This window comes from Hypanus sabinus, unplaced genomic scaffold, assembly GCF_030144855.1.
Source record: "Hypanus sabinus isolate sHypSab1 unplaced genomic scaffold, sHypSab1.hap1 scaffold_832, whole genome shotgun sequence".
In the NCBI taxonomy this organism is placed as follows: Eukaryota; Metazoa; Chordata; class Chondrichthyes; order Myliobatiformes; family Dasyatidae; genus Hypanus; species Hypanus sabinus.
Window position 1 is genome coordinate 61,034 of NW_026781685.1, and position 144,179 is coordinate 205,212.

Sequence of the window (144,179 nt, forward strand, 5' to 3'; positions counted from 1 at the left end):
ACGGAAATAAGTGACAAATCCCAAAGAAGAGAGCTCGGGGACGCGGATCTCAGTCTAATTTCACAAACAGGCAAGTTTTTACACTTTCCGAATAAGCAGCCTGACACGTGCTATACGTTCCTCACACCGTTTCGAAAAGATCAAACTGTTATCGAGATACCCTCACTATCTGGCATTGCCATCGCTACGATGGGGCAGTAGTGTGGTTGCCATCTATTTACTAAACACCTCCAGGAAGTCGGAACACAAGGGGGGGGGCGTATTTGACACCATCAGACGTCACAGACTCGGTAAATTAATGGAAAGTATTCTGAAAGATTGTATATATAATTATCTGTATGGTCAGGGTCTGATTAGGAACAGTTAACATAGATTTGTGCGTGGAAGGTCATGTTTGACAAATCTTTCTGAATTTTTTGCCACATTTCTTCATAGGCTTTCTAAGTATTGTGTCAAGAATCTATCCCGAACACACATAACGTGGAAACATTGGAAGGGGTACAGAGGAGATTTACAGAATGCTGCCTGGTTTAGAGAGAATGGATTACGATCAGAGATTAAGGGAGCTAGTGCTTTACTGTTTGGAAAGAAGGAGGATGAGAGGAGACATGATAGATGTGTACAAGATATTAAGAGGAATAGACACAGTGAACAGCCTGCGCCTCTTCCCCAGGGCACTACTGCACAGTACAAGAGGACATGGCTTTATTAGTGGGAAGGAAGTATAAGGGGGATATTAGAGGAAGGTTTTTCTCTCAGAGAGTGGTTGGTGCGTGGAATGCACTGCCTGAGTCAGTGGTGGAGGCAAATACACCAGAGAAGTTCAAGTGACTAGGATATGGAGGAATTGAAGGGGAGTGGGTTATTTGGGGTTGAGGGTCGGCACAAAATCGTGGGCCGAAGGACTTTAATGTCCTGTACTATTCTATGTTCTATGTTCTAACAAACTCCACTCCAAGTAAACCCCTAGCTCCAAGGAGATGCCAATCGATATTTCGGAAATTAAGAACTCCCATCACAATCACTCTGTTCTTCCTGCAACTTTCCAGGATCGGTTTCCCTGTCTGCTCCTTGATATCCCTGTTACTATTAGACCGCAATGTAAAAAACTCCCAGTAAAGTTATTGACCCGCTTCAGTATCTACTGAACGGAGTAACCAGCGGCGTCACGGGTAATGACAAGCTTCATGAAGATTTTGCAGATTTCCTTGTACACGCAATCTGGACTGATTCTGTCACTTTAACGTTTATACAGCCTGACGGTGCAGGCACGTTGCGTTGTCAGATATTACTGACACCCGTCTCAGAGTCGGCGTATGATTAATGAACAAATCCGTTGCCTTCAAATAGAAGACAACTCAGGGGTGTTGCTGTTTACATTGGATGGTTTTGATTAATTCAATGACAACATTGATTTTGCTGACAGACGGAGAGACAGAGAACCCCAATACACATGCACAGATCCTGAATTCCGGTGCAAGATGTTTGACATTGTGTACAGTTTAATCCAGGTCAAGCTGCTCCCAGGGTGTTCAGTGCTGGCGACCACCCGTCCCACTGAGTTACTGACGACGCTGAACCTGAGTGAAATAAACTGGGAGATTCAGGATTAAAACTGGTGTCTGCGGCTCTGAGGAAACCGGAGTGTAAAATACAGACTCTGGTGATAAGTACCTGACTTTGGGAGATCGCGTTTACAGTCACTAGGTGTTTGACACTGAACATTAATGTGATCAATAATTATGTTACTGATAAACACTGGAGACATGTACCGCCTCCTCCCTCTGTGTCCTGAATCCTCACACTCTCTTATCTCCAGGCGGCCCAATACCTGCTTCACAGATTCTGGTGCCGAAGATCTCGTCTCCGCTCTTCGTACAAACCCATCACTGGCAGTGCTGGATCTGGTATCAAATTGACTGACAGGCTGACCTGTCCCCGCTCTCCACCACCTCATACTAACCCTCCCGATCGGATGAGTGTTTGCGTTAGCAATGTGATAAAATTTCAGCCGATCCGTGGGTTTTCTGGCAATATTTGTCTGTGAGTGTTATTGAACCATTAACCCACTGTCCAGTTACTGACACTGCTGTGTAATCTGTTTATTTCATCTGTATCCTTCCATCTGTTTCAATCTGCAGTACAATCAGTTCAGTCAGAAATGGAAGAAGGAACTGAGATCTCTGCAGGGACTCAGACCCGGACTGAGAGTGAGATTGTGAACATCTGAATGTGTGAGCCGTGGTTTGGGATTGGGACATTTTGGCCGCTTCCCCGCCGTCCCCTTTAAAGCCATCCTCCCCTTTAACGGCCGCGCTCCGGGTTTCATTCCCAACTGTTCCATCGGACCCGGCTCCAGCCGAACGCTGTGACATTGAGGCAGCCCCGCAGTGAGGCTCATTCCTCCTCCTCGCATCACTGACAGGGTCAGACACACAGTGAAGCTCATTCGACCTCGTCTCCTCAGACACTGAGTGAAACTCCCTGCACGTTCTATGAAGCATTCCGGGGATCACAAACACAATGCAACTCGGACCGCATCATCCTATCAAACCAGCCCGGGGACCTACAGAGAGTGAAACTCCCTCCGCATCTTCCCATCCCACACTCCTTGTTTCCGAATCAGAGGGCAGCTCCATCTGCATCATCCATCTCATATTCCTCGAGTCAGACGCAGAGTGAAATTCTGTTTACACCGTCCAATCTCTCACACCCGGGGTCAAACACTAAGTGACGGTCTTTCCGTATCCTCGCAGCAAACAATCCCGTGGTCAGACACAGGGTGAAGCTCCTTCCCCACCGTCCCATCACACGTTCCAGGGGTCGGACACAGAGTGAGGCTTACTCCCCACCGTCCCATCACGCACTTCCAGGGTCAGACACAGAGTGAAGCTCAGTCCTCACTGTCTCATCACACACTTCCGGGATCAGGCACAGAGTGAAGCACCCTCCACACCGTCCCATTGCACACTTCCATGGTCAGACACAGAGTACATCTTACTCCTCACTGTCCCATCACACTCTCCACATGTCAGAAACAGTGCAACTACTTCTACAGTGTTGCCATGGATGAAATGATTAACCAATGGATGAACATGACTTTCTATCGACATCCACTCAATCGGAGCAGAGTAGATGTCGACAGGAAGCGTCCAACGCCTGTTTCAATGTTGGAGACCACCTTCCAGAAACGGAGTGGTTGCTTGTGGTAAAAGTGTGTCAGGGGGCTAGCACAGAAATATCAAAATTACACAATAAAAGACCAACAAATTCAAGACGATAAAAGAAGAAAATGCCGAGGAAAACACAGAAGCTATCCAATACATTACAGAATCCTGCAACAGTTTAATTCAGTCTGAGTTCTTACACAGGCTTTACCAGTTTTAGCTGAGAAAAGTGATAATAAACTTGCGACTGTACTGGAGCGAATGCAGAGGAGATTCGACATGCAGTTTCCTCGTGTGGAAATTTAATCGAACTCGTGAGGTGAGATGACATTTTTTCCCTGGAGCAGAGTGGGCATCTGAGTTTTCCATAGGAATTTGCGCAATTATAAACAGAGTGCATGATTTCTGCGATGTTAAATATTTCTCCACAGCAGGGTGTTCTAACGCGAAGGACAAGTGTAAAGTTTACTATAAGTTTGTGCGGACTGTTGACTTTCTTTTTAGTTTTACACTTGTGCAAAAGTGACAAATGGGTTAGATATCTGCCGATTTGGTCTTAACTGTCCTCGGATTTTGAACAACCCTATCATTGTCTGAAGGGGTGTGGCTGTAAAGGGAGCGGGGGTATGGTGAAGAGAATGCTGGAATGAGTTGAGTATTCGTTAGGAGGTGGAGGTCGCGGGCTGCGGATGCCGAAGAGTCTGTTCAGGTGCTGTGTCTACCTCAGGCAATAAAACAGTTTATTTCTCACCTCTGCCTCGTTCTCCGGTGACCGTCAGTTCCATAGTAACAAGATGAAAACACTGCGACCGCCTCTGAGAAGATCTTAGATATTCTGTTAATTAATTAGTTGAATAATTGACGAGCGGATATTTCGCTACGCTGATGAACTGCTCTCTGAACTTGGACTGAGTTACCCCGTAAATAAACGTGTTTGTGCAGCAACTTAATATCAACAGCATCTGTCCAGACTGTAGAAGTATGTATTCCGAATCGTTGTAATTATTTTGATCCAATCCGGCGATGATGTAATAAAGGAATTCGGCAACATACACCGACCACAGGATGATGAAGCTCCCGGAGATGGAGAGAAGTAAGATCACAGACCTCCTCCTGCTCTCCATCTCCGGGTCACTGCGGTTCTCCGCCTTGCTCTGACCCCTCAGCCCCTTACGGACGCGACTGGTCACTAAAATGTGTCTGACTGTCAGAGCGTTGAACAGGAGTATTAACAGGAACGGGAGTAATGGCGTTAGAACTGTGGTAAACCAGTCATATCCCACCCACCCGGGATCCGTATAGTAGCCCGGCTTTATAATACAGTCCCAGGGTATAGTGTCAATGACTTTCACAGACTGATAAATGAAGAAGCCGGGCACATTTTTAACACAGATCAGAACGCCGGTTATTGTCAGAACTACAGCCGCAGTTTTCCCGGTGCAATACTACGCTTTCCGCTTCTGACAGCAGATGACGACAAACCGATCAAATGTAAACATGACGGTGAACCAGACAGAGCAGTCAGTGGCTGCCTGTCCCAGGGCACCGATCACACTGCATACGGGGGTGATGTCCAGGAAAGTCCCGGGGAAGTAATAATAACTGATCCGCCACAATATGACCTGAAAGATGATAGTTAATAGATCCGCCGTTACCATGGCCACCAGGTAGCGAGTGGTGCAGGTGGAGAGTCCGCACTTTCCCCGGGACAGGATCACAATCGCCACTAAATTCACTGGGGGAACATAAAACAGAATGAGTGAATTATTGTCTCACCGATCAGTGGGTCTCAGAGCAGAGACAAGCTGGAAATCGAGAACAATCAAACTGTGCAGACAACTCATTTCTGGGGATTTAAAAGGAATAATGCGGGAATCTCAGATCCCTGTCACGAATGCATGCGGAGTGAACGGAGAAGGTATTCGATACTGGAAAAGGAACAGGGTTTGGGAAGGAGGCGTTATCAACGGATCTCCGAGAGCGCTTGAGAGAAATCAATATAAATCTCCCCCCGTCAGGTTTTGTACTGATGTGTAAAACCTGGGTACCACGGCAACTTTCTCAGCGATGCTGATTACCGCGTTCCTGTCACCTATGTCCTGGCACTCTCACTGTGCAGCGAAGTCCCGCTCCCTCCACCTCTGTCCATCTACAAAGTTCAAAACAAATTCAGTTCCACCGTTCCAATACCTGCGTCTCCTTCTTGACTCCCCGTTTATCACCCGCACACAGCACCCGCTGCACCTCCTCTTGGATGGGTTCTTTTAAATTCCGTAACTACCCTTGGCCGGGGTTCCTTCACCCGCTCTCAACGAATCCGATCAGAAAGTTTCAATTTTCGTTTTTGAGGTTTATGCTTCACCCGCTAAACTTTAAAGTATTTAGCACGCTAGAGCTTATATCATCAGAGACAGTGTAGATTCTCCAAAAGATCTGCCTCTTTTGGGGCCGCTCTGAATTACTTCAGCATTATTCTAAATGTTCCGAAGCATATTCTACAAGAACGGAGTATCGCGTGCGCCATACCCCATCTGACCACTAACGGACCCCGCTGGGCTTGCTCTTAACTCCTGCTTCACTTCACGGATAACAGGGCGTGGTAATAAACCCTGGTACAAAACACGCACACAGGCCCTTACTTGACTTATATTCGGAGTCTGACTTACAAAGCCATCGACCACTCTCCCCTGAATCTCAAAGTCCATTCGCTTCCCGCGTTCCGTTCAAATTTGCAGGTAATTCTTTAATCAGAGCTAATACCTTGAATTTTGAATTTAAAGCACGTTGCTCTAATGAAACGGTATAAAAGCAAATAGCCGTAAAGGTGGCGAGCGCGCTGGATTATCGGGGTTCACTTGACAGCGGCTTTGCATTGATAAATCACAACTGCCTGCTATGAATCTACAAAATGAATCCATCTACTCGATCTTCCTCTCTACGGCTGTTTCAGCTGCCGGTTTACTTCCAGCAGAAGCCATGAATTAAAAAGGAAGGGAACGTCTGAACGAACACAGAGATTGGTCGCAATGTGAACACCGCTCTCTCTGATACTCTGACATCACAGCGCTGTCGGTCACTGAACGAGTCCACGGTCCACGCACACAAAACTTAAAATATTAATTTGCTTGTGTTCTTACCAGGAACACCGATCACGGCAATGACCAAGTACCATATCTTCCTCACACGGTAAATGGTTTCACGCATGCTGTCTGAGATTCACCCTGTCTTCTAGCTGTCCGCGATCTCGCTGGAGAAAATCTGAGCTGACGAATCTCCACGCTCATTCATTAATACTCGCTCCATCACACGAACTAATTAATATCACACAAGGTTGAAGTGTTTTCCAAAAGCTGAGGTTAAAATAATCATGATGTCATTCAAGTAAACTCCGAATTGTGATAAGGTATGAATAGCCTAACACGAAATTGCAAAATCTGTAAGATGAAGAAATAAAGACTGGAGAAGTCAGTGAATGTTGTTGTGAAAGTCTCTCAGACTCATCTCTCTGTTCTATGATTGTTATTGTTGATCTTGTCCATTCCGAGGATCCATGGACTTTGTCACCATAGACCAATGTTATACTGTCAATGGGCTGCTGTGTTTCACTTTGGGAATTGTCTCGGTTATAGATCTTGCAGTAGAAATATAAAATAAGGTATAAGATATTCCTGTATCATAGTTAAGAACCTTAAACTAATATCATATTCAGTCTCACGGAGATACAGAATGCACTTAAACGTTTAATCAGATTTACTGCAATACGCACAAAATGCTGGAGGAACTCAACAAGTTAGGGAGCATCTTTGGAAATGATTAACCTGTCGACCTTTCTGGCCAAGACGTTTCTTCAAATTAATTAACACTTCGTCGCACCTCGCCTCCATCAACAGAAACGAGATTTCCCAGTGGTAATCCATTTTCTTTCCGATCTCCGTTCACGTTCCGATATGTCGACCCGAGGCTTCCACTCGTGCTACAATGAGGCTACTCTCAGGCCGGATGTGCTACACCTCGAATTCCGTCCAGGTAGCCTGGAATCTCATGGCAAGAACATCGATTCCCGTTGAGTTGCGGTATTTTCCCCTCCTTCCTTTCCCCACTTCGGCCTCTTATCTCTCCGCCTGATCTGCCTATCGACTTCCCATGACGCCCCTCTTCCTTCCCTTTTCCTTGGATCCACTCTCGTCTCCTATCAGCTTCCTTCTTCTGCAGCCCTTTGCCTTGTTCAACTATCATCACCCAAACTGTTATTTCGCCAACCTGGCAGCACCCATTCCGTTCTACCTTGTCTTTCCCTCTCCTGAAGTGGTTCTTAATCTGCCATCCTCCTTCCTTTCTTCCAGCATTTAACTGTCATTCACTCTTTGGGACACTCTACTGTTTTCGTGGATGGTTCTGAAGAAAAATGATTTCAGAATATATATTGTACACATTCCTCGACATTAAGTATACACTGCTTTTGAAACCTTTGAAACTTTTGCCTTTTCTAGGATGTGCTCTCACTGAAATTTGGCACCTTACTCTTCTTATCAGAATTGCAATGCTGTCCAGGAGGGCCTATATTATTCTTATTATTTACTATGTTTGTATTTGCACATTTTGTTGTATTTTGCACTCGTTCGCTTAGCGTTGTTGGTGCGGACATTCATTGATTCGGTTATGTTTACTGGGTTTATTTGAGTATGCCCGCGAAAATGTGGCTAGTCGTTTCCACCTATATGGTGACATGTGGCTACTTTCGTAATAAATTTACTTTGAACTCTAAATATGGTCATCCCTGTTTAAATTGATCCGAGAGGACCAGCTGTTCATCGCCTTCAAAGTGAAATCCTCCCTGTCAACTACTGTCATGTTCGCCGCAGTCGGTGGTACAACTCTCTTCCTCACTTAATTTCCTCTTTAGCAGCGCATTCGGACCCCGTAAGCCTGAGATGCCAATCGTACTCATACGTCAAAAATATTTCCATACCATGTGTCCATAATCCTGTCATTCACAACCACCTGCACATTTTACCGGATTCACTAGTCTCAGAGATGAAGTAAATTCCGTTAGTAATTAAAATAAATGCGCTAAAGGACTATAAATACTGTAATTATACGATATTATAATATTATAATAAATATTAAAATAAATATAAATATTATATAAATGTAATAGATTATAAATGTCCTTAAATATTATTTAGGGAGGACGATTGCAAAACATCGCTTTGTCTTCCAATAGACTGTACCATAAAGCACGTCGTCATTAAAAAAGAAATTTATAATTGAAGCGTAAATATTGCATTTCAGTTTGTCAAGGTGACTGACGTATTTTTAGACTCGGGGATATATATTTACTCCCCATGAACCTGCATCGGGGGAGAGCAACAAAATCTGTATATCTTTTCCGATTAAAACTGAATCGTAGCGTGACTGTGCGTTAAGTCTCCCTGATTATGGATTCGATTAATCAAAAACGAGCATCTGATGTGTGAAGATTAGAATAATATTGTTGGTGAAAGTGTAAAAATAATTCAAGTTCAACAATTAAAAAAACTAAAAATGCATTAAATATCCACTAGAGAGAGAGAGAGAGAGAGAGAGAGAGAGAGAGAGAGAGAGAGAGAGAGAGAGAGAGAGAGAGAGAGAGAGAGAGAGAGAGAGAGAGAGAGAGAGAGAGAGAGAGAGAGAGAGAGAGAGAGAGAGAGAGAGTGTGTGTGTGTGTGTGTGTGTGTCTTTGTGTATTAACAAGAATAATCATTGCTCATGGAGACGGGATGTCGCAACGTGCAAAATTACGACCGTACAGTTTCAGCTATCACATTAGATCTCGGCCTCAGAACTTTACTGTGCAGCGTATTCCACTTGCAGTAGTCTGTGTTTCTCACGGGCATTTTACTTTCCTCCAAAATTCAAAAGACTTTCGGGGAGCCATTCAAGGTTGCTCCGTTCGCGGCCACTAGTTGTTTGTTGTTAAGGTTCCACTTAAAAGTCCTCCACTTCCTGGTCACATTTCATATCGGTTGTGGGACGAATGACACAGCGATCTTGAGATTGGATGACACAGGAGCCGTATGATCTTGTGAACGTAACGAGAGAGCTTTGTATCAGGATGAACTCAAATGCAGAGTAAAGTCTGGAATTAGCACAGACTCAGATTCAAAATTAACAAAACGATACAAACACAATCCATGAGTGAAATCTCAAACAGTAATAGGTAAAATGCAACTCTTCCGATTGAGCCCTGAGCGCTCAGTACGAGGACTTCATGCAGGGACTTTCCATGAATAAACATGACAGCAATAATAGGCAGTCTGATAAGGGAGAACGTCATTCATTCTTTAACATTATCACGTTGTATGTCCAGACAACACATTAGGGCTGAGAAATTGTATTTTCATTTGAGCTGATTGTCCACTCACTGTGCTTCATTTTCTCAGCCAGTTCACGTGAACCTTCACTTCATTGTTGTACTCCATGTCCAACAAACCGTATATCATCAATACAGTTAAAACTGGGACAGCAAGTGAGGGATTACACTCTACCGACTCGCTGTCTACTCGATCATGGAATTCAATCGGCCCTTGTAAATACCCTTGAATTGACAACTGAATGATGAACTGACATCATTCCAATGTCACAGCGTATCTACCTTATGGATATCAATCCCGTAAGATTGAGAAAAGAAGTATTTAAATATTCAAAACGGCTTCTCGTTGTTCGCACTCTTGTGAAATGCGCTTGATCAAAGTCACAATATCTGGGAAGAAGAAGATGAACGATATATAGTCACAGAGACAAAGAAACAGAGAAACAGGCAGGCAGAGGACAGACACACCGGCAGACGGCCAGATAGATCGAGAGATAGATGGATAGATAGGTAGATGTGCAGACTCGCATGTTGACAGACGAACTTATATGTTGTTCAGAAAACCATAATCTGCAAATCAGTGAACGGAAACGAGGCAAAGGCAATGGAAACAGACAAAGAAGATGCTTTTGTTCTTGCCATGTGATCGCAGGAATGGAGGTCCGTTCTCAGGGATGGCGTCATCAAAGCAACTACAGGTGGACACAATGAGTTGTTTTGTTTTTGATGATCGAAAGCAAACTATTTTCAGATGAGAAGGAACAGCCTGTGACCTGTTGGTCTGCGCCGACTGTCTGGCTTGAACCAGTCTGATTTGGGAAGGACAAAATCAGTTACCAAGTTCACATGTAGGTGGAAAGGGCCATAAAGTATGACTTAACGAAATTGAAAGCTATTAGATTAATGTGATAAGGGAAAGATAGGAATAGAGGTTTTCAGGAGTACATGCTGCGACATTCGCGGAAGTGAATCTTGAAAGTTGGGGTCTTGCAGGTTATATCAGGATGACGCGCAGCGCCCGGCCAGCGTGGATTACTTTCGCCCAGTATTACCTTTCCCATGTGTTGACTCTTGGTGGTGGGTACAAATTTACTGGGCGTAATGTGCATTTCATCCTCGAGGAACTCTCGAGGTATTTTGGATGTGATTCACCTGTCATTGCACCACGTCAACCAGGGTCTCGGCCCGAAACGTGGACAGCGCTTCTCACTATAGATGCGGCCTGGCCTGCAGTGTCCCTCCAACATATTGTGCGTGTGGTTGTTTGAATTTCCAGCATTTGCACGTCTAACAATGTCTCCACCTTACCCCCTTCCATAGATCGGCCAGTTTTGGCCTCAGGCATTTGACAATGTAGGCCACATTATTTTACCCCAAAATGTGTATCGATTCCAAGGTGTGAAACAGAAAATTTTTTAGAACACCTCCAAAGTAGCAGAGTCTGTAGAAAGTGAATCCTCGTTAACCCTAAGCCATGGGATTGAGTCAAGGGTGCAAGTGTGCAAATTTTCAACATGGAGATGACAGGGCGGTGAAGGACCAATTAGACCACGGAACCTTATGCGAAATACAGGCCGTTATTTAGGATTATATGGTTCCTGGGCAAAAAGGGGTCATGGGCATCATCAGGGTAACAAGGAAAGGTAATTCAGCCGGAATAAGAAAAAATAAAACAGCAGTGTGTTCCCTAACGTTGTGAGGTGTCCAGTTGGAAGATGAGATGCCGTTCTCCTCATCTATGTTGTGCCGACGATGGCAGTGGAGAAGGCCCCAGACAGAGGAAAGAAGTCCGAATACCAGTGGATTAAGCATTAAATTGTGATGAACTCAGGATCAACCATGCTCGCAGTCCGAGCAAATCCAGGTTGTGTTTTATTTTCCAATGTAGTGGAGACGTCATTGTGAACCCTGAAAGTGCAGTAGGCTCGGTCAGCAGGGCATAGCCCTAACAAGCTAATTACGGTCTGAGACCTTCGTCAAAGTTATCTCAGAGCTCAAATCTCTTGCTCTACCCAAACTTTTGAATGATGCTCCTTTCCTATTTTTCACTGTACAATTTAACAAAACAAAAATAATATACTAATCTTGCTTAAAATTATGAAAAAATTCTTTAACTTCTGGCGATCATTTCAAATTCTCTTCACTTAACTATTCACAGTAACATAAATTTTGACCAGTGGTGCCCCAGACTTTTGCAAGCCACTGTTTGTCGCTAATAAAAGTTTATCTTCTGTGTCTAACAGCCCCTGGTCCTCCGCTTCAAGGAGAGAATAACAGATTCTCCACTGATATCGGAAATGTTAAATGTTCAACATTTTCCTGGTGAAGCACTTGTGCAGCGGCGCCACAGCAATCACGTCCATCACTCAAGGGAAGCAGAAAATCAGACTACTATTATATATTATTGCATCATGACTTTTCATGTCCGTGACGGCATCTATTCAGAACGTATTGAACGCCATATTGTAAATTTGCTTCCACACCTTTATTGATGGTTGGACTTCCATTTCCTTCTCTGTTACTCTTGATAACCCCGTCGCTCTTTGTGAATATCATGAAAGGTAATCACGTCGTACCTCAAGGTTGGCCCTTGTCTTCCCTTCGCTGACTATCTGACAAAATAACTAATTTAATCCCACAACCTCCGACTCATTGGTTTATTATTATTGCAAAGAGTAGCTGGAGTGAAGTGCTCTTCTCATGAGCCATTCTGTTCAGACCATTCGATATATAAGTATATCGAGGATGCATATCAGGGACATAAAAATGAATAAACAATGTCATGTTGTATTTACTCTGAAAGAGTCAGACAGGTGAATACAATTTTCTACAGCAATGTCAACAATACTAGCAATTTAGCGCAACTGCCAAACAATTCCTGTTACAAATGTAATGAATGCAGATGCTATGTCGGTTTAAACATACACAAATTCCAGGATCATGTGTACGGTGGTTGAATTACTTTGCTTCATACCGGTGCGAGCATTGGTGGCCGCTGGTTTACTACACGAAAGACTGCATGTATATCAATTGTATTGACATATAAAACGCTGGGGGTATCTCCGCAGGTCAGGCAGAATCTACGGAAATGAACAAACAGACGGCGTTTCGAGACAAGATCCCTTATCGGGGGTAGAAAGGGAGGAGGAAGATGGCAGAATAAGAAGCTCTTGGGGAGAGGGAAGGACAAGCTAGAAGGGAATGGGTGTTGCCCGTTTGGCAAAATAACAGTCTGGGTGATGATAGGGGAACAAGGCAAAGGGCTGCAGAAGAAGGAAGCTGATAGGAGAGGAGAGTGGATCCAAGGAAAAGGTAAGGAAAAGGGGCGTCATGGGAAGGCGATAGGCAGATCATGCTGAGAGATAAGAGGCCGAAGTGGGGAAAGGAAGGAGGGGAAAATACCGGAACTCAACGGAAATCGAGGTTCTTGCCATGGGATTGCAGGCTACCTGGACGGAATTTGAGGTGTAGCACACCCGGCCTCAGAGTAGCCTCATTGTGGCACGAGGTGAAGCCACGGGTCGACATATCGGACGGTGAACGGAGATCGGAAAGAAAATGGTTTGCTACTGGGAAATCACGATTATGTTGATGGAGGTGAGGTGCGACGAAGTGTTAATTAATTTGAAGAAAGGTCTTGGCCAGAAAAGTCGACAGATTAATGATTTCCAAAGATGCTGCCTAAACTTGAGTTCCTCCAGAATTTTGTGCTTGTTGCAGTAAATTTGATAAAAAGTTTGGATGCATTCAATATCTCCCTGAGCCTGAATATGATATTAGTTTAAGTTTCTTCACTATGTTACAGGACAGTACAAACATCTTATTCTTTATTTTATATTTCTATTGCAAGATCTATAACCGAGACAATTCCCAAAGTGAAACAGAACAGCCCATTGACAGTATAACATTGATCTATGGTGACAAAGTCCATGGATCCTCGGAATGGACAAGATCAACAATAACAATCATGAATCCGAGAGATGAGCCTGTGAGTGTCTCACAACAACATTCACTGACTTCTCCAATCGTCATTTCTTCATCTTTGACATGTTGCAATTTCGTGTCAAGCTATTCATAACTCATCACAATTGGGAGTTTACTTGAATGACATCATGATTATTTTAACCTCAGCTTTTCGAAAACACGTCAGCCTTGTGTGATATTCAATAGTTCATGTGATGGAGCGAGTATCAATGAATGAGCGTGGAGATTCGTCAGCTCAGAGTTTCTCCAGCGAGATCGCGGACAGCTAGAAGACAGGGTGAATCTCAAACAGCATGCGTGAAACATTTTACCGTGTGAGGAAGATATGGTACTTGGTCATTGCCGTGATCGGTGTTCCTGGGTAAGAACACAAGCAAATTACCATTTTAAGTTTTCTGTGCGCGGTCCGTGGACTCGTTCAGTGACCGACAGCGCTGTGATGTCGGAGTGTCAGAGAGTGCGGTGGAGACATTGCGACCAATCTCTGCGTTCGTTCAGAAGTTCCCTTCCCTTTTTAATTGATAGCTTCTGTTGGAAGTAAACCAGAAACTGAAGCGGCCGTAGAGAGGAAGATCGGGAAGATGGATTCATAGATTCATAGCAGGCAGTTGTGATTTATCAATGCAAAGCCGCTGTCAAGTGAACCCCGATAATCCAGCGCGCTCGCCACCTTTACGGCTATTTGCTTTTATACCGTTTCTTTAGAGCAACGTGCTTTAAATTCAAAATTCAAGGTATTGTGCTCTGATTAAAGAAATACCTGCAAATTTGAAGGGAGCGCGGGAAGCGAATGAACTTTGAGATTCAGGGGAGAGTGGTCGATTGCAGTTGTAAGTCAGACTCCGAATCTAAGTCAAGTAAGGGCCTGTGTGCGTGTTTTGTACCAGGGTTTATTACCACGCCCTGTTATCCGTGACGTGAAGCAGGAGTTAAGAGCAAGCCCAGCGGTGTCCGTTAGGGGTCGGATGGAGTAAGGTGCACGCGATACTCCGTTCTTGTACAATGTGCTTTGAAACATTTAGAATAATGTTGAAGTAATTCGGAGCGGCCCCAAAAGAGGTAGTCCTTTTGGAGTACCTACACTGTCTTTGATGATATAAGCTCTAGCATGCTAAATACTTTAAAGTTCAGCGGGTCAAGCATAAACCTCAAAAACGAAAAATGAAACTTTCTGACCGGATTCGTTGAGAGCGGGTGAAGGAACCCCGGCAAAGGGTAGTTACGGAATTTAAAAGAACCCATCCAAGCGGAGGTGGGGGGGGTGCTGTGTGCGGGTGATAAACAGGGCGTCAAGAAGGAGACGCAGGCATTGGAACGGTAGAAATGAAATTGCTTTGAGCTTTGTAGATGGACAGAGGTGGAGGGAGCTGGTCTTCGCTGCACAGTGAGAGTGCCAGGACATAGGTGACAAGAACGCGGTAATCAGCATCGCTGAGAAAGTTGCCGAAGTACCCAGGTTTTACACATCAGTCCAAAACCTGAAGGTGGGAGATTTATATGGATTTCACTCAAGCGCTCTCGGCGATCCATTGATAACGCCTCCTTCCCAAACCCTGTTCCTTTTGCAGTATCGAGTACCTTCTCCGTTCACCACGCATGCATTCGTGAGAGCGATCTGAGATTCCCGCATTATTCATATTAAACCCCCAGATATGAGTTTTCTGCACAGTTTGATTGTTCTCAATTTCCCGCTTGTCTCTGCCCTGAGATCCATTGATCGGTGAGACAGTAATTCACTCATTCTGTTTGCTGTTCCCCCAGTGAATTTAGTGGCGATTGCGATCCTGTCCCGGGGAAAGTGCGGCCTCTCCATCTGCACCACGCGCTACCTGGTAGCCATGGCAGCGGCGGATCTACTGACCATCATCTTTGATGTCATACTCAGTTATTATTACTTCCCCGGGACTTTCCTGGACATCACCCCCGTATGCAGTGTGATCGGTGCCCTGGGACAGGCAGCCACTGACTGTTCTGTCTGGTTCACCGTCATGTTTACATTTGATCGGTTTATCGCCATCTGTTGTCAGAAGCGGAAAGCGAATTATTGCACCGGGAAAACTACGGTTGTGGTTCTGACAACAACCGGCGTCCTGATCTGTGTTAAAAATGTGCCTTACTTCTTCATATATCACTCTGTGAAAGTGATTGGCAATATACCCTGGGACTGTATTATAAAGCCGGGCTACTATACGGATCCCGGGTGGGTGGGATATGACTGGTTTGCCACAGTTCTAACGCCATTACTCCCTTTCCTGTTAATACTACTATTCAATGCTTTGACAGTCAGACATATTTTGGTGACCAATCGCGTCCGTAAGGGGCTGAGGGGGCAGAGCAAGGCGGAGAACTGCAGTGACCCGGAGATGGAGAGCAGGAGGAAGTCTGTGATCTTACTTCTCACCATCTCCGGAAGCTTCATCATCCTGTGGTCGGTTTTCGTTGCCGAATACCTTTATTACATCATCGCCAGACTGGATCCATATAATTACAGCGATTCGGAATACATATTTCAACATTCTGGAATCATGCTGATGATATTAAGTTGCTGCACAAACACGTTTATTTATGGGGTAACTCAGTCCAAGTTCAGAGAGCAGTTCATCAGCGCAGCAAAATATCCACTGAAGTCAATTATTCAACTAATTAATGAGCAGAATATCTAAGATCTTCTCAGAGGCCGTCGCAGTGTTTTCATCTTGTTACTATGGAACTGACGGTCACCGTAAATACAATCTCCCACAGTCTGGTACTTAACCCAGTTTCTGTATTTCACACTCCGGGTTCCTCAGAGCCGCAGACACCATTTTCACTCCTGAATCTCCCAGTCCATTCTTCCCAAATCTCAACACAAACAGACAAATTGAAGAACAAAGTGATTCAAACCGTACATCGGAGGGAACTTCTCTCATTCGGATAGCTGAACAACGTTAAACACTTCAGTAAATCACTGATCGGAGTTCCCATCACTGTCAATGTCCCTCACTGCACATATCCAGGTTATTCACCGAATGCAGCAATTTAGTCGGCAAATGTGATTTTGTAAACTCCTCAACTTCTGTCTCATTCCCCGATGGTTACAAAAGTGTACCTGATGTGAAAGGGTCAAAAGGGCAGGCCCACGGTGAGGAAGATTTATGAATGTGGAACTGTCGATGGGGTGAGGTGGAAAAGACTCCATCTGAGGAAAAGATAGGGGAAGACAGAACAAGAGCGTGGGACGGGAATGTGGACAAGATTTCCCACATGAGGAAGGGAGATGGAGAAGAGAGATCGCACAGGAGAAAGGGATCCGGAATAAAGATCCCAAAGGAGGAAGGGGGAAGTGGAAGGGAGACCCCAGAGGAGCAAGGGGATGGGGAAAAGAGATCCCGCAGGAAGAAGGGGGATGGGGAAGAGCGGTCCCACAGCAGTATACCGATGAGAAAAGATAATCCAACAGACCGGATGACGCCGAAACAGATTTTTCGGGAGGGGTGGGCGTGACCTAAGGACCACAATCGGTAGAGGAGATGCGTCCATGGGTTCTGGGTATCTGGTAGTGAACAATGTCACACAAGTGGACTGATGGTGATAGTCACACACGGGGAAGGGCAGGGGGGGCAATCTCACAATGGCATTTCTTTCCTTCTCACTGGGACAGTCTACTGACGGCCTCTTGTCCCTCACCGGGAAGGGGGTGTGAATCTCTGACCCACCTGCTGCCGTCTGTGTCGGTCTGGGTGTCAGCAACAGTGAGAAGGAATATTGTCAATGGACGTGTCACAGGCAGCGAGAAACACGGCCATTCCTGTGATTTACTACCATTAAACCAATGGCCGTTGTTCACTGATCTGATAAAGTCTCCAACATCCCTTCACAAGGAACCACAGAACCCTCTCGCCTTGGGGATTTACTGACCAATCCACTGCGCATTTGTCACAATTCTTCTTAATCTGATTTTCTACAGTTTTACCCACATTCCTCTACATTGAAACAACGCAATGGAACGGTTTCACAGTTCAAAGGAAGAGACAAGTCAAGTTACCTCAACTCCTGGCACTTGTGCAGCCCGGGTCCCAGCCGCTGGATTCCTTCACACTGAATGTGGCAGTTCCCCAGGTCGAGGTGTTTTATTGTATCACAGAGTCCGATGACATGAGACAGGACCGCGCAGTCAATCGGGGTCAGTATCATTCCACTGAATGAAAGTGTTTCCACAGACCACAGTGCGGACTGAGCCAGTCCACGATTCTGAGACTCAAACAGGTAGTGCAATGTGTTCGGGAGGCTCCTTTTACCGGCTTCACTCTCTGTGTTTCCACTCTGGCGTTTAACCTCCTCCTTCACCCAGTCAATCACCCGGCAGGGTTAAAAAGAACCAGCAGAACCACCTGGAGTCTGAGTCTTCCGTTATAAACTCTATTTAATTAGTAACTACGTGAATAAAGTAATATAGAACGAGATAAAGTAAACAGGTTAGCTGGGTTTATATGTGCGTTTACCTATCAAAATATATGTGTGTGTGTGTGTGTGTGTGTGTGTGTGTGTGTGTGTGCGAGTGCCCAAGCTTCCCCAGCTCAGGTGATTGGGTGATCCAGTCTCACGATGGGATGGTAAGTAATCAGTTCAGTTCTGGAATTTGGTTTGAGTAGAGTTGGAGAGAGAGAGAGAGTTAGGGTGTTGGTTTGTCTCCAATGCCGATGCCGATCCTCCACGTCGTCCTCCTGTTCCAGAAACTTATTTAAACGTCACCAACTTGTGACTACAGAAAAGGGGATGCCATCGTCTGTAGTAGATTTATGAACCCTAGACCAAGGGTTAACCACACCGACCGTACTCACAGTTGCAGGTTCGGTGTCATGATAACGTTTGATCATATTTACTTGGACGAGCAGGGTAGCCTTTCTCCGTTCAGGAGTCCTAATAACATAATTTAAAGGATCAATTTTGTTAATTATTTCTTATGGTCCACTAAATCTCGCTTGACGTTGATTGGTAAGAACGGGGAACAGCATCATGACCCTTTCTCCAGCACGATATCTCTGCTCCCTCACTCTTCTCTCATACCCCTGTTTCATGTTTTTCTGAGAGTGCTGTAAATTCTGCTTCACAAGGTCACAAGCCTTGTCAAGTCTGTCACTGAATTCAGAAACGTAACTAAGCACGCTGCTACTCACTTCCCGATCTGACCATTGCTCTCAGAGTAGGGTCAAAGGTGACACAATGTGATTAACTCTCAATTCGTTAACTATCCCCTGGAATGTTTTCGAAGTATGTTACTCCAGATTGGATTTCTTTAGGTAGACATACCAGTGTGAAAAAATTGATAAGTGCTTTTACCACAGTCTTGGCCTTGTCGTTCCTGAGAGGCACCGCTTCATGGAACCTAGACATCGCACATAATATGGTTAATAAATCCTCATAACCAGTTGCAGTCCGTGGCAATGGGCCAACATAATCCACTGTGACCCGAGAAAAAGGTTCAACAAAAGCAGGTGTTGGTCTGAGTGGTGTCGCTGGGATCACGTGATCAGGTTTTCACGCAACCTGACAGGTATGGCAAGTCCTGCAAACGTTGACAACATCCTTCCTTAAATTAGGCCAGTCGAATTCCTTCATAATCCTGTTTACTGTCTTCCTCACTCCAAGGTGTCCAACTAAAGGCATACTATGAACCATGTTTAAAATCTCACCCCTGTAAACTTTCGGGACCACAACTTGATGTTCAATGGCCCAATTCGCACTTGCAGGCACAGTAGGTGATCTCCACTTCCTCAGTAACACCCCATCCTTAAGATAATATCCTACTGACTCTCTCTGAGCCTGCTCTTCTGTGAGAGCCGTCTCCGTTAACGCAGCAATTTCAGAATATCAACTTTGTTCCGCTATAAATTAATCCCTGGACAAGGACAAACCTTTCTTACCCTCCTTACTACCCAGGTCCTGATGTAACACGGAAGGCAGAAATGTGTCTGACAGATTCTCACAAATTAAACCCCTGTCTTTGCTAACTGCGTCACCAGCCTTTATAGAGATGTTTCGGGTCACTGCGCATGTGAGGTTCATATCAGTATCTGTGCGTTTGTTATCAGACACAAGCTCGCTTGTTAGCTGTACTGCTGAATAAACTTCACCCTGGATAGGTGCCAACCTAATATTTACCAAACCCAGTACCATTACTAAGCTTACGAAGACCATGTTTACAATATAAAAATTCCCAAAGAACCCATCCATTCTGATCTTTCGACTTTTATCTTGACTCGTCTCTATAGTAACCCAGTCAGGTGGTCTCTCAAAACCAAAACAATCCTTTCAATCGTGAAAAACAACTCCACAACCTTGAAGGTGTTTACTACCTCCTGCGAAAATAAAATTCAACAGAGTTTCTCATACTTTTACAGGCCATTCACTGGCACCAAGATTAAACCATTATTCACTGAACCAAGTCAATCTGGCTCAAAAAGACTGCATTCTTTGTCAACCGAGTCAGACCCCTCAGACCTTAACTGAGTTTCAACACAATGTTCAACACCCTGGAAATTCACAGGTGCATCAACAAACTGAACACAGGCACAGCTGCATCTTCTAGAATTCAATTCCAGTCCCAGTTTCAAATTCCAGGGTCCCCTGGTCCTCCCAGTTACTCTCTGGGAAGCTCCCATCCGAAGTAAACTCAACCTTGTGGGTTAAAACTACCTAGTCTGCTAACCTGTCAGACTCCCGCAGGGTAGTGGTATCCTTTTCATCCCGGTCTGTCCTTAGATCATCAGGAACACCCTTCCTAAATTCTTCATTCACAACCAGCTCTTTCAAGCTGTCCAAACCCTCAGTTACCGCTTCCGAGGTACACCGGCGATTGAAGCACACCTGTTTCTCATGGGCAAACTCCACATAAGTTTGGCGCCCGGACATCCCTAAATCTCTGAACTTTTGTCTATACGCCTCCGGAACCAACTCATGGACTTTAAGCACTGAATCTTTCACTGCATCATTGACTGTTCAAGGGTCAGGGCAGCATAAGCCTGCTGAGCATTCCCCTTCAACACACTATGTAACATGACAGCCCACTTATCCCTCGGTCATTTCCGACTCCGGGCCACCTTTTCAAAATGTAGGAAATACCGGTCGACCTCAGCTTCATCAAGTGGTAGGACTAACTTAATTTGTTGGCTGCTATTAATCAGTACCACCAGCTCCTTACCCCTACCTGACGATTGATCGTGTCGCTCCCAGATCACCCTCTCGAACTGTCTCTGTTTTTCTGCTTCTTCAGCCTCGAGCTGTCTTAATTTGAACTCACACACAAACCTCAGTTTTGCTAACTGAAGGTGAACCTCAGCCTCAGTAAGTAATTTACCTTCAGCAAACATTTCCAACACATCCTCTTCAAATTTCCCCTTGGCTACATAATGATGTGCTATTAACAGCTGTATCCGAGCCTTCTCCATGCCAGTGGTCACCTTAACCTTTAACTTACGAGCAATTCCCAACAGTACATCCCTCTCAGCATCATCCAACGCCTCCGGGTTGGTTCTGCTACAAACTTATTAACTTCAAGCTCCATTTCTGCTGATAATCCACTCACACAAATCGAAAGGAGATTTCCCCAATCAAATCAACTAGACCGGGGGTCGGCAACCTGCGGCTCCCGAGCCATTTGTGGCTCTTTCACCTCTGTGCTGCGGCTCCCTGTGGCTTTGGGAAATAATTGGTCAGTATTTAATTAAAATGTATTTTATGTTAGTTTGTTAGCTTTTGAAATGTAATTCTAAATTTGAAGATTATGGTGATCTTGTACAATCTAAGTGTGGCGACACATTTCCTGGCACATCCGAAACGGCTCACAATTAGCCAGCATTCCGGCTAAGGGAGATAGCCTACGGGGGTTTGTGAGTACACGTCTTTTGCAGCATCTGCGTCCATGGGGGCTGGGTTGAGGGAGGCTTAAAAGCAAGGCTGTTTAGTTCGAATAAAGTTATTCGACTGCAGTTTACTGACTGCGTGAGCACACCGCTACAACGTGTTTTTATCGCTATTAATATACGTCACCACTGCCAATACCTGACACCCGCCAGTGCGCGATTTCTTTAATTTTTCGATCCAAGGTAAGCCAACTATGGAGAATTCTAAAAAAAGAAAAGTGACTGAAGAAAACAGAACGTTTAATGATACGTGGACAGATTCATTTGCTTTCACTGTTGACGAGACTGGTTTACCGGTATGCTTAATATGCAATGAGAAACTAGCAAACAACAAAAAGTCAAATGTCGCAAGGCATTTCCAGAATAAACACGCAGCCTTTGCTCAAAAATATCCGGATGGAGATGAGAGAAAAAAAGCCGTTTCGGAACTGATGCGGAAGGTTGATCTGAGCAAAAATCATTTCCAGAAATGGATGAAGTCTGGAAAATCAACGACATACGCCAGTTATATTGCCGCTCAGGAAATAGTCAGGCACGGGAAGCAGTTTACAGATGGTGAATATATAAAAGAATCTTTCATTAAGATTTCAGAACATCTATTCACGGACTTTAAAAACAAGAGTGAAATTGTGCAGAAAATCAGGGATATGCCCCTCTCTGCAAAGACTGTCAAAGACAGAACCATAAAAATGGCAGAAGACATCACAAGACAGCAAATTAAAGACATCAATTCAGCTGTGGCCTACTCGATTGCCTGTGACGAGTCTAAAGACAAAGGTGATATTGAACAAATAGCGTTGTTCTGCCGGTATGTAAACTCTGCCGGGCCACAGGAAGAACTGATTGAGTTGATACCTCGAAAAGACCAAACACGGGGGGAGGACATCTGTGAGGCTGTCTTGAATTATTGAAGAGCCAAAGGAATAAAGACCACCCATCTGGTGTCAGTAGCTACTGATGGGGCGCCGAATATGACGGGAACGCACAAGGGATTTGTGGCTTTACTGCAGAAGTCGCTGGACAGAAAGCTGCTGACTTTTCACTGCATCTTGCACCAAGAGGCACTGTGCGCTCAAACATTTCCTCCGAAATGCACAGAAGTAATGGATGTTGTCATTCACATTGTCAATAAAATAATGGCAAAAAGTTTAAATCACCGTCAATTCCGTTTGTTACTGGACGAGCTGGAAAGCGCATATTCTGATCTCCTGCTGCACAACAAAGTCCGGTGGCTGTCCAAAGGGGAGGTGCTGAAACGCTTTGTCGCGTGTCTGGAAGAAGTGAAAACTTTCCTGGGCAGCAAAGGGCTCAACTTTCCTGAGCTGGAACAGCCAGAGTGGCTGGAAAAGCTACATTTCATGGTAGACATGACAGCGCACCTGAACACGCTGAACACAGCTCTTCAACGGGGTAAGGACGTACAGCCCTGCACATGTTGGAGGATGTTTTGGCATTCGAGCGCAAGTTGACGTTGCTTGCCAGAGATTTACAGAAAGGCACATTGTCTCACTTCCCCAATTTGAGAGAGTTCAAACAAGGTCACGACATGATAAATTCGGAGTATTTACATTCTGCAATCATCGCAATGCAAACATCGTTTGGGAAACGCTTCTGTGAGTTCAGAGAGGAAAAAAACACATTATCCTTCCCGGTCACTCCCCTAAGCATCGATCCATCCCTACTAAATACGACTGCATTGTCAGGTGTGAGTCAACCTGAACAAGTATGATAAATATTTTAATTGCCTATTATTTTACGTATATTCATATGTTTTCATTGTTCAGTGAAATAGTCCTTTTATTTTTCAGGTTGACAGCTGGCTGACGTTATTTTTGGTTTGCTGCTGGCGGCAAATTTAAGTTTGGCGTTTTTCATAAATACAAGGACTCAAATAGACGTTGAGTATTTTACTTAAAAGTAACCTTCAACCCAACGTCTTTTTTTCGGAGTTCAAAATGTTTTTGTTGCATGCAGAAATGTAATTTCATTTTCTCTGCAGGAGTTCATCAATTTCATAAATGCAACACATTATAGTTTGTTTATACATAGCATAAAGGCAAAACAAAACGTTGTATGCAGTGTTATTTCATTTTAAATGTCAAGCGGGTTTTGCGGCTCCCAGTGTTTTCTTTTCTGTGGGAAACGGGTCCAAGTGGCTCTTTCAGTGGTAAAGGTTGCTGACCCCTGGACTAGACAGTTCAGAGAGATGGGGCAGAAAAGCTCTAAAAAGGTAGGGAGAGTGGTGGAGAGAGGAGGATAAGGTGCCGAGAGAGGAGGATAGGGTGGGTAGAGGGGTGGAGAGAGGAGGATAGGGTGGGGAGAGGAAAAAGGGTGGGGAGAGGAGGATAGGGAGGCGAGAGGGATAGGGAGAGGAGGATAGGGTGGGGAGAGAGGAGGATAGGGTAGGGAGAGGTGTGGAGAGAGGGGGTTAGGGTGCGGAGAGGGGTGGAGAGAGGAGGATAGCGTGGGGAGGGGTGGAGAGAGGAGGGTAGCGTGGGGAGGGGTGGAGAGAGGAGGGTAGGGTGGAAAGAGAGGTGGGGGAACAGATGGAGAGAGGAGACTAAGGGAGAGAGAGGCTGGGTGGGTAGTGGGTCTCATCTCCACTGCTCACCTCTTTCTCCTCTTCCCTCCTCAATCTGACCCCTCCTTCTCCCTCACCCTGCAAAAAATGGTGGTGATCCACGTCAACCAGCCCGCACCGCTAGACCTCGCCTCTGTCTTCTCCGGCAAAACGGCGCCCACTCCTGCCTTTGACGGGCCCCGGTGACGACACGTCCCCCTACTCCACGGTCAGGCTGAAGGATTCAGGCCGAGCGAGCTGAGGCTCAGCCCGAAAGAAAAATCAAAGCTGGACTTTCGAGATTGAGGAGGGGAGGGCAGGGTAACTATGTTAGCCTCTTCCCGTAGTCGCATTCCACCCCCGTGGGAACCCCCCAGTTCTTGCTTCCTTGTTACGAGCCGTCCTCTCCTACCCTCAGCTCCCGTCTCCCCTGAAACACTCCGCTCTCTGTCCCCTCGCTATCATCGCCCATCCCACCCTGGCTGGCGGCCATTTTTTGATGGTTACCATTGACAACCTCTCTCCCACCATTGTAGAATGGGGCACAACCTTTTCCTCACCTTCCCTTGCTGTTTATTCAATCTCAACTCCTCATCCCTCCTCTCCTTTCCCTCGATGCCCTATCTCCCGATTTTCCATTTAACCTTCCGCTGACAGCGATTTTTTGACAGTGTCAGACCCTCCTTCCCACTTCCTCCACCACGAAGTGCGTCAGTCCCTCACACTCACCATCTTGTCACCCTCCTTCCCATCCCATCACTCGCAAACCCCGTCCCTCCGTCCACTCGCTCTCCTCCCCCCGCCATCTCGATGCTCTGCATCGTACGCTGGTTGGGGCTGCCATTTTGCGATGCCAATCTTCACCACTCCTCATCGCCCTCTTTCTCTCTCTCTGTTACCCAGTGAGTCACTCCCCTACTCACCCTGTCACTCCTGACATCCTTTCCCCTCTCTGGCCCCTTGCCCTTTCTTCCGCCATCCACTACATTTTAGTGAACATTTTCTGATGGGAAATTTCTCTCCCCCACCCAATCCCTTCACCCCGTCCGTTGAGTGAGTCGCTCCCCTCTCCTTCGTTGAGACAATGAACTCCCTGACTCATCAGCTCTGACCGCGTCCCCGATCTCCGCTCCCCCTTTCTCCCGCCCACGCCCCACTTTTTTGAAGCTCGTCTTATTTGCGAGGGAAATGTCACCACCCATTCATCCACCACTATTGCAAACGTCACTCGCCCACACTCCCCACCCTGTCCAATCAGACCACCCCCTCCCGTCCCATCAATTCCCCTCCCTTCCCGTACCATCACATCGCGCTCCCTCCCGTCCTATCAGTCCCACTCCCTTCCTGTCGTTTCACACCTCCTCACCCCTTCTTTATTTTCTCCACGTCGGCCACCAGTTTGTGACAGGAACTTTCGCCCCTTTGCCTCCGTCCCCTATTGAGTCAGTGACTTCGCCACGCTCACCGTCTCATCAGTCCACTCCTCGTCCGGTCACTCCTCTTCCTCCCAAACCCCTCACCCGCCTCCCCAAAACCCACATGTATATATGTATGTGTGAATATCTGAGATATATACATTAATTTATTCATTTACAACATAATTAGAATTAAAATATATATACAATATGGAAGACGATATAAAACACAAATTAAAATGCTGTTATTACAATCAATAACACACTCGATCCCGGGATTGTATCCATGGGCACCGCATGTTCCTTCGCCATAGATTCTGTGTGTGACAGTGGCCATTGTAACTCAGTGTCTCACTGCATCCCTGGCGGCCACATTTACCAAGGATTCGCCCATTTTAAATCAGCGCGTCCCTCCCTCTCTTGCGCTCACTTCGACCAAAGCCGTCACTCCCACCCCAGCGGCCATTTCAAGTGATGCGTCGGACAGCCCACCTCTCCCGGATGATCCGCTAATTGACAGCGGCTCCTTGAAGCCCGCGAATTATATATAATATCCCAGAAATCGATTTTTTGAGTACGATCGAAAAAGAGAGAGAGGTGGGGGGGGGGAGGAGAGACAGAGAGAGAAAAAGAGAGAGAGAGAAAGGGGGAGGGTGGAGAGAAGAGAAAGAGAGAGAGAGAGAGAGAGAGAGAGAGAGAGAGAGAGAGAGAGAGAGAGAGAGAGAGAGAGAGAGAGAGTGCCATGGCAGAGTATTCCAAAAAAAGTAAAATATGAAACATAATTTCACCCCAGACTACACTGAAGTGTTCCCCTGCCTAACAGGGATCAGGAATAATGACAGTGTTGCTCGCTGCACTGTTTGCAACAGTGACTTTTCTATTGCCCATGGAGGATTAAATCACAGTTGAGGTGAGTTTAACGGGTGTCATTCGTTCATTAGCACACCTAACACTATTTAAACTAGCTGGCTGGCCGCTAAGGAGCTACTCTACTGCAGACATCCCACCTCTCCCGGGAGTTTGGCATTGCAAGTGTGTGATGGGACGGTGTGGAGGGAGATTCACTCTGTGTCTGATCCCGGGAGTGTCTGATGGGACGGTGTGGAGGGAGATTCACTCTGTGTCTAAACCCGGTAGTGTGTGATGTGACAGTGCGGAGGGGGATTAATTCTGTGTCTGAACCCGGCAGTGTGTGATGGGACGGTGTGGAGGGATTTCATTCTGTGTCTGAACCCGGCAGTGTGTGATGTGACAGTGTGGAGGGAGACTCATTCTGTGTCTCAACCCGGTAGTGTGTGATGTGACAGTGTAGGGGGAGATTCACTTTGTGTCTGACGGAGTAATTCAATGATGGGACGGTGTGGAGGGAGATTCACTCTGTGTCTGACCCCGACAGTGTGTGATGGGACAGTGTGGGGGGAGATACACTCTGTGTCTGACCCGGGGAGTGTGTGATGGGTCGGTGTGGAGGGAGATTCACTTTGTGTCTGAACCCGGGAGTGTGTGATGGGAGGGTGTGGAGGAAGCTTCACTCTGTGTCTGACCCTGGGGCTGTATAATGGGTGACGGCGGAGGGAGCTTCACTCCTTATGAAACGTCGGTGTTCCATTCCCATCGGGAGCTCAGTGGTCTCACGTGTGATACTATCGTCAATTCTATCAGTCTGCGGGGATCAATTAGCCAGGAAGGGGCTTTGGTGGAGATGAGATCCTGGGCATCCGACCTCCCTCAGCCTGGAGCTGAGACGCTACTGTGTCAGTATGAGGAGCTCCGACCCACTGTTGCAGTGCACAGGGTGCGGGGGGCAGCAGAAACCTCAAATAAAACTCGAGTCCGGCACCAGGACAGGAAGTCACCGCGGTTTATTGATTTCATCATGACAAATGTAAATTAAACAATGAGTGAGCTGCTGACGTGCGGGAATAAATAAACTGACCCGACTCATTCACAGTCACCCACAATTAACTGATCGGCGACAACGAGTGACCGGATGAATAATGAGTCCCGTTTCTCACCGTCACTCTGCACCGGGGAACCGATGATTATAAAATCACACTTCAGGGCCGTGTCCCGGATCGCTGCAGATCCAGGGTCATTGCCGAGGGATTTGTCAATTTGACATCATTATATCGGCCAGACTGCACCGTTTTCAGCAAAGGGAGCAAAAGGATTCTGTCCCGGGATAACCCCCGGGCTCTTCCTGTCTGGGTAATTCTCTCGGGTGTCACGTGGGAGTCCCGAACACGCACACCCCGCCGGACAACAGGCGGAAACACGTCACTGCGGGACCGCTCCGAGCGACGCACAGCGCGAGACCTGAGCCACTTCCGTTAAAACCGTTGGGAATCACACCGGGCGCGCGGCCATTAAAGGTAAGGGCGGGAGTTAAAGGGGATGCGGGGAATCGGCCAAAATGTTCCCATCCCGCGGTTGGGGATTTTCACACATTCGGATGTTCACAGATCCACTCTCAGTCCGGGTCTGAGTCCCTCCAGAGGTCCCAGTTCCTTCCTCCCGGTCTCACTGAACCGATTGTCCTCCAGCCTGAGACAGATGGAAGAATAAAGATGAAATAAACAGATCACACAACAGTGTCAGTAACAGGGGACCGGGGTTAATGTTTCAACAACACTCACAGACAAATATCACCAGACAACCTGCCGATCCGCTGATATTTTATCACATTGAACATTAACACAAACACTTACTCGATCGACTCCAGACTCGGGAGGGTCAGTATGAGGAGGCGGATAGCGGGGGCAGATCGATCTGTCAGCGAGTTTGAGGTCAGGTTCAGCTGCGTCAGTGATGGTTTTGTACTGAGTGCGGAGACGAGATCCTCGGCACCAGAATCTGTGAGACCGACACCCCACAGCCTGGAGATGAGAGAGAGTGAGGGTGAAGGACACAGAGAGACAGGAGATGGTACAAATCCCCAGTGTTTATCAGTAACACAATTACTGATCACATTAATGTTCAGTGTCAGACACCCAGTGACTGTAAACACAATCTCCCACAGCCTGGAGATGAGAGAGAGTGAGGGTGAAGGACACAGAGAGACAGGAGACGGTATAAATCCCCAGTGTTCTGTGGTGAACTATGTGCCTGTCTGGACACGCCCCCTGCTGACTGCTCCTGTGGCTCCTCCCACAGGCCCCTGTATAAAGGCGATCTGAGGCCTGACGCTCGGCCTCAGTCTCCAGGTCATAGTATGATGGACACTCACTCCTGGTTCCTTCTTCCAGTCAATAAAAGCCGATATCTCGCCTTACATCTCAGTGTGAGTTATTGATGGTGCATCATGTTCATCAGTAACACAATTACTGATCACGTTAATGTTCAGTGTCAGACACCCAGTGACTGTAAACACTCTCCCACAGTCTGGTACTTACTGCAGTGTCTGTATTTTACACTCCGTGTTCCTCAGAGCCGCAGACACCAGTTTCACTCCTGAATCTTCCAGTTTATTATCACTCAGGTCCAGCTCCGTCAGTGATGGGTCTGTAGTGAGAGCGGAGGCGAGATCCTCGACACCGGAATCTGTGAGACCGACGCTGAACAGCCTGGAGATGAGAGAGAGTGAGATTGAAGGACACAGAGAGACTGGAGATGGTACAAATCCCCAGTGTTGATCAGTAACACAATTACTGATCACATTAATGTTCAGTGTCAGATACCCAGTGACTGTAAACACAATCTCCAACAGTCTGGTACTTACCACAGTTTCTGTATTTTACACTCCGGGTTCCTCAGAGCCGCAGACACCAGTTTCACTCCTGAATCTCCCAGTTCATTACCACTCAGGCCCAGCTCCGTCAGTGATGGGTTTGTACTGAGAGCGGAGGCGAGATCCTCGGCACCAGAATCTGTGAGACCGACACCACTCAGCCTGGAGATCAGAGAGAGAGAGAGGGGGGGTGGGGGATGAAGGACACAGAGAGACAGGAGACGGTACAAATCCCCAGTGTTTATCGGTAAAACAATTACTGATTTTTTTTCCTCAGCACGACTGCGCAAGTCGGCCAGTGAAAACAGCGAGAAGAGTTTAAAAGGAAGACAGATTTACAGAGCGAGCGTCAGAGGAGCGGGAGACAGAGTAGGAAGGCTTTGGCTCAACGGGGCTTCGGCGATAAAGGGTCGAGGCGAGGTAGGTTATCTGTTTACAATACAGACAGAGAGTTATGTGTGTGAGGCTGGTTTTCTGTGCTCTGTGTCAGATGTGGGAGATCCTGGAGACTCCCAGCCTCCTGGCCGGCAACTTCTACACCCGGTGTGTCGAGCTGCAGCTCCTTAGGGACCGAGTTAGGGAACTGGGGATGCAGCTCGATGACCTTCGTCTGGTCACGGAGAGCGAGGAGAGAGAGGAGTTACAGGCAGGTGGTCATACCTGAGCCATGGGAGACTGAAGAAGTGGTTCAGTCAGGAGAGGGAAGGGCAAGAAGCAGGTACTAGTGAATACCCCTGTGGCTGTACCCCTTGACAATAGGTACTCCTGTTCTAGTACTGCCGGAGTGGGGGCGTCCTAAGGGGGGTGGGGTGAAGCAACGGTGAACGTGCCTGTGGCACAGAGTCTGGCCCTGTGCTCCAGAAGTGCAGGGAATGGAAGAGGATGGCAGTAGAGATAGGGGATTCTGTCGTTAACGGGTCAGACAGGCGAATCTTTGGATGCAGGAATGAAACACATGAATGACAGTAGTTTGCCTCGCAGGTGCCAGGGTCCCGGATTTTCAGATCGCGTCCAAGATAGCCTGCAGTGGGAGAGAGCACAGCCAGAGGTCGTGGTACATATTGGGACCAATAACATAGTTAGGAAAAGGGACGAAGTCCTGAAAACAGACCACAGGGCGTAAGGATGTAAGTTGAGAAACAGGAACGCACATGTAGTAATCTCGGGTTTACTGACTGTGCAACAAGACAGTGAGAATAGGAATAGGATGAGGTTAAGGATAAATGCGTGGCTGAGGGATTGGAGCAGGAGGCAGGGATTCCGATTTCTGGATCATTGGGACCTCTTTTGAAGCAGCTGTGACCTGCACAAAAAGGATGGGTTCCACTTGAATCCCGGGGGGGGGGTGCAATATCCTGCAGGGAAGGTTTGCTAAGGCTGTTGCGGAGAGTTTTAATAGAATTGCTCGGAGTTGGAAATGAACTGATGTGATGGAGGAAAGGAAGGTTGGCTCACAAATAGAGAAAATTTGGAGAGAATACGAAAGGGAGGATAGGCAGGAGATAGAGAAGGGACACATTCAGTCCAATCATTTGAGATGTGTCTATTTTAATGCAAGGAGTATGATGAATAACGCGGATGAGCGAGTGTGGATCAGCTCTTGGAGCTATGATGTTGTGGTCATTAGAGAGACTTGGATGGCTCAGAGGCAGGAATGGCTACTTCATGTGCCAGGCTTTAGATGTTTCATAAAGGACAGGGTGGGAGGAAAAAGTGGTGGGTGCGTGGCACTGTTAATCAGAGATAGTGTCACGGCTGCAGAAAAGGAGGACGTCATGGAGGGGTTGTCTACGGCGTCTCTGTGGGTGGAAGTTAGGACCAGGAAGGGGGTCAATAACTCTACTGGGTGTTTTGTATAGACCGCCCAACAGTAACAGGGACATCGAGGAGCAGATAGGGAGACAGATTCCCAAAAGGAGTAATAATAACAGGGTTGTTGAAGTGTGAGATTTTAATCTCCCATATATTGATTGGCATCTCTTTAGAGTGAGGGGTTTAGTTGGGGTGGGGTTTGTTAGGTGTTTTCAGGAAGGTTTCTTGACACAATATGTAGATAAGCCTATAAGAGGGGAGCCTGTACTTGATCTGGTATTGGGAAATGAACCTGGCCTGGTGTCAGGTCTCTCAGTGCGAGAGCATTTTGGAGGTAGTGATCACAATTCAATCTCTTTTACCATAGCATTAGAGAGAGATAGGAATAGGCAAGTTAGGGAAACCTTTAATTGGAGTATGGAGAACTATGAGGCTATCAGGCTGGAACTTGTCAGCATAAATTGCAAACAGATTTTCTCAGGGAAACGTACCGAAGAAATGTAGAAAATATTCAAGTGATATTTGCGTGGGGTTCTGAGTGGGTACGTTCCAATGAGACATGGAAAGGATGGTAGGGTACAAGATCCGTGGTGCACAAAGGCCGTTGTAAATCTAGTCAAGAAGAAAAGAAGAGCTCATGAAAGGTTCGAAACACGAGTTAATGATATGAATCTGGAAGATTATAAGACTGGCAGGGAATAGCTTAAGAATGAAATCAGGAGAGCTGGAAGGGGCCATGAGAACGCCTTGGCAGACAGGATTAAGGAAAACCCCAAAGCATTCTGCAAGTATGTGAAGAGCAAGAGGGTAAGATGTGAGAGGATAGGACCAATCAAGTGTGACAATGCAAAACTGCGTATGGGACAGGAGGATATAGCGGAGGTATTTAATGAATCATTCACTTCAGTATTCGTGACGGAAAACGATCTTGGTGTTTGTAGGGATGACTTGCAGTGGACTGCAAAGCTTGAGAATGTAGATATTAAGAAAGAGGATGTGCTGGAGCTTTTGCAAAGCATCAAGTTGGATACGTCACTGGAACATGATGGGATGTACCTCAGGCTACTTTTGGAAGCGAGGGAGGAGATTACTGAGCCTCTAGCAATGAACTTTGCATCATCAATGAGGATGTGAGAGGTTCCGGAGTATTGGAGGGTTGCGAATGCTGTTCACTTATTCAAGAAAGGGAGTAGGGATAGCCCAGGAAAGTATAGGTTAGTGAGTCTTGCTTCAGTGGTTGGAAAGTTGATGGAGAAGATCCTGAGAGGTAGGATTTATGAATATCTGGAGAGGCAAAATATGATTAGGAATAGACAGCATGGCTTTGTCAAAGGCAGGTCGTGCCTTACGAGCCTGAATGATTTTCTTGATGATGTGACTAAACACATTGATGAAGGTAGAGCCGTAGATGTAGTGTATATGGAATTCAGCAAGGCATTTGATAAGGTACCCCATACAAGGCATTGAGAAAGTAAAGAGGCATGGGATCCAAGGCGTCATTGCTTTATGGATCCAGAACTGGCTTGTCCACAGAAGACAAAGAGTGGTTGTAGATGGGTCATATTCTGCATGGAGGTTGGTGACCAGTCGTGTGCCTCAGGGATCAGTTCTGGGACCCCTAGTCTTTGTGATTTTTATAAATGACCTGGATGAGGAAGTGGAGGGTAGTGTTAGTAAATTTGTTGCTGACACAAAGGTTAGGTGTGTTGTGGATAGTGTGGAGGGCTGTCAGAGGTCACAGCGGGACACCGAAAGGATGCAAAACTGGGCTGAGAAGTTGCAAATGGAGTTTAACCTATATAAGTGTGAAGTGGTTCATTTTGGTAGGTCAAATATGCTGGTAGAATATAGTATTCATGGCAAGACTTGGCAGTGTGGATGATCAGAAAACATAGGACACTCAAAGCTGCTATGCAGGTTGACTCTGTAGTTAATAAGGCACACGGTGTATTGGCCTTCATCAGTCGTGGGATTCAGTTTAACAGTCGAGAGGTAATGTTTAAGAGTTGAGAGGTTATGAGGGGGATAGATCGAGTTGACGTGGATAGGCTTTTTCCGTTGAGAGTAGGGGAAATTCAAACAAGAGGACATGATTTGAAAGTTAGGGGGCAAAACTTTAAGGGTAACACGAGGGGGAATTTTTTACTCAGAGAGTGGTGGCTGTGTGGAATGAGCTTCCAGTAGAAGTGGTAGAGGCAGGTTCGGTATTGTCATTTAAAGTAAAATTGCATAGGAATATGGACAGGAAAGGAATGGGGGGTTATGGGCTGAGTGCAGGTCGGTGGGACGAGGTGAGAGTAAGCGTTCGGCACGGACTGCAAGGGCCAAGCTGGTCTGTTTCCATGATGTAATAGTTATTTGGTTATATGTTGCAGCTATATAGGACCCTGATCAGACCCCACTTGGAGTACAGTGCTCAATTCTGGTCTTTTCACTATCGGAAGGACATGGAAACCATAGAAAGGGTGTAGAAGAGATTTACAAGGATGTTGCCTGGATTGGGGATCATGTCTTATGAGAATAGGTTGAGTGAACGTGGCCTTTTCTCCTGGAGAGACAGAGGATGAGAGGTGACTTGGTAGAGGTGTACAAGATAATGAGAGGCAATGATCATGTAGATATTCAGAGGCTTTTCCCCAGGGCTGAAATGACTAGCACGAGAGGGCATAGTTTTAAGGTGCTTGGAAGTAGGTACAGAGGACATGTCAGGGGTAAGTTTTTTTACGCAGAGAGTGGTGAGTGCGTGGAATGGGCTGCTGGCGGCGGTGGTGGAGGCGGACACGATCGGATCTTTTTAACTCCAGGATGGCTGCATCGAGCTTAGAAATATAGAGCACTATGGGTAAAACCGAGGTAACTCTAAGGTAGAAACATGTTCAGCACAGCTTTGTGGGCCGAAGGGCCTGTATTGTGCTGTATGTTTTCTATGTTTCTTTGTTTCTACTGATCACATTAATGTTCAGTGTCAGACACCCAGTGACTGTAAACACAATCTCCCACAGTCTGGTACTTACCACAGTTTCTGTATTTTACACTCCGGGTTCCTCAGAGCCGCAGACACCAGTTTCACTCCTGAATCCCCCAGTTTATTATAACTCAGGTTCAGCTCCGTCAGTGATGGGTTTGTACTGAGAGCGGAGGCGAGATCCTCGGCACCAGAATCTGTGAGACCGACATTCTCCAGCCTGGAGATGAGAGAGAGTGAGGGTGAAGGACACAGAGAGACAGGAGACGGTACAAATCCCCAGTGTTTATCAGTAACACAATTACTGATCACATTAATGTTCAGTGTCAGACACCCAGTGACTGTAAACACAATCTCCCACAGTCTGGCACTTACCACAGTTTCTGTATTTTACACTCTGGGTTCCTCAGAGCCGCAGACACCAGTTTCACTCCTGAATCTCCCAGCTGGTTTCGCCCAAGTCTAAACAAAAACAGACAAATTGATGAATAAAGTGATTCAAACCGTGAGTTTGGGGGAATTTCTCTCGCTCGGATATTTTAGGAAACGTTAAACCTTTCAGTAAATCACTGATCGGAGTTCCCATCACTGTCAATGTCAAGATCCCAGAGGAAGAAGGCAGATGGGGAACAGTGATCCCACTGGAGAAATTGGGATGGGGAAGAAAGATACCCACAGGAGGAAAGGGAGTGGGGAAGATAAATGCCACAGGAGGAAGGGAATGTGGGAGTAACATCCCACAGAAAAAACTTGGATGAGGAAGAGCGATCCCACAGGAGGAAGGAGCATGGGGAAGAGAAACCGGCAGGAAGAGGAGGGACAGGGAAGAGAGATCATACAGGTGGAAGGGGGATGAGAAAGTGAGATGCCACAGGAAGAGGGGAATGGGAACAGAGGCCTAACTGCAGGAAGGGGGATGGTGAAGAGAGATCCCACCGATGGAAGGGAGATGGGGAAGAGATAGATCCCTGAAGAGGAAGGAAGATGTAGAAGGGAGATCACACAAGGATGGGGAAACAGAGATCCCACAGGAGTATGTGGGATGGGTAAGAGAGACCCCACAGAAGGAAAGGGTGTGGGGAAGAGAGATTCCACAGAAGGAAGTCAGATGGACCAGTGATTCCGAAGGAGGAAGGCGGATGGCGAAGAGAGATCCCTAAGGAGGAAGGCGGAGTTCGATATTAAGGTACAGCATATTAAAGGAAGTGATAATATGCTCACGGATTGTTTATCTAGATGCTGAATTGAGTGGATAACTGCATTACACTGTAGAAAAAAAAGTTTGGTGTTGTGTTAGATTCTAACACCCTGCAAGACTCTGTATGAATTCGTTTTTTTCCGATGGTAAAAAAAAACGCCCTGAAGAAAGGGGGTGTTATGTCCGTAGCCCCCTCCTTTGTGAAAATCGCCAGATCACTGTTGGGTTGAGTCGAAAGGGGGCCCAAGTCAGGAGGGGGAGACGTGCAGGATGTCAAGTTTCTCCCCCCCCCCCCCCCATAGCGATGCAAAGCTACGGGACATGGCCATTGTCGCTTGGAGACAGATTTGTGGATTGAGATACTCTGCTACGTGAATGCCCTCGGGCAAAGTGGGCTGGTTGAGGGAGAGATTGCATCACCCCCAACCTGATTGACATCTACGACCCTGCGAGTCAGAATAAAAAAGGGGCTGTAGGAACAACCCCTCAGTCGCACCAGAAGAAACGTTAAGCGACCACGTAACAGCAGGAAGTCATCTGAAGGAAGCCACGTGCGTTCGATTCCGTGGCTGGAATCGGTGACTGGAACCACGGAAAACAGCTTTTAGCTAACAACGGGGAAGCCCGCTCCCCTGACTCAACGGATTGGCATCTTAAAAGACCTGGGGCAAGTTTATACTACATCACTTTTAAACCCAACAACGCTGCAGCTTGAACGAACTGATGGTGACTTGCCTTTCCATCGGACAATACATTATCCCCTAGACAACGATAGAGATATTTCTTATCGGTTATTATTATACCCGCGCTTAGATTTAGTATTGACGACGTATATTATCTGTATGTTTTCATTAACCTTATTTTTGTGCCCTTTATCAATAAATACTTTTAATAAATAGTACCATCAGACTTCAACGGACCTCCCTATATTTGCTGGTAACTGATCCAGTTACGGGAATTTCGTAACAACAGGAAGTGGGGGTGATGGGAACAGAGACCCTCAGGCCGAAGTTGGATGTGGAAAAGAGATCCCACAGGAGGAAGGGGGATGGTGAAGAGAGATCCCACAGGAGGAAGGGGGATGAGGAAGAGAGATCCCACAGGGACTGTGGGGATGGGAACAGAGGTGGCACAGGAGAAAGTGGGATAGGGAATCACATTCTTCTTCTGGGATCTCCCTTCCACATCCCCCTTCATGATTTTACATCACTCGTCCATCTGACCTCCTCCTCTGAGCTCTCTCTTCACCGTACCTCTTCCTGCTGTTGGGCCTCTGTTCCCATTCCCCTCTTCCTGTGGCATCTGTCTTTCTCGTGTCCCTTCCTCCTTATTGATCTCTCTTCCCCATCCCACTTCCTCCTCTGGGATCACACTTCCCCATCCCCCTTCCTCCTGTGGGAACTCTCTTTCCCATCCACTTACTCCTGTCGGGCCTCTGTTCGAATACCCGCCACTTCCTGTCGGATACAACACATCCTGTGGGGTCTCTCTTCAGAAGGAGGGGGAAAGGGAAAGGGAGATCCAACAGCAGGATGGGACAAGAGATCCCACAGGAGGAAGGGGGGTGAGGAAGAGAGATCCCACAGGAGGATGCCGGATAGGGAAGAGAGATCCCACAGGAAGAGGTGGGATGGAGAAGAGAGATCATAGAGGAGGATTGGTGACGAGTCGGAGTGATACCTCAGGAGGAATGGGTTTGGGAAAGAGAAATCCCACAGGTTGAGGGGGCATGAGAACAGAGGACCCACAGGAGGGAGGGGGATGGGGAAGAGAGATCCCACAGGAGGAAGCCGGATGGATGAGTGATCCCACAGGAGGATGCCGGATAGGGAAGGGACATCCCACAGGAGAAAGTAGCATGAGGAAACGAGATCTCACAGGTGGATTGCTATCCGTGCTATGCGCCAGTGAGGCTAGAAATAGGAAGATAATGCAGCTAAATACGTGGCTGAGGGGATGGTGCATGAGGGACGGGTTCATGTTTCTGGACAATTGGGCTTTCTTCCAAGGGAGGTGGGACCAGTTCGAATTGGACAGTTTGCACCTGAACTGGAGGGGGACTAATACCCTTGCCGGTAGGTTAGCATGTTCTGCTCCGGGGGTTTTAAACTAGATTGTAGGCGGAGGGGGAAGAGTGTTAGAGCAGATAGTGAAGTGGAGGAGGATAAAGGTCATGCGAAGACTACTTTGATAAACAGATATCAATGGTTTGTACGTGAGAGGAATGTTCTCAGCTGCATCTATTTCAATGCAAGGAGTATTGTGTGGAAGGCAGATGGGTTTGGGTTGTGGATTGGCACATGATGATATCGACGTAATTGCTATTAGTAAGACTTGGTTGCAGGAGGGGCAAGACTAATAACTATATAACCATATAACAATTACAGCACAGAAAAAGGCCATTTTGGCCCTTCTAGTCCGTGCCGAATGCTTACACTCTCCTAGACCCACTGACTCATACTCGGTTCATAACCCTCCATTCCTTTCCTGTCCATATACCTATCCAATTTTACGTTAAATGACAATACCGAACCTGCCTCTACCACTTCTATTGGAAGCTCATTCCACACAGCTAACCCTATCTGAGTAAAGAAATTACCCCTCATATTACCCTTAAACGTTTGCCCCTTAACTCATGTCCTCTTGTTTGAATCTCTAGTATTCTCAATGGAAAAAGCCTATCTACATCAACTCTATCTGTCCCCCACATAAGTTTAAATACCGCTATCGTCCCCCCTCAACCTTCTATGCTCCAACGAAAAAAGACCTAACTTGTTCAATCTTTCTCTGTAACTTCGATGCTGAAACCCAGGTAACATTCCAGTAAATATCCTCTGTACTGTCTCAATTTTGTTGACGTCTTTCTTATAATTTGGTGACCAGAACTGTACACAATACTCCAAATTTGGCCTCACCAATGCCTTGTACAATTCTAACAATCCATCCCATCTCCTGTTCTCAATGCTCTGAATTATAAAGGCCAACATACCAAAAACTTTCTTCACCACACTATCCACATGAGATTCCACTTTCAGGGAACTATGCACCATTATTCCTAGAACACACTGTTCTATTGCATTCTTCAATGCCCTACATTTTACTATGTATGTCCTATTTGGATTATTCCTATAAAATGTAGTACCTCACACTTATCAGCATTAAACTCCATTTGCCATCTTTCAGCCGACTCCTCTAACTGGTCTAAATCTCTCTGCAAACTTTCAAAACCTACTTCATTATCCACAACGCCACCAACCTTAGTATCATCTGCATACTTACTAATCCAATTTACCACCCCATCATCCAGATCATTAATGTATATGACAAACAACATTGGACCCAGTACAGATCCCTGAGGCACACCACTAGTCACCGGCCTCCAACCTGACAAGCAGTTATCCATCACCACTCTCTGGCATCTCCCATCCCGCCACTGTCGAATCCATTTTACTACTTCAGTATTAATAACTAAAGATTGAATCTTCCTTACTAACCTTCTGTGTGAAGCCTTGTCAAGGGCCTTAATGAAGTCCATATAGAAAACATCCACTGCTTTACACTCGTCAACTTTCCTTGTAATCTCTTCAAAAAATTCAATAAGGTTTGTCAAACATGACCTTCCACGCACAAATCCATGATGACTGATCCTGTCTATCGAGATAATTATATATACCATCTCTAAGAATACGTTCCATTAATTTACCCACCACTGACGTCAAATTGACAGGCGTATAATTGCTAGGTTTACTCTTAGAACCCTTTTTAAATAATGGAACCACATGAGCAATACACAAATCCTTCGGCACCATCCCCGTTTCTAATGACATTTGAAATATTTCTGTCAGAGTCCCTGCTATTTCTACATTAACCTCACTCATGGTCTAAGGGAATATCCTGTGAGGCTCCGGAGATTTATCCACTTTTATATTCCTTAAAAACTCCAGCTTCATGTTCCGGGGTTCCATTGTTTTAGACGTGATAGAGGTGAAGGTTGAAAGAAGCAGTGGCATTACCAGTAAGGGAGAATATCACAGCTGTGCGTAGATGGGACAGCCCGGAGGGCTCGTCTACAGACGTCATATGGGTGGAGCCGAGGAACGGGAAAGGTGTGATCACACTAATAGGGTTGTATTATAGACCGTCTAATAGGCAGAGAGAATTGGAGGAGCAAATCTGTAGAGAGGTAGCAGACCGATGTAAGAAACAGAAAGTCGTAATTGTAGGGGATTTTAAATTTTCACATATTGACGGGGACGCCCACTCTGATAAAGGGTTAGATGGTGTGGAGTTTGTCAAATGTGTTCAGGAAAGTTTTCTAAATCAATATATTGAGCTAACAACGAGAGAGGGTGCAGTGCCTGATCTCTTATTAGGGAACCAGACAAGTCAGGTGACAGATGTGTAAGCAAAATTTTGGGGTCCAGTGACGATAATGTCATTAGTTTTAAGATTGGGATAAGTTGTTTTCTGGCAAGGATGTGTTCAGTAAGTGGAACGCCTTCAAGGGTGAAATTTTGAGAGTGCAGAGTTTGCATGTTCCTGCCAGGATTAAAGGCAAAGTTAACAGGCAGAGGGAACCTTGGTTTTCAAGGGATATTGGCGATCTGGTTAAGTAGGTGTTTAGCAGCTATAGGCAACAAGGGACTCTTCTATACTTGAAGAGTATAGAAAATGTAAGGCAATACTAAAGAAGGAAATCAGGAAGGCAAAAAGAAGACATGAGGTTGTGTTGGCAAATAATGTGAAGGTAAACCAGAAGGGTTTCTACAAGAATATTGAGGGTAAAAGGATAGTAAAGTACAAAATTGGTACCCCAGATGATTAGAGTGGTCGTCTATGTGTGGAGACTCACGAGATGGAGGAGATCTTAAACAGTTTTTTTTTTGCATCAGTGTTTACTCAGGAAACTAGCATAGCGGATATGGAATTAAGGCAAACAAACAGTTGTGTCATGGAACATATAGAGATTAGAGAGGAGGAGCTGCTTGCAGCCTTACAGTGAATAAAGGTAGATAAATTCCACGGAACTGAAATGATATTTCCTCCGACCTTGAGAGAGACTAGTGTAGAAATTGCAGGGGCCCTGGCAGAAATATTTAAAATGTCCTTTGCCACGGGTGCAGTGCCGGAGGATTGGAGGTAGCTCATGTTGTTCCGTTCTTTGCAAAAGACTTCAAAAGTACACCAGGTAATTACAGACCAGTGAGCCTGACATCAGTAGTAGGTAACCTATTGGAAGGTGTTTTGAGAGATCGGATATACAAGGATTTGGATAACCAAGGGCTGTTTGTGTGTGGTAGATCATGTTTAATGAATCCTATTGTGTTTTTCGAGAAAGTTACCAAGGATGCATAATAAGGAAAGGCTGTGGATGTTGAATGCATAGACGTTAGTAAAACATTTTAAAAAGTCCCACATGGGAGGCTAGATCAGAAAGTTTTGACACTCGGTATCCATGGAGAGATTGTAGATTGGATTCGAAATTGGCTGTGTGGGAGAAGACAGAGAGTGGTAGTGGATGATTGTTTCTCAGACGGAGGCCTGTGACTACTGGTGAGCCTCTGGGATCTGTGCTGGGACCATTGTTCTTTGTTGTCCATATCAATGACCTAAATGGTAATGTGATAAATTGGATCAGCAGCTTTCAAAGGCTTTCAAAGCTTGCAGAGGGATCTGGACCAACTGGAAGAATGGGGCAGAAGATGGGAGATGGAATTTATATCATATAACTTATAACCATTAAACCATTAAACAGCACGGAAGCAGGCCTTTCCGGCCCTTCTAGTCCGTGCCGAACGCTTACTCTCATCTAGTCGCACCTACCTGCACTCAGCCCATAACCCTCCATTCCATTTCTTTCCTGTCCATATACCTATCCAATTTTACTTTAACTGACAAAATCGAAACTGTCTCTACAACTTCTACTGGAAGCTCGTTCCACACAACGACCTCTCTCTGAGTAAAATAAAATCCCCTCGTGTTAACCCTAAACTTTTGCCCCTTCACTCTCAACTCATTCCCTCTTGTTCCAACCTCCCTTACTCTCAATTGAAAAAGTATATGCAGGTCAACTATTTCTATCCCCCTCATAATTTTAAATACTTCTATCAAGTCCCCCTTCAACCTTGTACGATCTAAAGAATAAAGTCCTAACTTGTTCAACCTTTCCCTGTGACTTAGGTGCTGAAACCCAGGTAACATTCTAGTAAATCTCCTTTGTATTCTCTCTATTTTGTTGACATCTTTCCTATAATTCAGTGACCAGAACTGTACACAATAAACCAAATTTGGCCGCACCAATGCCTTGTACAATTTCAACATTACATCCAAACTCCTATACTCAATGCTCTGATTTATAAAGGCCAGCATACCAAAAGCTTTCTTCACCACCCTATCCACATGTGATTCCACCTCCAGAGAACTATGCGCCATTATTCCTAGATCACTCTGTTCTACTGCATTCCTCAATGCCCTACCATTTACCATGTATGTCCTATTTGGATTATTCCTTCCTAAGTGTAGCACCTCACACTTATCAGCATTAAACTCCCTCTACTATTTTTCAACCCACTCTTCTAACTGGCCTAAATCTTTGAACAACAAGCTTTGAAAACTTTCAATATCTACAACGCCACCTATCTTAGTATCATCTGCATACTTACTAATCCAATTTACTATTGCATCATCCAGATCATTAATGGATATGACAAACAACATTGGAACCAGTACAGATCCCTGAGGCAGACCACTAGTCACCACTTAAATGCAGAAAAGTGTGAGGAGTTGCATTTTGGCATGACAAATCAAGGTAGGACATACTCAGTAAATGTTAGGGCACTGATGAGTGCGGAGCAACAAAGGGATCTGAGAGTTCAGATACATAATTCCCTGAAAGTAGCATCACAGGTAGACAGGGTTGTAAAGAAGGCTTTTGGCATCCTGGCATTCATAAATCAAAGTATTGAGTATAGGAGTTGAAATGTTATGATGAGGTTGTATGGGACATTGGTGAGGCCAAGTTTTGAATATCGTGCGCAGTTCTGTTCACATAACTATAGGAAGGATATCAGTAAGATTGAAACAGTGCAGAGAAGATTTACTAGGATGTTGCCGGATCTTCAGGAGTTGAGTTTCAGGGAAGGATTGAGCAGGTTAGGACTTTATTCCTTGGAGCATAGAAGAATGAGGGGAGATTTGATAGAAGTTTACAAAATTCTGAGGGGTATAGACAGGGTAAATGCGAATAGGCTCTTTCCGCATAGATTAGGAGAGATAAATTACAGGAGGACTTGGCTTCAGGGTGAAAAGGGGAATGGTTTAGGGGGAAATTCTTCACTGAGAGAGTGGGGAGAGTGTGGAACGTGTTGCTATTTGATGTAGTAGATGTGGACTCAAGCTTTAAGAATAAATTGGATAGATGCATGGATGGGAGAGGTCTGGAAGGTTATGGACTGGGTGCAGGTCAATGGGACAAGAAGAATAAAGTTTCGGCACCATTGTTTTCTGTGCGCTGGTGTTTTATGATTTTCCGATTCTCTGAAGGGATGTGGGGAGGAGAATTCACTCAGTCGGAAGGGCCAATGGGAAGAGAGATCCCACAGGAGCAAGGAAGATTGGGAAGGGATATCCCACAGGAAGATGTGGGAAGGGGAGAGATCACACCAGAGGAAGGGGGACGGAGGAGAGAGCCCAGAGAAGGAAGTGGAATGTGGAAGAGAGGTCCAACAGAAGGAAGATGATGGGAAAGAGAGATCCCAAAAAAAGAAAGCTGGTGGGGAAGATAAATCCAACAGAAGGAAGGGTATGGGGAAGAGGTATTACATAGGATGGGGATGTGAGATCCCACAGGAGGAAGTGCGATCGGGTAAAGAGATGCCAGAGCAGGAGAGTGGATGAGAAGAGATATCCAATAGCAGGAAGGTAATGGGCAAGAAAAATCCCACAAGGAGGATGTGGAAGAGAGATCCCACAGGATGAAGTAGGATTGTGAAGAGAGATCACATAGGAGGAAGGAGCATGCGGAAGAGAGATCCCACAGGAGGATGTGGGATGGGTAGGAGAGAGCGCACAGAAGGAAGGGGGGGGGGAGGTGAATAGAGAGCACACAGAAGTAAGGGGGTTGGGGAAGATATATCCCTAGGAAGAAAGATGGTGGGGAGATATCACACAGTTGGTAGGAGAATGGGGAAGAGGCATTCCACAGAACAAAGGCGGATGGGAAAAAGAGATCCCACAAGAGGATGGGGAATGGGAAAGAGATCCCATAGGAAGAAGGGGGATGAGAAAGAGAGATCCCACAGGAGGAAAGGGGGTGGGAAAGAGAGATCCCACAGGAGGTAATTGATGGGGAGGAGAGAGCGCATAGGAGAAAGGGGAATGGGAAAGAGAGATCCCACAGAGGTAAGGGGGCTGGGGAAGATATATCCCTAGGAAGAAAGATGGTGGAGAGGAGATATCACACAGTTGGTAGGAGAATAGGGAAGAGAGATTCCACAGAACGAAGGCGGATGGGAAAAAGATATCCCACAAGAGGATGGGGAATGGGAAAGAGATCCCATAGGAGGAAGGGGGATGAGCAAGAGAGATCCAACAGGAGGAAGGGGGATGGGAAAGAGAGATCCCACAGGAGGAAGGGGGATGGGAAAGAGAGATCCCACAGGAGGTAATTGATGGGGAGGAGAGAGCGCATAGGAGAATGGGGAATGGGAAAGAGAGATCTCACAGGAGGAAGTGGGGTGGGGAGAAGTGATCCCACATGACGAAGGGGGATGAGCAAGAGAGATCCCACAGGAGGAAGGGGGATGGGAAAGAGAGATCCCACAGGAGGAAGGGGGATGGGAAAGAGAGATCCCACTGGAGGAAGGGGGATGAGGAAGAGAGATCCCACAGAAGTATGGGTGTTGGGGAAGATATATCCCTAGGATGAAAGATGGTGGGGAGGAGATATCCCACATTTGGTAGGAGAATGGGGAAGAGAGATCCCACAGAAGGAAGGGGGATGGGGAAGAGAGGTCCCACAAGAGGATGGGGAATTGGGAACAGAGATGTACAGGAGGAAGGGAAATTGGGAAGAGAGATTCCATAAGAAGTGGAGGAATGGGAACAGAGCTCCCAGGGTGGTCAGGTGGATGAGGAAGAGAGATCCCACAGGAAGAAAGGGGTAGGGAGTTTAAATCTCACTGGAGGAAGGGGGAATGCGGAAGAGAGATCCCACAGGAAGAAAGGGGTGGGGAGGTTAATTCGCACAGGAGGAAGGGGGATGCGGAAGAGAGATCCAACTGCAGGAAGTTGATGGGGAAGAGAGATCCCACAGATGGAAGTGGAATGGGAACAGAGGCCCCAGAGGGTGAAAGGTGATGCGGAATAGAGATCCCATAGGAGCATGGGGGTGGAGAAGAGAGATTCCACTGTTGGAATGGGGATGGGGAAGAGAGATTCATCAGGATGAAGGAAGCCGGTGATGAGAAATCCCACAGGAGGAAGTTGTATAGGGAACCGAGTGCCCACAGGAGGAAGGGGGAAGGGTAGAGAGATCTCACAGGAGCAAGGGGTATGGAGAAGAGAAATTCGACAGCAGGAAGGAATGGGGAAGGGAGATCGCACAGAAGGAAGGGGGATGGGAATGAGAGATACCACAGGAGGAAGGTGGATGCTGAAGAGCGATCCAACAGTTGGAAGAAAGTTGGAGTGGGAGCAGAGAGCCCAGAGGATGAAAGAGGGATGGGAAAGCGAGATCTCACAGGTGGATTGCTACCCGTGCCACATGTTCGTGAGGCTAGAAATAGGAAGATAATGCAGCTAAATACGCGGCTGAGGGGATGGTGCATGAGGGAGGGGTTCATGTTTCTGGACAATTGGGCTTTCTTCCAGGGGAGGTGCGACCAGTTCGAATTGGACAGTTTGCACCTGAACTGGAGGGGACTAACATCCTTGCCAGTAGGTTAGCAAGTTCTGCTCCGGGGGTTTTAAACTAGATTGCAGGGGGAGGGAAGCCAGAGTGTTAGAGAAGATAGTGATGTGGAGGATGATAAGGATCATGCGTGGACTGCTTGTATAGACATATATATAAGTTTTGTCCGTGATAGAAATGTTCTCAGGTGCATTTATTTCCATACGAGGAGTATTGTGGGTAAGGCAGATGAATTTAGGGCGTGGATTGGCACGATAATGATATCGACATTATTTCTATCAGTAAGACATGGCTTGCAGGAGGGGCAGGGCTGGCAGCTTCATGTTCTGGGTTTCCATTGTTTCAGACGTGATAGGGGGGAGGGATGAAAGGGGGAGGAGTGGCATTACCAGTCAGGGGAATATCACAGCTGTGCGTAAACGGGACTCCCCGGAGGGCTCATCTACGGAGGCCACATGGGTGGAGCTGAGGAACGGGAAAGGTGCGACCACACGAATAGGGTTGTATTGTAGACCGCACAATAGTCAGAGAGAATCGGAGGACCAAACCTGTAGAGATTTAGCAGACCGATGTAAGAAACAGAAAGTTGTAATAGGAGGGGATTTTAACTTTCCACATATTGATGGGGTCTCCCAATCTGAGAAATGGTTAGATGGCGTGGAGTTTGTCAAATGTGTTCAGGAAAGTTTTCTAAATCAATATATTGAGGTACCAACGAGAGAGGGTGTAGTACCTGATCTCCTATTAGGGAACCAAACAGGTCAGGTGACAGAAGTATTTGACAGATGTATTCCAATTCTGTGGAAATGAGAGAGGATCTGGGAAGAGTGGATTGGGATAAGTTGTTTTCAGGCAAGGATGTGTTCAGTAAGTGGAACGACTTCAAGGGTGAAATTTTGAGAGTGCAGAGTTCACATGTTCCTGCCAGGATTAAAGGCAAATTTCACAGGCATAGGGAAACTTGGTTTTCAAGGGATATTGGCGATCTGGTTGAGTAGGTGTTTAGCAGGTATAGGCAACAAGGAACAAATGAGGTACTGGAAGAGGATAGAAAATGTAAGGGAATACTGAAGAAGGAAATCAGGAAGGCAAAAAGAAGACATGAGGTTGTGTTGTCAGATAATGTGAAGGTGAAGCGAAGGGTTTCTACAAGTATATTGAGAGTAAAAGAATATTAAAGGACAAAATTTGTACCCTAGAAGGTCAGAGTGTTCGTCTATGTGTGGAGCCTCACGAGATGGGGGAGATCTTAAACATTTTTTTAAATCAGTGTTTACTCAGGAAACTGGGATAGCGTATATGGAATTAAGGGATTGAACAGTAGTGTTATGGAACATATATAGATTAAAGGGGAGAAGGTGTTTGCTGCCTTACAGCGAATAAAGTTACATAAATCCCCCGGGCCTGACATGATACTTCCTCGGAACTTGAGCGAGACTGGTGTAGAAATTGCAGGGGACCTGGCAGAAATATTTAAAATATCCTTAACTATGGGTGCGCTGCCGGAGGATTGGACTGTAGCTCATGTTGTTCCGTTGTTTGAAAAAAGGCTCTAAAAGTGCACCACGTAATTACAGGCCAGTAAACCTGATATCACTAGTAGGTAAAGTATTGGATGGCGTTCTGAGAGATCGCATATACAAGGATTTGGACAGCCTAGGGCTGATTAAAGATAGTCAGCATGGCTTTGTGCCTGGGAAATCATGTTTAATGAATCTTGTAGTGTTTTTCGAGGAATTTACCAAGAAGGTAGATGAATAAAAGGCTGTGAAGGTTGCCTATATGGACTTTAGTAAGGCCATCAGAGGCCATAAGATGTTAACTCAAAAGGTTCAGACACCAGCTATCCATGTAGAGGTTGCAAACTGGATTTGAAATTGGCTGTGTGGGAGAAGGCAGAGAGTGGTAGTGGAAGATTGCTTCTCAGACTGGAGGACTGTGACTAGTGGTGTGTCTCAGGGATCTGTTCTGAGGTAATTGTTGTTTTTTGTTTAAATCTATGATCTAGATTCTAGATGATAATTTGATAATTTGGATCAGCCTGTTTGAGGATGACACTAAGATGGAGGCGTTGTGGACAGCGAGGAAGGCTTTCAAAGCTTGCAGAGGGATCTGGACAAACTGGAGAAATGGGCCAGAAAACGGCAGATGGAATTTAATGCAGACAAGTGTGAGGTGTTCCATTTTGGAAGGACAAATGAGGGTACGGCATACACAACAAATGTTAGGGCACTGAGGAGTGCGGAGAAACAAAGGGATCGGGGAGTTCAGATACATAATTCCCTGAAAGTGTCATCACAGGTAGAAAGGGTTGCAAAGAAGGCTTTTGTCATCCTTGCATTCATAAATCAAAGTATTGAGTATAAGAGTTGCGATGCTATGGTGAGGTTGTGTGAGGCATTGGTGAGGCCAAATTTGGAATACTGTATGCAGTTCTGGTCACCTAACCACAGGAAGGATATCCGTAAGTTTGAAAAAGTGCAGAGAAGATTTAATAGGATTTTGCCGGGTCTTCAGGAGTTGAGTTACATGGAAAGATTGAACAAGTTAGGACTTTATTCCTGGAGCGCAGAAGAATGAGGGGAGATTTGATAGTTTACAAAACTCTGAGGGTACAGACAGGGTAAATGCGAATAGGCTCTTTCCACATAGATTAGAAGAGATGAATTACAGGAGGACGGCTTCAGGGTGAAAGGGGAAAAGTTTAGGGGAGCATTTGGAGGAACTTCTTCACTCAGAGGGTGGTGAGAGTATGGAACGAGCTGCCATCTGATGTGGAAAATGTGGACTCACTCTTAAGCTTTAAGAACAAATTGGATAGATACATGGATAGGAGAGGATTGGAGGGTTATGGACTGGGTGCAGGTCAATGGGACTAGCGGAATAAGGATTCGGTACAGACTAGCAGGTCCGAATGGTCTGATTTCTGTGTTGTAGTTTTCTATGATTTTATGATTCTATGGAAGGATATGGGGAGGAAAGATCCCGTAGGCAAAAGGGGGATGGGGATGTGGAAGAGAGATCCCGAAGGAAGAAGCGGGATGGGAAGGGATCCCACAAGAAGAAGGAAATGGGGAAGGGAGATCCCACAGAAGGTATGGGAGTGTGGAAGAGAGATTCCACAGCAGGATGAGGCATGGGGAATACAGATCCCACAGGAGGAAGGGGATAGAGAGAGAGAGATTAAACAGGATGTAGGGGGAAGTGGTTGAGAGATCGGTCAGGAGGAGGAGGCATGTGGAAGAGAGTTCCCACAGGAGGATGTGGGATTGGTAAGAGAAATCACACAGGAGGAAGGGGGCTGGGGAAGAGAAATTCCACAGGGGCATGCCAAAGAGAGATCAGACAGGAGGAAGTCGATGGGTGAGAGAGATCCCACAGGAGGAAAGGGGATAAGGATCCGATAGAAGGAAGGGGGATGGGGAAGAGAGATCTCACAGGAAGGGTGGGTGTGGGAAAGACATCCCACAGGAGGATGAGGAACGAGTAATAGAGAGCGCACAGGAGGAATGGGGATGGGGGCGAGATTCCAAATAATGGAAGGCGGATTGGGATCAGAGGTCCCACAGGTGGATTCCAAGGGTAAACGATAATCCTACAAGACGAGAGGATGCAGACAATTTTGTGCGTGTATGTTGGGTCTGAACAGAGGCCCAGAGGAGATGCGCCCTCGCTCTTTGCGTATCTGGAAGTGAGCAAAGTCACGCACGGGGAATGGCAGTAGGAGGACAATCTCACAATGGTATTTCATTCCTTCTCACTGGGACAGTCTGCTGATGGTCTCTTGTCCCTCACCGGGAAGGGGGTGTGAATCTCTGACCCACCTGCTGCAGTCAGTGTCGGTCTGGGTGTCAGTCACAGTGAGAAGGAACATTGTCAATGGACGTGTCACAGGCAGTGAGTAGCACGGCCATTCCTGTGATTTACTACCATTAAACCAATGGCCGTTGTTCACTGATCTGATGAAGTCTCCAACATCCCTTCTCAAAGAACCACAGAACCTTCCCGTCCTTGGGGAATTACTGACCGATCCCCTGGGCATTTGTCACAATTCTTCACAATCTGATTTACTACAAATTTACTGAAATTCCTTTACATTGAAACAACACAATGAGACAGTTTCACAGTTCAGAGTGAGAGATAAATCAAGTTACCTCAACTCCTGGCTCTTGTGCAGCCCGGGTCCCAGCCGCTGGATTCCTTCACACTGAATGTGGCAATTCTGCAGGTTGAGGTGTTTTATTGTGTCACTGAGTCCGATGACATGAGACAGGACAGCGCAGTCAATCGGGGTCAGTGTCATTCCACTGAATGAAAGTGTTTCCACAGATTCCAGTGCGGCCTGAGCCAGTCCACGATTCTGAGACTCAAACAGGTAGTGTAATGTGTTCAGGAGGCTCCTTTTACCAGCTTCACTCCCCATGTTTCCACTTTGGCGTTCAACCTCCTCCTTCACCCAGTCAATCACCCGGCAGGTTGTTTGATGAGGAAATGGACACAGAAACTCCTCCAGGCCCCGAGTTGTCATTGGGGAGGAGAGACCAGCAACAAAACGGAGAAATACCTCAAATCGCCCATCTGTCGTGTTGTGGGCTCCAGTGAGGAATTTCAGGATATCCCCGGGATTTGGATTCAGGAATTGTGCGACTGCAGCTACAAACTCTTGGATCGTGAGGTGTGGGAATGTGTACACCACGCTCCGGGCAGAATCCTCTCTCTCCAAAAGCTCCATCAGGAACCCGGACAGGAACTGGGAAGGCTGCAGATTGTAGTTGATCAAATCTCCATCTGTAAACACAATCTTCTTCTCGGACACTCCTCTGAAGGCCATCTGACCAACCCTGAGTAACACATCACGGGGGTTCTCAATCTCACGACCGTGGTTTTTCAGGATGTGGTAAATATAGTAGGAGTACAGTTGGGTGATGGTCTTGGGAACTCGCTGCGGGTCCCTGACTCTTTGTGTGAAGAAGGGGCCCAGTGCCAGAGCGAGGATCCAGCAGTAGGAGGGGTTGTAGCTCATGGTGTACAGGATCTCGTTCTCCTTCACGTGTTTGAAAACAGCTGCCGCCACCGTCTGATCTTCAAAATGTCTGATGAAGTATTCCTTCCTTTCCTCACCAACAAATCCCAGGATTTCAGCCCAGACACTGATCTTAGCCTTTTCCAGTAAATGTAACGCAGTGGGACGGGTGGTCACCAGCACTGAACACCCTGGGAGCAGCTTGTGCTGGATTAAACTGTACACAATGTCAGACACCTTACACTTGAATGCAGGATCTGTGCATGTGGACTGAGGTTCCGTGTCTTTCTGACTGTCAGCAAAATCAATTGTGTCATTGAATTCATCCAAACCATCAAATATAAACAGCAATCTCTCTGGGTTCTTCCAGACCTCTCTCAGTATGTTCCCAAAGTAAGGATACTGATCCAGAATGAGTTCCTTCAGGTTTATTCTGCAGTTAATGGAGTTTAAATCCCGGAATTTGAAACTGAAGATAAACTGGAATTGTTGGTATATTTTCCCCGTGGCCCAGTCATGAACAATCCTTTGTACCATTGTTGTTTTCCCGATCCCCGGGACTCCGGCCATTGCTGCCGAACTCACAGATTTGGATTTACTCCGAGTAAAGCTGCTGTGGAACAGCTGATCCATCCGGAGTTTTTCCAGGTGTCCACGGAGATGTTTTTCTCTCCACTCCTCGTGGTCTCTGCCTCTTGCCAGCAGCTCATGTTCCACAAGTCTCCGTTCTCGAACAGTAGAAATGACCGTGAGCTCAGCGTATCGATCAACCAGCTGGAAAACCTTCACCTTCTCCCTCATCAGGATCGTGTTCACTCTCAGTGTTTCAGTTTGTGCCCGCAGAGCCTCCTTGTGTTTCTGTTGAACATCTTCCATGGGAACAGACAGTGGACAAACTGTTAGATGCCTCAACGCTGAACTCAGTATCTAAGCACGCAAGAGTTATCTCAAAGCCATTGCATTAATAGATTCATCAATGGATATTCGTACAGTAAAGTCAATTTGATTAAAAGACTCCTGACTGGACAGAAAGGCGTGGTCTAGATAAACACCAGATCATCACATTTCCGCATTAACTGTGTTGTGAAGGTGAGAATTTCCCTGGTAGTTTACTGACCCCAGATTGTCCCGTACTCGTCAAACTCCCACGACTGCCACAAATATAATTGTTCCTGTGGATGAAACTTTTAATCCCTTATGTTGATGTGGTGTATAGACATAGTAAAGAGGGTAGTGAGAATTCTACCAAAGGAACGTGTCAGGGAATCACAGCTTCCCCCTCCTAGCATCACTAATTAAAAATGCAAAGAGGCAGCTTTGCTGATCAGCACCTACACTGTGGGTGACTGGTTGGGGTGTGCGGGATCTTAAAGTGTGTTCGAACCCTTTCATGGGTGTGTGGGGTCTCGCAATGTGCCTGGACTGTGTATGGGGGTCTCACAGTGTGACAGCATATTGACGGGGTGTGTAGATTTTCACAGCATGAGAAGGGTGTGTGCTGTCTCTTTCTGTGTCAGGACCTTGTTAGGGATGCGTGTTTCCCGACACTGTCAGGGGTGTGTGGGATCTCATACTGTCTCAGGAATCTGTCAGGGGTGTGTGGGTTCTCACAGTGATTCAGGACCCTTTCAGGGCTGTGTGAGGTTAACGTGTGTCAGGACCCTGTCAGGAGTGTGTGGGGTCTCACAGTGTGACAGGACCCAGTCAGGGGTGTGTGGGGTCTCACTGCGTATCAGAACCTTGTTACGGGTGTGTGGGGTCTCACAGTGTATCAGGATCCTATCAAGGTGTGGGGTCGCACATTGTGTCAGGACCCTGTCGGGGTGAGTGGGATCTAACAGCGTGTCAGGGCCCGAAAACGAGTGTGTTGAGTCTCGTCGGGTATCGCGATACTCCCAGGGTGTGCAGGTCGTCTCAGTGTGACAGGACACTGCCAGTGGTGTGTGGAGAATCACAATTGCCAGGAACCTGTCCGTTGTGTGTCGGGTCTCTAAGTGTTTCAGGACCCTTTCAGGGGTCTGTGGGGTCTCACAAACTGTCAGGACACTGCCAGAGGTATCTGCGGTCTTGCATTGTGTCAGCACCCTCCTATGGGTGTGTGGGGTCTCACAGTGTGTCATTAACCTGTCAGGAGTGTGGTGTCACACAGTGTGTCATGACCCTGTCAGGGATGTCGTGTCTCACAGTGTGTCAGGACCCTGTCAGGGGTGAGTGGGGTGTCAAAGTGTGTCTGTGCCCTAACAGTGGAGTGTGGCGTCTCAGTGTCTTTCAGGACCGAGTCAGGGGTGTGTGGGTCTCACAGTGTGTCAGGACATTGTCAGGGGTGTGTGAGGTCTTACAATGTGTTCGGTCCCCGTCAGGAGTCTGTGGTGTCTGGCCATGTGTCAAGACTCTGCCAGGGATATGTTGAGTCTCACAGTTTATCGGGAACCTGCCAGGGGTGTGTGGGGTCTCACAGTGTGTCAGGACCCTGTCAGGGGTGTTTGGGGTCTCACAGTGTGTCAGGGCCTTGTCAGGGATGTGCGTGGTTTCACAGTTTGTCAGGACCCTGACAGGGTTATGTCTGGTCTCACAGTGTATTATGGCCCTAACATGGGTATGTGGGTTCTGTCAATCCTTCATCATCCGGTCACTGGTGTGTATTGTCTCACAGTATGTCAGGACCTCTCAAGAGTGTGTCTGTCTAATTGTGTGTCATGTCTCTTTCAGTAGTGGGGGTCTCACAGTGTGTCAGGACTCTGTCAGGCGTGTCTGGAGTCTCAGCATGTGTCAGGACCTTGCCGGTGCTTTGTGGGGTCTCATGGTGTGTCAGAGCTGTGTCAGGTGTGTGTGGCGACTCACAGTGTTTCAGGACCCTGTAAGGCATGTGTGGGGACTCACAGTATGCCAGCACACTGCCAGGGGTGTTTGGGGTCCCACAGTGTTTCAGGACTCTGTCAGGTGTGTGTATGGTCTCAGAGTGTGTCAGGATACTGTCAGAGGTGTGTGTAGTCTCACTGTGTATCAGAACCCTGTTACGGGCGTGTGTGGTCTCACAGTCTATCTGAATCCAATCGGGGTACGTGCGGTCTTGCAGTGTGTCAGGACCCTGTCAGCGGTGTGTGGGGTCTCGCAGCGTGTCGGGACCCTCTTATGTGTGTCTGGGTACTGTCAGTGTGTCAGGACCTATCAAGAGTGTGTCGGTCTAATAGTGTGTCAGGTCCCTTTCATGGGTGTGGTGACTCACAATGTGCCAGGACCCTGTCAGGGGTGTGTGGGGTTTCACAGTGTGCCAGGACCCTGTCAGGGGTGTGTGGGGTATCACGGTGTGTCAGGACCCAGTCAAGGGTGTGTGGGGTTTCACAGTGTGCCAGGGCCCTGTTGGGGGTGTGTGTGGTCTCACAGTGTGTCAGGACCCTGTCAGGGGTGTGTGGGGTTTCACAGTGTGCCAGGACCCTGTCAGGGGTGTGTGGGGTATCACGGTGTGTCAGGACCCAGTCAAGGGTGTGTGGGGTTTCACGGTGTGTCAGGACCCAGTCAGGGGTGTGTGGGGTATCACAGTGTGTCAGGGCCCTGTCAGGGGTGTGTGTGTTCTGACTGTGTGTCAGGACCCTGTCAGGTGTGTGTGTTTGGTCTCTCACTGTGTCTGGAACCTGCCTGGTGTGTTTGGGGTCTGACAGTGTTTCAGGATCCTGTCAGGGGTGTGTCCGGTCTCACAGTGTGTCCGGATGCTGTCAGAAGTGTTTGGGGTCTCACTGTGTATCAGAACCCTATTAACGGCGTATAGGGTCTCACAGTGAGACAGGACCCTGTTAGGGATATGTGGGGTTTCACAGTGCTTCAGGACCCTGCCCGGTATATGTGGGGTCTCACCATATGCCAAGACACTGTTGGCGGTGTGTTGGGTCTCACAGTGTGTCAGGACCCTGCCCGGTGAGTGTGGAGTCTCTCAATTTGTCAGGACTCTAACAGGCGTATGTGGAGTCTCTAATTCCTTCATTATCTGGTCACTGGTGTGTAGTGTCTCAGTGTGTCAGGACCTGTCAAGAGGGTGTCGGTCTAATAGTGTGGCAGGTCCCTTTCAGGGGTTTGGTGCCTCACTGTGTGTCAGGAATCTATCAAGGATGTGTAGGGTCTCACTGTGTGTCAGGACCTTGCCGGTGCTTTGTGGGGTCTCAGAGTGTGACAGGACCCTGTCAGGGATGTGTGGGGTCTCACAGCATGCCGGGAACCAGTCAGAAGTGTGTCGGGTCTCAGAGTGTGACAGGACCCTGTCAGGGATGAGTGGGGTCTCACAGCATGCCGGGAACCAGTCAGAAGTGTGTCGGGTCTCAAAGTGTGACAGGTCCCTAGCAGTGGAGGGACAGGTCTCTGAGAGTGTCAGGACCCTGTCAGGGGTGTGTGGGGTCTCACAATGTTTCAGGACTCTGTTAGAAGTATGTGGGGACTCACAGTGTGACAGAACACTGTCAGGATGCGTGGGTCCACAGTGTGTCAGGAAACGATCAGGGGTGTGTCTCGTCTCACCATGTGCCAGGACACTGTTAGAGGTGTGTTGGGTCTCACAGAGTATCGGGTCTCTAACATGTGTGTGTGACATCTCAGAGTGTGTCAGGACCCTGCCTGGTGTGTGTGGTGTCTCACAGTTTTCAGAGCCCTGTCAGATGTGTGTGAGGTCTCACTTGGACCAGGACACTACCAGGGGTGTGTGGGATCTCACAGTGTGTCAGGACCCTGTCAGGTGTGTGGGATCTCACAGTGTGTCAGGACCCTATCAGGTGTGTGTGAGGTCTCACAGTGTGTCAGAACAATGTCATGGATGTGTGGTGTCTCACAATGTATCAGGTTCCTGCCAGGTGTGTGTGGGGTCTCACAGTGTGTCAGGAACCTGTCAGTGGTGAAAGCAATAACAGACGACAGAGGCGTGAACAGTATGAAAACAGCTTGTTACCATTTGAAAATTAACGACCTTGGAATTTGTTCTTGGAAATGAGACACGTTGAATGAAGGTGGTGCCTTATATTTCTGTTCAAGGGCTTCGAGTAATCAGTTAAAAGCATGGGCTACTGTAAGACTAATAATCTTTACGATATCTGTCTTTCCTTCGCCCTCTCCTCTGTTGAATGTGCAGTTGAGTGGTCCAACTCAGTCTGCGATGATGAAGCCTTACAATCTCTTCAGCCGAAGAGATTCCAGTTGCATTTTCGGTGACAAAATGTGCTAACGGATGTAGTGAATTTCCTATCCAGACGTTCACAATTTAATTAATTGCAATATTATTTATAGATATTTTCAGTCCTTTCCACGTTTTTGCTGCAAGCTCACAAACCCCGGTTTCTCTGTCCTAATTCCCATCTCTTACCCTTCCACAGTGCCCACACAACACAGGCCCACATGAATTTCAGCTGAGCATTTAGTCTCTGATCTCCACCTCACTAACATTGTTTCCAGATGGAATTCCAGGATTATTGAGTGGGAAATTGAGCTGGATAACTTTAGCAGTGTTTGCACGAAGTGGTTTGAAAACGTGAAGAGAGTGGGGTTTATATGCTGTTCTGGGATTAAACAGACCAGTTGGGGTGTTACAGCTTTTCTCATTAAATGGACGTTGTCATGCCTATTCTGTGACGAGAACTTCAATGGACTCCCAATTCTAAAAATTGATAACCTGTAGGATCTGAGGGAGTTTAGAAATGTGGCTTAGAATGAGAGTGTTGGGTTGGGTGTTGGTAGGGGTATTATTTCATTTTTCGGAGTGAAATCTCCTATAGTTTCGCTCCTCAGACTGCACTCTTCTCCAATCTGACCCCGGTAGTGGGACCTGTCTTTGCAGAACCCATAGAGGAGTGATCCCTTTCAGCAACGCCCCCAACTCTCTGCGTGTTTCCTCATAATCTCCTGTGAAAACTCTCCCTGCAGCAAACATTTTCCCATGTGTCTCACTGTGTGCTGTGACACGGTGGAACACTTACCTGATCAAATCCTCCTGGCTCAGCAACGACTTGGCCCTACACAACATCAACCTTTGATGGCAACAGCGGTTTCTTCACTTACCTTTCAGCTCCCTGGGAATCTCCGGTACGGGTTGATGGTCCGGAACACAGCCTGTTCAGATTTTAAACAATTTTACACGTTTCAATTCATCAAGTTTTAAGTAAGTAATATTTGAATCCAAAAGTAAATTAATATCTGATATCTCACCATGTTCCTGTATTTCTTTCAGGATTTTGTCCAGCTTTGGGACACCAATCCTCATTTTCACAAAGGTTTCCCACATCACCCTCCGGGCGCGGGAGCCTTTCTCCATCACCAGGCTCAGAAGGAGTTTAGAACTGTCCGCCCGCTCTCCCTTATCAGCGAGATCAGAGATTTTCTGTGAAGAGTAACGGTGAACATATTGGGGACTGACAGATTCACACAGAGAATGAGAAGTAAATGATGTGCTGTGTAATGGGATCACACTGAGCAGTCACCCGGACGGGTGCTGATCCTGTCTGGACATGGACTGTACATTCTGAGTGCAGAGCACATGGAGGGACATTCACCGTGAACCTGGTCCACCAGTCAATGAGATCCAGCCTGATATCGTTGGTGGGGAAGATGCTAGAGTCCATTATTAAGGATGAAATAGTGGCATATCTAGATAGCAGTGATAGGATTGGACCGAGCCAGCATGGATTTTCCAAGGGTAAATCATGCTTGACTAATCTGTTGGAGTTTTTCGAGGATGTAACCAGGAGGTTAGACGGGAGGAGATCCAGTGGATGTAGTTTACCTCGATTTTCAGAAGGCATTTGATAAGGTCCCACATAAGAGATTAGTGGGTAAAATCAAAGCTAAGCGCATCGGGGGGAAGACATTGACATGGATAGAAAACTGGTTGGCAGATAGAAAGCAAAGGGCAGCGGTGAATGGGCGTTTCTCGGAATGGCAGGTGGTGAATAGTGGGGTGCCACAGGGCTCGGTATTGGGATCACCGCTGTTTACAATTTACGTCAACGATTTAGATGAAGGCATTGAGAATAACATCAGCAAATTTGCTGATAAGAAAATGCTGGGCGGAAGTGTGACATATGATGAGTATGTTAGGAGAATTCACCGTGACTTGGATAGGCTGGGTGAGTGGGCAGATACTTGGCAGATGACGTTTAATGTGAATAAGTTTGAGGTTATACACTTCAGGAGTAAGAACAGGAAGGCAGATTATTATCTGAACGGTGTAGAGTTAGGTAAGGGAGAAATGTAAAGAGATCTAGGAGTCCTTGTTCATCAGTCACTGAAGGTGAATGAGCAAGTGCAGCAGGCAGTGAAGAAGGCTAATGGAATGTTGGCCTTTATTACAAAGGGAATTGAGTACAAGAGCAAGCAAATTCTCTTGCATTTGTACATAGCCCTGGTGAGACCACACCTGGAGTATTGTGTACAGTTTTGGTCTCCAGGCTTAAGGAAGGACATCCTGGCTGTAGAGGAAGTGCAGCGTAGATTCACGAGGTCAATTCTTGGGATGTCTGGACTGTCTTACGCAGATAGGTTGGAGAAACTGGTCTTGTACACGCTGGAATTAAGGAGATTGAGAGGGGATCTGATTGAAACATATAAGATTATTAAGGGATTGGACAAAATAGAGGCAGGAAATAAGTTCCAGATGCTGGGAGAGTCCAGTATCAAAGGGCATGGTTTGAGAATAAGGGGTAGGTCATTTAGGCCAGAGTTAAGGAAAAACAAATTCTCCCAGAGAGTTGTGGGGGTCTGGAATGCACTGCCTCGGAAGGTAGTGGAGGCCAATTCTCTGAATGCTTTCAAGAAGGAGCTAGATAGTTATCTCATGGATAGGGGAATCAAGGGATATAGGAACCGGTTATTGATAGTAGATGATCAGCCATGATCTCAGAATGGCGGTGCAGGCTCGAAGGGCCAAATGATCTACTTCTGCACCTACTGTCTATTGTCTATTGTTTATTGCCTATCCTGGCTGGTCTGTGACCGCTTCATTGACGTGGCTTCAAATCCATAATTAATTCCTCACTGGATTTGACGGAGCAAAACAGAAATAAGAAAATGACGATCACAGATGAGGAAAGAAGTCAGGAGAGTTTTTATAACAGAGTGAGCAGTCACAGGGAAGTTGCAGAAATGATTATGTGATTCATCTCCTCAGTCTGTCAGTGTCCAACATGAGAGCAGATTACCGGCTAACACCTGATGCCTTTCCTTTGCCTTTTCCAGTGGAGGCTTATTCAGTGATTACACATTTTAACATAGTAGTATTCTACGATCCACAGTTTGCGGTTACAGATTGTAACAATCATCTCCACTCAGAACAGAGCACACTCGAGCTCATGTGGCATTCACTGATGATCTGTTCTCACTGTCATCCTGCCATCACACTGCATATCCTTCCCAAACCGAAACTTCCTGTAATATTTCAACTTAATACTTCAAGGCCACACAACTCAACTCGCTCTGAATATTGAGGGGATACCCAGCATTCCGCAGGATCTTTTCACTTTTTCTATCACTGGTTCACATTCACATTTTTGTGATTGTATGTACAGTATTTATTTCCCAGTTGTTCCTTTATCTAATATAATATCCGATGAGTCAGATTTCCGACACCCATCAGTCCTGTGATGTGTGAAAATTCAAACCCATTCTCCCTCCCACTCACCCGATGTTCCTCTCCGCTGAACTGATTCTCGGCCGTTAACGCCAGGCTCACTCCGTGCACCCCTCCTTCCATCGCCTGTTCCAGCCTGACCCGGTAGAAGTCTGTCAACTGCAGCAACTGGAAATCGTCCCAGCTTGCCAGGAGCTCGGTGATCACTGTGCTCGGCCCTGTGAAGGAAAATGGACAAAAATAACTTCATTTCCAAACACCTATTGGGCAGCAGCTTTCACTCTGGAACCTAAAGGTAGTGCGCCAGGTCACCAAACTCAGTCCGAAATACATATACGAACACCAGGAAATCTGCAGATGCTGGACATACAAGCAACACACACAAAAAATTATGGTGATCGCAGCAGGCCAGGCAGCATCTATAGGAAGAGGTACAGTCGACTTTTTATGCCGAGACCCTTCGTCAGGACTAACTGAAAGAAGAGATAGTAAGCGATTTGAACGTGGGACGGGGAGGGGTGATCTGAAATGATAGGAGAAGACAGGAGGGGGAGGGATGGGGCTAAGAACTGGAAAGTTGATTGGAAAAAGTGATACAATGCTGGAAAAGGGAGAGGATCATGGGACGGGAGGCCTAGGAAGAAAGAAAAGGGGACGGGAGCCCAGAGGATGGAGAACAAGCAAGGAATTATAGTGAGAGGGACAGAGGGAGAAAAAAGAAAGAGAGAAAGGGGAAAATTGTAATAAATGAATAAGGGATGGGGTACGAAGAGGAGGAGAGGCATGAACGGAAGTTAGAGAAGTCAAAGTTTACGAAGGGGAGGGGGAAATTAACGGCAGTTAGGGAAGTCAAGGTTTATGAAGAGGAGGGAGTGACTTCTCTAACTTCCGATGATGCCCCTTCTCTGTCATCTCTCTACCCAGTCCCTTCACAAATATTTTGTGAATTGCCGATATTGAACTAAACTCAGACACGGAGTCAAGACAATACTTATAAACGAATGTAATTTGCTAGCATACCCGTGTACTTTCCCGATGTTGACGTCACTGGAACTCCTCCACTGCTCGCCCCGTTACCCATTTCGAAGACAGTTCTGGTCAGATTCTGCCGCTTTCTACAAACACAATTACCAGGATGCTCAGACATTATTTGAGGCGCAAATGAGAGCACTTTGTTTTAACTGAATCGCACGCTTCCAAACATCTTGGGTCTATCCACCGAACACCTGACATGGCCTGAGCTACCTGTGGCCATCAACCCTCAGTCACACAATGTCCATTTCCGCGCTCTCCATGGATTGTATACTAGGCCAGGATTTTCCAGGGTATCTACTCACTATATTACCAGCAATTCCCTTTTAGGAACCAGTCTTATGTCCTGGACCGGGGATAGTGTGTCAATGGAATGGCAAGGCAGATTTCGCAGACAGCGCCTACTGCTCCACTGTGTTCCTCCTACCACTGGAGGCACTATGGTGAGTAATGTACAACTGTTACAGCAGAGCGGGTTGAAACATTTCTGCTGACCAATGGGACATCTATTCCTCTCGCCACTGGATTATACAGATTTCTAAGTTGCACTTGATTCCCATCGCCTCCTTTCAGTTCAACATCGTCTGGCACTGTCCTGAAGCATTATAGTTTCTCCAGCAGGATTTTAAGACCATAATTAACTCCTAAACTCCTGTCAAGATTTCTCTGGGTATTCTGCTGGCTATTATCAGAGTTACATGACGCTGTTAAACACAATGTAGTCCCGCCATACATCCAAAAGAGCAAGCTGACAAAAACGTATTTAAAATAAATAAACAAAGTACTGGAATTATTCAACAAAACAGACACTGTTAATATTCCAGGTGGAAAACCCCGTATGAGAGCTGAGCCAGTCTGTAGGAGCCATGTATCTGTTCTCCATCTGCATTGCAGTCTGTGCTGCCTATTCATGATGCTTTTTATGGTAACTAGTCGCATCAGTGGGGACTTTGTAAACGCAAAGACAATCAGCTACGTATTTGTGGTTTGTTCAGTGCAGTATTCAGCTGGGGACCGTATCATTTGTTATCATCAGCTCACTTTCGCTGAAGTTAAACTTGTGTACCTTTTCGCTTCTTTGCTTCAAAATCGTACGTTTGCAGATTGCTAATAAAGGATCGACGACATACCTTTGCCTTTTGAAACAACCTTTATTGGAGCCGTGGGTGCGTCATACAAGTATATCAAGTCCGTGGGAGTCGCCAGCAATGGCAACTTGGTTTGGTTAGAATTGGCCGCTACAGATGTTCCTCAATCTGCTAATCATTTTAAATATTATCTGTTTATATTACACATTTCCTTTATGTCGTTCTTTATTTTAGTAGCGAAAAATAGCAAATTGGATGCCCTTCTCCTTGGATTTGCACGCACAAATCGCTCACGGTTTACTGAGAATGGTGCGGAAACAACATCGCGGCAGGTCTAAGGTGAATACGCCTCGTTAATGAGAGAACCAGGAGACTGGCCAGACTGATTAAATCCGACAGGAAGCCGACTGTAACTCAAATCACAATGCGTCCAACAGTGGTGTGCAGAGGACCGTCACTGAACGCCGAACTCTGATTTTGGAACAGCAGGAGACCACCAACACACACTCAGCGGCCACGTCATTAGGGACAAGATGTACAAAATAAAATGCCCTCTGAGAGCAGACTGCCAAGTTTCGTCCAATTGCCGGTGGGATTTACTGCTGGATGTTTTTTTATCACTGACAGATATACACCTTCTTTGCTAAAACAAAATACACAGAATCGGAAAAATACACACACGAATCCATTAATCCACGGTATTGAACTAGTAGAAACACTAGAAATACCACCTTAATAAAACACCATAACATCTCCCCGTATAGGTTCTGTTCTGACCTGGTGCTAGACTCCAGCGAATCCTAGCATCTGAGGCCATAACAGTAAGTGAACACACCCTGAGAAATGTTCAGTTGATAACACGCTCATAAAACTGAACTTCAGTCTAGTCAACATGTAAAGACTCACCTTGCTTCAATGAGTCTTTCTAACTTGTGTTCCGAACCAGAATTAATACTTAAGTGCGCGAAATTTTACCACCTCCAGAGAACCCGCATCCTGGGTCCGTTCTGTTGGTGCCGTCGCTGGAATTTATTATTCACGTCGGGAACAGTTTATTGTCAGATTATAAACCGCAGCGACAGCCCAGGGCAAAGATCGCTGTGGGTTTATTGCACAGAGACAGCAGAAGCAAGGGCGCTCTCCACTCTGATCGAGTATTATGCATTTGGAATAATGCCCTTTTTTGATCAGCGGACAATCCCTTTCTCGAGATTTAGCTGTGCCCCCGTAGCCTGGACCTGCACTGATTTTATGTTGGCCCATTTAAAAGCCATCTTTAACAGTTGCCCGCAGTTGTTACCTTTTGGTAATGGGCAATTGGGGAGCAGCTGTGCCGAGATAACCATCTCCCACAGATAACTACCGGTCAATGTCGACAGCAAGATAATGACAGCAATGACACTGCTCAATACAGTCCATCTTCCTGCCTGATCCTTAATTCCTGGGTCTGGTTTCAGCGAATCCGAGTATCTGAATTTTATGTCAGTAAGTGAACACACCGTGAGCAATGTTCAGTTGATAACACGCTCATAAACCTGAACTTCAGTCTATTCAACATATAACGCCACACCCTGTTCCACAACGCTTGTGTTAAACCACACAAAGATTCACCTTGCTTGAATGAGTCTTTCTAACTTGTGGTCCGAGTCAGAATTAATACTTCAGTGCAAGCGATGCAAAGATTACGTTTCTCTCTAACATGTGGTCTGTTTCAGAGAACGAGTACAAACTGCATCCAGTTCCGCTAATGTTGGAGCCGTCGCTTTAATTTATTGTTCACTCTGGGCCAGTTTATTGTCAGATTATAAACCCCAGCGACAGCTCAGGACAAAGATCGTTGTGGGTTTATTGCACAGAGACAGCAGAAGGAAGGGCACTCTCCACTCTGATGGAATATTATGCATTTGGAATAATGTTCTCTTTCGATCAGCGGACATCCCCTTTCTCCAGATTTAACTGTGCCGCCGTAGCTTGGACATGCACTGATATTAAGTTGGTCCTTTTAAAAGCCATCTTTAACAGTTCTCCGCAGTTGTAACATTGTGGGAATGGGCAATTCGGAAGCGGCTATGCCAAGGTTACCATCTTACAGAGATAACTACTCGGCAAAGTCGACAACAAGACAAGGATGCCCTTCTCCTTCAGTTTATTGTTCTCTGACTGGAAACGAATTGCTGGATTTAAGCGCCATCATATGAAATTTAGACCATTTCCCGGCTGCTGAAATTGCCTGACATCGCATATAATTTACACCTACATCAGACGTTTTCTTATCAGTGATGGATGGAAAAACTCTGCACATTAATTTCACTGGTACTCTTATTTGGCGGAAGTTGCTGCTGGCATATTGGATTAGTAGCAGGACATTCGGCCTCTCAGTTCTATTCCACCATTCTCTGATTCTCTGATCTCAATTGAACTCTGATTTCAGCGGCCCAAGCCTGCACAGCCTGCAACACGTCACTCCCTTGCCTGTCAAGAAACTGACTGTGTTCTGCGGAATTAAACATTAAAAAAAACTCCTGCTCTTTCTTTTTTTCCTTTGAGGAAGAGAATTCCAAAGACACACTATTCCCCTTCGTAAAAATAATCTCGTCTATCTTCCCCTGTTTGAGTTTCCCATACAACAGCAAACATATTGTCCACATTGCTGTCAAGATGTCTCGTCATGTTACATATTACTAGCAACCTGTCGACTCATTTATGTAAACAAGCGGATAAAGTCTCCTCTCATTGATCTAAATAGCAGCGAATACCATCGTCTCCCAACCTTTATCTAATACCCGCGAATACAGTAAAAATTCCGACATTCATCCATTTCATCCGACACCTCCCTCTGCAACAGGATCCTAGACTCCCTGACTGGGAGACCTCAGTCGGTCCGGATCGGGAGCAGCATCCCCAAAACCATCAAACTGAACACGCCACCCACCCAGGTCTGTGTGCTCAGTCCACTGTTGTTCACTGTGCTGACCCACGACTGTGCTGCAACACACAGCTGAAACCATATCAAGTTCGCCGATGACACGACCGTGGTGGGTCTCATCAGCAAGAATGACGAGTCAGCTTACATAGAGGAGATGCAGCGGCTAACGGTCTGGTGCAGAGCCAACAACCTGTCTCTGAATGTGAACAAAACAAAAAAGATGGTTGTTGACTTCAGGAGGGCATAGAGCGACAACTCCCCGCTGAACATCGACGGCTCCTCGGTAGAGGTCATAAAGAGCACCGAATTTCTTGGTGTTCACCTGACGGATAATCTCACCTGGTCCTTCAACACCAGCTCCATAGCAAAGAAAGCTCAGCAGCGTTTCTACTTTCTACGAAGGCTGAGAAAAGTCCGCCTGCCACCCCCCATCCTCATCACATTCTACAGGGGTTGTATTGAGAGCATCCTGAGCAGCTGCATCACTGCCTGGTTCGGAAATTGCACCATTTCGGACCGTAAGACCCTGCAGCGGATAGTGAGGTCAGCTGAGAAGATCATCGGGGTCTCTCTTCCCGCCATCACGGAAATTCACACCACACGCTGCATCCGCAAAACAAACAGCATTATGAAGCAGCCAACGCACCCCTCATACAATCTCTTCTCCCTCCTGCCGTCTGGGAAAGGGCTCCGAAGCATTCGGGCTCTCACGACCAGACTATGAAACAGTTTCTTCCCCCAGGCGATCAGACTCCTCAATACCCAGAGTCTGGACTAAATCCATGCTGCCCTATTGTCTTGTTTATCATTTATTGAAATGCCTGCACTGTTTTGTGCACGTTATGCAATCCTGGGTAGGTATGTAGTCTAGTGTAGATTTTTTTTCTGTGTTGTTTTTTTAACGTAGTTTAATGTAGTTTTCGTACTGTATCATGTAACACCATGGTCCTGACAACCGTTGTCTCATTTTTACTATTTACTGTACCAGCGGTTATGGTGAAAATGACAGTAAAAAGTGACTTGACTTGACTTGACTTGAAAATTGATGCGAAATGCTTATTCAGTACGTCCACCATTTTATTATCCCCCATTACTGCCTCTCGATCATTGCTTTCCAATTTCTCCTCTCTTGTACACGTTGTGTATCTGAAAAAAAGAACTTTTGGTATCATCTTTAATCATATTGGCTAGTATTATATTGCATTCCTTCTTTAACTTTTTAATGGGTTGTATTTTGCGTTCTGCTGGCATATAAAATTTCACAATCATTTAACTTCCCGCTAATACTTATACTGCATTCCTTCTCTATGCCTATGATGTTGGCGTTGAACAGTGTTCTGCGCCACGGTGTATTATCTTCCTTTATAACATATCTCCTCTTTAGTAAGTATATATCGTGTGCTTTCGAAACTCCTTTCGGAAACTACAGCCAGTTTTGTTCTGCCGTCATGCCTGCCTGGCTTCTTTTCCAAACGATTCTGGCGAACTCTCGCTAATGTCTCTGTAATTCCCTCTACTCCGCTGTAGTTTTGATGCATCCTTTCTTTTCAAGTTTGAGGGTGAATCCGATCATATCGTGATCATTTTCACCAGAGACCTTTGATCAATTCCGGCTCATTACACAATATCTCCCGATGGGTTCAACATCGAGCTGCTCTGAAAAGCCACGGCGTAGGCATTCTAAAAATTCTGTCTCTTGGAGTTTAGGATCAATGTAATTTTCCCAGTCTTGCGGAATATTTTCAACCCTCATGACGATTACCATACTGCCCTTTCGGCAGGCATTTTCTATCTCATGTTACATTGTGTAGACCAAATCATATTCTTGTTTGGGTTGTCTGTAAATATAACTCACATAATGGTTTTTATCATTACAGTTCGTGGTTCTATCCACAATGATTCAACACCTTGCAACCCCATATCACCTCTTTTAAATGATTTAATTTCACATTTAACCAAAAGAGCAACACTGCCCCTTCTCCATTCTTGGCTATTTGTCCAACGTTAGTGGATGGTCGCATAACCGGGTCCTGTGATAAACACCAGCTGCTCATACGACCATCTTCCACCAACCCACATAGCTGCATGTACCCCCGATCGGTGGGGTGGAGAGTGGAAGTGGGCTAAGCAGGTTTGCTAACCATGTTTGCTCAAATATGACCTGCAATCTAGCGGAGGAAAGGAGATCTTTACAACTTTTATTTGGTCCATCTGCAGAAAAAAAATATAATTCTGGGCATTTTCCAGTGGAGAAGAGGATAAAGAACCAAAAGTACGTTTTCAGCTTGTTTTCCGTGGTGCAGATAATGGAACACACCAGGAAAAAAATAAAAATATCGTGTTTACTTCAATTACAGATTTGGTCAGATGTACTTTTTTCTGATGTCCAAAGGTGTCAATAATATAGTAAATATAACTTAACGTATACTGGTGGATGTTTATTTCTGTGTGATCTTCAATCGAGGGTAAATTGTACAAAGTTACAGCGACACGTTTGCTTGGCGATAAATACAAAATCATTTTATAGAAAAATGTTGATTCTGTACGGATTAAAGCGTATCTTCTCACACCGACACCTTCGCACAGCGGAACAGCATCAACTGCCATACAGTGGAAATCTCTGTAGGTCTGCGGCCTGGGCTTTGTATGGGATGTGGGTAGGCTTATGGACCGTAAGGAAAACACTCTATTTTTCTTGCTAATTTCTGGTTCAACAGCATCAGGATTTTACAGGAAAGTGAGACACAAGTAAACATGTTAAAGATTGTTAATCTACATGTATATCAGGATGACATGAAAAATAATAATCAGCCACTTGTAAAACCACAGAAAGACCGTCGCAAAGAATCCTTATTGACCACTCAGTGATCTGATCCGCATTGCGCTGGAGGGAACCCAGTTGCCGACAGGTAATTCCTTCGTTATTGTCTCTGTATCTCTCTCTCTCTCTCTCTCTCTGTCTCTACCTCTCTCTCTCTCTCTCTCTCTCTCTCTCTCTCTCTCTCTCTCTCTCTCTCTCTCTCTCTCTCTCTCTCTCTCACCGCTCTCTCTCTCTCTCTGCTCCTCTCTCCCTCTCTCTCTCTCTCTCTCTCTCTCTCTCTCTCTCTCTCTCTCTCTCTCTCTCTCTCTCTCTCTCTCTCTCTCTCTCTCACTCTTCCTTTCCTCCCCTTGTCTACCTTTCTTGTCCTCTTGCTACTCCTGTCGAACATGACAGCACGTTTGTACAGAGGGCTGACAGTCCTTTTCTCTCTCATCAAACCTCCACTTTCCAAGCTAATGCCGCTCTCTTTCAGAACCGTTCTTTTCTTCCATTCATCTTACAGCAGCCAAGGATGGATCAAATATGATTTTTGACTAATTTACTGCTTTCCCAACACGGGGGGTTTTAAAGAAAATGCATATATTTGCCTATTTTGGACTTACTTCCACTTCAAACTGTGTTAAACCAGTGCAGTGCGAGATTTTAAAAACATATTTTAGTATTTTCAGTATATATGGCCACAGCAGCATTTATCTACACACTTCTTCCTCTGCCACCTGGTAGACCAAGGGTTAACTCTTCCTGTAGCTTTACGGAATATAATTAGAGTCTGTTCAGGGTAGGCTGCTGACGTCACCGGAGATTCTTTTTCTCTCTGTTTAATAAGAGCCCCGTTCACCCGGTTCCCTCAGTTTCAGCGAGATCAGCCTCACCTGCCACGGACAGATAACCGGAGCTGCAGTGTCAGGGAGAGTGAGGACGGATTGGCTCGTTCTGTCATGGATCGGAATCCGGGAAGCGCAGCCTGGAATATAACGGGAAATGGAAGAAGTGTCTTCTGGATGATTCCATATATTTCTGCAGACTATTGGGTGCCGGTCGATTTTCGAGTTACACATGTTCTCCTCGCCATTCAAGTGGTTTTCTTCCCCATCCTCGCCATTATTGCCCTTCCTAGTGAGTCTCTTTAATACGTTACCGTATTTTCTTATCACGTGTACTTCTCATAATAATAATTAATGATGCTGTCGCACTACAATGTGTTAAACAAACTTTTTTCCTATGCACTTTGGTGGTTTTCTGTCCTGACGATCTCTGTTCAAGAGAATATGTGTTGGCAGTGGTGTTGATCCAGAGTAGGTTTACGAGAATGGTCCAGCGATTAAACGATCTCACGTATGCGGCGCGTTTGATGGCCCTGTGCCCGTATTCGCGCAGTTTAAGCGGTTGTTAACTGAGACATCAATGTTCATGTAGAGAAGGCAAGAAGACAGTTTTGGAAGTGAAACACGTCAATCAGGATTGAGTAGCTTATGGTCCTGTGGCGTGGTCAGACTGGCTCAGTTAATGCTCCGGGTGTAATGGTTAAATTTCTGACGAGTGAACTTACTGACAGTTGCTCAGCACAGCAGCCTACCACCGAGACGTTGAAACATTACATATTAAAATTGATCTCCGCTTTCTATTCACTTTCTCATCGCCGTGAGAATATCTGCTATGAATCAAGATGTTTTTTCTTCCTCAATTGAGAGACAATTCCAATCAAACTGGGTTCCAACCCTTAGTCTTTCCGTGGCTAATCGGTCTGTTCGGTCATCTGTAGTGCAGGATTTCCGTGAACTGAACCAGGTCCCTCCGCTGTCAGGACCTTCGGCCGTGCCGACCACATTATCGAAGTGTCATTCGCATTTTGGCTCCTATCTCGCCCTATAGGCTTGCGGGAGTTCCTTAGAAAACGTCGTTCCTTCTTCACGTTTCCACATTGGCTGTCGTTCAGCAGTGGCATTACGTTCTCTAAACTGCGAACATTTATCTTCATGGCTCCGCTTCCGGGCGTTTTGCGTTCGCCAGCTCAGGATCCACATTTCTTTTGCTATTGTTTCCGTTGGCAGCGTGAGGCTGTCGCAGAACTGTGTTGGATAAATCGTCTAATTATCTGCCTTCCAGCAGAAAGAATAACGTTAGTGTGACGACCCCTCCTCCATTTCTCTCTGATCATTATCAGCAACAGATAATTGTTGTACAGATGATTACAGAATATAGATGAATACAGATGATTGGGAAAGTTTTAAGGAACAGCAGATCTTAAGTAAAAAAGCAATACGGAGAGAAAAAATCAGGTATGAGCTCAGTCCAGCCAGGAATATAAAAGGGGATAGCAAAAGCTTTTTTAGCTATGCGAAGAGAAAGAAGATAGTTAAGAACAATGTTGGCCCCTTGAAGAATGAATTGGGAGAAATTGTTATGGGAAACAGGGAAATGGCAACAGAATTTAATGCGTACTTTAGATCTGTCTTCACCAGGGAGGACACAAGCAATCTCCCAGATGTATGTATGGGCCAGGGTCATAAGATATCAGAGGAATTGAGACAGATTGACATTAGGAAAGAAACTGTGATGAGTAGACTGGTAGGACTGAAGGCTAATAAATCCCCGGGTCCAGATGGTCTGCATCCGAGGGTTCTAAAAGAGGTGGCTCAGGAAATTGCGGATGCATTGGTAATCATTTTCCAATGTTCCTTAGATTCAGGATCAGTTCCTGAAGATTGGAGAGTGGCTAATGTTATCCCACTTTTCAAGAAGGGAGGGGAGGAGAAAACGGAGAACTAACGTCAGTCGTGGGGAAGATGCTTGAGTCCATTATTAAGGACGAAATAGTGGCACATCTAGATGGCAGAAATAGGATTAGGCCGAGCCAGTATGGAATTACCAAGGGCAAATCATGCTTGACTAATCTGTTGGAGTTTTTTGAGGGTGTAACAAGGATGTTAGACGAGGATAAGCCAGTGGATGTTGTATACCTAGATTTTCAGAAGGCATTCGATAAGGTGCCACATAGGAGATTGGTGAGTAAAATCTGAGCTCATGGCATTGGGGACAGGGTTTCAACATGGATAGAAAACTGGTTGGCAGATAGAAAGCAAAGGGTAGCAGTGAATGGGTGTTTCTCGGACTGGCTGGAGGTGACTAGTGGGGTACCACAGGGCTCTGTATTGGGACCACAGCTCTTTACGATTTATGTCAACGATTTAGATGAGGGCATTGAAAACTATATCAGCAGGTTTGCTGACGATACTAAACTGGGTGGCAGTGTGACATGCGAAGAGGATGTTTGGAGAATACAGGGAGACTTGGATAGGCTGGGTGAGTGGGCAGATACTTGGCAGATGTCATTCAATGTGAATAAATGTGAAGTTATCCACTTTGGAAGCAGGAACAAGAGGGCAGAGTATTGTCTGAACGGTGTAGAGTTAGGTAAGGGAGAAATGCAAAGAGACCTAGGAGTCCTAGTTCACCAGTCAATGAAGGTGAATGAGCAAGTGCAACAGGCAGTGAAGAGGGCAAATGGAATGTTGGCCTTTGTTACAAGGGGAATTGAATACAAGAGCAAGGATGTCCTTTTGCATTTGTACAGGGCCCTGGTGAGACCACACCTGGAATATTGTGTACAGTTTTGGTCTCCAGGTTTAAGGAAGGACATTCTGGCAATTGAGGAAGCGCAGCGTAGATTCACTAGGTTGATTCCTGGGATGGCAGGGCTGTCTTACGCAGAGAGATTGTAGAGATTGGGCTTGTACACGCTGGAATTGAGGAGATTGAGAGGGGATCTGATTGAAACGTTTAAGATAATTAAAGGATTTGATAGGATTGAGGCAGGAAATATGTTCCAGATGTTGGGAGAGTCCAGTACCAGAGGGTACTTATTCATTGAGAATAAGAGGTCAGTTATTTAAAACAGAGTTGAGGAAGAGCTTCTTCTCCCAGAGAGTTGTGGAGGTGTGGAATGCACTGCCTCGGAAGACGGTGGAGGCCAATTCTCTGGATGCTTTCAAGAAGGAGCTAGATAGATATCTGATGGATAGGGGAATCAAGGGATATGGGGACAAGGCAGGGACTGGGTATTGGTCGTGAATGATCAGCCATGATCTCAGAATGGCGGTGCAGACTCGAGGGGCCGAATGGTCTATTTCTGCACCTATTGTCTATTGTCTATTGTCTATAACATCGGTCGGATTAGAAAGTTAATAAATTCGTTAGTTCCTTTCCAACTTTCATGTGCTGGCCGAGGTGCCACTGAAGCAAAGGAAGCTTTGTCTCCGGAATATAATCACTGGTTGCCTCTTCTGACTCTGGCCTCCCTCCTGCCCACTGTGTTCATAAAATGCGTTTTCCAATTGGGACCCAAAAATTGTAAAATGCAATGATCTTTAATATATATTTTCACGCCAGCTGCATTTGACCGCGTGTAAAGCCTGAGGAACATATTTCTGAAAACATGATTTTTTTTCCCAAAACTTGATAGACCACTGTAAGTTCTTGAAATGCTGACCATGACGTATTGTTCTGGTGACAAATCAGTTTCACTGTTGCTGAAAAAAATAAGGCATTTTCGAGACATTAATGAGTGGCATAGGATTGTAAAGGCAGAAGTCCAAGTAGGAGCTGGTGAGACTCGTGATACGATTTCAAGGTAATACTCCCTCAATGTTGGCAAACAGGAAGTGACGTGCAAAATAAGGTTGTGGACTACATCTGCAAATTCAGCCGCCCTGGCTAAGGATCAGGGACGGGAATTTGCGCCTCAGCCAGAGATGGTGGGTGTCAAGGATAATTATTTCACGGAGATTCCGCGGAGCACCATTCAGATCTTTTCCCCTCAGCATGTACGGAATTTCACAACCATCTACCGTCGTTATCTGTGTTCTTCGCTTTCCGTTTCGTTGCTGATATTCGATCGAACAGATTGCACTAAGATTAAACGACTTTGCAAAACGGTTCAATTTTATTCAACTGGTAATCGCTACGATTATATTATTCCGTCAGGTACACTCATTCCAATCATTGACACACATTACACTCGCTTTAAGAGGAATCTTCCTGTTGTATTTACCCTGATGGTTTATTCTGTTTGGCAGTGAACATGGTGATCATATTCATCCTGTCTCGGAAAAAGTGCGGCCTCTCCAGAGTTGTCACGTGCTATCTGGTTGCCATGGCAGCGGCGGATCTTCTGGTTCTTATCCTGGACTTGATATTGAGCAAGATTCCTCTTACGTACATGCAGCACTCGGTTTTCGACCGCTCAATGCCCAAGGTGTGTAATGTCCACGCTGCTCTGATTTACACCGCAACCGACTGTTCGGTCTGGTTCACCGTCACGTTCACCTTGGATCGGTTTGTCGCTATTTGTTGCCAAAAGATGAAAACAAAATATTGCACGCGGAAAACCGCGGCCGTGGTTTTGGTGACAGTGACTGTGATCAGCAATTTAAAGAATATTTACTGGTATTTTCGACTGTCAGAGGAATACGCATGGGTAATTGCTCCATTCATTTGTCAACAGAGATATCATAATTTCAATTACACGAATCAAATTGACATATTTTATTCCTTCCTCACCCCTGTACTCCCATTTGTGCTGATTCTGCTGACGAACGGCCTCACTGTCAGGCACGTCTTAATCACCAGCAGAGCCCGCAGGAGACTCAGAGTTCCCGGTAACGGACAGAGTGCCAGAGACCCGGAGATGGAGAAACGCAGGAAATCCCTCGTTTTATTGCTGATGGTCTCGGGTAATTTCATCCTGTTGTGGGCACCTTTCAGTGTGTTCTCTGCGTGGGATCGGCTCTATTATCTTCCCATACGTTTGCTTCCGCCAGATTCCCTTCGAGAGCTGGGCATCATTCTGCAGCTTCTGAGCTGTTGTACAAACACGGCCCTTTACGCCGTTACACAGGCCAAGTTCAGGGAGCAGCTAAAGAATGTGGTAAAATCTCCGCTTGCCCTCATTGTTCCGAAAAAGTCGTGACTTAGTGGCGTCGCCCGTCCAGATAACACGAGGTTCTATATATTGCGGGCATTTTCTGTCCCTCTTGGCCTGGCGATATCCTTATTCCTGTCACACCTCACAAGCGGAAATTGCATAGACAAACCCCTTATGCAGCTGCAATGCTGGTCCCGAATCCACTGGCTCATTTCCCTTCTTTGCCCTACTGATTGTAGTGCATTTCGCCCCATGGTTCCACCGTACATTGCTCTGTTCTCCCGATACGTTGGTCCAGCTGCAAGGCCATATTCCTGCGAGGGCATCAGTGTTCCCGAAACAACCCGTTCGTTCCCGACAGTGGCGGCTGAATTGATGCTACAAGTCCATTGACAAATGAATTGGTGCCTCTTCCTGCAGCCACAATGAGCTGGTCATTCTCATGTACCTGGCCTACAATTTGCCACACCGCCGCAGATCAGGTTGTACCCTTTCTGAAAACAATCTTGACTCTCGAGATCTCTGTTCCCAACTCCAGGGAGAGATTGTCCACCGACATCTTTTCCAAAGCCATGCAACTGACTCTAACAGTTATCCTGAAGATACCAACTGAAAAACGGATACTCGCAAAAGTGCTATTCCATTCTATCATTTCCTTTGATGAGAATTTCATCTCCAGACATTTTACAGCCAATGGACATTCCCTTCCACCATGATCGATGCTTCTATCTCCATTCTCTGACGCATTTCCCTCAGGTAACATCACTCCATTCCACCCAGAATAATAAAAAGGATTGGGTCTCCTTGTCCTCAGGTAACACGCCACGAGCCTCCGCATGCAAGAGATTTCAACGTAACTTCCACCATCTCCATAGCCTCTCTACCACCAGGCACAACTTCCCCTCCCCCATCTCCGGTTTCTGCTGATCGTCCTCTGCGCGACTCCATTGTTTACCAGCGGTGCCCACAAGTCTCTCTTATTCCTGTAACCATACTGCAGACATTATTTCCAGCAGGTACTGGTTATTCAAGGGCAATGGAGATCACACTGGCGACACACTGCATTTCCAGTGTCCGCTGACTTGCAAGAAATAAAATGCTGATACTCCATCCAGTTACAGTCGTAAAAACCCATTGTCATCAATGATGTCATCTACAATCCCTGTCAGACCAGTATGTTACTGTTGCCGCGGAAAGAATTCTCCTGAAAGTTGTTATGAGATAGATATTATCGAGTTTGGAGGAGAGATATTTTTGAACAAGGGCCCCATCGAGTGGCCACACGGACGGAGGAAGATAGACACATTTAACATTAATTGTTGTTATTCTGATCTCAATAATATCGGGAATAGCCCAAACAGTTGACAGTAAAGCTCGCTGTTTTATTTTTAAGTATCACATTGTATCGTGTTTATACTTGGAGGGATCTGATGTGACCGGGCCTTCTCCAGACACACAAATAGTTCTACTAGTGGTGACATTTCCTCACATTAATTAAGCTGCTCATGCTGCTTCACTTTATTGTTCACAATGAGAATGTCGCTCCTTATCCTGTCAATCGCAAAGATAACGATGATATCTGAATATGAACACGTCCGTCAGCTGAACCATACTGCTAAACATGAATCGCAGATATCAGAGGCAGTAATGATAGTTCTTATCCAGACCCAACTCAGATTTGATTCGGATAAATGTATTGAACTGGCAATTGTCGCAGAACGGATGACAGGTACAGAGCCTGTAAAAATATTCACATTTCAAACCGAACCCCCTCCCCACACTTTGAAGACCCTTGTAGCCATGGGCGCTCACATGGATCCCAGCCGTTCCTGCCGTTTTGTTGGTTACGTGGAACGGTCCGTGTTCCGAGCCGACACCGGTGTCACTGCCCGACTTCTCCCGCGCGACACTGACGACAGCATTGCTGCCGCTTCCTGCACGCTGCTCGTTGGCTTCATCAACCAGCTCCAATTTCCATCACGCATTTTGTTTTACCTGATCCATTTCCAACAGCTCACTCCCCTTCTCAATCTCCCTTTCTCTGTCTCCTGAGCCAGCTTATCTGCTATCGTACACAATAAACCCATCGACTCACACAGCTCCCTGGACTATACTTCACCCATCCTGTTACTGGTAAAAATGTCATCCTCTTCTCAATCTCCCTTTCCCTGTCTTCTGAGCCAGCTTATCTGCTGCCGTACTTCATAAACCCATCGACTCACACAGCTACCTGGACTATATTTCACTCATCCAGTTACTGGTATAAATGTCATCCCATTCTCAATCTCCCTTTCTCTGTCTCCTGAGCCAGCTTATCTACTGTCGTACATCATAAACACACCGACTCACACAGCTACCTGGACTATACTTCACCCATCCTGTTACTGGTAAAAACGTCATCCCCTTCTCTCAACTCCTCCCCCCTCCGCCGCTTACGTTCTCAGCCTGAGGCGTTTCATTTCAGAACAACGGAGATGTTTCTTTCTTCTTCAGAGAAGGGTGCTTCCCTCCCTTCACCATCAACGCTGTCCTCAAAGTCGTTTCTTCCATTTCGCACAGGTCTGTCCTCACTCCAACCTCCCGCCACCTCACTAAGGATAGGGACCTGCCAACTCACCAGACACGGCGTCCAGCGCATAATTCTCTGTAATTCCTACATTACTAACGTGATCCCAACAACAAGCAACAACATTACTAACGTGATCCCAACAACAAGCACATCTTCCCTTCCCCTACTCCCAGTCTGCGCTTTCCAGGGATCTCTTCCTACGCGACTGTCGTCACTGATCTCCTTCCTGGCACTTATCTTGCAATCTGAACAATTGATACACCCTCCCCTGCACATTATCCCTCACTAATATTCATGTCCTCATACTGTCCTCCTAGGTGAGGCGACACTTCAACTCTGGGTCTGTTGGGTCATTAATTGTACCTACTGCTCCGGTGCGGCCTCTTGTATATCTGTGATACTGGACGTTGATTGGGAAATTGCTTCACCGAGCACATCCGTTCCGTCCGTCAGAAAAAGCGGGACCTTCCAGTAGCCACCTACTTAAATTCCACTTCCCATTCCCATTCTGACCTGCCCGTCCATGGCCTCCTCTACTGTCGGAGTCAGGCCACATTCATTGTTCTTGCGGAGCCTGTGTCGCCTTCAACCAGATGGCAGGAATATCGATTTTTCGAAGTTCTTGCAATGTTCACCTACTGCAACATTCCCCATTCCTATTGCCCACTCTAACCCAATCTGCCCCTGCCACTAACTACCCCCTGGTCCTCCTCCACCTTTTCTTTCCTCTATGGCCTTCTGTCCTCTCCTATTAGATTCCTCTTCTCCGCCCTTTAACCTCCCAGCTCGTTAACTCACCACTGCCCCCATCCCGGTTTCACGCTTGCACATGTGGTTCTTCCTCCCCTTCACCCAACATCGAAATCTGTCTCCAGTCCTGACGCCGGGTACAGTTTGTAATTACGTGTCAATAATTTCTAACACGGTATCAATGTTTGGTATCCGCACAAACCGGGGTTTAGGGCGGGAAAGCTGTCTCAATCACAAGCGTTTAGCGGGAACGGAGACTGTCTTCCCTAGACCTGTGCAGCCAAGGAAACCGCGCATTTTGATTCTGCGGCTCCTCCAGGATTGATTTTGTTCGAGGCTTATATGATTACTCAGCATTGTTCCAGTTGATTGTGTGTCTCAGCCCGTGTCTGGTAAAGTAAATAGGATACGGGGTTAGGATTGTACAGGGGGCAGTGTGCTTTCCACGCTTCCCATGGGGAGGATATTGTAGGCGAGCGTGGTGAACCGCAAGCCGAGCGTCCCATTGCTGAGGTTGGAGACATCTGCAAATCAAACAACCTGGAGATACGGCACAACTCTGAATCCGCTGACACCACAGGTGTGCACCTTCATACTGGCGGTTGCATCACTGAATCTGTTCGCATCCTTAAACCAATGTGCATCCCCATATTTGCCGACACCGCCCTAAAACTGGCTGACACTCCTAACAGGCTGACACTCCAAAATCCATAATAGATTACTCAGAGCAGGACTCATTTCAAACGGCACAGAAAATGACTGTTTCCAGAATAAAAATCCGCACGCATCCCAAATCCGTCTGGAACTGCAAATCCGCCGGAACACCGAAACCCGGTGTAACCCAAAATCCGTGTGTAACTCTATGTTCGACACAAGATGCATAAAACTGCGCACATGTCGAAATGAGAGCGCACACCTAAACCCATCTGCATGCCAAACCCGATGACAGGTTCACATGCACATTGAATTATGCAAAAGCAAGAGTCACTTCATGCATTTCACAAAATAGCTGCCTCAACGTCCAAAATCTAGAACTAAGTTTTGCTCTATGTACACTTATTATGAATATATCTATCAACGATACGATCTTGAGATTCATCACACACACGATCCACCGACATCACCAAATCCGCATGTACCCAAACCTGCCGCATATATCTCCAAATCTCTGCGCAGCTCCAAATTCGAAGGCGGCCCTATAAGTACAAATGTTTATCCCAGAGCTAGAATCATTTCAAACTTTTCTCAAGATAGCTTAATCCACATTAACAACAGCAACCAATCGAAATGGAACGTTAAAGTGCACTATTTATTGAAGTGTTTGTAAAAGAAACAACCTTGATATTTTCCATTACTCCAAATCCACAATTGCTCAGAAATCCGTGAAGACGCGCTTGAGATTCGTCACGACCACAAATACACCACATCCCGGAATCTGTGAGCACCCGAGGGCCGTGGACACCGTCAAGCCGACTGAAACCCAGCGATGCACATTCGATTTTTCCAAAAGAATCATTCACAAAATAGCAGCCCTCACCTGAAAGAAATAGCTAGAACATCTTCAATGTTTAAAGATCAGTTGTTATTAAAACTCAAATAAATGAAACTACTTTGAGATTTTAACAGCTCGGAATCGACTGGCACCCACAACTCCATGTGCACCCATATGCGCCGACCAACACCTAAACCTGCGAACATCACCAAAACCGTGTGCACCCCAAACACGCATGATAATCCCTGTGCGCACATACTTGGCGTCATTCTCATCAATAAGTGCGCACGACGTCTTCCGTATGCGCCCCCAAAGCTGCTGACATACCCACTTGCACATTAGTTTATCCCAGAGCAAGAAACATTTCCAGCAGATTACAAACACGACTTAAACAACCAAGTAGGTACTGTATAAAGTACAAGATTGAAAGTGCATTTGTTAATAAATTATCACAAACCGTCCACCGATAAGCTAAATCCCCGTGCACAATGACGACCATCAGTGGACCGGCCATTGCACACAAGTAGGCTAGTCGGCGAGTGTAGGACCGACAGGCTCTGTCTCAAAGGAGCCTTCGGCTCTGTGTAAAACGTCTGTAAGGTTCCATTTTTGTTATTTTTCCCTCTCTCACTGGACCATTTAGACGCCTGTGGTCTGCTCTCCGTGCCGGATTTTGGAGAGCTGGCGGTCCCAGGGTGTCCATGAAATGCATCCGGCTGCAGTTCCATGAAGACCGTGTTAGGGATCTGGATCGGAAACGGGATGACCTTCAGCTTGTGCGGGAGAGCGAGTTACAGGGATGTAGTCACCCCTAAGTTGCAGGAGGCGATTAGTTGGGTGCCCGTCAGGAGAAATGGTAATAGGCAGTTGCAACGGAACACACCGTGGCCATTTTGTCACAAGGTGTGGCATTGGGACCGGACCCAAATGCAAGACACAGACAGTGAACTACCAGGAACAGGACTAGGCGTGCGAAGGAAGCAGGGGAAGAGAGGAAGAAAGGACGCTGGACATTACACAGGCCCCGGACGAGACAGGGATTCCGGGCCTGGGCTAGGACTTGACCTGGATACCGGAACCAGGGCATGGAACTGGGAACCAGGAGCTTGGTCTTGGACTTCGAGCCAGAGACTGGACAAGGACACAGAACCTGGGTCTTGACTCGAACTTGGACACCAGAACTAGGCGAAGACATGACGAGGTTACAGGATGAGGGGAGGCAACAGGACTGGACGTGAGATTCATGAACAGGACGTGGGAACACCAGCACTGGGCTGGGCAAGGTACTCCTGGGCCGGGCGTGGCACATGACAAGACGTGAACAGAAAGCCGTGGCTTCGACAAGACAAGGACCTTGACTAGGACTGGATGAGGCCCCGAAGCCTTGACATGGTCGAGGAAGAGAGAAGAACGCAGAACACTGAGCCTTGGACGAAGTAGAGTCAGGAGCATGGAGCACTGAGCCGGGACCCCTCCTTGGGTACAGGACTTAGGGCCGGGTCTCATCACACCGAACACAGAACCCGACGAGACAGTTCCTAACGCTAGTTAGCGGCAAAACAGCCGGACCTAACGAGCGAAGGCGTGGACACAGACAGTTCCAAACACGGCGAAGCTCCAAACACAGGCAAGGTGAGGCGGGGCTCCAGACACAGGCAAGGCGAGGCCAGGCGGGGCTCCAGGCAGAGGCAAGGCGAGGCTCCAGGCAAAGGCAGGGGGAGACCAGGCACCAGGAGGAAGGTGAAGGGAAGGGATGCAGACAGGTGGATCTGGGCAAGAGGCTCCAGGCAGGAAGGTAAAGGAAAGGGATGCAGACAGGGTGTTTTCACAGGAACAATCCAGCAGCCTGAGGCATAATCCTGAAGGTATTTATGAGGTCAGCCAAACAAGAATAAGCTGCCTCAACAGAAACTAGGGAAACCCGGAAAACCTGGAATAAGGTACGTAGACCGGACAGTGAACCGGAATGCGGATTTCACGGACCATACCACGACACATTGCCATGAAAAGAAAGTATACCGCTTTGATACATTTTTCAGGGGTGACGTCCTGGAAGAATGCCGTGGCAACCTAGTTACAGGCACAGAACATGGGACGGTGGCGGAGAAGGGAAAGGGACAGAAGAAGGAACTGTAGCGATAGAGGATTCGATAGTGTGGGGAACAGACAGGAGACACTGTGGACGTAAACTGCACACTCGAAAGGTATGCTGCCTCCCAGGTGTCAGGGATGGGACGGCTCAGATCGCGTCCACAACATTTTTGGGGAGGGAGGTAAAAGTGAATATAGCATTCAGTCACGTTGTCAGGAAGGGCAGGCAGGTGATGGGACTTATTTGCAGCCAAAAGGTTGAGTCACAAATCATTAGGTGTGCAGGATCAGAAAGGACAGCAAGGTGTTGAATCTAAATGCTCGTCGTATCAGAAATCAGGTGGATGATATTGTGGCAATATTACAGATTGCCAGACATGATGTTGTAGCCATCACTGAAAGATGTTTGCAGTTGGGAACTGAATGTCCGAGGTTACATGTTATATCGGAGGGATAGAAAGTTAGGTAGAGGGGATGATGTGGGTCTACTGGGAAAGAATGCCTTAGAATCAGTAAAAGGATGTGATCGAGTATGGGAAGATCTTGCATCCTTGTGGGATGAGTTAAGAAAAATGCAAGGAAAAAGAATGTGGATGCCAGTTTTATACAGCCTCCCAACAGTGGCTGGGAGCTGGACCGTAGTTTACAACAGGAAATAGAAAAGGCGAATAAAAAGGAAATTATATGGTAGTCATGGGTGACTTTAACATGCAGGCCGATTGGGAAAATCAGTTTTGTAATGGATCTCAAGCAAGTGATTTCTTTGAATGCCTAAGAAATAGCCCTTTAGAGCAGTTTACCGTTGAACCTTCTAGAGGTTTAGGTATATTGGATTGGGTGTTACGTGAGTCGATTTGGCAGCTAAGGTAATAGAACGCTTAGGAAGCACTGATCACAATATGATTGTGTTCTACTTGAAATTTGATAAGTAGAAAGTGAAGTCTGAAGTAGCGGTATTTCATTGGAGTAAGGGAAATCACAGTGGTACGAGAGAGTAGCTGGTCAAAGTACAATCGATTGGTAGGAGCTACAGGCAGGGAGGTCAGCAGAGCATAAACGTCGTCTGTTTCTGTGAAAATGAAGAATGTGCAGGACATGTGTATCTCAAATTTTGATAAATACTCGAATTGTAAAATAGTACAACTATGGCTGACAAGGGAAGTCAAGGCGATTGTAAAAGCAAAAGAAAGGTCAAACAGCAAAGCAAAAATTAGTGGCTAGATAGACGATTGGGAAGTTTTGTTTAAACCTACAGAGAGCAACTAAAATGATCATTAAAAGGGAAAAGACAAAACATAAAAGCAAGGCAGCAAATAATATCAAAGTGGATTGTAAATGATTTTTCAAGTCTTTTAAAAATAAAAGAGAAATGAGAATGGATATTCGACCGCTAGAAAGTGAGGCAGGAGAAATAATCACGGGGGACTGATGAATTAAATCAGTATTTTGCACCAGTGTTCATTGTGGCAGATACTAGCTGTATGCCTGATGTTGTGGCGTGTGAAGGAAGATAAATGTGTACAGTTACTGTTAAAAGAGAGAAGGTGCCCATAGAGCTGAAAGACAGAAAGTTACGTAAGTCACACGGATCACAAGAACCGCATTCTGGGGTTCTGAAAGAGGTAGCATTAGAGATTCTGGTGCATTAGAAATGGCCTTTCAAAATCATTGAAATCTGTCATGATGCCAGAGGACTAAGAAATTGCAAACGCTACTCCTCTCTTTAGGAAAGGAGGAAGGCAGCAGAAAGGAAATTACAGAACAGTCACCTAGCTGCCATACCCTCTCCAGCAGCCCCCCCCCCCACTCAATCTGATCCGCCTATACGGCCCCAATGACCACAAATCCTACTACGTTGTTTTCCACTGACTCTACCTCCCCATTTTCCAATGACCACATACCTCCCACATTTTCGCTGACTCCACACCTCCCCGTCAGCTCACACTGCGACTATTCCTCCCCAGCAGACCCCACAGCTCTCAGGCATCTGACATTGACCTCGGGCCTCTATCGAACAGCAACCAGCTCATACCTCACCCATCAGACACTGAAGCCGTCCTCATACACCACCTCCCCCATAAGCAGCGCGACTGCATCTCCACTTCCGGACTGGCTTGACCTGAAAAACAAGATCAGTGTGTCTAATCTTGATTCATAACCGCACATCAGCCACTTCCAGAGCACCCATCTGACTCCTCACGCTCAACGGACGCCCATTGTTCAACGACCACAGAACCCCACCACCCACCAGAAACATCCACAAGAGCAGCAACGCACAGCACACTCGCACCCCCAGTCATTTAACTGAACACTCTGCTCCCTCGGGATCCAGTATCTGTGAATCCTCGGGATGACGCCTTTCGGCATTTTGAACCCGTGATGCTTCGCGCGTCATTCTGCAGTTTCCCGTGGGCAGGAAAAGTCAACGTTGATTGCATCAGCACAAGTCAGGTTTAGTAGAGCGATAAGGACGAGAATCATCTGATACCGAATGGGGAAAGGAGAGAAAGAGGGAGGGTCATTCTTTGGAAAACCAGCATCCTTGACCACCACGGAAATAACCCAGAGAACGCTATGGAAGGTGGTCACTCGCCCGATTCAATATAACGTTGAGACTTTATAAAGCACTGTTAGGGCTGCACTTTCAGTGTTGTGAGCAGATTTGTGCTCCTCCGCTTAGAAGGGATCTGCTGAAACTAGGGAGTGCTCAGTCCTGGTTTACGAAAATGATTTCCGGATTTCACGGCTTGTCATATGAAGACGGTTTGTTGGCTCTGGCCCGGAATTCACTGGAAAACAGAAAAATGAGGTGTGACGTCATTGGAAATATTGAATGGTGAGAGATCTTGACAGAATAGATGTGGAATGGATAATATTTATGGTGAGAGAGTCTAGGACCAGAGGACGCTGCCTCAGAATAGAGGAGCGTCCTTGTAGAACGGCAAACAGAACTGATTTCGTTAGCCAGAGAGGGCTGAATCCTGTAATTCCTTGCCACGGGCAACTGCAGAGTCCAAGTCTTTATGCATATTTAAGACGGAAAGTGATAGATTCTTCATTCTGCAGGTCATGGATAGAAAAAAAACAAGACATTGGGGCTGAAAGTAAAATTGGATCAGCCATGATTAAATGGCGGAGCAGACTCGAGAGACCAACTTGACTAATTCTGCTCCTATTCTTAATGTCCTTATGGCTTTAACTGCTTTGCGCTGATGGTTATACGAGCCGTCTCGTTAACTTTGCTTCCTGTATCGTTTCGGTATCTACACATGAATCGCCCGTCATCTGTGTGTGCAGTTACATTTGAAGACATCTGGTGACCCCATCTCTACCACAGGAGCAGGCAGCGCCTTCCAATCACAACAACTTATCGTTTGTACAACACCGCGTGTGTAGCCCAGGTGGTATCCCGGTAAATCTGCTCTTCATCCCCTTTCACGTTTCCACCGTCTTCCTAAGCTCAACATCTCAAGTGTGGTCTAACCTGTGCGTTACAGATCTGCAACATTTTCTCACCATGTTTGAGCTCGATTCCAGTCAAATGAAGGCCAGCACGTCTTCCTACCATCGCTCTCAACTTGTTCATAGTTCAGAGCACATTTACCATCGAAGTATGTATACAGTAGACAGCCTTGAGGTTCGTCTTGTTGCAGGCGGCCACAAAGCAAAGAACCCGCTTAAAGAAAACAAAAACACACAGATTCAGGATTAAGGAAAACCCCGAGGCATTCCACAAGTATGTGAAGAGCAAGAGGATAAGATGTGAGCGAATAGGACCAATCAAGTGTGAGAATGGAAAAGTGTTTATGGAATCCGAGGAAATAACGGAGGTACTTAAAGAATAATTATTCACTACGGAAAAGGATCTTGGCGATTGTAGGGATGTCTTGCGGTGTACTGAAAAGCTTGAGAATGTGCCGGAGATTTTGGAAACCATCCAGTTGGATAAGTCTCCGGGACCGGACGGGATGTACCCCGAGCTGCTGTGGGAGCGAGGGTGGAGATTCCTGAGCCTGTGGCAATGATCTTTGCATCATCAATGAGGAGGGGAGAGGTTCCGGAGGATTGGAGGGTTGTGGATCTTGTTCTTCTATTCAAGAAAGGTACAGCCCGGGGGACTATAGGCCAGTGAGTTATACTTCAGTTGTTGATAAGTTGATGGAGAAGATCCTGACAGGCAGAACTTATGAACATTTATAGAGGCATAATATGATTCGGAATATTCTGCATTGCTTTCTCAACGGCAGTTCATGTCTTACGAGCCTGATTGAATTTTTGAGGATGTGACTAAGTACATTGACGAAGATAGAGCTGTAATGTCGTGTATATGGATTTTAACAAGGCATTTGATAAGAAACACCATGAAAGGCTTATTGAGAAAGAAAGGAGTCATGGGATCCAAGTGGGCATGGCTTTGTGGAACCAGAACTAGCTGTCCACAGAAGGCAAAGTTTGGTTGTAGACGGGTCATATTCCGCATGGAGGCCGGTAACCAGGGGTGTGCCTCAGGGATCTGTTATGGGACTCCTATTCTTTGTGTTTTTTTTACTGACCTGGATGAGGATGTGGAGGGATAGGTTAGTAAATTTGCTGATGACACAAAGGTAGTGGGTTTTGTGGATAGTGTTTTGGGCTGTCAGAGTTTACAGCTGGACACTAATAGAATGCATATTGGTAGGTCAAATTATATAGTATTAATGACAAGACTCTTGGCAGTGTGAAGGATTAGAGGGATCTTGAGGTTAGAGTCCATAGGACACTCAAAGCAGCTACGCAGGTTAAGAAGGCATACAGTGTATTGGCCTTCATCAATTGTGAGATTGAGTTTAAGAGCGAGAGATAATGGTGCAGCTATTCAATGTGGTGATAATGGCTTCTAAATTGAATTTTCCTAATGTGTGTCCTTAATTGGCGATCCTGCATTTAGTTCTACCAGTGCACTGTGGAGGTAATCCCAAATACATAGGTATTTTATGTTAAAGCAAGAGATGAAGACATCTGTTTACGGAGTTGAATCTATGAAGAACAGAAAATATCATGCCAGTATTTACACCTGTTGGAGTCCGGTCTGGAGCCCACCTTCCGGGTCTTGCTCCGGTCCGCGGACATCTGACTCCGGGCCTTGCAGCCAGCTCTCCTACAACACGGAGCCATTGGATCATCTTGGCTTAAGGATGTACACCTGTTGCCTATTAGGAGGATGGTGTTTATCAGGGGCTAGGGGACTGAGCCTAGTTGTGGGGTCGTCCTGCTCCGAAGCTCTGTACCTGGACCGCCGGCTCTGAACCCTGTCTGTATCCTGCTCTACCCTGGTTGCCGACCTGCTCGGAATCCTGTTCTGCCCTGGTTGCCGCCCTGCTCGGAATCCTGTTCTACCCTGGTTGCCGCCCAGCTCGGAATCCTGTTCTACCCTGGTTGCCGCCCTGCTCGGAATCCTGTTCTGCCCTGGTTGCCGCCCTGCTCGGAATCCTGTTCTACCCTGGTTACCGCCCTGCTCGGAATCCTGTTCTACCCTGGTTGCCGCCCTGCTCGGAATCCTGTTCTACCCTGGTTGCCGCCCTGCTCGGAATCCTGTTCTACCCTGGTTGCCGCCCTGCTCGGAATCCTGTACTGCCGGGTTGCCGGCCTGTTCTGTATGTGTTCAATCCGGTTTGTCTTGTTCCGATGCTTCTCTCCTGTGCGCTGGTCCCGCTGTTCTGCCTTATTCTCCTTGCTCGCGCTGTCACGCTGTCGGTCGTCTTTACCAATGTACCGTTGTTCCACGGTAGTCCTGCTGTTCACCCTAGACCCAGCTTCCTTCTGATCCCTTGGCCCCGTCGGGCAGCTCCGGACGGACTGCCGCTGCCCGGCGGGGGTTCTGGCCTTTCCACCCATCTGCCTTTTCCTACGCGTTGCCTCCGTCGGGGAGTACGGCCGGACTGCCGCTGTCCGGCGGGGGTTCTGGCCTTTCCACCCATCTGCCTTTTCCTACCCGTTGCCTCCGTCGGGGAGTGCGGCCGGTCTGCCGCTGTCTGGCGAGGGTTCTGCCCCTTCCTATCCGTTACCTCCGTCGGGCAGGTCCGGCCGGATTGCCGCACTCTCACACTATAGCAGATACTGACAGAATGAAACCCACACTCTCACACTGTAAAGGAGAAGGACAGATACAGAATGAAACGCACACTGTAGCAGAGACAGACCGATACAGAATGAAACCCAGACTTTCACACTGTAGCAGAGACCGACCGATACAGACTGAAACCCACACTCTCACACTGTAGCAGAGACTGACAGATACAGACTGAAACCCACACTCTCACACTGTAGCAGAGACCGACCGACACAGAATGAAACCCACACTCTCACACTGTAGCAGAGACCGACAGATACAGAATGAAACCCAGACTCTCACACTGTAGCAGAGACTGACAGATACAGAATGAAACCCACACTGTCACACTGTAAAGGAGACGGGCACTGTAAAGGAAATGCCAAAGAAACTGGTATTGTTATGACAAACCATGAGATCATATCGGAATGGAATCTATACATGATTTTGTTAAATCATGCCGGTATTTTCACCGGAGAGAAATTGTGTTGATGGTTGTGCTCGTAACCCAACGGCAGTGAATACCAGCATTATCAGCGCATGATAGGTACTCCTACAGCTAATTGAACGCCACAGTGTTTCAGCATCAAACTGTTCTTCAGCTGGATTCAGCAACGGCTTTGTCTGTCACTTTACCATTTAAAAATGGACAGCACGAGCAGGTAATTTTATTCACATACATTATAAAATGTATAAGAGGTATTTCAGTGAACACACACACACACACACACACACACACAAACTAAAAATATGTGGAAAATATAGGTTACCAGATGGACAGAACGGTGGACAGCTCTAGACTAACAGAAACAGACTAACTAAACATCGATATCGCCCAGGGCTGATGGAGAACTGGACAGAGTGTCTGTGTACACAGCGGGGATGAGTTATATCCGGGAGCACATAAGTGGATGTGGTGTGGTGGGTTTAACAGCTGAGCGGTCAAAGTGAAGCTGCTGAATTAAATAAAAACAAAGTGAATAACATTAACTGAAACTCTGCAGAGGGAGACTGAGAGTCTCCCTGGATCCGGAGCACACTGAGGGGAAACCAGGTCTATCTGTAGACTAAACAATAGGTATGACAGTGAAGATTGCCAAAAATGCCGGACACACCGGTTCCCGATTGCTCGGTGAAAGAGGACCGAAGTGAAAGTTTCATGTAGGAAAATAGGAACAGCCGTGACCGCTGCCAACACTATTGTGGAATGTTGTAAACACAGCCGATCATTGCTCACTTACTGGTCTCATTACACATTTTGGTAGAATTGAATGTAACACAATGTAACACATTAATACAATTGGCATCACCTCAGTCAGATCGCAGAGAGATCGCAGAGGGATCTGACTGAGGGAATGCCAATGGTATTATTGTGTTTGTGTTAAATGCCCAAAACATCTGCACCTGAGACACTGCCGGTGATGTAATTTGTTTATTCAGTAACAATGGTCAGATGTGGGACCTTGTCACTGGAGATCGATCCCCTGTATAAATCAGAGCCTGTTGCAGTACGTCAGCCCAGAGTGTCTTGCCGAGCTGAGGAATTCAGAGCAATCTCGTTCACTGCGTCACTCAAATGGGATATCCAGTAATCTGGAGGATTGAAAACATTTAATACCCTGTTATTTCAGCCGTTGGAATTCCCGGTAAGCCGCTGTCACTCCTGCAAACGGCAGAAACTGATAGTTAACTCCGATGTTCCGAAGTGTTTTTCTCGCTACTTGTTTCCACAGCCACCTGTTCAGTCCCCTCATTTCAGTCATGGGCAGAAGGCGCTGACAATATTAATCCCATTGCTTTCGTAGCAGACAGTGCTCTGTATTGCAGTCGAGATGCTGCCTTTGACAGAAATCCTCTCGCTGCCTTGATGTGGAGGAATAATCGTGAATTGAAATGTCTGAAAACGAGGACACCGGGCGACACTGCATCCTGGGGAACAGCCGTCCTTCTTTCATGTCCCTATGAATCGTCTGTAATTTGCGAGACTGGGTGACGGAACGACGCGAGCAGCTCATTTATTTGAGAAATGTGAGCAGAGTGAACTGCAGATGTGGATTTCCTTTCATTCCTGTGCTGCGCAGAGCCAGTGATGCCAGTATTTAATGCCCATCCCTTACTGCTGCCGCGGCAGCATTTCAGCAGCTCATCGTTCGTCAGTCCTGGAAATTCACCCAGATTCATCAGAACTCGCAGGAAGTCTCTGTCAAGCCGATAATGCCACTCTCAGTCGCTCCACATGTCCTCGGTCCGGTTTCCACCCTCTGAGGTAGATAACAAAACACAAGATCTAATCTGATTCTATCACACTGCGGCTCGATTTTCCTGACTAGTCAGTAATGTCCCTGCCTCCTTCCCTCTCTCTTGCAGTTAACCTGGTGGCGATTGTTATCCTGTCCCGAGGAAAGTGCGGTCTCTCCAAATGTATCACTCACTACCTGCTGGGAATGGCAGCGGCCGATCTCCTGGTCGTTATCTCTGACCCTCTGCTGAAGTGGACTGTTTACATATACTTTAGTTCTTCTTTCCTCTATAGAACTCCCGCTTGCAGGTTCGCCCGTTGCCTGCTCATAGCAAATACCGGCGTCTCTGTCTGGCTGACAGTCGCGTTCACCGGTGACAGATTTGTGGCCATTTGTTGTGAAAAGCTTAAAACAAAATATTGCACCGAAAGAACGGCGGCTGTGATTATCGGGACAGTGAGTGTTCTGGGCTGTTCAGGAAGTATCCCTTTCTACTTTACGTTGGAGCCTTTGATGAGAATTAATGGAGTTTTCTATGGCTGTGCGACCAAAGAGAGCTTCTCTACGTCCCCCTTGTGGACCGCACCTCGCATGATACATCGCATTTTCATGCCTTGTCTCCCCTATGTTCTGATTTTATTGTTCAATACTCTTACGGTCAGACGAATTTTGTCCGCTAATAAAGTCCGGATAGGGCTCCGAGGCGGCAGCAACAGAAAGAATGACAAGGACCCGGAGATGGAGAACCGAAGGAAATCTGTGGTTTTACTATTCAGTGTAACCGGTAGTTTTATATGTCTGTGATTAACACTGGTAGTATTTGATATTTACGCACGGATAGTAAACAACCCTCGTTACACGGTCGCTGATCCGATGTATATCGCAGACTCCACGGCGACGATGCTGCAGATACTCAGCTCCTGCACCAACATATGTATTTACGCCGTGACTCAGAGCAAGTTCAGAGAGGAGATGAAGAACGCGGTGAAATACTCGCTGAAACTGTTAGCCAAATTCGTTAAATCTTAGAGTGACTAGTTACTTTCTGCCGGAGATTTCAGTCAAGCGCCATGTTTCCTCCATAATCTATCCACTTGCCGATATGTGGAACCACGGGTAACAACTGAGCGTTCTGAAATACGCATGCGTTTTGTGATGATATATTTCACTCGCTGTTTACCCCATACAGGTGAAAGGTGTCCATCAAATATGTAATATGTAGCGGTCACCTCAGCTGTAATTCACCCCGATGGAGGGTCTATAGTCAGGTCCCGCCCTTTTCAGTGACGCTCACGGTGTTTTAGCCCAATATCTCTCATGTCGTCCTCGCTCACTCCTTCCCCCACGCCGGTGAGGGGAACGTGATCAGACTGACACCTAGAGATGGTGTGTGTGTGTGTGTGTGTGTGTGTGTGTGTGTGTGTGTGTGTGTGTGTGTGTGTGTGTGTGTGTGTGTGTCTGTGTGTGTCTGTGTGTGTGTGTGTGTGTGTGTGTGTGTGTGTGTGTGTGTGTGTGTGTTTTCTTTACTTTACCAACTCCTTTTCCATCTCCAGTCTGCTCCGCTTCGTCCTTTCCTATCTCCCTCTTTATTTCCGTTCACATCCTGAGGTCCAGTGAAAATCTGTTTCCTCTGTTCCCTGTTTCTCTCTGTCCACACGTTCGGAACAGAATTTAATCTCATTGCAGACGAGTGAGGTTCATCGTGAGGGAGACATGATCGGGCTGGAACAGAGCGTGTGCGGGTTCTTTTCGTTCTTTTTCAACTCCATCTCCATCTCCGATCTGCTCCGTCGTTGTCCCCGCATCTCTCCGGCTTTATCTCTGTTCACATCCCGAGGCCCCGTCACAGTCTGTTTCTTTCCCTCTGTGTCCCTCTGCTCTCTGTTTCTCTCTGACCACACCTTTCGTTCGGTCGCGTACTAATCAAAGTAAATTTCATTACAGGAACATATATTTATATTGATAATCAATGTACTCTGAAATTTAATCAACTTCCAGAGCCACGGGAAAAAGTAATTTGTTCATTTTGTCTCTCTACATCTAACTAATCTCTACCTGGAAGTTTTATCGATGTATGAAAAATAAAAGAATGATACTGGAACTCCGAATTAAAATTAATTTAAATGATGTTTTACCGCTTTCTAACGGAACATTACCCACTCTGTTGCATTACCAGTTCCGTCTCACTGATGTCTGCCCTGCCACCGATCATTTAATCACCGATCACCGATGATTTAATTTCAATTTAACACCCCCACCCCGCATCTGAATCAGAATCAGAACCAGATTTAATATCACAGCCATACGTCGTGAAATTTGTCAACTTTACGGTAGCAGTACAATAACAGTCAATGAAGAGAAAAGGTATTACACGGGAAGGCGCCCATACTGGTCAGGCTTTCCTCGTGATCCCGATCTCCACGTGTCCGTGGGGTCCTCCTTCTCCAGGTGAGTTATCTCCCCTGCATATTTGGAGCTCCTGATTTTTAAATTGCTCCTTATCAATTGAACCATTGGATCTCCAACCCATTGGCTCAAGGTCACCAGACCTACCTGGGTCACCTGGTTACTGGTTATTGTACAGGACTACAGATAACATTGTTTCATGGCTCTGCGCACCTCAGCCTTGTGTATTTGTGTCTTTACACTCTGACTGGTCCACGTCAGTTCAATGAGGCAAACCAGACAGAGTCTCGCGAGATTACAGATTACTTCTTTAGTAGGTCTGGCATTTTACATAACAAGTAGCTCCTCCTCTGAGAATGGTCTCAGGTTTATTGTTCTCATTAGATTGCCCCAGAATCAATAATCAGTTCAGAATCCAAATGGCTATTTGTTTGAGAATGGCCTCAGGTTTAGCAGATTATTACCTGAACCTTCCACCACGGTTAGTTGCTCTAATTAGATTATCCAAGAGCATGAATCTGGACTGATTCCACAGAATGGTGTGTGTGTGTGTGGGGGGGGGGGGGGTTGGTAGAGAAATCAGAGCCTTTTCATAACAAAAGGCTACTTGTTTAACAGTAGTCTCAGGGTTAGCAGATCGTCAACTGAAGCTTCCTGTGTCCAAGTTCAGTTACTCTGATTAGATCATCTAAAAGCAAGAATCAGTTCAGAGTCCACAAAATGGTTTAGGGGTGGGGGGGGGGCTGTTAGAGAAATCAGTCCCTTAACATAACAAATGGCGACTTGTTTGACAATGGTCTCAGGTTTAGCAGATCTTCACCTGAAGCTTCCTGTGTCCACATTCAGTTTCTCTGATTAGATTATCCAAGAGTAGACAAACTCGCGGGGGAAACAGAGAGAACTGGTTTGTTTGCTTCCCCTGTCCTTGATCAGACAGTAGTTTCTTTTAGTCAGCAGGGTGTTTTATGAGCCCTTCCTTCTGCCACGGACAGTGTCTTTCTCGGGTCAGCTGTCGTTAAATGTTCCAGGGTGGATGCTGGTGGGTTTTGCTGAGATGCCGAGTACTGTAGGGGTCGGAGGGTTTTTCAGAAATGGGGAGTGATGTAGTGGTTGAAATGGATTTACGGATGGCGAGGGGTGATTGGGTGTTTCTCTGCCACTGGTGGAAACCAGGATTCGCACTCCATGACGGATGTGTAAAAATAATAAGTATAGACAGATAAACTTAAGTGAAAGCACAATCCAGGGAAATGATGAAATGGTCACTATAGAAGGTTAAGTTAACGTCTAATGACCCTCCATTGAAAACATCCCGGGGAGATGAGCAGACAAGTTCCTAGCAAACTGAGAAATGAGTCCATTTCGCTCTGCCCGGGCTTCCAGTTTTACCAGCTTGAGCTGAGAAACAATATAAATATAATAATTGTTTTTATAGGCTGACAAATCCTCCATAGGCGGACGAACGCTGCTTCATCATCAAAGGCAGAGCAATTAATTTAATTCATAGAATTTATATATAAAGATATAAACACGAACATTGGACAAGATAAGTACAGAGCAAAGTAAAGCATGAAAGTTGTAATAGAGCTGGTAGAATCAGCAAGATACAACACAACGAAGAGATGAGCATGAAACATGAGACCATAAGACGCAGGAGCAATTATTGGTTCATCGAGTCTGCTCCGCCATTTCATCATGGCTGACCTAATTTTCCTCGCAGCCCCAATCTCTTGCATTCTGTCTATATCCCTTCATCTCCTGACCAATGGAGAATCTATCAAACACTGTCTGAAATAAACGTAGACAACTGGCCTCCACAACTACCTCTGGCAACGAATTCCGCAGATTCATCACTCTCTGGGTAATCTCATCTTCGTTCCAAAAGGACGCACCTCCATTCAGAAACTGTGTCCTCTGGTTCAAGACTCTCCCACATAGAACATTCTCTCCACATCCAATCCATCGAGACATTAGATAGGTTTCAATTATGCCACCCATCAGATTCTATTCTTATGACAAGATATTCAATCCTGGAATCATTTTCGTTAACCTCCGTTAAGCTCACGTCATGTTAGCCCATCCTTTCAAGAAGGAGCTAGATAGATATCTGATGGATAGGGGAATCAAGGGACATGGGGACAAGGCAGGGATTGGGTATTGATAGTGAATGATCGGCCATGATCTCAGAATGGCGGTGCAGACTCGAGGGGCCGAATGGTCTACTTCTGCACCTATTGTCTATTGTCTATCGGGGCAAAAACTGCATACAGTATTCCAAGTGAAACCTCGCCAATACTTTATTCAGCCTCAATATTAAGTCCTTGCTTTTATGTTCAAGTCCTCTTGAAATGAACGCTAAAATTTGATTTTATTTTTTCACCAACAGAGCTATGCAACCTTTCCCGCGTCCCTGCGCATCCTTTCTAGAAACTTACAAGTACATGGGACACATGAGATGTGCTGGATACTGCAGATGCTGGGAATCCAGAGCAATACACGCAACCTGCTGGAGGGGCTCAGCAGGTCAGGCCGCATTTATGGACGAGAATCAAAGTTTTGGGCTAAGACGTTGCATCAGAAATCTTGATACGCGGGTTTCTGGAATGCCAACTGGCAAGTGAAATATAAAGTAGTGCGATAAAGGGAAAACATGACAAAATTTACTGCAAGGCTTAAGAACATTTGCCAAGCAGATCTCCAATGGCATGATCTCAGAATGGCGGTGCAGACTCGAGGGGCAGACATCAAAGGCAATAAACACTTCTGCTACACCAATTGTTTAAGTATTATTTCGGCAAAATTTACTATGTCCCATTCCGATCTGGAAACTTTAGAAATGAACAATAGGAACTGAAATGACAAATTAAAAAAAAACACAGTTTACAATGAAACCCCCTCAGATTAACACTACCGAGGACAGAAGGAGGAAAAGCTATACAGACTTTAAAAAAACACCCAACAGTCTGATAACACTTCTAAAGTATGTACTTGGAAATAAAAAAAATAAACAGGATTCAGGCTCCATGAGAGTATATGGAAGTCTGCTAAGAAATACAGACCAGAAAACTTAAATCAGAGGCCAGTTCAGAAAAATGAAACATCACTATGGAAGAAAACGTTAACCAGTGGAATTTAATTAAACAAATTTGTCAGGGGGATGGGAACCGGAGTGATGGGATGAGGAAGGGGAAAACTAAAATAAATCAGAAATAGTGTGCAACATAGATGACAGAAAGGACAGGCAGGAGATGAGGCATAATCACGGCTAGTGGGATGAGTTACAGGACAATAGATGCCTGGTGCAGTTACAATAGAAACAACACATACTGGACTTAAAGAAAGAAAGAATGGAATGGAAGAAGAGCACTGCAGTGGCTGACAAATGAAATCAAAGCCAAGGCGAAAACAAAAGAGACAGCATTCAAGGAAGCCAAAGTTAGTGGGAAGATAGGGGATTGGGAAGCTTTTAAAAACTTGCAGAACGAAACTAAGTTCATTAAGAAGGAAATGGTAAATTATGAAAGGAAGCTGGCGTCTAATATCAAAGAAGATAGGAAAGTTTTTGTATAAGTATGTAAAGGGTAAAAGAGATAGATATAGATAAGATATAAAGGGTAGCAATAGGAACAATGGAAAATAATGCTGGAGTTATTGTAATGAGGGCCGAAGAGATGGCAGAAGAAATGAATGAGTATCTTGCATCAGTCTTCACAGTGGAAGACGTCTGCAGTATACCAGATATTCTAGCGTGTCAGGGAAGTGAAGTATGTGGAGTGAAAATTATGACTGAGAAGGTGCTCAGGAGGCTTAATGGTCTGGGGTTTGATAAATCACCTGGACCTGATGGAATGCACCCCAGGGTTCTGAAGGAAGTAGCTGGAGAGATTGCGGAGGCATTAACAATGATATTCCAGTAATTGTAGAATGACTGGAGAATTGCAAATGTTACTCCGCTACTTAAGAAGGTGGGAGGCAGCAGAATTGAAACTATAGACACGTTAGCCTGACATCTGCGGTTGGGAAGTTGTCGGAATCGATTCTTAGGGATGAGATTACAGAGTACCTGGAGGCACCTGACAAGATAGGCCAAAGTCAGCATGGTGTCCTAAAATTACTACATTCTTTCAGGAAATTACAAACAGGGTAGACAAAGGAGATGTGGTGGATGTGGTGTGCTTGTATTTTCAGAAGTCCTTTGACACACAAGGCTGCTTATCACCACAAGAGCCCATCGAATTCCAGGGGAGTTACTAGCATCAGTAGAGCTTTGGTTGCTCGGCAGTAAACAGGGAGTGGGAATAAAGGGATCCCATTCTGCCTGGCTGTCGGTTACCGATGGGGTTCCACAGGGGTCTGCGTTGGACCCGCTCCTTTTTATGTCTATGATGTGAATTATGGGATTAATGGAATTGTAGCTGAATTTGTCGATGATAGAAAGATAGATGAAGGTCTCAATTAAGCGGCATAGTGTCCTCAATAAATGAAGGGAGTTTCCGGACATTTTAATCACTTCGTTTATATTCTTCAAGAGTTGTCCCAAATAAATTGCTCCCCAAATTAACTGATGCCGTAATTAACGGAAAATATAAAAACACTAAATAAATAAATAAATAAAAACACTAAATAAATAAATAAATAAATAAATAAATAAATGGATGAATGAATGAATGAATGAATGAATGAATGAATGAATGAATAAATGAATAAATGAATAAATAAATAAATAAATAAATAAATAAATAGATAAATGAAAGAATGAATGAATGAATAAATAAATGAATAAATAAATAAATGAATAAATGAATAAATAAATAAATGAATGAATGAATAAATGAATGAATGAATGAATGAATGAATGAATGAATGAATGAATGAATGAATAAATGAATGAATGAATGAATAAATGAATGAATGAATGAATAAATGAATAAATGAATAAATAAATAAATAAATAGATAGATAGATAGATAGATAGATAGATAGATAGATAGATAGATAGATAGATAGATAGATAGATAGATAAATAGATAGATAGATAGATAGATAGATAGATAGATAGATAGATAGATAGATAGATAGATAGATAGATAGATAGATAAATAAATAAATAAATAAATAGATAGATAGATAGACAGATAGATAGATAGATAGATAGATAGATAGATAGATAGATAGATAGATAGATAGATAGATAGATAGATAGATAGATAAATAGATAAATAAATAAATAGATAGATAGATAGATAGATAGATAGATAGATAGATAGATAGATAGATAGATAGATAGATAGATAGATAGATAGATAGATAGATAGATAGATAAATAAATAAATGAATGAATGAATGAATGAATGAATGAATGAATGAATGAATGAATGAATGAATGAATGAATGAATGAATGAATGAATAAATAAATAAATGAATAAATAAATAGATAAATTGATAAATAAATAAATAAATAAATAAATAAATAAATAAATAAATAAATAAATAGTGCCAGCCCAAAAATACTTCCTGCTCGGCCAGGAAGCTGATGCTGGAGGGGGACATGCTGGTCGTAAAAGTTGTGTGTGTGTCTTCATGTGTCTGTACCTCCTCTCCAATGGTCTTAATGAGAAGAGGGTTTATCATGTGTGGTTGCGTGTCCTTAATGTTTCCTTTCGAAGGGATCCTGGATGATAGGCATGCTAGTGTTCATGATGGGATTTTTTCAAGATTCAAGTTTCAAAAACTTTATTGTCATTCTAACCGTACATCAGCTCTGCAGGGCAGAATGAGACAGCGTTTCCCAGTGGCAGTGCAATCATTACATAACAATAGCAACACTAAATAATAAACATAACAATAAATAGTAAAACACAACAGCCACATGTGAGTTAAAAACAAGTTATAAGTGTCCAGTGCAAGTTAAAATTGTTCAAAGCAGAGTCAGGTAGAGTAGCTATTTAGCAGACTGACTGCCTGTGGGAGGAAGCTGTTCAGTAGCCTTGTGGTTTTTGTTTTGATGCTCCTGTAACGTTTGCCTGATGGCAGAAGAGCAAACTGTTCATGGAGAGGGTGTGACTAGACTTTAATGATGTACCGTGCCTTCTGGAGGCATCGACTCGGAAAGAGGTCTTGGACGGAAGGTAGGGAGACCCCAATAACCTCTCTGCTCCTTTAACCACTCTCTGCAAGGCTTTTTATCGACAGCACTGCAGCTGGAGTCCAGGGTTATGATGCAAGACGTCATCACAATCTCAACAACGCCTCTGTCGAATGTAGTTAGGATGTTAGTGGGGAGTGAAGCTTGTTTAAGCTTCCTCAGAAAGTGCAAACTCTGCTGGGCCGGTTTCACAATCCCAGTGGTGTTTCTGGACCAGGTGAGATTGTCCGAGATCTGCACCCCTAGGAAATTAATGTTTCCCACACTATCCACTGTGGAGCCGCTGATGCTGAGGGGTGTATGTTCAGGCTGAGACGGTCTGAATCGACGATCACCTCCTTGGTTTTAGTGACATTAAGCATCAAGTTGTTGTCACTGCTTCAGCTCTCTAGATGTTTGACCTCCTCCCTATTCATTGTTTCATCATTTTAGCTTATGAGCCCCACCACTGTGGTATCATCAGCAAATTTAATGATCAGGTTCTCCTGGAATCTGGCTGCACAGTCATGTGTTAGCAGTGTAATCAGCAAAGTGCTAAGGGCACAGCCTTGTCGGGCTCCAGTGCTCGTTGTGATGGAGTCAGAGATGTTCCTGCCAACACGGACTGACTGTGGTCTCTCTGTCAAGAAATCCAGAAGCCAGCGACACGTGGCAGTGTTAACCCAAGCAGCGACAGTTTCACCACTAGTCTCTGCGGGATGATGGTATTGAACGCTGAACTGAAATCAATATACAGGATTCTGGTATAAGTGTCTTTGTTGTCCAAGTGAGAGAGAACTGTATGCAGTGTGGTGGACATTGCGTCCTCCGTAGAGCGATTTTGACGATAAGGAAACTGTAGAGGATCCAGCGATGAGGGAGGCTGGCTGTGATATGCTTGACAAACCGTTCAAAACATTTCATCACTATGGGGGTCAGTGCGACGTGACGGTAATCATTGAGACAGACTACCACTGATTTCTTTGCTACAGGGATGATTGTGGAGGTTTTGAAGCATCTGGGGACAATGGCTTGACGAAGGGAGGTGTTGAAAATGTCTGTCAGGACATCTGCTAATACATATCAGCACATTCCTAGAGCACACTTCCAGGGATGTTGTCGGGATCTCCAGTTTTTCGTGGGTTGACTATGGCAAGGGTCCTCTGTGTGTGCTCTGTGTAGTGTTTAATGCTTTGAAGGGTGCAAATAATTTGTTAAGCCTGTTTGGAAGAGAGGCGGCGCTGTCATCGGATTTCTGCCTGATCTTGTAGTCTGTCAGAGCTTTAATTCCCTGCTACATCCGTCTGGTGTCACCTGTGACACAGAAGTGTCCATGCATTTTTCGCTTTGCTGATCCCTGGTGAAAGCGCAGACTTGGCTGAGAGAAGCGCACCCATGTCCCCCGATCTTTAGGGTGATTACGGGCCTTCAGTAGTGAAGGCACCTCTGTTGCCATCCATGGCTTTTTATAACCACGTTCGGTGAAGACTTTCATCACAGTGACATCCGCCGTGCATTTGGCTATGTAGCTGATTACTGCCTCCGCATACTCCTCAATGCCTATATGGTCATCATAGGAGTCTGCTGTTTTGAATTTGTCCCCGTCTGTGTGCAAAAGACAGTCTTGTAGTGCAGTATTGTAGACAGTGTGCAAAAGACAGCTGAGACTGCTCCTTTTGGCCAGACCCCTTTTCTCTTCTCTCACACGTTTAAGCAGTGGTTTATATGCTGGTGTTAACATGACAGATAGTGGTCAGAGTGGCCAAGATGGGGGCGGGAGGCTGCTTTGTATGCCTATGGTGTGTTGGTATAAACCAAGACCAGTGTGTTGTCTGCCCTGCTTTTGAAATCCAAATATTGCAGGAATTTGGGGAACACAGTCTTTAAGCTGGTGTGGTTAAAGTCCGCAGCAATCACCACAAAGCTGACCGGATTTGGGGATGCGGACGGATTTCGGGTATTTTCTCTAATATGAGGCTACATACTGAATGTTGGATTGCACAGATTTAGGTGTATGCATCAAATGTGGGAGCGCGGAAGCATTCGCTGGGTGCACGGATTTGGGGATGCTCGCAGTCTTAGGGGTGTGATCTGGAAAACGGGGGTGCACCCGGATCTGGAGCTGAAAAGCAATGTTATGTTATGTGCGGAATTTTAATGTTGAGGCAGTCATTTTTGTTCTCAACTGTTTAAAATGATTCCTGCTCTGAGATTTATTGATATGTCCGTCAATATGGAGGTGCACACTAATTTGGGGATGTTCATTGATTTAACCGTGTGTCAGCCTCTCTGGAGCTGCAAACGGGTTTCGGGGATGTGCGGAGATTTGCGTCTGTCGGGGTGTGTGGAGTTGCACACTAATTTGTGGGGTTCAGGCGTACTTGGTGGTGCACATGGATTTGGGCCTGCACACTGATTTGATGTTGCGTGCGGATTTGGGGCTGTGCACAGATTTAGGGGTGTGTTGGTGAAAAACGGTTGCAAAAATGTGTATGTCGGTTGATTTGGAGATATGATAATCTCGAGGCTTTTTCATTTATAGACGCCTAAGCAATGAATGCACTTTCAATGTTGAACTTTGTTCTTGCTGTATTAGTAATGTGGATACAGTTATTTTCTGAAATTTTTGAAAGGTTTCTTGCTCTGGGATAAACAAATGTGCATGTGGGGTGTCAACAGGTTTGGCCGGATTTGGGGTTCATATCGATTTAGGGATGTGCGCAGATTATGGAGTGTGTTGGGGAACATTGGCGCAGGGGAATTTAGGGTGCACTCGGATGTGGGAGTACGTGCGCAGATTTAGGGATTTATTGGCGCATATGTATGCAGACGGATTTGGGGTTGCCAGTGGACCTGGGTCTCGAACTTACTTCATTTACAGGTATTTTCATAATAGATAGGCTTAAACTGAAACTTGTTCTGTGTACGTCTCTAATATGGAGGCAGAAATTCCGTGAAATGTTTGAAATGACACGTTCTCTGAGATAATGAAATATTCAGATGGGGGTTTGAGCAGGTTTGCGGGTGTACGCGGATTTAGGATGCACAAGCACTTCGGAATGTGCGCTGATTTTTGGGCGTGTCGTCAAATATGTGGTTGCGCACGAATTTGCAGAGTGTCGGTGCATTTGGACACGTGACGTGTCTCAGGAATGATTCATTTCTAGATACTTTATTAATAAATGTATAAATGCACTTTAAACTGAATTTTAAACTGTTTCTTTAACGAGGAGACAACTATTTTGTGAACTATTTGAGATTATTATGATTTTTCACTCGGACAGCGATGTGTGCATGTGGGGATGTCAGCGCGTTTGCGGGTGTACATGGATTTGACAATGTCTGCGTTTCGGGATGTGTCGTCAAATACAGGTACGATCACCGATATGGGGGTGCCCTTGGAGTTGGGGTCGTGGCGAATCTCAGGAATGATTCGGAAACCCCCTTTCTTCCCGGACGTCTCAGTAAAGGGCTCCTTCGCTCTCGCCGGCCGTCTCCAATTCAGCGCCGAGAAACCCGCAATTCTCCAGCCTGGTCCATCTGGGGTTTACACACTCGGTCCCGTCAGTCCGTGAGATCGGGATGTCCTGCCCACCCACGCCTCAGCATTTGTCTGAATGTTGTGTGTTTTGCTGCCCTGTTACAGCTCGTCACAGGAGATAACAAATTCACACGGTATGCAAATAAACAAAAAGTTTATTTCGAGCTGAAACATTACTGAATGTGAACAGGCTGGAGCACAAAACTTCCAAAACCCGTACTCATCGATCCACGTTGTCTCCACCGAATGACGGTCCCCACCGGATCGGATCCGACGACCTGTCCTCTCCGGAGTTTTCGCCGGGAAGTAACGGCTTTGTGGGCCTGTTAACCGATGGACATTTACGTTCGAGGGCGGGATTCAATATCGAAAGCGGTATGCCGGGTGACGAGAGCGGGACTATGGTTGAAAAAAAAAAATGAAAACAAAGGAAAGGGCGAGTTTAATAATTGGTAGGAGGTGGTTGTCGTGGGCTGGGTGACGACGGTTCCGAAGCTGTGTCTCCCTCAGGTACTGGACCATAGAAACATAGAAACACAGCACAGAAACATGCCTTTTAGCCCTTCTTGGCTGTGCTGAACCATTTTGTGTCTAGTCCTACTGACATGCAAATGGACCATATTCCTCCAGACCCCTCTCATCCATGTACCTGTAAAAGTTTTTCTTAAATGCTAAAAGTGAGCCTGCGTTTACCACTTATTTTGCCAGCTCATTCCACACTCCTACCGCTCTCTGTGTGAAGAAGCCTCCCTTAATGTTCCCTTTAAACTTTGCTCCCTTCACGTTTAATCCATGTCCTCGGTTTTTTTTCTCTCCTAGCCTCAGTGAAAAATACCTGCCTGCATTCACTCTATCTATACCCATCATAATTTTATATACCTCTATCAATTCTCCCCTGATTTTTCTACGCTCCAGGGAATAAAGTCCTAACCTATTCAACCTTTTTCTGTAACTCAGTTTCTTAAGTCCCGGCAACATCCTTGTAAACCTTCTCTGTACTCATTCAGCCGTATTAATATCCTTCCTGTAATTAGGTGACCAAAACTGGACTCAAGACTCCAAATTCGGCCTCACCAATGCCTTATACAACTTCACCATTACATTCTAACTCTGATACTCAATACTCTGATTTATAAAGGCCAATACCAAAAGCTCTCTTTAAGACCGTATCTAACTGTGACGACACTTTTTGGGAATTTTGTGTCTGTATTCCCAGATCCCTCTATTCTACTGAACTCCTCAGTGTCCTACCATTTACCTTGTACGTTCTGCCTTGGTTTGTTCTTCCAAAGTGCAATACGTCACACATGTCTGCGTTAAACTCCATCTGCCATTTTCAGCCCAAGTTTCCAGCTGGTCCAAATCCCCCTGCAAGCTTTGATCACCTTCCACACTGGCCACTACCCCTCCAACCTTTGTATCATCAGCAAATTTGCTGATCCAATTTACGACATTATCTTCTAGATCATTGATGTAAATGACAAATAACAAAGGACCCAGCGCTGATCCCAGTGGCACACCACAAGTCACAGGCCTCCACTCAGAGTAGTAATCCTCTACTACCACTCTCTGGCTTCTTCCATTGAGCCAATGTCTCATCCGATTTACTATCTCTCGATGTACACCTAGCAACTGTATCTTCCTAACTAACGTCTCAAGCGGACCTTGTCAAAAGCCTTACTGAGATACATGTAGACAACATCCACTGCTTTCCCTTCATCCACTTTCCTGGTAGCCTCCTCGAAAAACTCTAATAGATTTGTTAAACATGACCTACCACGCACAATGCCGTGTTGCCTCTCCCTAATAAGTCCCTGTCTAACCAAATATTTGTAGATCCTATCTCTTAGTACTCTTCCCAGTAATTTACCTAGTAATGGCGTCAAATTTACCGGCCTATAAATTTCCGGATTACCTTTAGAGCCTTTTTTAAGTAACGGAACAACATGAGCTATCCTCTGATCCGCCAGTAGCTCACCCGCAGATACCGACATTTTGATGATATCTGCCAGAGCCCCTGCAGTTTCAACACCAGTCCGAGGGAATACCCTGTCAGGTCCTGGGGATTTATCTACTCTGATTTCCCTTAAGATACCAAACACCTGATCCTCTATTTCCTATCATCCAATTTACTACCTCCATGACCTCACTACTTGTTTGCCTTATTTCCATAGACTCCATGCCAGTTTCCTTAGTAACTACAGATGCAAAAAAACACATTTAAGATCTCCCTTTTTTTTTGTTCCATACATAGCTGACCACTCTGTTCATCAAGAGGACCAATTATATCCCTTTTGCTATTAATATATCTGCAGAAGCTCTTTGGATTATCCTTCACCTTGACTGCCAAATCACCCTCATGTCTTCTTTTAGCCTTCCTGATTTCTTTCCTCAGTATTTTTTTGCAATTTTATGCTGCTCAAGCACCTTAGTTGCTTTCTGTTGCATATAGATGACATACATCTCTCACTTCTTCTTTAGCAGAGTTCCAATATCCCTCGACAACCAAGGTTCCTTATTTTTATTCACTTTGCCCTTAATCCTAAAAGGAATATACAAATTCTGCACTCTCAAAATCTCTCCTTTGAAGGCCTCCCACTTACCAATCACATCCTTGCCAGAGAACAACCTTACCCAATCCACGCTCTTTAGATCCTTTCTCATTTCTTCAAAAGTGTTCTCTTTCCTGGTTAGAACCTCAACCCGAGGACCAGATCTATCTTTATCCATGATCAAGTTGAAACGACTTCCGTCACCTGCCCTAAAGAATTGGAAAATTATAATCCCCCACTATCCCAATTTTATGTTCCTGCAGTTGTCCGCCATCTCTCTGCAGATTTGCTCCTTGAATTATCGCATACTATTGGGTCGTCTATATACAACCCCATCAATGTAGTCATACCTTTCCTGTTTCTCAGCTCCACACATATGTAATCAGTAGACAAGCCCTCTGATCCGTCCTGCCTGAGCCCTGCTGTGACATTTTCCCTAACTAGCAATGCCCCCTACCCGGCTTTCCTCTGCCTCTAACACGTCTGAAACATCCGAATCCTGGAGCATTGAGCTGCCAGTCTTGCCCCTCCTGTTCCCCCAGTTTTATTCCCCCCCGCTGCCACGTTTTCCGGTGACAGTCAGTTCTGCAGTGCCAAGATGGAAAACAGTGAGGCCGCCTCTAAAAACAACTCAATATATATTATTTATTAATCAGTTGAATAATTGACAAGAGCGGAAATTTTGCAGCGCTGATGAACTGCTGACTGAACTTGGACTGAGTTACCCCATAAATAAACGTGTTTGTGCAGCAACTTAACACCAAAAACATAACTCCCGAGAGTCCAAATATATTTTCTGAATCGTTGTACTTATTTGGATCCAATCCGGCAATGGTGTAATAAAGGAATTCGGCAACATTCACCGATCACAGGATGATGAAGCTTCCGGAGATGGTGAGAAGTAAGATCACAGACCTCCTCCTGCTCTCCATCTCCGGGTCACTGCCATTCTCCGACTTGCTCTGACCCCTCAGTCCCTTGCGGACGCGACTAGTCACTACAATGTGTCTGACTGTCAGAGCGTTGAACAGCAGTATTAACACGAACGGGAGTAACGGCGTTAGAACGGTAGAAAGCGAGTCAAATCCCAGCCAGCCGGGATTTGTATAGAAGCCCGGTATTTCAGTACAGTCCCAGGGTATATTGTCAATCACTGTCACAGGTTGGTACATAAAGAAGTAGGGTACATTTTTAAAGCAGAACAAAACGCCGGTTATTGTCAGAACCACAGCCGCAGTTTTCCCGGTGCAATACTTTTCTTTCCGCTTCTGGAAACAAATGGCGACAAACCGATCAAATGAAAAAGTGACGGTGAACGAGACTGAACAGTCAGTGGCTGCCTGTCCTAGGGCAAAGATCACACTGCACACGGGGGTGATGTCCAGGAAAGTTCCTGGGAAGTAATAATAACTGACCCGCCACAGTATAACCTGAGATATGATGGTTAGTAGATCCGCGGTTGCCATGGCCACCAGGTATCGAGTGGTGCAGGTGGAGAGGCCGCACTTTCCACGGGACAGGATCACAATCGCCACTAGATTCACTGCGGGAACAGCAAAAAAATAAAATGTGAATTACTGTCTCACCGTTCCGTGGGTCTGAAGCCATAGATCAGCTGGAAATTGAGCACATTCCAACTCTGCAGACAACTCATTTCTGGAAGTTTACAAATGTAAAACGGCGCGCTGCTCGGTACTGGAAGAGGAGCAGTGTTTGGAAAGAAGGCATTGTCAATTGATTGCCGAGAGGGCTTTGGAGAAATTAATCTAAATCTCCAGCAATCAGGTTTTCGATTGATACTTGCAGCTTGGCTAAGAGGCAAATTTCTCAGCGATGATGGTTGCCGCGTTACTGTCAGCTATGGTCTGTCACTCTCCCGATACAGCGGTCCCGCTCCCTCCGCCTCTGTCCGCTTACACAGTCCAAAGCAAATTTACAGCCACCGGTCGCATGTCCTCGTCCCCTCTTTGATTTCCGGTCGTCACCCGCCCGTAGGGGCCCCGCTTGCCTCGCTTCTTTTAAAATCTGCAGCTATTCCTTCCCGGAGTCCTTCACACCATGTCAAAGTGTCCGAGCAGAAAGTTCCTATTCGCCCTTTTAATAATTTTGCCTGAGCCACTGAATGCCTGACGTATCTTGCACGTTAGTGCTTTGAACATCCAGTACATAAAGAAAAAAAAAAGAATAACATAGGCGCTTCATAAACATTGTCCTCCTTTACGTTGATGTGTAATGTCTGGATACCCCTGTGCATTTCTCACTGTCGCGATCCCGTCACCGATGTACTGACACTCTCCTCATACAGCGAAGCACCGCCTGTCCGCCTCTGTCCATTAGAAAAGCAGATTTATTCCACCCCCCCCCCCCCGGTCGCATGTCTTGTCATCTCGTTATGAGTTGCTCCAAACTGCTACAGCATTGTTCCAAATACTTCAATGCTCATTGTTCCTGAGCGGAATATCGCCAGGACCTCACCCCGGCTGAGCTCCATCAGACATCGCTATGTTGTCCCTTCACTCCCTCTTCACTTCACGGATAACAGGGCATAAAACAAATCCTGCTACACTAGACCTACACAGAACCTTTTCTTTAATCTTTCGAAACTCCGGATGTTTGAGACTGACAAGTGATTTCTGCGCTTCTTCCCGAAATCTCAGCGGCGATCCTCTTCTCGCATTCCGTTCAAACTTGCAGCGATTTCTAAAAGCACAGCGTAGTACCTTTCAATTTGCATTTAAAGTATGCTACAGTGTTGATACGGAATTACATCAATAGTCTCCAAAGGTGACCAGCGCTCCGGGCTATCGGAATTTACTTTAGCAGAGGCTTTGTATTGATAAATCAAAACTGCCCGCCATGAATCCACAAAGTGAATTCGTCTCCGCGATCTTCCAGTCTACATCTGTTTTCTGCCGATCTATTTTCGGCCGAGTCCACGGATCAAACTGCAAAAAAACTTCTGACCGAACACGGAGTGTTGCCACAATGTCTCCACCTCACTCGTAACCGCATAACAACCGAACGAGTCTAATGAACGCGCAGTCACAGCCGCAAATGTTACTTCGCCCATGTTCTTACCAGGAACACCGATAACGGCGATGATCATGTACCATATCTTTCTCACACGGTAAAATGTTTCAATCATGCTGTGTGAGATTCAGCCCGTCTTCCAGCTGCCCGCGATCTCGCTGAAGAAACTCTGAGCAGATGAATCTCCACGGTCATTCATTTATAATCGCTCCAGCACGGTAAATATTCAGATCCACACAAGTCTGACGTGTCTCCCAACAGCTGCCGTCAAAATAAACATGATGTCATTCAAGTCAAATCCCAATGGTGATGAGGTATGGCACTAAATTGTAAAACCTCAATGTACAAATCTAAATTGTAAACTTGTACTGAACGCAGGGAAGCTGTTAATCACATTGATTAACACTTTCTCGAGCACCTCAGCTCTATCCACAAAAATGCGGGAATTCACACTTTCAATACACTTACGCACTCCATTTCCGACATGTTTGTCCATGGTTTCATCTTGTTCCATTATGAGGCCACTTTTATCTTGGATAAGTAACACCTCATATTCTGTCTAGGTATCCTCTAATCTAATGGCATCAACATCGATTTATCTAACTTCTGATATGTTTCCCTACTTCCTTCCTTATTCCTCATTTCTCCTCCTTGGTATCTTACCTCTTCTCCTCCCCTGCAAGCCTTCATATTCTGGCAACTTCGACTGTCTGTTCAAGCTCTGATGAAAGACCATAGTCGGAAACGTAGACTGTTTATTCATTGTCATAGAGGTTGCCTGACCTACTGAGGATCAGGAGTGAGTCCTCCAATCACACAACAGTTCACTTCGCGTATTATCATCATCCATTCAACCATTAATATCCCCACTCAAATACCAATCCTCTCTCCCTCTGCACAAAGATTCCCACGCCATTATTTCAAACCCATTCTAACCTAGCCCCACACTCCGAGTGATATATCCCGTCACCGAGCAGCCCCGACACGACGATTACTGCACGAATATTGCAAACTCATTCCAACATCCTTCCACGATCCGATTAACATCTCCCGTCCCCTAACGTCCACTCCTTATACAGAACGATTACTACACTAGTGTTTCAAACCCAGTCTCAACTTCCTTCAATCAATATCTCCCATCCCCTAACAGCCTTTCCCTCTATACACCCATTAACCCACCAATGAGTATTGTTACACCTAGATCTCCCTTCGAAAAAAATAATTTCGCCTTCTCTTCCAACCCTCTGCTCTCCCTTAATACCTCACCCTGCACCATGTCACTTCCTCAGACCAGACAGAATTCCAAATTCCGCTTTATCCACTTAACCTCGTATACTTCACCTAGTGTAATTCCATAATGTCCTTCCCATACGCCCCTTAATGCTGTACCCAATATAATCCTTTTCGCCTCTCTCTCAACCCACCCACTAATATTCCACCGTCTAATCAAACTCTGCAATTCACCCACACGCCCATTAATACAATAATTAATATAATCCCTCTTTCCTTTGCGGTAACGATGAACCTAATATTTTACATCATTCTGCAGCGTGCATGACACCAGCAGTATGAAAGAAGGTTGCAACTGTTATTGATGGAAGTGAGTGTAGTTTCTATTGCTGAGGAGAAGATGTTTGAGAGGCTGAAATACGGGAAGTTAGAAGCACTAATCAGCTGGACCAGATGGAGGAGACCAGGACGCTCTGTCTGGTTCACTGCCACATTGATATCTGTTCAGTTTGTCGCCATCTGTTGCCAGATGCAATGTATTTGCGCCGAGGAAACTGGGGCTGTGGATCTGACAACAGCCTGCGCTATCTGAAAGACGTGGCTGAGGACGGCATTAGCGGTGAACTTTGAATAATCATTGTGATTTGGAAGAGTCCAGAAGTGTAAGAAGTAACAAATGTCAATCCACTCCACTCTAAGTTGTACAAACGACAAGAAACTATAGGCTGGATAGCCTGTCATCAGTGGTTGGAAGGATGTAGGACTCCATTATTAATGATGAGATTTCTCGTCTATGGAGAGTAATGATAATATAGGGCGGATTTTACCGTGGTTTCCTGAAGGGCATGTAAAGCTTTATAAATCTGTTGGCATTATTTCAGGAAACCAAAAGGCAGATTCCACACAGGAGAGTCAGTGGATGTTGTTTACTTGGATTTTCAGAAGGCCTTTGACAATGTGCCGCGCTTGAGGTTTCTAAACAGGATAAAACGCCCTTAATACAAAAATATATGATGGATGGCAGACCGTCTGAATGCCAGAATGCAAGGAGTGGGACTAAACGGAGCTGATTAGTGGTGTTCGGCAGGCGTGGGCTTTAGGGCCGCTTCTGTTCGTTTTCAGAGAAGGGAAGGTCAACAAATAAAATCTCCGATGCAGCGGGCGGTCAAATTGTGATTTATTCAACTATGGATTCCGTCATGGTGTTTTCTGAAGAAACTTTCACATTTCTTTCACGTAGATGCTTAGTCACTCTTCGGTCCAGCTATTCAATTCTCCTTCCCAACCTGCTTCCAGATTGAGTGTTTGTCTCTCTGAAAGAGGAGGCAATCATTCTTCAGAAAAGTCTGTATTCTCATCCGACATTTCTGATATTCAAAGCGGCGTGCTGACTCTGCAGGGCCCCCTGGCGCTAGCAGAATGTCAGTACACGGTGGGGATATGTCGACGCTGTCAGTTTGAACCTCCTCTAGAGCACGCGTGGTTTAGATGGTTGTCCGAGATGTGAAGGTCGACTCTTTGGCTGCGAATTTGGAGAAGGAAGTCTGAGAATCGGAGCGGGTGTGCTGTGGGAGCCGTTTTGATTTTTTCTTCTCATCGGGGTTAAGAGAGGCGGGACCGCGCAGCCCTGTGGCTTCGGGCAATGAAACGCGGAAGATTTAAAACGCAGCCTCTTACAGCGGGAGGCGTCGTTTGCGGGCAGAGCAGTGCGCCGGGAGCAGAGTGAAGCTTCAGAGCTTTGGCTCAACGGGCTTAAGCGGAAACGGGCGAGGCAAGGGAGGTTTTGTTTTAAATTTTTCCTGTTAATTGAGAAAAGGGGGAATTATGAATGTGAGGGCAGCTTGCTGTTCTCGGTGTCGGATGTGGGAGGTCCTGGAGTCACCTCGCCTCCCGAACGTTCACAGCTGCGCCAGGTGCGCCGAGCTGCAGCTCCTAAGGGACCGTGTTAGGGAAATGGAGTTGCAGCTCGATTACCTTCGTCTGGTCTGGGAGAGTGAGGAGGTGTTACAGGCAGGTGGTCACACCCGGGCCACGGGAGGCAGACAAGTGTTTCATGGTTGGGACAGTGAAGTGGAAGAGTCAGGTACTAGAGAGTACCCCAGGGGCTGTACCCCTTGAATATAAGTACACCTGTTTGAGTACTGTTGGCGGGGGGCAGCCTATCTGGGAGAAGCGGCAGTGGCCATGTCTCCGGCACAGAGTCTGGCACTGTGGCTCAGAAGTGTAGGGAAAGGACGACGAAGGAAGTAGTAATAGGAGACTCGATAGCTAGGTGGTCAGATAGGCAAATATGTGGACGCAGTCAGGAGACCCGGATGGTAGTTTGCATCCCTGGTGCCAAGTTCCAGGATGTTTCTGATCGTGTTCAAGATATCCTGAAGAGGGTGAGCAGCCATAGGTCGTTGTACATGTCGGTACCAATGACATTGGCAGGAAAAGGGAAGAGGTCCTGAAATGAGAATATAGGGAGTTAGGAGAGGAGTTGAAAAGAAGGACCACAAAGGTAGTATTCTCGGGATTACTGCATGTGGCACGCGACAGTGAAAGGAATGAGGTGGAGAATCAATGCGTGGCTGAGGGATAGGAGCAATGGGCAGCGATTCGAATTTCTATATCATTGGGACCTCGTTTGGGGCTGTTGTAACTGTGCAAAAAGGACGGTTTACACTTGGAGGACCAATATCCTGGCGGGGAGATTTGCTAAGCCTAATGGGGAGACTTTAAACTGGAATGGTTGGGGCATAGAATCAAATTGCAGAGACAAAGAGGGAGGTGATTTGTTCACAAATAGAGAAAGCTTGCAGACAGTGTGTGATGGATGTCAGGCAGGTGATAGAGAAGGGGAGCGCTCTGACCAAAGATGAAGGGGAGAAGGAATAAAAAGAAGATAGCAAAGTTGTTTGCACCGTTAGGAATATACACAGAGTAAGAGATGTAGTATTTCTTAAATGCATTTACTTCAATGCTAGGAGCATTGTAAGAAAGGTGAATGATCTTAGATCATGGATTGATACCTGGAAATATGTTGTTGTAGCTATTAGTGAAACATGGTTGAAGGCGGGATGTGAAAGGCAACTAATTATTAATGGATTTAGTTACCTCAGGTGTGATAAAATCGGAGGGGCAAGAGGCGGAGGTGTTGCATTGCTTGCCAGAGAAAATATTACAGCAGTGCTTTTGCAGGATAGATTAGAGGGTTCGTCTAGGGAGACTAGTTGGGTGGAATTGAGGGATAGGAACGGTGTAGTAACAGTTATAGCGAGAATTGGAGGAGCAAATTTGTAAGGAGATAGTAGTTATTTGTAGTAAGCACAAAGTTGTGATTGTGGGAGATTTTAATTTTCCACACATAGACTGGGAAGCCCATACTGTAAAATGGTTGGATGGTTTGGAGTTTGTAAAATGTGTGCAGGATAGTTCATTGCCGCAATACATAGACGTACCAACTAGAGAAAGGGCAGAGTTGGACCTCCTGTTAGGGAATGAGATAGGTCTGTCATGGTCCCTTCTGGCATCTGGCTATCTTCCTCAGGAATTGGGCCTTTATAACCTCGTTTAGTTCCCAATCAATTCCCAAGTTCCAATAATTACGAACACCTGCAATCCATCAACTAAAGTAGTATATGAATACTGTGACCACTACTCGACGGTGTCACTCGTTGGTCGACACGTGTACAAGTAACCTCACTCCACAGTGTTTAGGACTAACAGTTCCAGATCTAGCCTTGTTCCTGAATTATCTTCCAAGACCAAGACTCCGGGTAAATGCTCCTTGAAACGCTTACTACGCTCGCTACAACGGCAGCGTCTCCCGATACGGTCTCCGCGCCCGTGTTCAGCATTTGGGTTCGTCCCACCGCTACGTCCTCGCAACAAACCATTCTATCATGTGCCTCCAAGTGTCTGGAAAAACACCCGCTTAATAATCGACTCCAACACTTTCCCAACCCGGTATTTGGAACTATGTCAGAATCAATTAAGTATTGAAACGTGCCCCTTCAGGCATCTCTTTCAGAATCCTGGTCCAGGTGACTTTTGTACCTTTTGAGCTTGCAGTTTTCTAAGAACCTTCTCAAGAGTAATGGCACACTTCCAATATCTCTGCCCCCTGACGCTCCTAACTTCCACAGTGCACACAGATACAATAAGAACTTATTCCAACCGTCCGTCATTTTCTTGTCCTGCTAATCCTACTTCTCCAGCATCGTTTTCCAGCGGTCTGATATCCAATATCGCTTCTTTTTACACTTCATGCATCTGAGGAAGCATTTGTCATCCCCTTCAAATAGTGGGATCGTGTACCTTCGCATTTCAATATTTCAAAGACATCATATATTAATTATTTCTTGCCTTCTGCTAACAACAAGCTTACCACTACATTACACTTTTTCTTCTATAAGCTATGCCTTCTCTTTGGGTTTCATGTTGGCTTCGACTTCTCATGATAGCGACGGTGGTGTCATATTGCCTTTAGAATACTTCTTTTTTCGATGGACATATTATTCGGATTACGAAATGCTTCAAGAATACCCAGCCATTGCTGCTGTGCCGTCATCGCTGCCAGTGTTCTTTCCCAAACAGTTTTGGCCCGGTCCTCTCTCAAGCCTCAGTAATTCACCTTTCTTCACTGATATACGAGGGGTGATTGATATGTTCGTGGCCTGAGGTAGAAGGAGTAAATTTTAGAAAACCGAGCACATTTATTTTTCCGCATAGCCCCATCCTACATTTACACACTTAGTCCACCTGTCGTGGAGCATACGGTCCCTTCCTTGTAGAAGTCGGTGTCTTGGACCTGCAGAGCGGTCGACAGCAGGGATGATTGATGTTCATGACCAAAGGTAGAAGGAGATGAGTTATACACCTCTCGTTACATGCACGTGCAGGTCAACTCTTTGAGTGATTATGCAGAAAGCTTGAAGTTAATAACTCATTTCCATCTACCGAGATTTTCTAAAATTGGCTCCTTCAACCTTAGGCCACAGACATATCAATCACCCCGTATCTGACTTCATCCTCCCTTTGTTAAATTCCAAGCTGAGTTGTATCACCTTGTCAGGGGAACACGAGGGCGAGATATAAGTGGAGAAAGTCAGAAGAGACAAACGTGGCGTAGAGAGACAAACAGAAAGTAAGATGGACGTGGGAGATAACAACGAGGAAGAATCAAATGAGTAGAGAGGGAGCAGCAAAGAGTAAAAGAGGGCGAGAAAGTAAGACTTGGTTGGGGAGAGAGGCAGAGTGAAAGAGAAATCGTTGATAAAGAGATGTCGTAGCGGAAGACTGAGGCAGAAAGAGATAGTGGGCGAGAAGTGGAGGGGTGAGAAAGGCTGAGAGGACAGAGAGACTTGGATAGAGAGACGAGTGTTTGGACAGAAGCACTGGGGGGAAGAGGTATGAGAGACAGAATGCTGTGCTCAAGTGATAAGAGAAAGGCTTGGACAAAACATTGGGGCTGATACAAATTGGGGAACGACAGCGTGACTGGGGTAGGAGAGAGAATGTACGGGAGAGATACTGGGGTGAAAGATGGTGGAGTGAGTGTCTCAGGAGAGAGAGTGTGAAAGAGATTCGGAGAAGGAAAGACAGGGGCAGCAAGCGACGTGGAATATGACTGGGTAGCGACTGCTGGCGGACAGTAACAAAGCGGGAGAGGGAGACACAGGGAGAGAGACATGGTGGTTGAGACAGAGGGGGAGTCTGAAGGATGAGACAGGTAGGGGCTGAAACGGGTACTGAGGTGAGAAAAGAACTGAGTGAGAAGATAGTGTGGAAAGAGAGACTGTGCTAGGAATACGGGGATATAGTAAGGGAAAAAAGAGACAGGAAAGAAAAAGGGGAAGGAGCGAGACGGGCGAGAAGACAAGGGGAAAGAGGGAAGGCGATAGAAGACGGTGGTAGAGCTGGGAGCCGAGCGAAAGATTGCAGGAGATGTATGCCAGGGGTCGATATGGATGGGGGGGGGAGAGAGAGAGAGAGAGAGAGAGAGAGAGAGAGAGAGAGAGAGAGAGAGAGAGAGAGAGAGAGAGAGAGAGAGAGAGAGAGAGAGAGAGAGAGAGAGAGAGAGAGAGAGAGAGGAGGGCGAGGGTAATAGCAACTATCTTTTATTTCAGTTAGTCCTGAGGAAGGGTCTTGGCATGAAGCATCGACTGTACTTCTTCCTGTAGATGTTGCCTGGCCTGTCGTGTTCCTTCAGCATGTTGTGTGTGTGTTGCGTATATTCTCCACGGGCTGTGTAAACACAAAGCTTGCAATAACAGTGTAACAACTCTGATTTACTTTTGTTTTAAAACTATCCTTGATTTAATCTTTTCAAACTTAAAATGGCTACAGCTAAGAAATCGTCTAAAGAGCCTGTATCGCTCAAGGCAATTTCTAATCTTCTGGATACTAAACTGGATACTAAACTTGCTAGTTTGGAAAGTAAACTTACCTCGAAAATATCTGAGATTGAAGAAGTTGTTAGATCGCTTGATACCAAGCTTCAATCGCAGTCATTAGATATTCAACGGCATGAAGACAAGATCACGACTCTTGAAGAGTTAATTTGTCAAAAAATACGTACAATTGAAACACTGGAGAAAAAGGTACGGTCGACTGCTCAAACAGTAGAGCATTATAAGTTTAAAATCTCCGATCATGAAAACCGATCTCGCAGAGAGAACTTGCGAATCATTGGACTTCCCGAAAATGTTGAGTCTGGTGACTTAATTGATTTTTTCTCTAACTTACTGTGGGAAGTTTTTGGCGCTGAGGCTTTGAAAGTTAAACCTACTATTGATCGTGCCCACAGAGTTTCGAGATTCTCGGCCTCGAGTGACAAGCCACGGGCTGTGATTGTTCGCCTCCATTATCCCCGGGAGAAACAGCTCTTAATCCGCTTAGCTCGTCAGAAACGTATGATTTCTCAGAGAAATAATAAGTCTCGTATGATTGAAGATTATTCATTTGAAGTGATGAGAGAAAGAATCGCTTTTAAACCAGTGATGGCAGAAATTCATCAGATTGGACTTAATCAAGCTTTAAGATACCCAGCGAATCTCAGAGTTACTTTGGGTGACGACAGTCTGCGCTTCTTTCAAACTCTGACCGGCGCGAAGAAATTCCTCGAGGAATATCGATCTTCTACCATAAGTTGAACTATGTGTTATATCTTTGTTGATTCTCCTCAATGGTTTTTTTATTGTGAGAAAATTTGGCTTTTTTCCTTAAAAAATGCCTGTAAATGTTGAAGCCCCGTTGTAGCTCTTTACTTCGGTCTGTAGACCGGGTTTTTTTTTTATCACGGTTATAGATGCTCTTTCAATTTTACTAGAATGATTTTTTAAATTCTTTTTCTCTGAATTGTGTATACACATCTATACTTTGTAATAAGATTTATTTTTTTAAGATGTCGGTTCTTCTTCCCATAAGACTTTGCTTTCCATGCTCGTTTATTTGTTTGCTTGTACTTGAATATGGGATGAATGTTTTGGATATTTAGACCTTTTCTGTATTGTAGTGATTATTGAATCCTTTTTCTATTCTATTTTGATGACTTTTTTTTTTTTACTTTTTTTTGATCGATTGGTGAATTTACATTTATAATTTGTAATATGGTTTTTTTCAAAATGTCGTTTCTTCTTCCCATAAGTCTTTGCCTTTGGAATATGTCATCTACTTGTATTTGAATATGGGATTTTTCTTAAAGACATATTACACTTTTTTAAAACTCTAAAGTTTATTCTTTTTTTATTAATGATTTTTTTATTTTATTATATTACTTTTTTTCTCTTTTTGATTGATATATCTTTTTTATCAACCCTTCATCTAAACCTGGGTGTTGTATAGTCTCTTCTCACCTATTCGTGGAGTTGCCATCTTGATATGGGGGTAATATTAGTATTAGTTTGTGCGCCTGCCGCTTGGCTTTTTTTCGAGGGTTTGGGAGAGGGGGTAGGGGTCTTTTTTTCAAGCTTTTGCTTTTTATTTTTTTGCTTTTAGTTTATGGGCCGATTTTAAATTATTAATATTGTTGAAGTGTCACGTTCTCCGGTTGCTTCTGAATCATTTCCCCTTCTTCCTGAGTTATGGGTTATGTGGTTTTTATCCTTTTATGATATATACAATTAATGTTAGCATGATGGATAAGTCTATTAATTTTATCTCTTGGAATACTAATGGTTTAAACCATCTGATTAAACGTAAAAAATATTTAAAGTATTCCATAGATTAAATGCTGATATTATTTTCATACAGGAGACCCATATTAGGAGGGAGGATAATCAACGCTTTTTTAGGTTCTGGAGGGCCAACAATGTCACTCGAATTTTACTGCCAAAATTAGGGGTGTGTCTATTTTTATAGACCCCGCAATTTCGTTCACACATCATGAAACTATCTCTGACCCACAGGGCAGATTTTTGTTGATTGCCGGTTCACTTTTTAATCGGAAAGTGGCTTTAGTTAATATCTATGCTCCAAACTTTGACTGCCCTGAATTTTTATACGTTTATTTACTTCCCTTCCTAATTTAAATGAACATATGTTGATAATGGGTGGAGATTTCAATTGTTGTTTAAATCCCTTAATGGACAGATCTAAACCTATTCGAACTCTTCCGAATAGATCAGCCTGACTTATTAATTCCTTTATGGTTGATTCGCAAACTAATGAAATATGGCGCTTTTTGAATCCTAAAGACAAAGAATTTTCGTTTTTTTTACATGTATATCATAGTTATTCTAGAACTGATTATTATCTTATTGATCACCGTTTATTAACAGATGTTATTGATTGTAAATATGATTCTATTGCCATTTCGGATCATGCTCCTTTGAAGTTGTCTATTAAGGTATCGGATTCTTCCATTAACACCAGATCTTGGAGACTCAACGCTACTTTGCTTCAAGATCCAGAATTTATCACCTTCATAGAACAGCAAATTGCCTTGTTTTTTTTTCAACAAATCATATTGAAGATATTGACAGAGGAATGCTCTGGGATTCTTTTAAGGCTTTTATCCGCGGTTAAATTATCTCATATTCCGCTGATAAAAGAAAACAAATGTATCTTGATATAGCTATGTTGGTGGATAAAATTGAAGAAGTTGATAAGATTTATTCCGTGACTCCTACCAAAGAACTTTATAAGAAGAGAGTTGAGCTTCAAATGGAACATAGCTTATTATTATCTTCTTCAATTGAGAATCAACTAATTAAGACCAGGGCTCAATTTTATATTCATAGTGATTGAACTGGTAAATTATTAGCTCACCAATTAAAATCTATTTCGACTAAGCGACAGATTATTAAAATTCGTAAACAAGATGGTAATTTGACTACTGATCATAAAGAAATTAATAAACCTTTCCAAGATTTTTATAAATCTTTAAATCAATCTGATGGCGATCTGTCCATGATTGATGATTTTTTAAATAATTTCAATATTCCCAAACTGACAGATGAAGATCGGAGTTTGTTTGATGCTCCTATTTCTATGTCTGAAGTGGGAGAGGCTATTTCATCAATGAATTCAGGCAAAGCCCCTGGTCCTGATGGTTATATTATGGAATTTTTAAAAACTTTTTCTTCTTTGCTTTCCCCATGGTAATGTGAAATTTTTAATGATGCATTTACTAAGAAAAGATTACCTCAGTCTTTTTATGAGGCTACTATTTCTCTAATTCTTAAAAAAAGTTAAGGATCCTACCTTATGTGCATCCTATCGCGCTATATCGCTATTAAATGTAGATTCTCTTACAAAAATGTTAGTTATTAGGTTAGAAAAGATAATGTCACAGATTATTTCAGAAGATCAAACTGGTTTTATTAAGAACCGGTACTCCTTTTTCAATGTTAGAAAATTGATTAATATAATTTATACCTCTTCACCCAGAACCCCAGAATGTGTCATTTCATTAGAAGCTGAAAAAGCTTTTGATAGAGTTGAATGGACATACTTATTTAATGCGTTAAAAAAATTTAATTTTAGTTCTAAATTTATATCATGGATTAAACTAATATATTGTAAACCTGTTGCTTCTGTTCTTACAAATAATCATAGATCCTCTTCTTTTCAATTATCTCGCGGTACGAGACAAGGTTATCCTTTAAGTCCTTTATTATTTAATATTGCATTAGAACCTTTAGCCATTGCTATTCGTGAATCACCTAATATTTTTGGTATTAGCCGTAATGAGAAGTTATATAAGTTATCACTATGTGCTGATGACTTGTTTTTATATATTTCTGATCCTGATAGGTCTATTCCCGCTATTCTATCTTTGTTGGTTCAGTTTGGTAGCTTTTTCTGGTTCTAAATTAAATTTGAATAAGAGTGAATTATTCCCTTTAAATGCGCAAACTTTGCTGAATAACAGGGTACCATTTAAAGTTGTTACTGATAACGTCACTTATTTAGGTATAAAAATTACCAAGAAACATAAAGATTTATTCAGATTTAGTGTTTTACCTTTGCTTAATCAAATTCAACAACTTACTACTGGATGGTCTCCCTTATCCTTATCATTGGTTGGTCGGATTAATGCTATTAAAATGATGGTTTTACCGAAATTTTTATATTTATTTGAAGTTTTACCAATTTTTATTGCTAAATCTTTTTTTGACAACATAGAATCAAAAATTTCTTCATTTGTGTGGCAAAATAAAAACACCAGGTTAAGTAAAAAGCAGTTACAGAAACCTAAAAAAGATGGTAGTTTAGCTTTACCTAACTTTACATTTTACTATTGGGCGAATAATATTCGAAACTTAATATACTTGAAACAAGATTTGGATTCACCATTATGCCCAGAGTGGGTAAATTTGGAATGTAATGATGCACAAGGATACACTTTATTCTCCGTTCTTGGTTCTTCTCTCTCCGTTGATTTAGTCAAGTTCAATAAACAGATATCTAACCCTATTGTCAAACATACGTTACGAAGTTCGTTTCAATTTCGTAAGTTTTTCACTCTGAGAAATGTTGTTCTTGATAGCCCTATCTTATTTGACTTTTTTTGTAAACCCTCCTTAATAGATCAAGACTTTAGCGTATGGAAAAGGAAAGGTATAACATGCTTTCGTGATCTTTTTTTTTGAAGGTAGTCTGATGTCTTTTGACCAACTTTCTAACAAATATAAGTTACCTAAAATTTATTTGTTTAGTTATTTACAAATCAGAAACTTTTAAAATAAAGTTTTACCATCCTTTCCCAATTCAACTCCGATGGATTTTTTAGATATAATTTTTACCTTGAATCCTTGTCAGAAGGGTTTAGTGGCTCTTATTTATAATATGATCATGAAGATACAACCAGAAATGTCAGGCAGTATTAAACAAGAGTGGGAAAAAGAGCTTCATTATGCTATATCAACAGAAAAATGGGGAAAAATTACAAATGGTTAACTCTTCTTCTATATGTGTTAAACATGCTTTAATACAATTGAAGGTGGTACATAAAGCCCACATATCTAAAAATAAGCTTGCACGATTCTACTCCCATATTAACCCTCAATGTGACAGATGTCACTCAGAAGTTGCTTCATTGACCCACATGTTTTGGTCATGTCCCACCTTATATAACTATTGGAAGGATATATTTGCTATCATTTCCTCAGTTTGGAATATTGTTTTACAACCCCATTTTATCACTGCAATTTTTGGTATACCAATTGAGGATGGTAGTCAATTCTCCCCTTCAATTAGACGAACGATCGCCTTTGCAACTCTAATGGCTAGAAGGTCTATATTACAAAATTGGAAAGAAGTAAACCCTCCTACCACGTTTCAGTGGTTCTCTCAAACTATTTCTTGTTTGAGCTTAGAAAAAATTAGAAGTACTATTTTTGACCCATCAATTAAATTTGAAGAAACTTGGGGAACGTTTATACGACATTTTCATATGAGTTAATTTGACCTCTTCCGGATCTTTTCTCTTTTTATCCTTGTTCTGGTATGGAGTTCCGGAGTTCTTGATACTATCATGTATATATAAACTATTATCATTGCCCATGTTAGTTTAGGTTTATTGCTTTATTTTAATATATATTTTTTCTTGTATTTTTTCTCTCTTTTTTGATTATCCTTTTTCATATACAATTAATACAGGTTTGATTGATTATTTTACGATGTTCTTCGCTGATATCTCAATAAGATATTGATATCTTATTAGTAATTTAACTTCAAGCCTAGTGTATTTATAACCTATTCAATATTATGTTATGTTATATTTTTATATATGAAAATCAATAAAAAGATTGAAAAAGAAAAGAATCCAATAACTTATCCAATGACCTCTAATACGTTGAAATCGGAATCTTAATAACCACCTGCGTTGGCAGCACTATCTACACACTGACCACCCTCTGACTGCAGAAGTTTCCCCTCATGATTCCCTTAAACATCTCACCTTTCACCCTTCACCCATGATCTCCATTTGTTTTCTCGCCCAACATCAGTGGAGAAAGCCCGCTTGCATTTACACTCTCTATACGCCTCATGATGTTGTATACCTCTATCAAATCTCCCCTCAGTCTTCTACCCGCTAGAGAATAAAGTGCCAACATATGTAATCATTCCTTCTAATTCAAATCGTCCAGTCCCGGCAGTAGCCGGTAATTGAGCAAAATCGTACACAATTTTTTTTTCCAAATTAGGCCTCAATAAAGTCGTAAACTGCATCAACGTAACATCCCAACTCCTGTACTCACTACTTTGCTCTATGAAAGCCAAAATGCGAAAAGCTGTTTTCACGACCCAGTGTAACTGTGCCACAACGTTCATTGAATTATCGACCTGAATTTCCAGATTCGTTTGTTCTATCGTACTCCTCAGTGCCCCATTTCTCATTGTGTCAGACCACCGCTGGCTGGTCCTCCCAAAGTGCAACATCTAACACTTGTCTGCATAAAATCCGAATCGCGTTTTGTCAGCCCATTGTTCCAACTGGTCCAGATCCCGTTTACGACACCATGCTCCGGTACCCTTCCTCGCTGTCAACAACACAGGTAATGCTGCTGTCATCGGCAGTTTGCTGATCCAGTTAACGACATCATTATCCACATCGTTAATATAGATGACAAACAACAAACAACAATGACAGCAACGATCCGTGCGGCACTCCACACGTCACAGGTCCCCAATCAGAGAGACAGCCATTTATTACCACACTCTAGTTTCCCCGACGTAGCCAATGGGGACTGCAATGTAATAGTTCATCATGAAAGCCAAGCGACTGAACCTTCTCGAGTATCCTCCACTACGGAACCTTGAGAAATTCCTTGCTGAAGTCCCTGTAGACGGCATCTACTGCCTTGCCACCACACCATTCCTGGTAGCTACCTCGGAAATCTCTGTGAGATTGGTTAGACATGACCTGCTACGCACTGGCCCATCCTGACTATCGTTAATGTTCCTGTTTTTCCGGATACTTCTCTTCATTCCTCATGACCAGTGTAGTCTGAACACCGAGGACAATTCCTCATTACATAATACTTGGCGAGTCCCTTCCAAGCAAAGCTATCGAAACCATCCAGCGGTCGGTGCTGATATATATGGCCTTTTTAATATTTTCCAGAAATTTATTATCCGACGCATTGAGACTAGTCTGGAAAAGCAAGGCGTCATAGCTCTAAATAATTAACAAGTAGTTAACTCTAGCAAGATACGGTACGCTCGATCGAGCACAGAAGATAGAATATTACAGCACATTCCGTGTGTTTCAGATAGGCTTTCAACTACGATCTAGTAAGTTCGATCTAACACATCCCCCTGCATCTGAATCAGAATCAAAGGTTTCAAAGGACATATAAAAATCAGAACCAGATTTAATATCACAGACATACGTCGTGAAATTGTTAACGTTATCGTAGCAGTACAATCAAAAACAGGATAAATAAATCTAGAGAAAACAAAACTGAGATACAGTTGGCAGCGGGGAAAAAAGCTGTTCCTGAATTTCTGAGCATGAGCTTTCAGACTTCTGTATCTCCTTCCCGATGGTAACACTGTGTAGAGGGCACGTTCTGCTAGTGGGCAATGATAATGCTGGACGCCACTGTGACAAGAATCATCCCTTGCAACAATGATCAATGACATACAGAGAATCTGTATTTAACAACGTATCTTTTATTATTTCTACTAAAAGCACTATCTTCCTGTGTGCACTCTACTGGAAACCCTGACACTCGATGAGCAGTCAATGAAGTGAAAAGGTATGACCCGGGAAAAGAGTCTACGCTGGCAAGGCATTCCATAGAAACATAGAAAACATAGAAAATCTACAGCACAATCCAGGGCCCTCGGCCCACAAAGTTGTGCCGAACATGTTCCCACCTTAGAAATGACTAGGCTTACCCTAGCCCTCTATTTATCTAAGCTGCATGTACCTATCCAAAAGTCTCTTAAAAAGACCCAATCGTATCCGCCTCCACCACTGTTGCCGGCAGCTTATTCAACGCACTCACCACTCTCTGTGTAAAAAAACATCCCCCTGACATCTCCTCTGTACCGACTCCACAGTACCTTCAACCTGTGTCCTCTTGTGACAACCATTTCAGCCCTGGGAAAAAGCCTCTAAATATCCACACGATCAATGCCTCTCATCATCTTCCGATCCTCATGTTCCCGATCTCCACGTGTCCGTGTGGTCCTACTTTTCGGCAATGGTTGGTCTCTGGCCGCTGGAGAGTTATCACCCCGGCATATTTGGAGCTACGGAATCTTATATTGTTCCTCATCAATTGAACCATTGGATCTCCAAACCATTGGCTCAAGGTCACCTGATCTACCTGGGTCACCTGGTTACTGATCATTGTACAGAGCTACAACTAACATATTGTACCTGGCACTGCCCACCCCAGCCTTGTGTATTCGTATCTTTACACCCTGACTGGTCCGAACCAGTTAAATGAGGCAACCCAGATAGAGTCGAACGAGACTGCAGATTGCTTCTTTGATATGTCTGGCATTTTACATAACAAGTAGCTGCTCCTCTGAGCATGGTCTCAGGTTTACTGCTCTGATTAGATTGTCCCTGGGTCAAGAATCAGTTCAGAGTCCACGCCCTTCACGTAACAAATGGCGACTTGTTTGAGAATGGTCTCAGGTTTAGCAGATCATTACCTGAAGCTTCCTGTGTCCACATTCAGTTCCTCTGATTCAATTATTCCAATGCAAGAAACAGTTCATAGTTCACAAAATGGGTTCGGGCGGGGCAGAGAGAACTGGCTTGTCTGCTTCCCCAGTCTTTGATCAGTCTGTAGTTTCTACTATCCAACAGTGTTTTATGAGCAATTCAATCTGACTCGACGGTAACTTTCTCGGGTCTGCTGTCGTCTGAATGCACCAGAGTGGATGATGGAGGTTTTGCAGAGATGCCGAGTGCTGTAGGGGTTGTAACGGTTTTGTTACGTACCCCGTAACGGGTTAAAAGAACCAGCAGAAATGGAACACACCTGGAGTCTGGTATTGTTACAAACAAAGCACTACTTATCAGTATCCACGTAATCTCGTAATATAAAGCCAGATTAATCAAACAGATTAGCAGAGTTTATGCATATGTAAGCGTGTAAATATAAAACCCCAAACTTCTGCAGCATAGGTGGTAAATGATACAGTCTTACGATAGTATAGGAATGACGTCAGTTCAGTTCATGATATTAAGAGGAGTAGAATTGAGGGGAGAGAGAGAGAGAGAGAGAGAGAGAGAGAGAGAGAGAGAGAGAGAGAGAGAGAGAGAGAGAGAGGTGATTTGTTTTCCAAGTAAGCTGATGTCGTCGATCTTTCCGTTGCCTTCCGAAGTCCTGTTAAAGTTTTGTAATCACACAAAAGAGTACCGCCTTCACGCAGTAAAACTATCAAAGGTAAAACACACTGTTAGGTACTCGTGACACATGACAGTGGTACACTTGTCACGTGACTGGGGTTGAAGCTATACTGGACTTGAGGTAATGGTCCTGTGATGGTGGAGTGACGTCATTTTCCCGCCAGTAGAGATCATATGACAGTTTTTTGAATCGGTGTTTTGGGAAAGGGGAATACTCGATTCTTTTGTTTATTTGGCTTGTGAGTGTTTTTCGGCAACAATGAATATTGATGAGTTTCTGGCTTCGCCTGATGCGGAGTTGTTGGCGAAGGCGAAAAAAACTGAGGTATCTGATATAGCTTGTAGATTGCAACTTAAGGGTATTTTGCCGACTGCAAAATACAGAGAAAAATCGCATCACACTATGTGGATTCGGGTGTTTTTGAGGATTCGGTTTTACAGTCATTTCCAATAAGTAATCTAGAGATGCAGTTGCAAATAGAACAAATGATGCTACAGCGTCGTAAATTGGAGGCGGTTCAAAAGCAGAGAGAATCTGCATATGCAATGGAGGAATTAAGGTCTGGGAATCAGTCTTCTCGTTCTAAAGAAAACCGTTTGTTGCTAGTCAAGAAATTAAATTGGTCCCTCCATATAGTGAAACAGAAGGGGAAAGATATTTTCAACATTTTGAAACTATTGCTCGGATGTTACAGTGGCCGAAAGATAAATGGTCAGTGCTGTTACAGAGTGTAATTAAAGGCAAAGCACAACAAGTTTACACAGCTTTAACAGCTGCGCAAGCACGTGATTATGATATTGTGAAAATGCATATCTAAACGCATACGAATTAGTCCCAGAAGCTTATAGGGAAAGATTCAGAAGTTTGAAAAAGTCTGTGGATAAAACTTATGTGGAATTTGCCTATGATGAAGCTGTGTGTTTTGAGAGATGGGTTTCTTCTAATAATGTAAATGGGGACTATGATATATTGAGACGGCTGATTTTATTGGAGGAATTTGAAAGAAGCATTCCTGTAGAGGAAAGGACTTACTTAAATGAGAGAGATACTGATAAATTACAGGACTGTGCTAGATTAGCTGAATAATATGTTTTAATACATTAGAATAAATTTCCTCAGGGCAGAAATTTTAAGAGGAAAAATAACATGGAGACTCAAGGTAAATTAGAAAGTAAATCAGATGATGTTAATGAGAAAGGTAAGGAGGAAGGAAAACCTGTGAAGGAAAGACAGTTTGGTCTTATTTGTAATTATTGTAAGAAACCTGGCCATGTAATAGCCAACTGTATCAGATTGAAAAAGAAAGAGAAGTAAGCAGTACCAGATGCTTGTGTGCAACATACTGAAGCACCTGTAAAGTTACAGGGTTTGATAAACACAAATGAAGCTTTGTTAGAGTCTGACCAAGTTAAAACGTGATATGATCATTTTATCACTGAAGAGTTTGTATCCTTGAAAGAAGGATCTACTCTGGTGCCAATAAAAATCCTTAGGGACACTGGAGCTTCTCAATCACTGATTTTAGACGGTGTGTTGATGTTTGATGAAGAGTCTGATACTGGTGAGGTAAATTACATAAGAGGTGTTGGAAGTGATTTTATGCCTGTATTTACATAAAGTAAATTTAAAATCAGGGTTAGTTACTGGATTTGTTAAAGTAGGAATACAGCATAGCTAACCTGTGAAGGGTATTTCTTTATTGTTAAGTAATGACTTGAGAGGTGGACAAATTTTTTCCTGAAGTGCATTTGACAATGGAGTCAGAGGAACCAGAGTTGAATTCTAACACAGATTTTTCCTGTGTTGTGACTAGAACCATGGCTAAAAAGTTTGATGTGCAGAATGAGGTTTTTACTCAGGACTGTTCAACTCAGGATTCGAGATTTGAGAATGAGTCAGAGACTTTCTTATCTTCGTTGTTTGTACAAGATTCTTGGAGGAAGTCTGACTATGAAGATTTATCTCTGTCCCGGAAGGAGATGATAGCAGAGCAGAACAGAGACTGAGATTATGAAATAAAGAGAACAAGCTTTACTAGGTAGTGAAATTGAGAAAGTGCCAATAGGATATTACTTGGAAAAAGGAGTGTTGATGAGGAAGTGGAGATCGCCTACAATTCCAGCAAGTGAGGATTGGAATGTTGTTTACCAGGTAGTTGTCCCGAAAGTTTATCGAAATGAGATTCTGACGTTAGCTCATAGTGTGCCTTTAGGTGGACATCAAGGGGTAAGGAAAACCGTGGACAAGATTTTAAAACATTTTTACTGGCCTGGTCTAAGAAAAGAGATGGCGAGGTTTTGTAAAACGTGCCATACTTGTCAAATTGTGGGTAAACCAAATCAGGTTACACCAGTAGCTCCATGACAACCTATTCCAGCATTTTGTGAACCGTTTTCTAAAGTTATTGTAGATGGTGATGGTCCATTACCAAAGACAGAAACTGGTTATCAGTATTTGTTGACTATCATGTGTACTTCATCTAGGTTTCCAGAGGCAGTACCACTTAGGAATATAACAGCTAAAACTGTGACAAAGGCACTGATAAAATTCTTTACTTATTTTGGATTACCTAAGGAGATACTAACTGATCAAGGCAGTAATTTTATGTCTGGATTGTTTCAACAGATAGTTTATAAATTGGGAGCTAAGCAAATTACTTCGTCTGCATACTATCCAGAGTCGCAAGGTGCCTTGGAGAGGTTTCATTCTACCCTCAGGAATATGATTAGGACATATTGTGTTGAAAATGAAAGTGACTGGAATGAGTGTATAAACTTACTTTTATTTGCAGTAAGGGAATCGGTTCAGGAATCTTTTGGTTTTAGTCCATTTGAACTTGTGTTTGGAGACAGATTTAGAGGACCTTTAGCTTAATTGAAAGAACAGTGGATTAGTAAGGAAGTACACTCTGATTTGTTGGACTATGTGTTGAAATTTAAGGACAGGTTACATAAAGCTTGTAGCTTAGGCTAGGAAAATTTAAAGTTGGCTCAGGAGAAAATGAAGACTTGGTATGATAAGGAAGCTAGGATGAGGATGTTTAAGCCTGGACATAAGGTGTTGGCTCTTCTCCCAGTGCAGACAAATCCTTTACAAGCTAGATTTCATGGTCCTTATGAAATTGTGTCTAAAATCAATTATGTGGATTACGTGATAAAAACTCCAGATCGTAGAAGGTCAACACAGCTTTGCCATATAAATATGATAAAACCATATTCTGAGAAACAATCTGCTACTGCGACTGTTGTGATTAGTGAGAATGAGTTTGGTTTAACTAGGAACATGATAGATGATTCATCTGACTTTCATTCTAAATCCAAGATTGTTTCTGTTAGGTTACCATATTCAACCATTCTGGAAAATATTGTTGAGAAATTAGCACATTTACAGCTACAGTAGAAACAACAGATGAAGGAGTTAATTTTTAAATATAAGGAGTTGTTTCCAGATGTTCCGAGAAGGACTACTATAGCTTCACATGATGTAGATGGTGGAGATGCCAAACCTATTAAACAACACCCATATAGGATGAACATGGAAAAATGTGAACTTGCTGAGAAGGAAATTGAATATATGTTAGAGAATAACATCATTAGACATTCTAACTCGAACTGGAGTTCGCCAGGTGTTATGGTGCCAAAACCAGATGGTAGTATTAGGTTTTGTACGGACTGTAGGAAGGTGAATGCTGTAACGAAAACAGATGCATATCCAATTCCTAGAGTAGATGATTGTGTTGATAAAGTTGGAAAAGCAAAGTTCCTTACACAGATTGATTTATTGAAAGGGTATTGGCGTGTTCCATTAACAGACAGAGGTAGAGAGATTCCTGCATTTGTAAATGCATCTGGATTATATGAGTATAATGTTCTTCCATTTGGGATGAAGAATGCCCCAGGTACTTTCCAGAGGATGATTAACTCTGTGATACAGGGATTGAAAGATACTGATGCTTATATTGATGATTTAGTGACAGGAAATGATAACTGAGAAACACACATTATTGCGGTGGAGAAATTGTTTGAAAGGCTTTCAAAAGCTAACTTAACTATTAATTTAGCTAAGAGTGAATTTGGACATGCCACTGTGACTTACCTTGGTTATGTTGTGGGTCAAGGAAAGGTAGCTACTGTTCAGGCAAAAATTCAGGCAATTTTAGAGATTCCCACTCCAACATGGAAAAAAAAACTCTCAGAAGATTCTTGGGAATGGTAGGATATTATCGAAAATTTTGTGAGAATTTTGCTAATGTTGCCCTTCCATTACCTAACCTTCTGCAGAAGAATGTGAAGTTTGTTTGGACAGTGCCTTGTCAAGAAGCATTTGAATAATTGAAAATAATGATATGTCAACAACCTGTGCTTAAGGCACCTGACTTTGAAAAATCGTTTTCATTGGCTGCGGATGCTAGTGATGAGGCTGCAGGAGCAGTATTATTGCAAAAGGAATGAGGGTGATGAGGTTGATCATCCAGTAGCTTATTTTTCTAAGAAATTTAATAAGCATCAAAGAAACTATTCGACAATAGAGAAAGAATTGTTATCTCTTGTTTTAGCTTTGGAATATTTTCAGGTATATGTTGGTATAACTCAATAACCACTTATTGTAAACACTGATCATAACCTATTAGTTTTTCTGAGTAATATGAAAAACAAAAACAGAAGATTATTAAATTTGCGTTTGATGTTACAATAGTACAATATTGTGATAACTCATATTAAAGGTAAAGATAATGTGGTTCCTGATTGTCTATCTCGATGTTGAATGTACAATGCAATTTTATTTATGGAGTGTTTTTTTTCAATTGTAACACTCCTACTGTATTGTGAGTTATACGCTGTTATATGATGGTATTTTATATTATATATGTTATAACATTTATGCAATTGTTTTCTTGTAAGCAATTGTTCAAAATTTTTGTTCTTGTCAGAACAAAAATGTTTTTTTTGGGAGGGAGGTGTTACGTACTCGTGACATATGACAGTGGTACCCTTGTCACGTGACTGGGGTTGAAGCTATACTGGACTTGAGGTAATGGTCTCGTGCTGGTGGAGTGACATCAGTTTCCCGCCAGTAGAGATCACGTGACAGTTTTTTTACAGGTTATAAAAGGAAGACCCCACCCTGTGAGGAGGGGCAGTTCGTGGCTGGACTTGCGAAGTTGACTTCATGCCACTGCGTGATTTAATGTGATGACGCAGTTTAGTTGAAAGATGAAGTTTTATCTAATGCCTAAAGTTTAAAAGCTCATTGCCAGCAGTTTCTTTACAATACTGTTAGTTTGAGAATCAGTGGAGTGTGAAGTTCGGAGTTCGGGAGTTAAATATCGAGGAGAATCGATTTACGACGGTGAAACGGGTTCGACCTTATCTAGGAGGAATTCGTTGACTGTTCCCGTGTTAATCTCTGCGGGATAGCAGAAGATTGAGGACTGTGTGATAAAGGAAAGGTCAGTGCCTTTAAGCCGTTTCGTTTCGTAAATACTTCGTGGGAAAAGTTCGACGTCGGGGATCGAAGCAAAACGACGTGAAAGAGTATTTAAATCGTCTTATACAGTCTCTCCTTTTAAATGAAATGTGAGCATTTCGAACTTTTGGCAATACTACTTTAAAAGAACTGTTTTTGCAACATCGCTTTAAGAACTGTTTGAACTGCATCGTTTTGAGAACAGTTTGAATTACCGCACAGCAGGTGTTTCCGGTTACGTTAGTGTCTGTTTACTTTTGGGGGGTTTGTTTTCAGTGTTTAATAAAAGTGTTATTTGTTATATAAACCCTTGCCGAACTCATATATTTATTGTTGCCTGAATACGTAACAATAGACATTCAAATGGAGTAGGGCTGATACAATGAAAGGCAAGGCATTGACAAATACATAGTTCACTAAAAAGCAAGATGGTGAAAAAAGCTTTTAGCATGCTAGCCTTCATCAGTTATGGTGTAGAGTTTAGGGGCGAGGCATTATTTGCAGTTACATAAGTTGTTGTTGAGACCACTTTTGGAATATTCTCTTCAATTTTGGTTACCCTGTTATAGGAAAGACGCTACCAAGTTGGAGAGGGTGCAGAAGAGATTTAGGAGGATGTATTTTTGGTCTAGAGGGCGCGAGTTACAGAGAGGTTGCCCATGCTGGACCTTTATACCTTGGAGTATGGGAGGTGACCTCAGAAGTTTAAAATCATAAGGGGTATTGATAAGGTGGATTGTTTTTTTTGGAAAGTTGGAGAGTCCAACATGAGAGATCACAGATAGAAGAGAAGAGGAGGAAAATTGAAAAGAGACCTTGGTGATAACTTCTGTACACAGAGGACAGTGAGTACCCGGAAGTAGCTACCAGAACAAGTGGTGGAAGAGGGTTCAACAGCAACAACTCGGGTCTTGGACTCAGGAAATGAGAGAGGAGCCTCAAGGTTTTTGGAATGTGGCCTGGCCCCTCAGCAAGACAAAACCACGGAAACGGCCGTTGTCTCTTGGAGACACCTTTGTGGAATGGGGACTGGGTTACGTGCAAACCCTCAGGGCAACGTGGTCTGGGTGACGGGGAAAGATTGCATCATCCCAACCTGATTGAGACCTCGTGAGTCCAGATAAAAGAGGGTCTGTAAAGACGGCCCCTCAGACGCATCAGAAGACACGCTAGAAATCCTGTGACAGCGTTTAATAGCGACAGCCGGTGGGGGGTTCGTGTGTGTCCTTCCCTTGCCTGGGATTGGCGGTCTCACCACGGAAGAACGGCTTTAGCTAAAGGAGAGGCCACAAGTGAACGGCCACACCAACGAGAATCCGACGGATCAAAATCATAAAGGTTGGAAAACCCGCAGGGTAACTGTTCCATTCTATTCCTATTTCTCTCTCTCTCCAACAAAGTGCACCACAGCGACAACCAAAAGCCGGCAGCTTGTCGAAATGCAGTGAACCGTATATTTCCATTGGACAATTCGTTATCCCCTAGACAACGATAGAGCTTACTGATTATTATTATACCCGCGCTTTTAGATTTAGTATTGATGACGGACATTACCTGAATGTTTGTATTAACCTTATTTTTGTGCCCCTTTATCAATAAAAAACTTTTTAAAGTAATGCCATCAGACTTCAACGGACCTCTCTATCTTTGCTGGTAAGTGATCCAGTTACGGGATGCGTAACAGAATACAATTCTCTGGTTAAGATAGAAGCAAAAAGCCAAGTTCCTTGAGTATACTTCTCTTTGTTTCTCCTATTGTAGGTATACATAAACCAGGTTGAAATACCACGAAAATCAGATGCTTTCAGTAGCTGTACTAACACGTTACCTTCCCTGCACTGCCATATATTCAGTTACTAATCAATGGTCAATAATACATCATCTTCCATAGTATCAGTAACCTGTGAACTCAACCTGAATGGTGACCGAGCTGGGACCTTCCTCTTAGAGCAAAGATGGTGGGGGGGGGGGTGGTTTGGGGATTGTTGATTTGATAGAAGTGAAAACGCTGATAAGAGGCATAGATAGAATGGAGAGTCAACAACATTTCCCCAGGGCAGAAATGACTAATATCAGGGGGCATGATGTTAAGGTGATTAGAGAAAAGTATAGGGGGTTTGTCAGAAGTAGTATTTTTTTAACAAAAAGAAAATGGTGGCTGTATGGAATGCACAGCCTGGGAAGTGATAAGGGTAGATGTATCAGTGAGATTTAAAAGGCTTTTAGATAGACACATGGATGAAAGAATAATGGACATCTATTTGAGAGAGTAGGGATCAATTGATCTTGGAGCAAATTAAAAGGTCGGTGCAACATCATGGGCAAAAATCCCTGCATTCTGCTATATGTCTGGCCCAGCTCAGTTTAAGCCCCGAGAGGAGTGATGAGAGCTGTGAAGCGAGGTGGAATAAAGCCTTTGGAATCATATACCTTTAAGGCCCAGAAATAAACTATGCGACTTTCAGTTTAATGACAGAGATGATATCCTATAGGTAGATTTGTTTTTCTGCTGGGATGGAATGCTTCGGGTTAATTAAACTTTCAGCAGCGTGTAGGGCTCTGCCTATTCCTTACCTCACCAACATTTTGGGGTCAATATTACAAAGCATTAGTGATCTTCGTTACAGCTTAAACTTCCCATTCTTCTCAAGCATCATGTAAATGTATTCTTTGAATTAATCCATTTTTTTTTCTGTACTTCAGGTGAAAGATGAGAAGACATCGGCGATTCCATGAGGAAGTAGTGCTGGGTGTTCTGATTACTCTGGGATTGTTCTTCATGTTCTGGGATAATGACCAATGTCGAGAGACTGATGTTGTTGCAGAAACTTTTCATCGCATTGACCTGCCCAAGGTTGTTACTGGTGATGCAACCGAATCAGTGCTCAAGCCAAAGTGCCACGCGAACACGACATTGGTGCACCTGTCCTCATTTCATCAAGCGGAAGAGCACATAAAAAACTACTTGATGTATAAACACTGTTGAGAATTTGACATGATTCAAAATGTTCCAGACAAATGTGGTGGTCGAGAAGGAACTCAGAATGTCTTCTTGCTGCTGGTGATCAAATCTCACCCTTTCAACCAGGATCGGTGGGAAATGATAAGGAAGACTTGGGGCAAAGAACGCGAATTCAATGGGGTCCTAATTAAGAGAGTCTTTATTTCTGGTGTCTCTTCTGACCAAAATGAAAGTAGGAAATTGAATCAGCTGTTAGCCTTGGAAAACAGAGAACACAGAGATATACTACAATGGGATTTCTTGGATACCTTTTACAACCTCACCCTCAAACAATACAAGTTGCTGCAGTGGGTCAGTGAATTTTGCCCTAGTGCTAAATTCATCTTTAGTGCAGATGATGATGCCTTTGTCAACACCGATAACATGGTTGACTACTTGCTAGGCATGAAGGTTCAGCAAGACCTGTTTATGGGCCGTCTCATTTATGGGTTTGGACCCAAACGCCAGAAGTCGAGTAAGTATTATATACCAGAAATATTGACCACCATCAAGTTTTACCCACCATACATTAGTGGAGCGGGCATACTCATGTCTGTGTATACAGCTCCCATCATTTCCCACATAGCCCAAGACCTTGAACTGTACCCCATTGATGATGTATTTTTTGGGATGTGTCTGGCCAAAGCTGGACTAGCCCCACACTCCCATAGCGGATTTAGGACAGCTGGAGTTAGTGTTCCTTCTACCCAAGATGAATCTTTCAATCCTTGCTATTACCGTGAGTTGCTGCTAGTGCACCGTATTCGGCCTTTTGAAATGCTATTGTTGTGGGATGCAGTGCATGATGCTAATCTGAAGTGTGTTCATGCTCCCCAGAAGTCTGCATCCACGGAAAGTACCACATGAGTCATGGGAGAATGTAGCAACTGTTGGAATGGATTGCAGTTTGTAAACATGTGTTTGTTAATCAGTTGTTTATGCAATGTAAGAAGGTTAATTCCTAAATTATATTGGAGGATTCATTAATTCATAGGGTTGGCGCCTTTCCACATTCTACAAATGTTTGTAAAGATATTAGGTGTCATCACTCAGCCTAATTCTGACTGCACCCATAATGACATTACAATATAGACAGGAGCATCACAATTTAAGTCAATTGTAAAGTTATTCCAAGTGAACAGTCCTTGTTGCATTGCGTGCAGATAGGTACAGCATGTTAACTTGGTGCATTTGTATAACCCACCAATAAAATTTTTAGCAACAGTTATATCTGTGTTTTTTTTTCTTGCCGTTTCTTACATGACCCTTGCAAAATGTGAAAGAGACAAATGAATTTCTTGGACTGGAACTGTGAGAACAACAAAGAATCTAGATCTAAAATTGTCTCATGGTTGGAGGAATAGAGAAACTTAAGGTCATCACTTCTGTATTCAAATGTCAGCCTGCATTGTGTCTGTGTAACTACATTTCAAATAAAAGCACAGACGCAGGAGATGGCTTGAACTGGTGTAATTACATTGCAGAGAGGGAAAGAGATTAATGAACATGTGGGGACAACAGATCAATATGCATACATAGACGGCAGTCCATATGTAGTGCGAAGGGGAGTGGCATTAGATTTGGCAGGTGTCATGTCTAAGACAATGTACTCGGCTGCCAGTGTCATGTTGCTGGTATTGACACGGTCATCACGAAGTGATAAGTCCGGCAGCTTTCACTAGTGGCCAACCTGGACATCGGAAATCTGGAGAGGAGGGGACTTCAATAAGGCTCATTGTCCGAGGGGCAGCTCAAGGCAGTGCAATCGGTGAGCTATCAACTAGTGGCCAATCGGCATTTGGGATTGATTAGTAACAGCAAATTAAAGGAAGGTGGGGCAAACCCAGTGGTCGTCGTCTGAGTAGAAACATAGAAAACCTACAGCACAATATGGGCCTCTCGGCCCACAGAGCTGTGCCGAACATGTCCCTACCTTTGACCTACCTCGGCTTTACCCAGAGCCCTCTTTTTCTAAGCTCCATGTAATCATCCAGGAGTCTCTTAAAAGCCTCTATCGTTTCCGCCTCCACCACCGCCGCCGGCAGCCCATTCCACGCACTCACCTCTCTCTGTGTAAAAAAAAACTTACCCCTGACATCTCCTCTGTACTTACTTTGAAGCACCTTAAATTATTTCCTCTCAAGCTAGCCATTTCAGCCCTGGGGAAAGCCTCTGACTGTCCACAAGATAAATGCCTCTCATCATCTTGTACACCTCTATCAGGTCACCTCTCATCCTCCATCGCTCCGAGAAAAGGCCGAGTTCACTCAACCTATTCTCGTAAGGCATGCTCCCCAATTCAGTCAACATCCTTGTAAATGTCCTCTGCACCCTTTCTATGGTTTCCATGTCCTTCCTGTAGTGAGGCAACTATAACTGAGCACAGTCCTCCAAGTGGGATCGGACCAGGGTCCTATATAGCTGCAACATTACCTCTTAGCTCTGAAACTCAATCCCACATTTGATGAAAGCCAATGCTCTATATGCCATCTTAACCACAGAATCAACCTGTGTAGCAGCTTTGTGTGTTCTGTGGGCTCGGACCCCAAGATCCCTCTGATCCTCCGCACTGTCGCTTTGACTTTAATGCCATATTCTGCCATCATAGTGCAGGGACTGCGGTCTGCAGTCAGGTACTCAGGATCACTCAGCATAATGTTGCACGAACATTATTAGCAAAACACTCCGACACCAGACGGGTTTCATTTTGTTACAGACAGAAATGCCGGTTTGGTACTACAAGTAAATTGCATTTCCACATTGGTGGAGAAGTGTGCTGACATCCCTCGCTGTCTGCAAAAACTGTGTCGAGATGCTGAGGTGTATTATATATGGACTGTGCCTTTATAAAGAGAGAGAGAGAGTTGGTGTACAGCGATTCAGAGAGAGAGACGGGGAGAGACCACCGAGCTCGTGAGTTGCTATGGTTACGGAAGGGCGGAGCTATGTAATGGGCAGCTGATGTTCAGCATGTTTGGGATATAGACAAGGTCAGCTGGCTTTTCAGACAGACACACTGACACACGGAATACACGGAGGGTAATGCAGAAAGAATAGACACTGGATGAACTTTCAGTGACCACGAAAGGGTGGGTTTTGATCGCAGTTTGGGAAAGGGGTGACCGGTGGAATGTTATCGGTGTGTTTAACCTTTGATAGCTTTACTGCGTGAAGGCGGTACTCTTTTGTGTGATCACAAAACTTTAACAGGACTTCGGAAGGCAACGGAAAGATCGACATCAGCTTACTTGGAAAACAAATCACCTCTTTCTCCCTCTCTCTCCTCAATTCTACTACAAACTGAACAGACGTCATTCTTATACCATCGGAAGACTGTATCATTTACTACCTAAGCTGAAGAAGTTTGGGGTTTTATATTTACACACTTACATTTGCATAAACTCTGGTAATCTGTTTGATTTGACTGGTTTTATATTACGAGATTACGTAGATACTGATAAGTAGTGTTTTGTTTGTAACAATACCAGACTCCAGGTGTGTTCCAATTCTGCTGGTTATTTTAACCCGTTACTGGGCACGTAACAAACTCGTTCCAACCCCTACATCACACCGCATTTCTGTAAACCCCTTCGACCCCTACAGCACTCGGCATCTCCGCAAAACCTCCATCATCCACCCTGGTGCATATAGACGACAGCAGACCCCAGAAAGATACTGTCGTGTCAGATTGAATGGCTCACTGTTGGCCAGAAGAAACTACAGACTGATCAAGGGCGGGGACGCAGACAAACCAGTTCTCTCTGTTTTCTCCTATTTTGTGGGCAATGAACTGATTCTTGAACTGGAATAATTTAATCAGAGGAACAGAATGTGGACACAGGGAGCTTCAGGTAATGATCTGCTAAACCTGAGACCATTCTCAAACAAGTCGCCATTTGTTATGTGAAGGGCGTGGACTCTGAACTGATTCTTGACTCTGGGACAATCTAATCAGAGCAATCAACCAGAGACCATGCTCAGAGGAGAAGCTACTTGTTATGTAAAATGCCAGACATATCAAACAGGCAATCTGTAGTCTCGTTAGGCGCTGTCTGGGTTGCCTCATTTAACTGGTTTGGACCGGTCAGGGTGTAAAGATACGATTACACAAGGCTGGGCTGGGCAGAGCCAGGTACAATATGTTGGATGTAGCTTTGTACAATGACCAGTAACCAGGTGACCCAGGTAGGTCAGGTGACCTTGAGCCAATGGTTTCGAGATCCAATGGTTCAACTGATGAGGAACAATATAAGATTCCGGAACTCTTATGGATCGTTATTGCATGAGAAGATGGAAACATTTAAGAGATGATTGGAGAAGTCCACGGATGTGAGGGATATGTCAGCGGTGCCCCACAAACGACCAGGAGACGCAGAATATTCTTCAAGAAGGGTTAAACTTTAATTTGCAAATCAAAGCTGATACAGTCATTGAGCTAGTCGCTGATTGCCCACCCATCCTTGTACATAGCATTTTTTATAGCAATCTCCTGGTTTAATCGCATTAGCATATCCAATCAGTCTATAGTTGCGTATCACAAGTACATCCGCCACTATTGTTTCTACATCTCTTAGCTACCTCTCATTAACACACCATTGTCTTCTACATTCTTAAGATTTCATTCTCCTACTAAATTGGGTACATGCATAGCAAATAGCAAACTCAGACTACACAATCTACATCTCTACATAGGGTCTTACACAGAGAAAGAAGACTGAGTCCCCACACAAAAGCCCCAATAAACTCAAGCACTTATTCCCAAATCTCGGGTTAAAGTATAATTTTCTGCGCCAAGACCTCAGTATTCGTTCCCTGTTGCCCTGGGCCGATGAGCCAAAAACCTGTTCCCTTTGTACCTGAAACAGTGAAAAAGACTCATAAGCCCTTACAATCTACTCCCACACTGTCGTTTTGCTCCTGTTCATCCTGCGAGTGTTGTAGGCTGTAACGATACATTTTCGGTGTTTCTTTCTCCACTACGCTTGCTTCAGTAATTGCCACGAGCATCGGAAATTGTTTGGTTGCAGCACGCACCACAAGAGATTTGAGACAAGGAAGAAAACAGCACAGCACAAGCACATAGCTCAACAATACAATACTGACAGTTATTGCCATTTTAGTCAGCCATGCTCCCCATCCTCCGAGTCTACTTTCTAACCAGTCACAAAACTGATGTCCGGACCCTGCATTCTGTTTAACTTCCTATCTTAGACTTTTCAACTTACACATTGCCTTAGTAAACGATCCTTCTGGACTAGTGTTGTTTGGTATAAAAGTCCAGCACTTCTCTCCAAACAGCACACAAACTCCTCCTTTTTCTGCCAACAGCCAGTCCAATGCTTTCAGGGTTCCATTAATTCTCTCTATCATGCCCTGCGACTGAGAGTAGTATACACATCCAAATATTTGCTTTATCCTCAGCGCTTGTAGTACCAATTTGACCACTTTCTGGATAAAAGCTGAACCATTGTCTGAGCTAACTTCTGTAGGTATTTCAAACCTTGGGATCACTTCATTTGTCAGAAATGTTACCACTGTCTTTGCCCCTTGATCTCTTGACGGTACCGCCTCCACACATCTGCTAAATCGATCAATTACTACCAGCATGCATCTTTTCCCTCTCACTGTCTTTATCGTGTCTACGTAATCGATCACTAGATGTTTAAATGGTCCTTCAGGTACAGGATTGTGACCTATTGGGGTTGTAATTCCTTTCCGAACATTATTCTGTTCGCATACCTCGCACTGTGACAAGACAAAGTCCACTGAAGCCTGTAAATAAGGTACCAAAAACCATCCTTTATTTTCTTTATCACTTCCCCCCTTGCACAATAGTCCATCCCATGCGCTTCTGAAATCAGAATCATCAGTAGAGGGGTAGGCGCTACCAACAAACCGTCTTCCATGCTCCACAAGCCTTCCGGGTTCTGCTTGGCCCCCCTTCCGTCTCCACATTGTCTGTTCTACCAAAGTTGCCTTACCTTGTATTTCAATTAGGTCCTCTACCTCGGGTTCTGGAGTTAGGCTTACCTGGGAGGCAATGACAGCTGATGTGCATCCAGACGCCTTTCTGGCTGCCTCGTCCACAGCTTGATTTCCCTTTGTTATTACATCATTTCCCTTTTTATGTGCCTGGCATTTTACTCTGGCCAATGCTTTAGGATTCGTTATGGCTTTTATTAAGTCCAGAATTTGCTGACGATGTTGTATGGGATCCCCATTACTTTTTTTTTAAAACCTCTTTGCTTCCACACTGCCCCGAACAAATGGGATACTCCATGAGCATATGCTGAATCAGTATAGATGTCTACTTTCTCACCTTCCATCATTTCACATGCAGCTGTCAGGGCTTTGATTTCCGCTAGTTGGGCGGAACACGGTTGGGGACAGGACTCCATCCTAATAATCTTATAGCCCGACTGATCCTGCTGCACTACTGAGAACCCTGCATGATTTCCATCATAATCCCTTTAACAAGAGCCGTCTGCGAACAGAACCTTTTTATCTGCATCCTCTAGTCACGGGGGTCGGCAACCCGCGGCTCCGGAGCCACATGTGGCTCTTTTACGTCTGTGCTGCGGCTCCCTGTTGCTTTGGGAAATAATTGGTCAGTATTTAATTAAAATGTATTTTATGTTAGTTTGTTAGTTTTTGAAATGTAATTCTAAATTTGAAGATTATGGTGATCTTGTACAATCTAAATAAGACGTTGTGGCGACCCATTTCCTGGCACATTGGAACCGGCTCACAATTAGCCAGCGTTCAGGCTAAGGGAGATAGTCTACAGGGGTTTGTGAGTACGTGTCTTTTGCAGCATCCGCGCCCATGGGGGGCGGGTTGAGGGAGGCTTAAAAGCAAGGTTGTTTAGTTCGAATAAAGCTCTCTTTGACTGCAGTTTACTGACTGCGTGTAGCTCACGGCTACAACGTGTTTTTATCGCTGGCTGTCCAGAGGGGAGGTGCTGAAACGCTTTATCGCGTGTCTAGAAGAAGTGAAAACTTTCCTGGGCAGCAAAGGGCTCACCTTTCCTGAGCTAGAAAAGCCAGAGTGGCTGGAAAAGCTACACTTCATGGTAGACATGACAGCGCACCTGAACACGCTGAACACAGCTCTTCAGGGGTAAGGATGTACAGCCCTGCACATGTTGGAGGATGTTTTGGCATTCGAGCGCAAGTTGACAGTGCTTGCCAGAGATTTACAGAAAGGCACATTGTCTCACTTCCCCAATTTGAGAGAGTTCAAACAAGGTCACGACATGATAAATTCGGAGTATTTACATTCTGCAATCATCGCAATGCAAACATCGTTTGGGAAACGCTTCTGTGAGTTCAGAGAGGAAAAAAAACACATTATCCTTCCCGGTCACTCCCCTAAGCATCGATCCATCCCTACTGAATACGACTGCATTGCCAGGTGTGAGTCAACCTGACCAAGTATGATAAATATTTTAATTGCCTATTATTTTATGTATATTCATATGTTTTGATTGTTCAGTGAAATACTCCTTTTATTTTTCAGGTTGACAGCTGGCTTACGTTATTTTTGGTTTGCTGCTGGCGGCAAATTTAAGTTTGGCGTTTTTCATAAATACAAGAAGGACTCAAATAGACGTTGAGTATTTTACTTAAAAGTAACCTTCAACCCAACGTCTTTTTTTCGGAGTTCAAAATGTTTTTGTTGCATGCAGAAATGTAATTTTGTTTACTCTGCAGGAGTTCATCAATTTCATAAATGCAACACATTATAGTTTGTTTTTACATAGCATAAAGGCAAAACAAAACGTTGTATGCAGTGTTATTTCATTTTAAATGTCAAACGGGTTTTGCGGCTCCCAGTGTTTTCTTTTCTGTGGGAAACGGGTCCAAGTGGCTCTTTCAGTGGTAAAGGTTGCTGAGCCCTGAACCAGACCGAATTGGTGGAAGCATGTTCTCACTGGTAGCAAAATGCAGACCAAGAGGAGGTAGAACAAGCAACACACACAAAATGCTGGAGGAACTCAGCAGGCCAGGCAGTATCTATGGAAAAGAGTACTAATGCTGAATTCCTCCAGCAATTTGTGTGTGTAGCTTGGATTTCCAGCATCCGCAGATTTCCTCTTTGTGATTGGAGGTAGAACAAAGATGATTTTCTCATCTGGTGATGTAAAAGATTTTAGAGCCATAGAATAGAACACTACAGCACAGTACAAGCCCTTCAGCCCTCCATGTTGTGCCAACCCATATAAACCTTAAAAAAAGAACTAAACCCACACTACCCCGTAACCCTCCATTTTTCTTTCATCCATGTGCCTGTCCAAGAGGCTGTTAAATATCCCGAATGTTTTAGCCTCCACCATCACCCCTGGCAACTCATTCCAGTCACTCACAACCCTCTGTGTAAAAAGAAAACTTACCCCTGATGTCTCCCCTAAACTTCCCTCCCTTAATTTTATACATATGCCCTCTGGTGTTTGCTGTTGGTGCCCTGGGAAACGGGTACTGACTATCCACCCTGTCTATGCCTCTCGTAATCTTTTAGCCCTCTATCAAGTTCTAGACCGTTCATATTATTTCACATTTCATAAAGATTGAAACAGAATAGGCTGAAACACACTGTTCAAAAGTGCTGGCGTTCAATCCACTTGGTGCATTGACTCATTACATTTTTTGGGTGTATGTTTGTCAGAAACACATCCAACAGATTTCCCATCAGAAGTGCAGGAAAATTCTGGACCTGATTTCAAATGAACCACTGAGCACTCTAAAAAAAAAAGGTGCGGCAGAGGCCGATTTCTCCCTTGTGCTTTTATTTTCAGTGTGAACTATGTAACATTGATGGTGATTAATGATCATTACTTTCAGGCGACAGCCCTCCAAACATGTGACGAACCACAGTAAAACTTAGTGAACCTGCCATGGTTGGGTCTTGGGTGTCGGACCAGCAGATTTTCTGTATTATTAGATGTTCTCATATTAATACATCATACCTCACTTCCAAATCACTGTTGTTAGACATCACATTATAGAATGATGCGTTCCACATAAACTGCAAGTTTAAAAGAAGCTCAGAAAATAAGGTCAAAGTAAGTTTCAAAGGCATCTGGGAAACAGAAACGTGCAAGTTTAAACGGAGCAGAGATACCTGACTGACCTGCTTGAGGTGTTGAGCTACCTAAAATGCATCCTTGAACGTACAGTGTAGATTGAAAGCATTAATTGGATTTAAATTATTTCATTAAATTAACATTATCTTGGATCTCTTAATCCTAATTCACAAGTTTAACGTAGGATTAACCTTTCTGCATTTGGATAACTACAATCTTTGTTCTTTTCTTTTGAAAAATGCAGTCACATCATAACACTATTCAAACTTCAGACCAAAAGTCTTTTTTTTCCCTCTTCTATTTTTTCCCAGTAAAAAAAATACTATAAACTTTTTGCTATTTAAAATTGGTAACATTTGTGAATTCATGCTGTTGTTAAAAATTAAATAGCTTAACTCCCTGAAGCAAACTTGTAAGTTCACTAGCTAATAAAGAATTGAACAAAGAGGATTGTATATTTTACGCACAAAGCAGCATAATATCAATGCTCCTACATCATAAATTGGGAGACGAATGTACACATCCCAACCTTATTAGGTATTTGTACTAAATTTTCCCCACAGATGTTGAACTGCTAATCTTGGCTGGTTCATCAGGCACAGCATGGAGTAGTTCTGAAGAGAGGTGGGGGGGTTTGTGTATTTGCGGCAGTGCTGGGAGGAAAAATCAGCATGAATGATGAATGTCTTTAATGTCCCTTCCTATAAAATGCTCTACAAATTTTTCACACATAATTGACCTTGAGCTTTTTTTTAAAACCATATTACACTTTAGTCATGATTACTTAGAATTTCAACATCTCTTTTCCAGTGAAAATAATAAGTGGGAAGGGGTATAATTTATAGATCCTATATATTCAGTTTAATCCACCGCATTCTAATGAAATGTTTATTCAGTTATTCATGCTATTGACAAGGCTCTGAATAAAGCAAATGAGGACCAATAGGTGTGGTCCATTCTTACAACCAGTTCGATGGCATAATTTTAAACTCACTTCTCCATGTCTTCACATTTAGGAGCAGAATCACAAGAAGAGGTGGCAAATGACCAGGTTGTAAAAGCTCTCATTTCCTTTCCAATTCTCTTTGAAAGTACTGTCTTAGTCTTCGACAGTACTGTCCTGTGGATATCCAGTAACTATGCTCTGGAAGTCCAACCCAAAGTAGAATCTTTGCTAATCTACAATGCTAGCACTGTACCTCACCATACTTTATGTCTGGTAATTTAGCCAAGATTCCTATTTTCTAATCACAGGAAAGACTAAGTGCTAATTTAAAACAAAGGCTAAGATTTAAATTTTCATCTTATGATGATCATCTAATGTTATACTGCTTTCCCCTATATATATATATATATAAATAAAAGGGGTGATAGATAAGTTTGTGGCCTAAGGCAGAAGGAGTCAATTTTAGAATATCTAGCACAGCTATTTTTCAACATAGTCCCCTCCTACATTTACACACTTAGTCCAGCGGTCGTGTAACATACGAATCTTGGACCTCCAGAGAGTGTCCACAGATGGATGATTGATAAGTTTTGTTCCCTTTCTCCGAGTTCCTAATCCTTGCATTTAGATTTCTGGAGCTCAGCTCTGTCTGTGAGATCCATCGGTTCCCATTCCCTCATCAGCCGGGAGCTCCCCGGGGCCTGTGTACGGATCGTGGGGCTGAGAGAGAGGGAAGAGGGCAGGACTGTCCCAGGATTGCGGATCACGGTGTCCGGATTTCACAAGAATCGTTCCGAAGTCGGTGTTTAAGATAAAAACACGGAGAATCGCTCTTACCCGCAACCGACGTTTCAAAGCCTTCTGTGTACTGCACGCATGCGTGATACTCGGGGGCGTCGTCAGCCTGACGCCTGCGCAGTTCATCAGTGCTTCAGAGCCTGATAAAAATTATTACCGCAGGGCCTTATGGGTAATAACGGTGCCATTAAACTTTTCTTGACGCACTGGTTCAATGTCCATATCTCAATTTTTTTCGGGTGTATAGAAGAAATCTGCAGATCTTTTAACGCAGAAAGCGGCTCACATAAATAATATACTCAATATCAACGTGTATCTAATGCCAAAGTAAAATGCAGGTATATAACACAGGAGATCCTGCAGTTGCTGGAAATACAGAGACGCACACACACAAAATGCTGGAGGACCTCTGCAGTTCAGGCAGCAACTAAGCAGCGGAGTCCACAGTCTAGGCATGCTGAAGAGGCTCGGTTTAAAAGTTGTCTATTTATTCCTCTCCACAATTGCTGCCTGATCTTTTGATTTCCACCAGCATTTTGCAGAAACTAACCATCTTTTTTTTGGGGTCAACCAGTTTCCAAATTTTTCTGATCTTCCTTTTGTAGCCATATCCTGCTGGTCTGATTCCTCCTCCTCCTCGTAAACTCTAGACCCATTCTCTCTCTGAAGCCCCAAAGCCTTGACACAGGCGGGCAACACTTTGGTTTCTGATTCTGCACCATCGAAGTTTCACTCGCTGGTCTGCTGTCAGACTTTAGAGGTGCATTGTGTTGCGAGACCGCAGGTTCGGTTACTGTGAGTGTCGCTTAAAGTGCCTGAGTGAGGCGGGAGTGTAACGTAAGACACAAGCTGCGGCAGAGACAGAGAGACAGAGGGGAGAGGAGAGATGGAGGAGAGGGAGGGGAGAGAGAGATAGCTAGAGGGAGAGGAAGAGAGAAAGAGTGAGAGAGACTTCAGCTTGTCACTGCTATGCCCAAAAGATTGGGTTGATCATCGGCACGCAGTGCACAACGGATGTGTGACTGTCACTTCGTGTCATCCATATGTGTGGATTTGTTGGAGTATCCTGTGGTATCACTTTTGTTGGTCCTTACCTGGAATCCGAGTGTTCTGTGGTAATCACTTGAAGACGATTTTCCTGTGACTGTCACCTGGTGATATTTCTAAGTGGATTTCGGAACTAATCGACGGATAAGATCTTTGGCGACAGTTATTTCGTTTACCCAGCGTGGAATGTGTGTGGAATTCTTCGTAATTGCCTTCTCTCTACATGTTCGTGTGGATTTACAAATCTCTCCCCTCACTCACTTATTCCGTGGATTACTGAACTTGTCCACTTTACCAACTGAAGACTTTAAGCATTGTTTCCCAAGCTTGATAGTTCGGGAGCTATATATACGTATAATACTGTTAACTTCTGTTTATTTTGTTTAATCTTTTATATTTGTAGCAGATACTAATGAAGAGAGTGGTTTTAACATCGACACCAGACTCCATTAGTGATCTGTTGCTGCTGGTACGTAACAATTGCAACAACCCAGCTGTCTGAGTCAAAGTCCTTTACAATTGGTGAAAATGACCCAAAACGTTGAAAAGAGCGGAGAAGAAGGAGTTTAACCATCTTCGTCCGGAGCCCTGAACAACGTCACAACCACAGTGAGCTCATCGTCTTGTTCAGCCCGGAGACAATCATGCAGGGAATTCATGCAGGTGTATAAGATGATGAGAGGCATTGGTCGTGTGGATAGCCAGAGGCTTTTTCCCAGAGCAGAAACGGCTAACACGAGGGGGAATAGGTTTAAGCTGCTTGAGAGTAGGTGCAGAGGAGATGTCAGAGCTAAGGTTTTTAAGCAAAGAGTGGTGTGTGTGTGGAATGCGCTGCCAGCGACGGTGGTAGAGGCGGATACAATACTTTTAAAGGACTCTTGGATAGGTACATGGAGCTTAGGAAAATAGGTGGCTATGCGGTAGGGTAATTTTAAAGCAGTTTCTAGTGTAAGTTACATGGTCGGCACAAATTGAGGGCCAAAGCATCTATCATGCGTTGTAGATTTCTATGATTCTATGAAATTCAAGAGAAATCTCCTATCCCACGGAGTGGTGACTAGTTGCAACCTGTCATCACAGGGAGAGTGAGAGAGGAACGGGAGGAGTAGATTTTGATGTACGGATATGGAACAGAAACACTGCAGGAGCCAGATTGGCCGAGTGGCCTGTCTAGTGTACATTGTGAGTGTGGTAGAGACAGTAAGTACCTGCGACACGGGACCTGATACAGAATTGATTTATCTTTCACAGATCCACAATATTAAACACCAGTCTAGTTTAAGGCTAACATCAGCAGAACAGACTCCTCCAATGCTCAGTGACCAGGGTTCAGTCCTGGGTGCGATGAGCAGCCGCAAGAACTACAGAATCTGACAGTAACAGTCCCTCGTGAACCTGCAGCTGCCTTCAGTCACCGTGATGGTTAAACATTTAACACGGAGCTGATTTGAACTTCCTCCCTGATGTGAAGTTGCTGGTATTGCAGCAGCTGGGATGATTGAGTAAAACTCTTTGC

At 44.7% G+C, this 144,179-nt stretch overlaps 2 protein-coding genes across 2 annotated transcripts; one reads left to right on the top strand and one right to left on the bottom strand.

The window, feature by feature from the left end:
- Positions 1-27,835: 27,835 nt before the first annotated feature.
- Positions 27,836-84,456, bottom strand: LOC132390287 (NACHT, LRR and PYD domains-containing protein 3-like). Its single transcript, XM_059962899.1, has 12 exons — positions 84,382-84,456; positions 82,907-82,978; positions 67,350-67,441; positions 59,631-59,725; positions 58,662-58,828; positions 56,195-56,366; positions 56,048-56,098; positions 49,146-50,883; positions 34,259-34,345; positions 33,933-34,103; positions 28,088-28,255; positions 27,836-27,923 (listed from the first exon to the last, which is right to left on the bottom strand). The coding sequence occupies exons 1-12, from the start codon at positions 84,454-84,456 to the stop codon at positions 27,836-27,838; spliced, it is 2,976 nt and encodes a 991-aa protein (XP_059818882.1).
- Positions 84,457-130,784: 46,328 nt separating this feature from the next.
- Positions 130,785-131,657, top strand: LOC132390288 (N-acetyllactosaminide beta-1,3-N-acetylglucosaminyltransferase 3-like). The gene has a single exon (XM_059962900.1). It carries the CDS (start codon positions 130,785-130,787, stop codon positions 131,655-131,657), a length of 873 nt encoding a protein of 290 aa, XP_059818883.1.
- The last annotated feature ends 12,522 nt before the right edge of the window (positions 131,658-144,179 follow it).

Coding starts and splice junctions, on each gene's coding strand:
- LOC132390288 (XM_059962900.1), top strand. CDS start 130,785: ATGATTCAAAATGTTCCAGACAAATGTGGTGGTCGAGAAGGAACTCAG.
- LOC132390287 (XM_059962899.1), bottom strand. CDS start 84,456: ATGGCTCCGTGTTGTAGGAGAGCTGGCTGCAAGGCCCGGAGTCAGATG. Junction 50,884..56,047: donor GATTCCCAGGGAGCTGAAAG/GTAAGTGAAGAA, acceptor TTCCCATGGAAG/ATGTTCAACAGAAACACAAG. Junction 27,924..28,087: donor CCGAGTCTGGAGTCGATCGA/GTAAGTGTTTGT, acceptor CATCTGTCTCAG/GCTGGAGGACAATCGGTTCA.